The 119,239-nt window shown below is 40.7% G+C and overlaps 1 protein-coding gene across 1 annotated transcript; it reads right to left on the reverse strand.

The window, feature by feature from the left end:
- Positions 1-215: 215 nt before the first annotated feature.
- Positions 216-90,897, reverse strand: TTC39B (tetratricopeptide repeat domain 39B). The gene is made up of 19 exons (XM_068422324.1): positions 90,822-90,897; positions 63,108-63,142; positions 24,503-24,607; positions 21,932-22,063; positions 20,741-20,817; positions 19,539-19,606; positions 17,505-17,569; positions 17,223-17,328; positions 15,748-15,813; positions 13,968-14,076; positions 13,007-13,074; positions 12,860-12,919; positions 12,389-12,550; positions 11,222-11,313; positions 10,798-10,918; positions 8,774-8,885; positions 5,351-5,468; positions 1,619-1,735; positions 216-568 (listed from the first exon to the last, which is right to left on the reverse strand). Exons 1-19 carry the CDS (start codon positions 90,867-90,869, stop codon positions 472-474), a joined length of 1,758 nt encoding a protein of 585 aa, XP_068278425.1. The 5' UTR covers positions 90,870-90,897; the 3' UTR covers positions 216-471.
- Between the last annotated feature and the right edge of the window lie 28,342 nt (positions 90,898-119,239).

The raw sequence follows: 119,239 nt of genomic DNA on the forward strand, positions 1-119,239 counted from the left end.
TTCAGAATATGGTAAGCCAAATGTGGGTAAGGTTATTTGCAGACATTGCATTTTTGTTCCGGAGGCAAGAAGGTCTCAAGCATACCGCAGAAAAAACAAACCTTCAAAAAAAGCAGGAATTATCACCAGTTCCACTGCATAAGCAGCATCTGTTTTCATATAAAAAAAAAAATGAAGTGCTTGCATTAAACTTTATTGCACCATCAACTTTTTTTTAAAATATCCCCCATTCAAGTCAAATATTAAATTATTTTTATCAAACAATATATAAGGTCTTCTTTAAAGTATGAAGTAGATACAGTATATGAGCTATACAGAAAAAGAACAGTCTAAAGGAATGACATACATCAAATCAGAGATGACAGAAAACAATCATTAGGTTGTTTCTTTTCCATGATTAAAAAAAAAGATTGCAAAAAGATTGTGTAGGCTACTGTATGTGTTGTATGCATGAAAAGCATCCCTCCTCATTCAGGGTGTTGAAGCAGGTGATACCTTCAAGCTGTCAAGTGCTGCATGAATTCTGAAGTGCAACCTGGACTCCATAGAGTATTCTTTGTAGTTGTTTCTGCAAAAAATAAAGTTATTTAAAAAAACCCCAAACATTCTTGGCCTGGATTATTTCTACTTCATACATGCACTGAAGTACCAAAGTTAACAGCCTTTATTCCTTCAACAGGAAACAGAGGTTGACATACAGATGAGACATTTAAAGTTACATCCACAAACTGAGCAGAGATTTAAACCAGTACTAACAATTAAATGTCCTGATAAATTGAATCCATGTCTTAGCATCTCTTTCACTTATTTTGATCCTTTCAACAGCCCTCCTAATTACTGAAGTTTGCTACGAGAAGACAAGCTAGAAGTCTATAGAAAAGAAAGGCTTTTAGCTGAAAGCATATGTTCAGCTTCAAAACATAACTCAACCAGAGTAATAAAACACAGGGAAGTCACATTATGTAATCCAAACAAGCAAAAAAAAGAAAGGCAAAAACCTACTATGTTTCTAAAAAAAGTTTTAGGAGATTGTTTCTAACTCACATTTACAACACCACTGCATGACCAGTATACTTCTCTGTACACACAAGGGGCAAATTCTACCCCATACTACAATCTACAGATGAAGCGAACATGCTGCTCTACAGTAAATTTAGCACTCTACTGCTCTTCTGTGACAAGATGTGAAAGGAAAAAGGGAGGTGGTCAGAAGTGTACTGGCTTTTAACCCACTCCCAACTAACACCTTCAGAGCAGATGTAAGCCCCCCATCTGCTCTCTGGGACAGAGGCGGTATAGATCCTTTCTCTGGACTCTCCAGCTCCATCCCATGCATGCAGTGGAGACTCAGCATCTCTGAAGCCTAAACAAAAAGGAGACATTTTCCCTTCATACTGTGTCTTTGATACTGTCTACTCCACCATGTCTGAAGGACAGAGTTTCTTGAAACTGTAAAAACTACATCAGACAACTTTTCCAAGTCAAGAACACAGATTTATAATTACTTGTATTTTGCAAAGGGGCTGGCAGGAAGAAAAAAAATACATGCCTTCATTGCTAAAGTTACACAATTATTCTTAATCTACAGGCTGATAGAAATAAAAAAAAATCCACTTACTTTGCAGCTTCTATGTATCTTATTGCTTTTTCTCTCTCATCCTGTTGTTTGTACAGAAGACCCAACTCATACAGGGTGAACGGCACCAAATAACTATCATATTTTATTTGCTTCTCACTAGAAAACCATAAGAATACAGAAGTGGTTAATTACAACCTTTCCTTGAGTGATCAGTTAACTTTTAAACGTAATCACTGCCTGTGAAAGCACATGGCCAGAGAAAACACTGTGGAACCTTTTTACTGGTGACTCTGTGCACATTAATTATACTTGTAAAGAGTGGACATAAAATACTGCCAACACTACCTTCTAGAAGCAAAAATGTATTCTTTCCTACTTCCTATTTGTATTGTGGCATGTTACCCAAGCTACCAGGAACACAATTCCAAGACAGGGACCCTATTGTGTGACTTAACAGTTCAAAAAAACCCTATCACCCAAAAAGATGACTTGAGATAAAACCAATGTTCATTAGGTTACATAGTATAACACAAATATTTCTTTCCCACACACAGAATTGAGATCCCCCCACCCTAGCTTGCCTCAACAAATCAGTAGAGAAGTAAAAAAATTCAACTTCTCAATACAAGAAATGCTCAGAATCACTGTGGCTGGAAGGTACTTCAGGAGATTACCTAGTCCAATCCTCTGCTTAAAGCAAGGTCAATGGCAGCAACCTGTCCAGGACTGTGTCCACCTAGGTTTCAAATATCTCCGAGGATGGAGACTCCACAGTCTTTCTGAGCAATCTATGCCAGTGTTTGACCAACTTGACAATAAAAAAAAAAATCCTCCTTAGGTTAAACAGTATTTCAGTATTTCAGTTTGTGCCCATTACTTCCTGTTCTGTCACTGGGCACCACTGAGAAGAGTTTGGCTCTGGTTTTGTTTTTTTTTTTTTAAAAAAACCCAAACACATTCCCTTTAGGGTAACTCTTTCAAGTCTTCTTTTCTCCAGGCTGAACACTTCCAGCTCTCTCGGCTTCTTCTTACATGACAGATGCTTCAATCATCTTTGTGACCCATTGTTACACTTGCTCCAGTATGTCCACATCTCCCTTGTACCAGTGAGTCTAGGACTAGACACAGTACTCCAGATGTGGCCTCACCAGTGCTGAGAAGGGAGGAAGGACCACCACACTCCGCTTGTGGATGACACTGTTCCTAATGCAACTCAGGACACTATTATCTGCCTTTGTTACAAAAGCACATTGCTGGCTCACAGTCAACTTTGGGTTGAACATGACATCCAGGATCCCCAGTGCATTTTCTGACAAGCTGCTCTCTAGTCAGTCAGCTGTCAGCCTGTGCTGGTGCATGGGGTTATTCCTCCCCAGGAGCAGGGATTGGCACTTCCCTTTGTTGAACTTCATGAGGTTGCTGTCAACCCATTTCTCCAGCCTGTTGAGGTCGCTCTGAATGGCAGCACACTCATCTGGCGTATCAACCACTCCTCCCACTTTGTATCGTCGGGACATTTGCTGAGGTTGCATTCTGTCCCATCGTCCAGATCCTTAATGAAGATGTTAAAAACTATTTTCCCCAGCATCGAATTCTGCGTTATTCTACTGGTGACTGGCCTCCAGCTGACTTCATGCTGCTGATCATAGCCTTCTGAACCAACAGTGCAGCTAGTTTTCCATCCATCTCATTGCCCATTTACCTAGTTGAGACTTTGTCAGTTTGTCTGTGATGATACTGTGGGAGACAGCGTCAAAAACCTTTCTAAACTCAAGATAAAGAACATCCACTGTTGTTCCCTCATCTACTGAGCCAGTCATCTCATTGTAGAAGACTATAAGGACGGTTAAGCATGATTTCCCGCTCGTAAATCCATGCTGACTACTCCTGATCACATTCAGGTGTTTGGAAATGGTTTCCAGAACTATTTACTCCACCCTCCCAGGGACTGATGAGATGACTGGCCTGCAGTTACCCAGATCCTCCTTCTTGCCCTTCGTGAAGACAGGAGTGACATTTGCTTTCTTCCAGTCCTCAGGAACTTCCCCTAATTACAGAATCATTTTGTTTTGATTGGAAAGGACCTTTAAGATCAGCGAGTCCAACCACTAGCCTAACACTACCAAGTCAACCACTAAACCATATCCCTAAGCACCACATCTACACGTCTTTTAAATACCTCCAAGGATGGTCACTCAACCACTTCCCTGGGCAGACTGTTCCAATATTTGACAACCCCTTCCATGAAGAAATTTTTCCTAACATCCAATCTAAACCTCCCCTGGTGCAACTTGAGGCCGTTTCCTCTCGTCCTATTGCTTGTTACCTGGGAGAAGAGACTAGCACCCTCCTCGCTACAATGTCCTTTCAGGTAGTTGTAGAGAGCAGTAAGGGATCCCCTCAGCCTCCTTTTTTCCAGGCTAAACAACCCCAGCCCTCAGATGCTCCTCATAAGACTTGTTCTCCAGACCCTTCACCAGCTTTGCTGCCATTCTTTGGACTCTCTCCAGCACCTCGACGACTTTCTTGTAGTGAGTGGCCTAAAACTGAGCACAGTACTCAAGGTGTGGCCTCACCAGTGCCGAATACAGGGGGACGATCATTTCCCTAGTCCTGCTGGCCACACTATTTCTGATACAAGCCAGGATGCTGTTGGCCGCCTTGGCCACTTGGGCACATTCCTGGCTCATGTTCAGTCGGCCATTGATCAACGCTCCCAGGTCCTTTTCTGCCAGGCAGCTTTCCAGCCACTATTTCCCAAGCCTGTAGTGTTGCATGGGGTTGCTGTGATTCAAGTGCAGGACCCAACACTCAGCCTTGTTGAACCTCACACAGTTGGCCTCAGCCCATCAATCCAACCTGTTGAGAGCCCTCTACAGAGCCTTCCTAGCCTCCAGCAGATCAACACTCCCACCCAACTTGGTGTCATCTGCGAACTTACTGAGGGTACACTCGATCCCCTCGTCCAGATCATTGATAAAGATATTGAACAGAACTGGCCCCAATACTGAGCCCTGGTGAACACCACTTGTGACCCATCACCAACTGGATTTAACTCCAGTTAAATCCAACATCCTCAAGCTCTAGACAGTCAAAACACTCCATTAATTACCATGACCTTTCAAAGATAATGGAGTGTTACAATGACATTGGCCAGCTCCCTCAGCACTCATTGTTATATGCCAATGTCCCATGTACTTAGGTATGTTCAGTTGCCATGGACACATGTATGTCTATAGTCTGATCACACTTTTCCTAACCTGACCCTCCTCCATAAAGGGTAATTCTTGCATGTTCCAGTCTTTCATACAGGTTTCATGGACCTGGAATTCCTGAAGGCTGATCTTGCCACTACAGAATGAGGTGAAGAAGGCACCTCAAATCTTGGCCTTTCCTGTGTCTTTTACAAGCAACTCTTTGATTCTTATCTTGATTGAATAAGATTAACCAATATTGCAGAATGAAAAAGTTCACAACAAGCACTGCAAAAGCTCTCAACATTTTGAGATTAACACTTCTAAAGAGGCACCTCACCTCATCCACCAAGACAAGCCTTGATGGACAGAAAGTATGTCTTAAAGTAGGGGTTTCTTAAAGCAAAGTTTTGGGGTTCTCCAACTACTTTCAGAGGTATTTTAATTCCAGCTCCCTAACAGAATGTTGAAGTTTAATTATTCAAAATTCTAACATGATGGCTTGTACAGGAGTATCAGAAATTTCACCCAAAACTATAAAATGTAAAGGTAAAAAATCTGTTTATGTTATTTTTACCTTTGAATTACTTTACTGAAACATAGTTCTGCTTGCATGAGTCTTCCCAAGTGTTTCAGGCAGAGGCCCTTCAGTAACTGCAACATGCACACATCATCCATATAGTATTCACTGCGATCTAAAAGTAAAAGTAAGATACATAAACAATTTGAAGACATCATGAAAAGGAAAATTAGATTTTCAGTGGGGGTTCTGTATTCAGACTCAGGACCTGGCTGCTCAGATTTTATACCTCAAAACACACATAACTTTCAGGGACAATTTTAAATACTGTCTACTAAAGAAGATGTGTGGATAACACCTATATCTTCTCTTTAAAGATACAGGCTAAGAAGAAACATGAGGAAATTGAAACATCCAGATATTCTCCAGTCTTCTGTATCTGGAAGTCAGTACAAAGCAGGCATAAACTGGCACCAGTCAAAGATTTCAGTACTTGTAACATTTAAAACAGGAAGAAAAACCTACAGGGAGAGTGAAACCTCCTTCGCACAACATCATCTTGATAGCTTCCTCTGTTACAGAGCACTTGCAGACCTCCAGTAGCACCAGTAACATGAAAAGCACAAGAGCACACTAAGACTCTGTCCTGCAGAACTTTTAGGAAGCATTATTTGGCAGTACAAATTCAATATTATGTTTATTAGTATTCCCCCATCATCTCTAACAATTGAGAAGCTTCACTAGCAGTGTATAACATTTGGAAAATTCAAGGAAGTTTTATGTTCAATAGGAATGAAAATATCGATGGGAGAGCTTTTGTGAAGCGGTTCAGAAATACAACCTTAACGAGTGTGGTCCTTTTTTCTTGCCTTGGTTTATAGCATTTGCTGGGTGCAGGGAAGGAAAAGAAAGGAAAGAAAACACATATGGATAGACAGATGGCAGCACATACATTAACAATTCAGGAAGCAAAACATTCTCCCCTCAGATCATGTTGTTTACAACTAATTACCAGCTCTCTAAGGTCACATTAATTTTTTCCTTAATACTCTGCCAAAAAAATCCTACATAAACAGTTCTCAAACGTGCAAGACTAAAGCATCTTAGGATTCAGTGAAGTGCTTTGCCACTACATTCAGGCTTATTTCTGTCTGTGTTTAAACCCAGAAAGTGTAGATAGATAACAACTGACAGACTGCGCTTTTAGTGACAGGTAGAAGTGCAGTGGGCGAGTATTTTGCATTCTCTCCAGCCTGTTTTGCTAGGCTAAGGTATTGGATTAATGCAACTGTCTCCTAAAGGACTTATTCATTGAAATTACTGGGGCTAAGCACTGATGTCAGTAAAAGCTTGCCAGTCTTTAACAACTTCAACTAGTATCTCTCTGGTATTTCCTACAGGAATAAAAGCTATTATGCCAAAACACTGACAACAGATGACAGTAAATGCACAGGCCAATTTAATATAGACAACCCTGCAGTAAGTGTGGGAGAACCACCTTCCTGTAGCCCTCTCTATCAGAGGAAATATCATTATCAGGATTAAAAAATACACAAGAAATGAATTTTTCTTAAAGTTACAAATTCCTTTTTTATATCTCAGAGATGACAACTTCGGAAAAATAAGATTTTCAGAAATCCTGAGGAGAAAGAAATCATTTCTAACATCTTTCATCTGTTCCTTCTACCATTTCTATTTTCAGCTCTATACAACATAAAACCACTTTCCGTCCTTGACAGATTCCTTGCTGTGCCTGTTTACTTGAAGCGAATGAAGTATCAACAGCTCTCTCTAATAAGTCTCAATCCCTAAATGGCCTTTGTGTATAATTAACACACTTTTTTACAGCACCTTAGCAGTCCTTTAAAGCTATCTAGTACTGACAGCTGTCTCTTAAAATAATATTGTATCCTTGCCACACTCTGGTAATAGCCTTGATCACTTTCTTTGGGTCTCAATTCAGCAGCAATTCTGGTAATCACAGTCGTTATCTTGTCTGAGTCCATATCTTTAAAAGCTAATCAGGCTCACAGATGCAAAGTCCAGAACAAAACTACATTACTGCAGTTATTACTAAAAAAGATACAGAAAGCATAAAACCCAAATATGCTTCCAGATATCCTATTTGTAAACTGTGCATTTCCGTACGAAAAAGATGGTGATTTTATTTCTGTTCCTTTTATTTTGGTACCTTGTGCATCTCTGAGTAGGAACTTGACAGGAAATTTACTTCACTGGTACAACTGATAAGTGCTTACGGTACAAGCCTCTGCATGATACAGCACCAGATTCCCAACAGTTTCTGCCACAATCCTCTGCACAGAACTAATGGGAACATGACTTTATCTGCAGATGTCTTGCATATTGCTACATTTTGGTTTTAATATGATGACAAAAAAAGGAAAAACGCTTGAGAGTTAAGAGGCACACTACTGATTCTGCAGAAATGTGAATAGAATAAAAAAAAATTAAGGGACCAAATTCAGTCTTGGCCTTGTAAGTTACTCTCATTTAGCTTATTACTATCCAGATTTTACCACTATGCATTTCTTGTACATCCTTGTATAACTTCTGATGCATCACCTCAGTTTATATGTTATTCATAATTAGATGTACTTTGAAATTTCATAATCAATGTTTTAATAATGTAGCAAAACTAACTTTTGCTAAATTGTTGATAAGTGTGATTAAAATCTGGGTTCAATAGAAATTATTTTTAGTGAATTACCATCAAAAAAAGTTTCATATGTGAAGAGTTAATATTTATTCATTCTAGAAGAATGCAAAAGAGAAGTTTACTGAGAAGTTCACATGACAAATGACAGCAGCCACCTGATAAAGCCAGGTACTTCTGCAGTAAACCTGTTTTAGTAATGGAACTTAAGTTCCTTTAGGAATAAGTTATGGAATGATTCTCTAAACATTACCCTGAACATCTATGCTTCAAATGCATCAAGATCTAAAACCACAGTCAAAGTTGATTAGTTAAAACATTTTATTTTACAACTAGAAAACATGTTTTATTTTGCCAAAAAGTAAAAAACTGGACTCATGAATAGTACTTCATTATTTCCTTTATACTTAGTAATATTCTGCTCAGTATGTGTCCTCTGTAGTAAAGTTGAAGTGTGGTGTAAATTGGTTTAGAAAAAGTATTTTTCAGACATTTCAGAAATTAGTGGATTATGCTCCAAGAACTCTCTCAGAGACTGGAATGTCTTAGTGAGATTCAGTTAAGTTCTGTAACTAATAACCTCATGTTCTTGAGTTTTCTGTACTTTTCTGCAGCATCAATCAAGCTGGATAAAGAAGATATAGAAAATCACTAACTTTAATGTGGCTCCAAAATTTCCATACTCAGATTTAATAGCACATAGCCCAAGTCAATGCTTACCTCACAGAACATTAGTAGACAGAAGCAAAGAAAAAATGTCAGCATTTCTTACCAGCTTATTAATTCCGTCTTAACTGATCACTTACTAGTTTCATTTTCTAGAGCAGTTTCTTCTTTTTCAATTGTTACCAGTAAGTTTTCAGTGAGGTCTGCTCTTTTCCCCACAGTTGCAAAGCCATTCCAGACATACATCATCTCCTGACAAAAAAAATAAACAAGACCAATTCATGGAATTGCATAAATATTTAACTAAAGAGTATTACTTGGAAGGCTGTCATGGAACATTTTGACTACATAAAAATACTGCCTGCAAAAACTTGTTTTAAACAATATGAAAGGTTTCAAAGCCAAAACACTCACTGTTGAGAAGCCCATGACTAAAAGTATCTGTACAACTTCAAATAACCACCCACAATGAGTACAGGACATTCTGTTAGTTACATGCAAGTTTACAGAGACAATCGCGTTTGCCTTAATTTAAAGTTGCATAACAGCATCTATGAGTATGTAAGAGGATCAGCTGAAAGTAGTTACTTTCTACAGGATTATAGATAAATTTGTGTATGTATTTGCAGTGTGTGCATAGTACACAAATTATGCATGCACTCGTGCATGTGTTTATATATAGATGCTATAATCTATAGGCTGTAACTTTCCATATGGAGCAACTCTGGAACTAGATAAAACTTTCTGCATAAAAATGTTGCTCCAGTACACACATCCAACACATGCTTCCAATATAATTCCTACAAAATCTTATTTTAAAAGAAAATCAAGGCAAATCCTGGCACAAAGCTTCCCAGATGCCTCAGTACAATAGTAAGCAATACGCTTGTTTCGATGCACTAAATATTATCACATTGTAACACATAAAGAGAATGAGAGAATACACAGAGTTAATGCTAACCAATATGAAACTTTGCCGAGATCTTTACTTCATCATCACAAACACAAGAGTATAATTTCTTCTGCTGTATTTGCATTGTAATTACACCTCTGAAGTATGAAGCCTGATGTCATTCTGAAGCTGATACAATACATTGTTGAAATATATCTGCTAATATTTGTGCTATAACAATGTAGGTTTTCAGAGGAAGAAAAAAAATGGTTCTATCAAACTCTGAGAAAGTGTTATCGTCACTATCAACTACATTATGGTATATTCATTTCAATTCTGTAGTTCTGTCCAATTTACACTTATGGCAGTTTACTGGCACCACACACACAGTTTATTTTTGCTTAACCCACGATGGAAAAATTGTTAAATTAAAAGATCCTGGATTTGACAGCAAGACCAAAGATATATACTTACAATTGAATAGCACTGTGCTGTACAAGCCCAGGACAACTTTACTACTTTGGTCTTTATATGTAATTAAGTATACGATGAATTTTAAAACTGATGGATTAATTTTCTTTGGACTCCTCTTTCTATAGCAAGAAGCTTTAATGTATGAAATTCCTTCTCAAATTATGTTTTTCATCTTCAGTTGTTGCTAAATTATCCATGTACAAAAATTTTAGCATTCACAAATGCAAAGTATCATTGCTGTCCACACACAAACAGACGGTGCACTAATGTCACTCAAGTTAAAAGCATGAGAAATTAGAATAGCATTGGTAAAGTCTTATTAACTTCTGCAAATTTTATTCAGACTCAATATAAGAAAAAAACCCACATCACTTCATTCTCACAAGAACAGAAAGTGCTGAAGTACTCCTTAACTCCCTAATGAGTCTGGATGAGAAGGACTGAAATCCTGCCAAACTAAAGAACATGAATGCATACGCTAGAAACCCATGCAGGTTTCTAGCTGAAAGGTGACCTTCAGCCTCATGTAAAAACAGTGATCACTCTCTGTATGTTTGAACTTTTACATGAAAAATCTGGCTCTGGTTTTGGACTGCTAGTAGTTGGTATGATCCAGCGTGATCCAGCCCCTAGTACATTTCACAAAAATCCCATTGCATGAATGTAAGAATTCTTAAAAAAAAAACTTAAAAAAATGCATACACATACGACCTGATAATATTATTCTTTCCCTGTATAGTGAATTATACATATTTCTTTTCTATTTGAAAAGGACAAAAAGAAAGCAAGCACAAATACCAAAGCAGGTAATATCAGCTTCACTGGTTGAGAACTTGCGTAGCGTCGAGCTTTCCTTACTGCAAACTTCTCAGTTGGGATAGATTTTCCTGCAATTCTCTGTTTTAGACCATCCACTTGTCTACACGGAGGGAAAACAGAAGGTGCTTTATGTAGTTTTTACTTCATCTTATTTCATTTAGTAAGATTTGCTGTTCTGCTGTGAAGTACATGTTAAATTGTTTCACACCACTCAGACTGCAGATGTGTGTTTGCTGATAAAAGCAGCATTTTAAATATTCTGATGGTAAAAGCAAAAAGAAAAACTGAAAAGTTGATGGTTATAAGTAGGAAGTAAGTCACACAAGACAAAGATACTCAAGTCAAAAACACTTTTATATGGGGGAAAAAAGGCTGCACACCTAGTTGCCTTCTAAATGTTTACCTGAATAAAGATACAATGTCCTCACCAGCCCTGTTCAAATCATCCTCTGGAAGCATACATAGAATTGCTGCCTTCTGGAATACATATATTGCCTATTTAAAAAAGAAATAGCAGCATATTACTACATCTGATTTACTGTGTTCAGTCAATACACTAAGGACTCAAATCTCTCACCCCACTTGCTGCAGCGAGTGTTCCCAGTAATTCTCAGGCAGGTGGAACTATAGAAGTTTAGCATTTCCTTTGTCATGTAATTTATGCTATAATTTTATTTTCAACATATTTATTAATAGTCTAAATAAGTTAGTCAGAATGCTAAAGCTGTCTCCTGCGAAGAACAGGACAATTTATTACGCAAATCACTGATAAAGAGATGAGGTTAAATGACATAACTATTTTAAAGTCCATTAATGTTATTATGCGATATGTTATGTGTAGAGACATGCCTGAAAAAAACAGAAGAAAATATGAGTACTGATTCAAGAGAAGTTCAACAACTGGACTCTGCAGAGCAAAAGAGAATTATCCCTAATTCTATTCAAGACATTTGCACTTCACATTGAATATATTATTCTCTTCCTCTTTTTTCAATTAATTGGATATATCCTCTTTTCCACTAAGCATAATAAAACAGTAATCTATAAAGGAACAGACAAAAATGATGTATCAAAAATTACTTGCACATCATGCTTGGTTCATACTTTGAGAAACATTTTTAAAAGGAAAAGGTAGATATCCCAACTTTTCGTGTGAGACCCTGTCTCCAGCAGCCTCCTCATTTCATGTCGCAAAGCATCTGCTGAGTAGGCCTGGCTCTCGTCTGTTTATTATTAACTAACAAACACAGTTTCTTCAGCCAAGTTTCATTAGTGAGTGTTAGAACTTGACTTGAGTATGCAAGTTAACGGTTTTCCTCCCCCTCCTCTTTCTCACGTCTCTGTTTTTAGAGGGGCTGAAGCATTGTTAGTTATGGCTCTGGTGCTTCAGAATGTGAAATAAAAATTCCTCCTTAACCACCCAGTTAAACCTACCATTTTGGTGCCATTGTGCCTTTGATTATGGGTTTCAGAAGAAAGCAAAATTACACTTATTGTGCGAATTGAAATGCAAAGTTAACTGCAGAGATGCTACTGGTATATCATAACAACGTCCACCTGCCCCATTTACCTTAGACCACCTGCTCTCTTTGCTGAGCAGGTCTGCATACCGATATGCTTGACGCCAGTTCTGCTGGAAGGTGTAGCACCACATGAGTTCCCAGTAACAGAGATGATGAATCTGTTTCCACTCTTGCTGGGCTGCTACGCATTCTTGGAACCTCAACTGTGCCTACGATGTAGTTAAGTAAGAATGATGAAAATTGGCTCAGTTACAGCTCCACATGAGAGCCACGTCAAATTACAGAGCACATTCTTTCCTAGCACCCAAGTGGAGAACACCTGACTAGTGAAATAAGATAAACCTCCCTTCCAGTCTCACTTACAGAGAGCGCACCGGAATCAATATTGACACCGAACATGAACAAGTATAAGAGCATCATTATCAATCCAACTAAAATAAGTTACTTAGATGAATTAGATATTTTTTCTCCAAGTTGAACATTGAACAAATAAAAACCTTAAAAAAAAAATTATTTACCTTTTCAAAATTTCCTTTCAGTATATCTATCCTGGCAGCATAAAATAGAATAATGGAACCCTTGAAAAGAGATGAGAAAAATACTCAGTTACTTTTTCAAGTTTAGGGAAGTACATTGCTGTTGTAAAATTTATTGAGAATACACACATTTGGAAATTTCTGGAGGTAGGGTTCAAGGAGACTATCTGCTTCCTGAAGGTTGGCTTCCCCCGTACCTGCAAAACACAACAAACCAACATCAACGTACTTAAAAAAAAATCAGTTTCAGAGATTAAGATAATTGTTTCCAAATCATGTTATGGCTTGAATAGATTAATGGATGACTGGTTTTAGGCAAAAGCAGAATTATTGCATCATATTGTGTTTCTATAAAAATGAATTCTTGTCCTGAAGGTACTAAGTGCTTTTAAGATATTAAATGTCTGTAAGTAGAAACAGAATAGAATATATGAATATTCTTTAAACTGTTCCATTATAGATCCTAGTTGTATTTTTAAATCCCTTTAATTGCTTTAGCAAGTTAGGAAAACATTCCTCAGCTGCCTTCTTTCCTAATTTTCAGCTCAGCAATGAAATACAGGTGATACTGAAAGAAATGAAGTTCTCCTTAATTTCCTGATGAGCCTGGGGGACAAGGACTAAAATACTTTCCAACTAAAGAACGTGAAAATATATGTCAAAGATGCCTACAGAATTAATAGTGACTTTTAGTCCCATGTGGCAAAAGCTATTAATTCTCAACATGTTTGAACTTCCAAGTAAATTGTTTGGGAATACAGGCTTCTTTCTGGAGATAGTTTTCACAATATCTGACATCAATTTATGGATAAGGACTTGTATGAACTTAAAAGCGTTTTGTGGTATTTTGCTGTTGCATGTTGAGACAGCCCTGCAAATGGAACAAGATGCTGGTATTATGGTATCTACCCTCACTGTTTCTGCAGACATAGCTTTGTCAGAGATACTAATTCCAGATCATAATTAAGTATACAGCAATCTCCTGTTACAAAGCTAATTGGCCACAGTTTCAAAATTCAGTTAAAAAAAAAAAATCACAATATCTATCACAATGTGTAGCATGATTGAACAGCTACACAGTGGGTCTCACCAAGGATTAAGGAGACGTAAGTATGATAAACCAACAAGGTGAAAGTACACAGAATGGCCCTCAAACTGCTGCCAGATGCGCCTTCCCGTAGTTGACAGAGGCCCAACTCCTAAGAAACATCACAAACACATGCAGAATTAACTATCAGTATACAGAGTTACTACTAATAGTTTCTGGCTCCCCCAAATCCAGTTTTCCTTTTAGATGTAAGTATTTTGTAATTCAGCACTTTGTTATCTCAGATCCAACACAACCTTCTACCCAAGCCAGCTCTGCCACAGCTGACAGCACTCAGCAAGGAGAAGATTAAGCTAACACTGAATAAAATTACCCATGCATTTCAGTGCTATGGTGAAATGGGAACACCACACAGACCATGCAGACACACATGTCTACATCCCTTCCCCACTATTTTCTGGCTATGATCCTTTCAGAATACAGTCTTGAAATCTATGTTCGGTGAGAACCTCTCTCAACTGTTCCAGTGCTACTTGTCGGCAAGAATCTTCCTTCACAGAAATACCTGGTTATCCTCAATTCTCTTCCATCAAGTCAGCCACTATTTTGAGGTTCTGATCAAAATATTAGCTCTGCTAACACACCAACTTCTAGACACCATTTCCAGAAGCTACAAAGGAATGTGTGTGCACTGAGAAAAGGAATCCAGATTCATGGAGACTTATGCAGCTCTTAACATGTGAAACTTCTTCCCATCCTTTCCAGTTTATGCCCATTACAGCTTGACTTCTGGGGAGATTGTTGAGATGAGCTCAGAGCTTCCCTGCTCAAGAGCGGTGGCTCTTCAGGAACATCAGATTTTAACAGTTTTGCCTTGTAGCAAATATTAATTTAACAGGAGTTTTATTGCATATCAACTTGAATAGTTATAGGAGAATTCAAGCATCGTGCAAAAAAAAAAAAATGTGGTGATCCTCCAAAATTGATTGTTCTTCTCCTTTCAGCTTTTATTGGCTTTTCAGTCAGCGCAAAAATGTGTATAAATGTGTATTATGGAAGAGCTTCAGCATGAACCAGGTTTTTCACAGGAAGAAAGAGAACAGGTCTCTCCTGAAGTCTAATTTTACATAAGCAGAATCATATTTGTGGACAAGCTAACAGCAATAAGAGCATATGGAGACTCTGTCTCACTAAAAACTTGAAGTTTAGTTATCTATAATTCTGTTGGTTGCTTTGTTTGGTTTGTTTGTTTGTTTTTTTTAATTATTTCTTACGGGTGGCAAAAAGATTCTTAAAGGGCTGTAAGATACTACAAAACAAGGCTAGGTTCACAAAAACAAGACTATGACTACAAATACTTTCCTCATCCATGAGAAAAAGATGTACTGAAATTCCACAGTGACACATGATATTCAGAAATTCCTTCTCCCAAAGAAATAGGCTGGGACTGTGGGTGGAAAAATGTAGAGTGTGACTGTCCCCTCTGTTACTGGTATGAGGAACATTTATTTCTGACTGTATAGGCTAGAAAAGAAAGCTGGTATCCTCTCCTTAAGGATCAGCAAAAGGAAAGGAAATTGCAATTCGAAAACCTCCTCTGAAGCATACTGGTCATTTCCCCATGGCTGTTCAAGATCAGGATATAGCCATATGTGCTTTTATGCCTGAATCATCTAGCCCACTTCTCATCTTTTTAATAACACTAAAATACTGATAAAGAATATAGCTCATTATACTTCTAGTGTGAATATATGATATTAAGTCCATCCAGTCTTTATTTGAGAAAAGACTAATTTGAAAAAACAAATATTAGATCCAATACCCTATTGCCAGAAAATCCAATAAATTCTAGAAGTCGGAGGATCCTTCCTGGTAAAAGCGACAGCATCTGAAATATTTAAAACAAAAATAAGATAAATAAAAACTTAGATACATTTTAAAAAAAAAAAGTAAAACCACTATAAACTTCAGCCAAAAATACCAGCTACTATGTTAAATGCCACTACACGTTATTGAAAAAGTAAAACACAAAAGAACTCAAAAACAGACATCCACGATCAACAATATACAATCAGTCTGCAGCTTAAGGGAAACTCAGACTTTTGATGATCATCCAGCATGGAAACAGAAAGACAGAGTCCAGCTGTGCTTCTTCAGACAATGACAGACTTTTCTGTCTTCAGCCGATCAGAATTGTTTGAAAATTGTCTATCATTTGGAATGAAAGTATTCTCTATTTTGGTAGTACTTACAATTTACAGTTGTAATCTTCCTTTACTCCCAGTCAAGTGATACAACAGTATCACAAAAGTTCTCCTTGTTCCTACTGTGGGAGCACCAAATCAGCAGACCAGTAAGCATATTTGTTTTAGAAATACCAGCTGTTGTCATAATATTTTAGCCCTCTATTACATGCACTTTTTGTTCCCCTTGTAACTGCTTTCTCCACATTTTAAACAACAGAAAACTCACAAAAATCACAACCAGCTTTTCAAAGAAGGTCTATTTGAACGTCAGTGTTTGAAAACTCCATTCACCCTAATACGTTCTACCCAGCAGAGACCTTTTCTGTTAAGCTTCCTACTGAGGAGACTTCATGAAGAACAGGAAAGGTCAGAGCACTGATGAACACAGACATCTACCAGTTGCTTAGGTTTTGAAGATTGACAGGTGCAGGTAGACAGACCTGAGTTCTTCTGACCATACTCAGAACTGGCCAGCTCCAGTTTGGAATGATACATAAATTAACATCCCAGCAGAAATCAAGTCTCACCATTGCCATGACAGATGTGAAAAGGCAGCTGTAGTAAGTTGTAAAGAAAAACGCTAGTGGATGCACGCAGTTTGCTTTTGCACAAACTCAGTAAACTACTGCTCATTCTTCTGAATTTATAATTATCTATGCCAATCTACGGCATGCCACTGAAGTAAAAGAATGGTATACATGGGAGTGTTAGAATAAAAGCAGTCACTCCAGGTATTCTGTAACCAACAGCATAAGTATCTTAAAAATTCCTGCTAAGCACAGGTAGATGTAGCTGCTTTTCTTCTTAGGAAATATATACATAAATTAGTCCAAGAGAACTAAACGCAATTCAGAATAAATTAGTAGAAAGACCCTAGAAGGCATGCATTCAAAAAGCCACTGCTGTTTTCATATTGCATAAAACCTTCAAAGCCTGTATCTCCATTTTACGAATGTATAATTTTTAAAACAGGATCACAGTATTGTATTTGCAAAGAAAGAATCCTACAGAATTATCCCAACAGCCTTTCTGTAGTCTGAAAAAGTCATACCAAGTTGAATGCTCCAATTCCAAGTTTTACACCTCCTTCAAACTGGTAATAAGTTTCATTTTTGCTTCTGTTCCCCTGAGTCATCTGTAGCACCTGATGACATTCTCTTTTGATGCAGAAAAAAAAAAAAAAAAAAGGAGGGAAGGGGAAACATGACTTAGAAATTATCTGAAGTATAATCATCATGATTGATATAAAAATATTTCTTTTTATTTTGAAGGCATTAATGCAACTGCAGCTTCTTATACCAACATTGAATCTAAGTGTTTTCTAATGGCTTACTTGTATATTTGGTAACTCGTCCTAATTTTGAGACCACCTTTGATAAAGTTGATCATATTTTCATCCTGGAAGAAAAAATTTAATTGTACAAAAATGTGTATTCAGCTATTACATACAACACATACGTAAAAATCTTCCAGCTAAATTTACATTTATTTATAACTTAACGGTCATTGGAAATACTAAAAATCTTTTTCAGTTATTAGACTCATCTCTAAGACTGAAGTTAACATTTGCTTTAAGTTGTCAGGGAAACATTTCTCTGGTGCATGTTACAAGTTTTAAAACTTGAGAGTGACGAAAAAAAAGTCAGAGTTAGTTTTAACAGAATTTCGAATGCATATAAATGAAATAAGAAAGCTCTCCACCAGATGGTGCTGTAGGAACTTTTTAGAAGAGTTTTGAAATGCCGATTCTGACACACACATATGAGCCCAGGACCTGGCAGAAGACAAACCAAAAGAATCCCCTGAACAGATGAATTCCCCTTGCTGATGAACAGTAACCACACGTACTACCCAACATATGTGCTTAGTAACTTCTAGAAAATTCAAAGTAAAGACACAAAAGTACTAGCCATCAAAAATAAACTCCTGAAAAGCAAAACAGTTAACAGCTCAACAGGACCAAATTTTTCCTCTTAGAATTCACACAGAAGGCGAACCTGTGCAGGCGTTTAAGAAATGCGCATTTAAATACTTGGAGAAAACATATATGAAGTGCAAAATGAAAAAGCACAAAAAAAAGCCTGAAAAACATCAATGAAAGGGAATTCTGGTTTCCATAAAAGAGTCACCATTCCACAAGATCTCAATTGTTTTGTGTGTACGCCTGAACACCCAAACACAAGTGTTCCAGTACAAGCATTCTTGCTACCTCTTTCTGAATGGTTTTCATTATCATCATCATCCTCTTCAGATGAATCAAGGTCAGTCAGGGATGAAAAATATGGGCCATGACAGCAATCAGCAGAGCAAGGTATTATAGTCAACAGAAGTGGATCTCTGATGTGATTGATAGTAAGGTGCTGCTTTACAGAAAGCATACCCCTACGGTTTTTTTCATTTCATACAGTCCTAAATTCACCTCCTTCAACAACTGTTTGAAAATGCTCTTCATGCTTAAAAAACCCACACACAAAACAGAAAAGAGGGTTGATTCCCTTTGGTTAGTAAAGGAGAAAGTCAGTTACAAGAAAGACTGGCATTCCGTTAATAATATTTCCTGACACTTCCGGCCAAAGTACTGTATTAAGTGGTTTATAAAGCTTTGCCAAATTGACTTTTTATGCCCATCTTTGTGCCTCACTTCTTCCTCATAATTTATATCTGAAGGGATCACCTAAAATACATTTATTAAACACTTGTAAAACGCTAACATACATTAAAAAAGTACAACTAACAACTGTTTTTAGGAATCAAATTTCAAATCGAATTTGAAAACACTGTAGCATAAAGTCCCTGCACGACATGCTAAACAAGAAGCACTAGACAGTATGGAACAGTAGATATTTGTGAACTGAATTATTACCTCAGCAATGTTAAGGCATGCTCATTTTATAATCATTCATTACTATATTGTTCCTGACACCATGTCAAAAGTGCATGGCGAGTGATACTGAATTGGAGATAAGCGAGGATCAGTTGAAGTTTTGTTAGCTGAGAAACACTCTATCCTTTTTGTGCAAAAAAAACCCCTTGCACTTTCAAACAGGACATTTCCTCATACTTGAACATGTTTTTAAACAAGTGCTGGACACTGTCAGATGTGATGCAAGGTATCTGTATAATACCTTAAGTTTTTGGTTCCTGGGTTTCAATAACATCTTCATTTATTCACATAAACACAGAGAGGATTTTGCTGGGTAGCACAGCATTTGCCACTTTTGACCACTGACATGAAATAACGGTCATTCACTAGCAAAAAAGTTTTGTTTTTAAACACCATATCTACTGTGGGAACGATGTTTTACAAGTACTAACATCTTTCCATTAAACTGCTACACAGAGATACAAAATAAACAATTGACTTTACCTGTACGAAGGTGAGAGCTGCTTTCTGTAGTAAGCATTCAGCATAGCAGATTTCAGCATGCATTTCCTCTATATAAGAAAGAAAAGCTATTTACTGTCAGCAAAGTTATTGTCCATATTCCCTTCTTGGAATAAATGGAACAAATAAAATGCTGCCAAGAAAAAAAAAAAGCCAAGATTCTGCTGTTGCTGTTTTGATAACTGCTGAATAATAGCTGTAACACACAAATCCAAAGAGAAGTAGTAATTGGGAAGCTAGCTAAAAATAAGTCTTCTATTTCACTTCTCCTCAGACAAAAACTTTGATCTTGCCAGAGCTGACTTCAGCCTAGGGCAAAAGCTACTTGTCATTCTGGTGGATGATCTCCTGTACTTTCCATTGATCCTAAGTTTAAATACCAGGCTACAGCAACCAGGTCTTCCAACCCACCTTCCATGTCTTAGAAAAAACTTTTACAGATGAATGGTAACACTCACTGTGGCTCAGGCTTTTCCTAAGTCCCGTAAGACATTATGAACAGGTTTTCACCGAGTCATGCTCAACAAACCAAAAGCCCCAGGCAGACCTTCTGTCCTCATGCAGCACTAAAGTACATTTGACTTACCACGCATGACACAAATTACTCTGCACCCATGCTGCAAGACCAGTCACATGCACAAGGCTGCTGTATGTACAGTGCACACATGGCAAGTTTGATGTGCCCGGTATTAAAGGCAATTCTTTTGTGTCAGGTTAGAAAAAAATGCATACTTGATTCTGCTCAAATCAGAAATAGGAGACCAGCATTTTCAGAGCCATGAACAATGTACTGATACCATTTCCCAAAACACCTTAAGGCAAAACAGACAAGCACAAAACTTGTTAATATATTCAGATTCCAATGCAGCTAATGATAAGGACTTATTCCACAGCATCAATGATTCTTAAACTTCTGGGAGCTGTCTCTCAGAAAAGGGAGGGGAAAAAAAAAAAAAAGAAATCTCTCTTCAGTCCTATAATGTGTTGTAAAAGGCATTCCTTTCTTAATTCACACCTGTTCAGTGCCAAAAAAAAAATTAGGCTGAATCCCCCATTTTGAGAAGCTTTGCATTTAAATTAAAAAAAACCCACCATACACACAGTTAAGTGTATTAGTACATGTTAGTAGGATGTTTTTGAGCTTTTTTCACTTTGTTATTTTATTTGTATTATAAACCACTTACCTTCACTCAACTGATCCACTGACTGTTTAGAAACTAGATTGGACAAGGATTCCACCACTGTGTTTCTTTTCCTGAATCTAGATCAGTTGTACATGGAAGAAAAGAAAACCACACAGCACGAGTGACATTTCAACACAAACTTGAACTTAATTATTTATAATTCTTAATCATTTCCAACCACAACTTATAGACATCCTTAGTAAAGCAATGATTTGCCAGTAGTTGCAATTCTTTGAGTAGTCTAATCATGGCCACTGGTATGCATCTAGGCTCAGAAGCCTATCCAACCTTGACTGATATTTCAAGCACACATTTAATCTACTTTAAGTGTATAATAGCTTCCGTCTCACTTCCACCCACCAGCTGCAAAGGTCTCTCTGATGCTGGGCAAACCACTTGAACTGGATTTCAAAGTTTCATGAATCATTTTTTTCCATGTCTTAAACTTACACTTGGAATTAGAATGGAAAATCAAACAGAGCTCCACTTTTTTTTTTTTCCAGAGGGTTATTAAGTACTTTTATCTTTGACAATCCATTTTCTAAGGTTTTTTTAATTAAAAAAATAAAGGCCACTAATGACAACTATCTTCTACCCCATTTCATTGTTGTTCCAAGCAAGACCAGAGGCAAACGGTTCAGATCATTCTTGATAGGAATAATAGCCTTTTAATTTTAATGTAACTAAACACTTACATTCATAACAATAATTTTAAAATTGCTTGGTTTTAGAAGAAACCCCAGTAGAAGATTAATCCTATTAGACTATTGGGTCCACCTTTGAAAATAACTTTTTAAAAAAAGAATATTTTCGTGATGAAAGCGAAAATTCAAAATATCGAGCTTTTAAATTGTTGATCCCCATGGAAAACAAAAAGTCACAGGTTGAAATAGCTCAGGCAGTTCAATCATGTAGTGTCAGCTTACGCGTAGGTCTACATAGCCAATCAGCCATTTAACTAACTTTAAAGGCTATACATGCCCAGACCCAACAAGTCTTTTGTTTCTGCAATGCTAGAGAACATACCCTTACTAACAATAATTGGACAGTGAGACTTACTCCACCTTTCTAAATTTAGATCACTATCATACTGACAACAGCCTGCTTTGAAAGTGTACAGACAGCTGGGATATCTTACAAAGAACACTTACTGGATTAAGCACCTCATAAACATACGTTGCTTGGGCTTACCTTTGGCAGGTTTGCAAAGCTTCCTTCATCGTAGAGATTCCCATTTGTATATCCTGCTGTTCAAAGGTCATAGCAGCTTGCATAACTAAAATAGTGCTGTACCCAAGGGCATGGTACATACTATCTTTAGACCTAGGGTAAATATATAAATCTTGTGCATTTAAGCAAAACTTTAAATTACAATACATAATTAAATGCTGAGACACTTGCACTGATTTGTGAAAAGACAGAAGAATAAAGCAGGAAAGTAACAGAGATGAGAACATAACCTAGTAAGTATCATTTCCACTGGGTGCTACACATCTGCCTCCACAGGATACTCTCTCAGCAGGTTCCAGAAGAATATCCAAACTGGGTTACACAAACATTTGCACTCAATTATATCCCATTTATAGTCCGCTGGTATATCTATTTAATTTAACTAATTAAGCCTTGACATAAATACTCGTTCATCTGCTTTCACTTGACATAAGAAGTAAGGACATCCTTCTAACATTACTACTTGATCCAAAGATACAAAAATCTGCATTTGCGTCACAGAAAAGCCAGTACACACATGCGCAGTCCTGCATAAAAGGACACATTGAACCAGCCTGGCTTTCATAACAGAATTACACAATCAAAAAAAAAGAATATTCTTGGAAAGTGGCTACTGGAGGTCATACAGTCAAACCTACCAGTTGCAGCAGCGCTATTGCCAACATTACGTCAGGTGAACTCAGGTTTTGCCTAACCAAGTTTCAAGAGGTTCAAGAAAATGAAGACTGCATGCCCCTCTGGCAGCCTCTCTGGTACTGTATTATCAATGTACTTTTTTTCGTCATGTCCAATTTGAACCTCCTAAGCCTCAACTTGTGGTGACTGCCTCTTGTTTGACCATCTGCCGCTATGAAGAAGGACATGTCTGTCTTTGCAACTTCCACTCAATAGCTCCAGACCACTATTAGATTAATTCCGAAGTCTCTTTTGCCAAACTGAAACAAACCCAGCTCTATTAATGAGTCAGATGTTCCAGTCTTCTAGCCATGCTGCTGGCCCTCTGCTGCATCCTCTCCAGTTTCCTCAACTTTTTTTCTTCCCCCCAAATCAAGGAGCCACCCACTAAACGTAGTTTTGAAGACAGGAAACTTTAGCACAGTCAAGGAAGATAGACACTTGGGCTAAGTGTTTATTTCTTAAATACATCAACACTTTCCCTAAAATTTTTACATTATTTAAGGACTGAAGTTTAACTCTCATTAAAAGGTTATTTTTCAGTAGAATGACTGGGCTTTTTCTTTTTTTAAAGGTGGCTTGTTTCCTTGCTAGGCTAGGTCCTCCTTTGCAGATTAGCTGAATATGCTATATAATAAGCTCAGAGTCTACTAGCTGACAGGGACTCACAAGTATCAAAACCACAGAGCTTAGAATATTTTTTTGCTTCATAGCAAAACATCAACTAAAACAAATACTTAACTATACATAAAAACACTACTGTATGAAACAAGGCTTTTAGAAACATGTAAAAACCATCTCAGTAATATGTGTGTGTATACTTAGTAATACATGCATGCACAATCCTTGCATGTAGAACTTCGTATTTTGCAATACTATCCACAATAGGTTTAGCATACACAAGTGCAGGTGGGCCTTCTCAAAGCATTGCTCTGTTACAAATCACACTCCACAATGCTCAGAGAAGAGAGCTTGGGTGTAAGTATAGCTAACTTGAAAAGGTGTTATTCCTGCCTATCTCCTCTACACTTGAGCTCTCCATACCACTAAAAGCAAACACTTGATAGCTGTGTAATCCTCCCAAGGTTTCATTTAACAGTGTACTTCCACCTGTCCATACTACTGACCTAACACCAACAACTCATCATTCTTAATCCAGTCTTACTCTCACCAAACTGCGGAGTGAGAACTGTACCTCACTCTACTAACACAAGCTACAGATCCCTCTCACAGACACATCCCTCAGCATTACACATCTTTGAGAGACAAACAGGAGAAGAACAGTAAGAGGGATTCACATCCCAGTCCCAAAGAACAGCCACCCCTATGCCTCCCCCCTCAGTCACAGGGAAGCTATGTTTATCCTACAAACTTTTCAGTATTCTTTAGTTCCCTACACCTGTACTGCCATGCTTTTCTTCTCTATGGAGCAAAGGCAACAGGGGAACAGGCAGAATTAGTCAGAAGATCAAAAAGTGGGCTTTAAGGGTAAACACAACTATGACTCAAATGTAATATAAAAAGCAACAAAAAAGAGTATTCTGGAGTTTTGTTCCAGCTTTGTTGTCTTGTCAAAAGTAGTTCCACTGTACAAATTCTTTCCCCTCTGCACAAGGAAAGACAGCTCAAATGATAAGCTCTAACAGAACAGTTCAGTGCTTCATTAACAGGTTTTGCGATGGTCTTAAGGAGAAAAAAGTGCACTGCTAAAACCCAAAGATACTGAGAAATGCTTTGGGACAAAGGGGAATAAATGAAAACTACTATCTTCAGAGGCCTTAAATTAATCTTCAGCTACCAGATAGCATACTTTAAACTACCTGTTTACAGTAACTTCAGCAAATATCAGGACCTCACCATGGACGAAGTAGTTCCAGGGCTTCAGAGAACTTATTGTTTAGAAATAAGTTCAGTGCCATTGAACATTCTTCCAGAGCACACTTGAGATCCATCTTGGATGCCCTGAAAAAATATTCTTAGTTTAGTCAAACTGTAAATATGAATAAAAAATTAAAATCTTTTTTCTTTCTATAACACAGAAGGTCTTTTATAGCAATTCTATTACTTGTTTTTAAAATCTAGCTTTACAAAAACATGCTACATGGGTGTGCCCTCTTTGCTTATTTAAGTGATGTTTATGGCTTTGTCCTCCTTTTTTTATACCAGTCAACATGCAATGGAGTAATTTTTACTGCTACTTATACAACACTTATCAGTGCATCCCAGCTCTCAATTCTTCATATCAGTACAAATGCAGGTTCAGACTCCATATTCAGATCTAGATCTCGAAAAAGATGACAACATAGTGTTTTCATCCAAGAAAGCACTAAATAGACACTCACTCTGCAAACCGCTATGCCAAAAATAGTCCCAATCAGAAGCCTGCAGCTATGCCAAAAGCTTTTGTTCTTCCTAATTGACTTCAAGTCAAATCACTTGCACTGGCTTAAGAGGACACCCCCTAAAAAGCCCGCTACCTCAGCCAGTTTTGTCTCAAAGACTCGGGAGCGCTCACAAATTGCTCCATGTGCAGAACTGGTGACAAATTGGACATTCATGGTAGTGATGCATAGCTAGAAGCTACACAGCCTTCATGTGCACAGGTGGATCTGGGAAAGATAATCTGTCTACAGCTTTCAAACAACAGGTTTAGGCTGTATAATGGGCTTTATCCAAGTAAGGTTAAGCGGTGGTAAGCAACAGATCATCCCAATGAGATGAATATTTAAGTGCTAACCAGAAGAGAAGAACCCTGAAGGAGGAATTTAGGAAAGAAGAGAAACAATTGAGGAGTGCTGCTGCTTTAAATCTGACAGTAACACACACACATGAAAAACAAACCAAGAAAAAAAGGGACATGAAAATATTACTGGACAGGTTTTCACACAGAGGTTTACACAGGTTTTTACCCTCCTCCTCTCTCCATCACCCAAAAGCTTTAAAAACATTGGCTCTGTTGTTTGTATACCTTCTGGGGCAGAAAACTGGAATAAGGCTAGATGACATCCCCAAACTCTTTTTCAGCTTTATTTTCTGTCATTTTTTGGTGAAAACTTGAAAAATTCACCTTCTGTAGAAAAATAAAATCTCTAACTCAATACTTGGCAACTACTAGATATTTATTATTGAACATACCAAGAGGTAAATCCTGCCGTTCATAATGAAGTAGCGAATTGCCCAACAGACAATATCCAGCAGTTTTACCATCAGACTGTTACAAAAATTTTAAATACAATTTAAATCCCTTTATTTTCTTCCATACAGGGATTCAGCTTGATCATTACATATACAATTTTAAGATTTACGTAATTTTATGTAGCAAAAACCTGTAGTTAAAAGCTGAAGCATTTGCAGCTCTGCTTCAACTGTTACCATTAGCCACTCGCTAAGCTTTCACATCCTTTGGCTGCGCACACACTGCAGGAAAGGTCATATTCCCAATGCAGCCTACAGCCCTGATCTCACCTGTCCCACAAAAGTACCACTGTCACACGGGCAGAGAAGGGGCACAGTGGCAATGCAGTCAACCAGAACAAGTCTTACCAGCAAAGCAGCCGCCTCTTTTCCCATGTGCATAGGGTTCCCTGCCAGCCCATCACACCCCAGGTCTCATCCCAACATCTAGTCCTAGGTGAGGACCTGGGGAAGGAGCACTGCAACGCGGCCCACTTTGCCCTACTGTACAGGGTATAGGTACGGGTACCAAAGTCTCTGCTAGCCTGTACTGATTAGTACTGTACAGCTACTGGAAAGCAAATCTTCTACATTTGTGTTCTCTTCATTGCTGGCCTATTGTCACCAACAACATGCTGTCCTGTTGCCACTATCAGTTTGTGTTCTCTCACTTAAATACCCTTAAGCTAGATATCTAAATTGCCTTCCCATTTTCTTAAAAGTATTTCAGGGAAGTTACTGTACAGCAAGTTTACTCAGGTCTGTGTATAAATACACAAGCCCCAATAACAAATAAAAATCCTTCAGATAAAGCAGTATCTTTTCTCCTGCTGCAGGGAGACATGAAAAAAGTCAGCATTTTGTCATTGTTTACACACCACTTTTCATACCCTAGACTGCACTGAAAAATACAGAACATAACAGTACAATTTGTAATTCAGACTGCACCGGCTAATCTTACTTAACCTGTTATCTAGACTTTCATTTTTTACAAGGCAGTTCCATTATTTATAGTAATATATTATCATCTTTTATTTTTATTCAAAAAGCTTTACATTATGTATTTAAATGCACTGGTTTTATTATAAACCTTAGCTTTGAGACTACTTTAACTAAAATGTTACAATTGAATTGTAAAAGAAGTGGAGTTGTTTTTTCTTTTTTTTTTTTCATTTTCAAAGTCCTAAATCTTTTAGGATATAAGCCTGTGTGATTCTTCTTTGCAAGACAGTTCATAATTAAGGCTACTCAATGACACAATAGTACCTGAGTAAATCCATAGGTTTATTTTTCAAATTTCACCTGCAACACATATTGCATCAAAAGTTGCTGAAACACACCTCTCACTGAAAAATTGAGAAAGGGAAAAAAAGAGTAGTAGTATTGTTCCAAGATGGTTACAAAATGAGACACCATTTTCACTACGAATTCAACAGGATCACGCACAATTTTTGGTTTCCCCTTTTAATAGAGTTTGCTTAATCTCTTTGATTTTTTACTTTTTCTCTATCTGTCAAATACCCCAATTAATTCTTTCCATTTGGCTCCTCCTTGATGAGGGGAAAAGGAAAGCAGTATATCGAGCATATTAATTTTTCTGAGAAAGCAGCAATTTGCTGTAAGTCACATAGGGTTTAAGAACTCTCTTCTTCATGTTTCAGTGGACACAACTTATTATCTTTAGGATGCTACTTTCACTGAAATTAACAGGGGACTTTGCACTTCTCAGATCTAACTCAAACAATCTTTGAAAAATTAGAACATCAGACATTAAATTGTAAATGCAAATCATCACTTCATGTTCACGTCTTGCATGGATTTACAGGCCAAAACGCAAATTGCCTTACAATTCTAACACAGAGACACCTTCCACCATTTCTTCCTGAAAAATGAACGTATAGACCAAGAAGCCACGCAGGCGACACAAAGAATATCTCTCTCTCCTCACATCACAAATTCACACCTTCTATTCTTTAGTTTAGGAAAAAACCTCCCAACTTATCAAAGCTAACCGCAAACTCACTTTGTATTTTGCACAATCTAGCGTCTAAATCCAGACAAAAAAAAAACCACCTGGCTGAGCATTTAGTTTGGATACCTGCCAAACCCTCAGCCTGTAACACCTCTTCATACTCCCAAAGTAAAGATCTCTCCAGGGATCAAGAGAACCACAGACCCTAGATTACAAAGCATCCCACCTATTTGGCAGAAGAATGGACTGAGCACTTCACACAATCTCCTCAACATGTTAAAGGTTTCCCATTAACAACAATCATCAGAAGTAAGTATTCTTAAGGTCCTACACTTCCTACTCAGTAAAGCAGAATTAAAATGTTTATCAAAACAAAGAAAGCAATTGTATTTTAGTGCATTCAGGCTCTGAATATGTCAACAAATCTGTCTAAATTAAAATATTTATACAACCAGTAGAGAAATGTACATGTTTACATATCCTCTTCAAATGTCTTAGATAATATGGCCTCCAAAGAACTGTGGTAAGAAATAAAAAGGGACTAATTTATAGTGACTGAAAGTTTCATAAACCACTCAATTTTACTAGGTAATTCCATGAATACCATCTGCTAACAAATAATTTTCAAAAAAACTAATTTTTAGCTTGATTTAGGCTGGGGTTTTTTTGGTACGCAATTAAGGACCTCAGGTAGCCCCTCAGTAACATGCCATCACCACCACTGTGTGTTCCCATGTTTCTCTATCCTCATTTCACATTCGCTTTTCAGGAAACTATGTTTCACTCTACATGCCCAGTTAGATTACAAATTCCATTTGCTCTGCCTTTCCCACTAGGCCAGCTGCTTTCAAATAATTTCTCAAGAAATGAGAAAAAAAAGTGGGGGGGAATATTTTCTTTTTTAAATACCAAAGTTGCACTGATTGCCTTAAAAAAATCCAGTAATCAAAGTCGAGATCTACTAGACAGCAGGAATGAGTTCTCACTCTCTCATACTTGCGCACCATACTATTTTGTGACTACCACTGAAGTGTCCTGCTCCAGGTGTCTTCCAATACAAATCCCAGTGGTATAGTAAGGGGGCGGGGGCGGGAGGATCAGGGGCAGGCAGGGAGGATCTTTAAGATTGCAGAGGACAGATGGACCTTCTGGTCCCCTCTCCTCACAGAACGTTTGCTAACTTTGAGGTGGGCCAAGAACTCTGAACTATAGAACAGAAAAATCCAATCCGAGGGGATGACCTGCTACACAGAGTATAGAGGAACTATGAACAGTCATCTGAAGTAAGAGAGGGAAGAGAATCGCAAGTAAGAGATGTATAATCACATAGTTCAGAAAAGAATCTGAGGGAAGGTAGATCATCCATAAGAGCAGGTAATTTAACAAGTCATCTCTGCTTTATTCACTGAGCTGTAAAATATTTGGGCTCAGCCTAGAAACAGTAAGATTCTTAAAGTTTCCTACCACTTCACGTGAAAAATAACAGAAAATAAAGAGATTAAAGTATTACAATACCCCATCGCTGTACCATCTTTCTGAATGCAAGGATCAAGATGTAAGGGCAATGTCCTATTTCCACTGCTTCACTAGGCCTCATACCAAAGAAAAGAAACACATTTTCTGTATTTGTATGCTGGAAATCTCCACATTTCCTGCCCTGCAATCAGCAACTGCTGGAACTTCCTTTGGAAGGAAAGTCTAATCCTTATTTTGTATAACATAGCCATGGACATGAGGGCTTTTTAGCTGTTATCAGGGAGCACCACTAGCCATCAGGCTCCCAAATGCCATCATACCATCAACTCTAGCATCACCAGGGTATGTATCAGTATTTGTAAAACGATTCCCTGAACAAGGTTCCTTAAAAGAACAGAGAGCCCTGGCACCCTGTAAAAACTACCTTTTCCTATTAAATGGGTAAGCAGCAGATCTCTCCAGCATGTTACTGTCAGGTTCTTTTCCTATGTTACAAACTAGTTCCCACTCTGCTGACTTTATGTGTGACCAAAGCCTGAAGACAATGCAAACAGTATTTGTTACATCAATACATTTACTGTTCCTTACATCAAGCAAGCTTATGAAATTATTCTGCCACTTCGGATATAAAACTTGAGAAGCTAGTTTTCTCAGACTCCTACTTCTGGTAAGTGAATCATATCCTCCACCAAAGAGTTTCACTCCTACTTAATTACTCTTCATATATATTTTCTGCTGTTTTCCACATCCTGCTACAGAGGAACATAACGAGAAGGAATCACTCCAACTCAAATTCAGAACTTGATACCAAACAGTCAGAAGAAAGGAACATACTGACTCAGAAGCCACTTGGCTATCTTTGCTGGCAGACAAGGAATATTTCTATGCAGAGGCTTTAAAAAAACCACATTTCCTCCTCTCCTCCCAAAACATCACGAACCAACTTCTACAGCAAGTTAGCAGACAGATGAACAGTTCAGTGAGCAGTGCTGACTCACATTCTCTTTCTGATTCATGTTGTTCTCCTTCTGACTCAGTCTTATTTTGGCCATCTCATTTTTCTCCTTACCTTCACAAACAGTTTCCTAGATTGGACAGAAACGTAACACATTTTATCACCTCAGATGAGCATATGCTTTAATTTATCCTAGAGCAGACTAAATTAACACTACTTCAGTGAAATTGCTATGGATTTTACACCCAGTGAATACATTTCACTTCTAAATGAAAAAGGAAAAGAAAAATGTGCAATATTGGGTGTTACACAAACACAACCATGTCACATTACAAGGAGACTAAAACACCACTGTGTTGCTGTCTAGGTACTTTAAGAATACCTTTTCCCAACACGCAGGATTTTTTTAAGTTATCTTCTCACTACTATTTCAAACTTCTTTTATGAAAAAAGAATGTTTTGAACTCCAGCAATAGCTTATGTATCTTGGCCTCAGTGCTGAACTACTCATCAAACTGTTCCAATACAGTGGGGATATACTGTCCATAAGGAAGTTATTAGCAGCTTTAAGTAGGTTCTTCTAATCAACCACTTGGAGCTGTGACAGAAACAAAGAGTAAGAATACTGACTTGAAAACTCTGAGATGTATCAGAATATTCACTATTAGGATGACAATCCTCAGGATATACACAACGCAAGAGCATTCACAATTTAAAATGTCAAAATAGTTTACAGCTTATTAAGCTGCTATTTTTTCCCTACAGATTAATTAAAAAGGGAGCATAACTACTAGCCTAAAGAAATAAAAAAAGTCATTGCGCTAGTATTTAAAAGAAAGTTATTTAAACATGTAAAGAGTTAGGCAGTAATGCCTATCTGTCCACACCAGGTCTCAGTGTAAGAGCATTCCTGAAAGGCAGTTACATAGCTGAAGTGAAGTATTAACTTGGTACATGCTGCTGTCTTCATATTTGCAGAAGATTTAGTCAGCTTTTAACACAATCATCCCTGGTGCAATGTTCTACCAACTCTTATCTTGAGAGGGGATTCAGGAGCTAGAAATAGGAGAATTGCAGCAAAGTTTACCTTTAGTCTAACTATATTTTCCACATTTTAAATAATGTATTTACCACTGAGTTCCACATAACTTTATTAACATTAGCTGGACTTAAATGTGCAAGCAGTACTTTGCATGAATAGGAATTGCAGAATTTTGTTTTTGAACTTCTAAACCCATTTGTTGGCTCTTTTACAACACAGCCAAAATAATCAGCCTCATCTGATAAACAACATTTAATTGCCAGTGACTTGGTTTTGTACAGCTACTGTTCTCACTAACGAAAGTCTCACTGGGCTACAGTTACTGAAAATATGTGAAGTTATTAGTGGGAACAAAGCAAAACTTCGAGGGAAAAAACCCCACAAAAATGTGAAATCAGCAATAACAATTTAGTTTTAAGACACCCACATTAAGATGCATACCTAACACAAACAAAAGGAGTGAAAATAAAGTCTTCTAAAAATTGGGGGTATACAGAGAGGATGCTATTTTGATGGTAAGGACCAAGAAAACAAGATGCATTACATCTAAGAGAACACTTTCCCAGGAAATAAATACGTTAGCAAGCAAGTGACCCTTAATACTTACGGAAGCTTCATCAGAAGAAGAATCTTTTACAGGCATTTGATTGCTTTAAGTCAAATGAAAACCATTCTAGGTGTCAACCACAGCATTATCAGGTAGGGCAGCAAGAAACTACCATCTGTACCACTCTTCTTGAGTAAGATATATACAGGCATCTGCTAGAGTATTTACTGCCAAGTTAATGATGACAAAACAGCATTAAAATGTATTGTTCTTGGGTGGTTCTTGTCCTCTGCAGGAAGACTGTAAGTCAAATAGTCCTAATATACACTGTCAAAACCTGATACTCGCTGTCACTACTGAGAACGTTTCTATACTTTCTGAAGTAGATCTTTCCCTTTGTAGTAATTAAGATGTTCTATTAGAAAACTTAATATTTAACTGTTTATGTTCTACCATGTCAAAAAGAATGACTATCTTATCATGCGCCTTAAATAGCCAGGACACGACTTCTTAACAGTAAATAGCAGCTGATCCTCACCACAATCTACTCAATAGCTCAATTTTCTTGGCTAGGAGGCTCAGGGTATTTTTGAACACTGCTCTGCTTTAAGTGTTTTGATCCTTTGTAATGGTCAAGAACAGTGGTGATTCTGCTGCATATCAGCTGATGGGATCCCTCTTCCCCTCCCTCCCTTATCAGGGGACTACTGTGCAGGCACACCGTGCTTCTTCCACATACATGGCACTGAGGTCTGCGCTGATGTGTACTGCCATGCATGCTTAGCATAAAATAAACTCAAACCTTCAACAGAGCCCTGGGGGGCTAGAACCCGCTGCATCCCTGGAAGACTTTCTCCCAGCCAAGATCAACAGCTGTACTCAAACTATGGTATCAAATGTCACAGTTCACAACTTACAGAGATACCATTAAATCACCACTTAATGTTCAGATCTTGCATGGCTTTACATGCCCAAATGTACTTGACCAGACTCTTGGCTCGTCTTACTATTTAGCAAAGATCCAAAACATTTAAAAACTGCCACCACCACATCACTTGTTAAACTCAAATGACCCAGAGACTTTGTGTTACTGCAGCAACAAGGCCTTCTGTTGTCCTGGGCATCCTTCTTTTGCTGTGTTTTTAATTTTGAACTGTGCCTCAGATTAGCAGTGTGTCACTAGAACAAGGATACTTCCATTCTTAATTCTGAAATATGCAACAGACGTGTTTTAAGAATGAGGAAATTGGTAATGAACAGGTTCTTTGCTCTTGATCCCTGCCACTCATTTTCTATTCAAGTCCTGTAGTAGTCATCTACTACTACTCTCTCTTCAGTCTCAGTGAAGGGAAAACAGAGTCATCCTTTACTATGATAGAAATACTTTCTTTCTGCCTAGCCCTATAAAATAATGACACAAAACCCAGAATTTTTATTTTCGTCAATTATTTTCTCTTTCACCAATGTATGTCAATTCCTCTTGTGATTCAACACCTTGTCTCTGTACGCTGTCAGATTCTTCTGGTAACTTTAAGTGGAAAAAGCAAACTAGTGTCTCTGTCTGTGCATAACAGATAAGGAATATGTCTACCTCGTCTGTTTAAACAAACATCACTGAACTATGATTCTTAGTACCTATTTAACATTCCTTCAAATAGATGGTGGTCTCCATTTCCAGGATTGCTCATCTCCTTATGAACATTTCTGAATGTTTATGTCCTTGAAAAAAATCTATTCTAGAGCTGCATTTGGCTGCCTTTTCATATGCACAGCTAGCAACTGCAAAGATTTGCTATTTCCAGTAGGAAATGCCTTTCACATTAACAGTAACATACATCCATGCGTACCCATTGTATCCGAGCAAGCATACAGAAAACTCAGCTATTAGTTCTGCTATCTGGAAATGTCTCTTCAAATAATTTTCTTCACATTTTGAAAGCATAGTACTCCTCACCATTAAGTTAGCCATTTAGGAAGAAAAATCTTTTTCATCTTATTCCTCTCATCCATCACTCATATATGAGCAAATAGTAATACTTTACTCTTCTGCTTAGTAACGTGCCAAATTCTAGTTTGGATCATTTCCTAAGGGACAATGTGATTTGCTATCACTTGTATCAATCCTTTGCACAGACACCAATTTGCACTACAAGTATAAATCTCATCAGATAAACAGTGAGATGCTTTGTAGGAGTACTACCTACCTACCACAGAGCAGCAGGTGGCACATGGTCGCCTCGTTACAAATACCCACCAACAGCTCTAGGACATGAAGCAAAGGCTAACGTAAGATGAGCTTACTGCCAAATCCTACTCAGATATTCTCTTAGGTCTACATTTTGTGTTCAGGATAGTTCAGTGAAGGGAGGCTGAAGGCTTACAGGGTCCTTGGTAGTACAATCCACAGACTTACATATAGTAGGAAATGTTCATAAAAGCAAAGAGAGTAGCTTTCTAGTTACGTTGGATTTTCTTATTACACAGGACTACTCCTAAAACTCGCAAGTGTGGGACTTCTGTTTCGTTTGGTTTTGTTTTGTTTTAAACTAAATACAAGCAGAGATGCACCACTTTCAGGAACAATTTCTGTATCAAGTTTGAATCTAAGGAACCCTCATGAAAGCAGAGCATGTATCATTCTCCCTGAGGACTACTGACCTGAGTAAGAAACTGCATGCAGCCCTCACCCGCACACTATGCTAGTACTGGCACATGTCCTTCAGTACCTTGCCAGCTAGGTACAGGACTCGGGCTCTGAAAAAGCAAGGTCCATCAGGTTCCATAAGGCTGGATTTTCTTCTTCTATCTGTATGCATACTATGCATTTCTCCCATCTGGAGAATAATTCAAAAAGGTGTAATCAAATTGATTAACCTTTCTCACATTTAGATGTTTCTTGCAGATAACAAATTAAAGCATGTTAAGTCCTTTACATTAAAAGGATCACAGTATTTTTAAGTTGCCAATCACTTACAGTTTATGAACAAAAAGGATTCTTAACCCAATGTGTTAAGTTCAAAAACAACCAGGGAAAGATATAAGACCATGTGATCAACAGGTTTTTTTTATCATAAACAGAAAACTTTTTGCAAACTGTTTTACCATTTCATCTAAAACCCAGACTTCAATGTCACCTATAATGACACAACAGAAAAATCTTAAGCCATAAGGCTAGAAGCTTGAAATTATTTCAAACTTACATAAACCACTTCCTACCCTAGGCTATCATTACCGATATAGAAAGTCTACAAACTACAGCTATCTGATCAGTACAACAAATGTTAACTTTTTTTTACCCATACAGTAAATCCACTAGTCATAGTTTACCTCCATAGCAAATTCTGCATTCATTATGCGTACATCCCTTTTTGAGAAGCATGAATTTTAGATAAAATTGTGCAGTTTACATATCCCATGGAAACGTGATCAGCTTATGCTGAAACACTGAAATAATTTCATGCTGATGCAAGACAGACTTTATTCCTTTGAAGGCGTAGTGTCTTCACTGTTTCAGAATTTCACCAACGCATGCTGTAGTCCGTGTGCTAAACATTCATTTAAGGAAACGCAACTGGCAGCAACACTATCCAGTGCTGTGCTAGCCAAATTTGCAAACAGACAGAAATTACTCTAAAAGCTTATTATATTACGATCCATTCAACAACAAGCAGTTTTTTAAAAAAGAATCAAAAAAACCCACACAAAAACACACAACAGACACACACCCCGTAACAATGGTAGTTTAGTTTAAATTATATTAGTTTACACAGCCTGGTGTTCTGGCAAAACCATTAAGGTAACACACTTATTTTCACTTTTTCCTCCCTCGGGACTTTCTTGCATGTTATATTTAAAACCACGATATATAGTATACAGAAGCAAACAGCATTGCTCTTACCCAGGCCCTTCCTGTGTACTAGCTTTCACTTGAATTTTGGAGACGCCTATCTGCCTAGAGAACTGGTAATAGCAGAGGATGGAAACACCACACTGAGGGGCAATTCAGTTCAGTGAGGCTGCACCTTCCTCCTCAACACTACCTGATTAGGACATAGCAGCATTTAGCCAGTTATTTGTAAATCTGTATCAGTGAATCCCTGGATTGTTGTCACAATACCAAGGGATCTGCCTATACCATCCTTTGTATGATCAAGCAGTCTCACCACTAAGGCATTTTCCTTCTCTTTAATAGCGTTGGGTTTTCTGTTTGGTTGGTTTTTGGGCTTTTGTTTATCATTGGTTTTGGTGTTGGTCTTTTTAAAATTACATTATTTCTTCTATCTCATCTTACAGCTGTGTCAGAAATGCTGATGCAGTGAGAAAAGAAACAGAAGCCAGCTGACATTATATGTTTGCATACATAATAAAATAAAGAGAAAGCATCAAAACTTGTATTTTCAAAAGGAGCAGCTGTAGAAAAGGAGTTGGAGCTCTCAGAAAAAGAGTAAGAAGGGAAGAGGTAACTCAGTGAGGAAAAGAGAGGCAGTTGCCCCTGTCGAAAATCAACATTAAAATGATATGCATGAAAACGAGCTGAGAATGACTTTACAGTTTTTATCTCTACGTTAGTATTGTCAAAAAAAGTTCAAACTGACAGCTTTTCACAGACTATTGGAATTTCACTAAGAGAGCATTTTAATTGATCAATCATTATACCTTACCAGACACAGGTAATCTAACAACAAGGCAGATGGAAGGCAGATAAAGCTCTGTTCTTCACAGATGAGAAGCTGGGGCGGGTGGGGGCCTGCTGGCATTTTAGGAGAGGTGTTTAAACACCCTACACCCTCTCTTCCTTTTTAGAAAAGGAAGTTCTAATTTTAGCTTTTCTGAACTTCACAGATATATATTTACCTACAGGAGACAACTGTTTTATTTTAGGAATTATTACTGGTCACAGCAATAGAAATAATAATTATTACAAGTTACAGACTTGTAATACTGTCTTATGAATGAAATGCATTAAAAACCCCTCAAACACACAAAAAACTTTATATACAAACAAAAATTCCTTCTTAAAAAGTCTCATTTGAACTTAAACTTTATATGTCGGACCACCTCCTGGCAGAAGACCAATAATCTTTCTTTGCTTTACATTCCGCACATGAGTCTTTCTTGTGATCTTGAACTTGGGGGGCATGCACAGGACTGCCTCTGTCCTAGTTCAGAAGCAGCCCAGCACTGACAGTGCTCCTTCATGAGAATCTCATAACAGAACACAGGAAAAGTTACCAAAAGGTTTTGCTTCCAAACTTTATGTCCATGACTGAGGTGGCAGGGTGATGAGATGTAAGAACTTTCCTGATGGTCTTTTTTACTGAAAACATGGAATTTGCTACCTATATATTTATTATGAATGCAGTATCTGAACACCACAAGAAAATACCAATTGCTGCATCCTCACATATTACTACTACTCTACAGATGCAAGAAAGCAACTGAATAAGCACAAAGGAAGAAAACCAAGGCAAAGTTGAATATCTGCTTGAGTCTCAGGTGCTGCAGGAAATAGTGCCAAGACTAAACTCATCATACTGGCTGACCAGCACCCACCATTGCCAACATCACAGTCCATCCCTCTGAAAAACACAAAAAGGCTACATTTCTAGGCACTTTTTTTTTTTTATTTAAAGAAAACAAACGAGCATTCACAAATATTTCAGTTTTGGACTGATCATTAATCTGATTCAGTAAGCCAATAGTCAATTTATTGCAACGCAGGTGTTTTTACAGCCTGAGGAGAAAAAGAAACACCAGCAGCTTTATCTGCCACCGAGTTCTTCAAGTTCAACAGCAAATTGCACGGTACATGCATAGTAAGCAAGACACAAATTTTCCATCATGAATCAGACATATTGTGGGAGCAAGACACATGACAACTACCTGGGTTACTATTTACCCACCTGAATATGCACATACAGTTTATCTGATCACTAAAATGACTGTGAAATCATCTTATTCAAGCATATCAAGCTACCCCAGCATGAATTTGACACAACATTACAAAATATATGTAATCCTAAGAACAGTCAGCAAAACAATCAGATCACGGGTATTTAGAAGTGACCACAGTGTGACAGAGGGGAAAGAACAAAGCACTGCCAGTGTCAGTTTGCAGGTAGGAGAAAAAATCTGCTTTACACCTTTCTGCTGGTCACTAATGGAAATGCACAGCACTATAAAAGGTTGCTACCAGATTTATTAATAGAACTCAGTGGTTCAACAGTATTTTTAGATGTATGTTTTAGCACGAGATCTTTGGAATTAAACTGAGAATTTACTATATTTGAATGCCCCTTATCAGACCAATAGTTTTTATCAAATAATCCAGCTGAGGTCAATACAGGCAATACTGTGTAGAAAAATGAGCACCTGAACATGCCAGAGAGCAATACTGCCAAAACTTAATATACAATATATAGATACAGGTAAATAGAGGTTCACAAAAAAAGAAATTTAATCTGTTCAAGAAAGTAGGTCTAAATAAGACACGCTGATGAGAAAATAGGTTGAAAAAGATCCTCCTGAAAGAGCTAGCATATATAAACAATAATGACAGCTTACGGATAGTTTTACACAAAACGAATAAAAATTTCACTTACCTTGCTATGGAAAAAACAAGAAGTAAATCATTCAGCAAGTAGGACACCCAATCAGGCCAGATGTTTGTGGGACTAAGACTGCGTCACACAAATATTGGCTCAGATCCAAAGAGACAATTAGGACAGTGATGCTAGTAAGACATTCTTTCTGAACTTCAAACCAATTTACTGGAATTTATTACACAGTGAACTTATAACTAATGTTGGAGATGTTAAATTACTAAAATCTCTAAAAGCACACTGTATTATACTTAAAATTTAGTACTTAGAAAGCACAGAACTGCATCCCATGAAATAAATTATTTATATTTAAGTCAAAAATTATATAACCTCAAACGGTTAAATCAGCACAGCTACCAAGAGTAGAAGACATAATCTATAAATGAAGAAAATAACTACAAGTCTGATACTGTCCTTAAATTACTGCATTTTAAAGAATGGCATCCCAAAATACACACCTTGCGGTGTTCTACAACCTACAGCATTCGAGCTGATCAAGCACTGACATCAGCAGAGAAGCTTCTGATCTCTAAAAGCATTGTTCACCACTGCAAAGTGCAGAGGAAAAACAATTATTTCACAAACCCATTGTGAATATACCATTTTTCCCTCCTCTTCAAGGAAATCCATCTAAAAAAATTTTTTGTAGTTTAAGTGTTCAACATACCTGCCAAAGTAAATTTTCACAGAAAAAAAACCATAAATCTGACTACCACATTAATGATTTCAGGGACTAGCAGGTAGAGATAATATACTTACAGGATTAATTCAGTTAACTTCAGGTATGTAAATACAGTCCTTATGCAAAAACAAGTGCTGCTTCTTTCACTTCATTCTTTTTCCACCGCACGCACACAAAAAAGAAAGCCACAGAAGAAAAGCATAAAGAGAAAACTGATTGTTTTATTTGTCAATATCCATGAGGTTTCATTAATGAGTTATCGAGCAAAAAGAACAGAAGGATAAAAGTTCACGAGCCAGCAGCTGGCATCACAGGCACTCTCCATTGCCGAATTCAAAAGAAATGTCAGGTGGAGTGGCAGCAGCTACAGTCAATGCTGGAAGCTGATGCCTCTGCAGGAAGAGGATGCTGGGAGATTTTCCCAGTCTGTGCTGCAGCATAATTCTAATCCATCACTCCTAACTGCAAGGAGAAAATGGAGACACGAGGAATGCAAAGGGGTTTATATTTAAAGGCAAAAAGGGAGTTACCTCATTACTTCCTGAATTTTAAAAAAAAAAAAAAATGCTACAATTAAAGTCAGACAGAAAATGAAAAGTATACTAATGCAACTGCAGTAAAAATAGATCAAACATACAAGAGCTGGCAGCAAGCAGCACTGAAGAAAACTAACTGCTCATGTTTGATTTTCATTATTTGACAGTACTCACAACAAATCAACATAACCTTTTTTATTAACCCTTTGACATTTTTTCCCCAGAAATCCAAATTTTTAGCTAGAGTCCCATGACTAAAATAAATCAATAGCACAGAGAGGTAGCTAATAAACAGTTATCTTCATGAATATCAGTAGCAATAGGAGAAAGTAGGAGTCAGAAGCAAAACAGCTGCAACAGAGATAGTTTCATCCCCTTGGTCTAATCTCTCCAGATGAGATATGGGAAAGCTCAGCAAATGGGAGCTAAGCAGTAGAAAATTAAACTATGTCCTCCATTGTTACCTTCAAAAATATTTTTTAAAGCTGTACCACCTGGGCTAATAGTAACTATTCCTAGCTATGTTTACTGTCATGAACTGAGATTTACTCACAAAAATGCCTCAAGGAAAGCTTTTAAAACACAATGCAGGAAACTACAGATTTGCATTTACTCATTTCAGATGGGTGCTAAGTAATAAAAGCAGTAATACTTCAAACCAATCTATTTAAACAATTTACTTTAGAAAACACAAGTAAGAATGCAACATACTAGGAAAGCATTGTACAGTATTTCATAAAACACCTGAGGAAACTAAGGGCTATGATCAGGTAAGACAGGCATCGCAGGACAGAGATGAGATGGACAGCTGTAATTTATGGACAACAGCACCTTTAAAATCAGGATGTTTCTACATTTTCCCTGAAATTGTGCCTCATTGTGTTAAAGATCAAGGAGCTCAGAGATATCCAAGTTCTCCACCATGTGACTTGAAAGCAGTGCTTATGTGTATTGGCACTTATTATACTAATATTATTTGGGGCAGGGAGAGTCAAAGTGCCAGGATTTCTCTCATCTCGACTGCGTGTGAAAGGTAAACCACATTTGAATAAAGGTTGAGCAGTCACATAAAAATCAACTCAGCTCACACACAAAACATACAATGTTCTGTCTCTAACTCAGCGTAAGTCGCAGACAGTCCACCCTTGAGGCCTCAGAAAGTATTTCCCAGTAAAAGCTGAGAAAGTCAGGAGCACATTTCCACAAAACTGACCAAAGCAAGCTTTCCATCTGCAAATATCAACATGTTCAAAAGATTTTCCCTGGATTGTCTTCAACAAAAACCCACTAATACACACTCAAGCCACCTTCCACTCAGATTGTTTCCCAAAATGCTCTGAGACAGTTTTCAGTCATCGGGGTGGGGGGGAACAACCAAATTAACAAAGCCACCAAGACACAACATTATTAAAGATCAGAGAGGTTTTTGTTTGTTTGATAGTTTAAAATAAAGGATGTGGCAAATCTAGTTTTCAATCCTTTTTCCCCAAAACCAATTCTCCTTCTCAATATCTGAGGAAGTCTTAGCCTACAAGTTTTTATTTTTTTCATGTATGAGTTAGAGCTCATTCATTTTCTTATATAAAGCACTAATGACTTAAAGATTGTACCACCAATCCACAACATTAAGAGTCTACATCCCTTTCAAAGTCTCTGAAGTTATTCAGAGAAGGCAATTATTGAGTTGCATGACTGCAAATAGCATTATGCAGTCTTTATTAAAGCACAGGATAAACATTAATTTCCTGAAAGAAATCTAAAGAAAGAAAAAAACACACGTGACCAGTAGATCTGCATTCCAGCACCACACTGACATTCCAACATAATTATTAATTGACTCCAGAAGTCTCCAGGAACCCCCACACCAAAAAAATTTTTGAGTTTACTGACACAGTGTTAATTTATTTTTCACAGAAGAGCAAGCCACAAGCAGCAACCCAAATATTAAGACAAACTTCTTTTGGCAAACACTGGATCACAGAAAACCAGGCTGTGCTATCCTTCTGTGTGGCAGCCTTTCAGTGAAGGCTTGCAAGAGAGTAGCAGGGAGTGGAAGAGATGAAGAGCTTCAGGCAGTTCTGTGCAGAATGTCCCTGAGATGTTCTGTTTGTTTTTTTTATTTTTCCTCCCCCCTCTCCTGTTTTTTCCCCTTCTTGCTTTCTAAGTAGCTATGGACACAGGCGGAATTGCACATTTCAAAGTAAACAGAAGATGCCGATATAAAAAACTGCACAATGTGGCCTGAAGACTTCTACTCAAATACAAACACACAGAGAAATCTTACACCAGAGGCAAAAGATGTAATTGCAATAAGTATGCAAAAGTTAGGAATGACATTAATTATTGCCCACTCAAAACCCCTCAGACTTAACCAATTTATAATCCAAGAACTGTCTGGGATAGAGAGGGATTAGTGAGATTAGGCTGGTGTCTCACTACTGCTGTTCCAAATCCTGAGACTGACAATACAAAGTAGCTACTCTGTCATATTTATGTAGCTATGAAAATATTATTTATTTGATACAAAAATCATCTTTACTGGACTTTTTTTTTACCTTGAGGACCGAACATAAGAAAATAAAACTTTGATCATTTAAATTGTCACAGCTGTTTCTCACCATTTTAAAATAACGTCAGAATTCGAGTTCAAACTTACGGAGACACGCATGGGTCTTAAAAGGTTTTGGCTCCCTGAATTCAAATTTGAATTTAGGGCCATTTCCTCAGCTGTTCAACTTCATTCACCGACAAAACACACACATGTGCCAGTGTAACTGAAATCTTAACTACACTTCTGAGATTATAAAGATAACCTGCTCTAATTTCCTTAAACACTTCTGGCCCTTAATCTATCACCCCAGTAATACCACACAGAGCTGCTTTGGTAGAATCAAGGATTAACAGTATCCAGCTTTGGGTAGGAAAAGGAAATCACAGAATCACAGAATGTTAGGGATTGGAAGGGACCTCGAAAGATCATCTAGTCCAATCCCCCTGCCGCAGCAGGATTGCCTAGACCATATCACACAGGAACGCGTCCAGGCGGGTTTTGAATGTCTCCAGAGAAGGAGACTCCACAACCTCTCTGGGCAGCCTGTTCCAGTGTTCAGTCACCCTCACCGTAAAGAAGTTTTTCCTCATATTTATGCGGAACCTCCTGTGTTCCAGCTTGCACCCATTGCCCCTTGTCCTCTCAATGGATGTCACTGAGAAGAGCCTGGCTCCATCCTCATGACACTTGCCCTTTCCATATTTATAAACATTAATGAGGTCACCCCTCGGTCTCCTCTTCTCCAAGCTAAAGAGACCCAGCTCCCTCAGCCTCTCCTCATAAGGGAGATGTTCCACTCCCTTAATCATCTTTGTGGCTCTGCGCTGGACTCTCTCTAGCAGTTCCCTGTCCTTCTTGAACTGAGAGGCCCAGAACTGGACACAATATTCCAGATGCGGCCTCACCAGGGCAGAGTAGAGGGGGAGGAGAACCTCTCTTGACCTGCTAACCACACCCCTTCTAATACACCCCACGATGCCATTGGCCTTCTTGGCCACAAGGGCACATTGCTGGCTCATGGTCATCCTGTTGTCCACTAGGACCCCCAGGTCCCTTTCCCCTACGCTGCTCTCCAACAGCTCTGCCCCCAACTTGTACTGGTACATGGGGTTGTTCTTGCCCAGATGCAGGACTCTACACTTGCCCTTGTTATATTTCATTAAATATCTCCCCACCCAACTCTCCAGCCTGTCCAGGTCTCTCTGAATGGCTGCGCAGCCTTCCGTTTTGTCAGCCACTCCTCCCAGTTTTGTGTCATCAGCGAACTTGCTGACAGCACACTCATTAATGAATATATTGAACCGTACTGGTCCCAGTACCGACCCTTGAGGGACTCCACTAGACACAGGCCTCCAGCTGGACCCTGTCCCATTGACCACCACTCTCTGGCTTCTTTCCTTCAGCCAGTTCACAGTCCACCTCACTACCCGATCATCCAGACCGCACTTCCTCAGTTTAGCTGCGAGGATGCTGTGGGAGACCGTGTCAAACGCTTTACTGAAATCGAGATAGACCACATCCACAGCTTTACCATCATCTATCCACCGGGTTATGTCCTCATAAAAGGCTATCAAGTTGGTTGAGCATGACTTCCCGTTGGTGAAGCCATGCTGAGTGCCCCTAATGATCCTCCTATCCTTGATGTGCCTAGAGACAGCACCAAGAACAAGTTGCTCCATCACCTTTCCGGGGATGGAGGTGAGGCTGACCGGTCTATAGTTACCCGGGTCATCCTTCTTGCCCTTTTTGAAGACTGGAGTGACATTCGCTTTCCTCCAGTCCTCAGGCACCTCTCCCGTTGCCCACGACTTAGCAAAGATGATGGAGAGTGGCCTAGCAATGACTTCCGCCAGCTCCCTCAGCACCCGCGGGTGCATCTCATCAGGGCCCATGGATTTATAGACGTCCAGGTTGCTTAATTGGTCCCTGACCCAGCCCTCATCAACCAAGACAGATTCCTCCTCTATCCTGACTTCTCCTGGGGCCTCAGGGGTCCGGGGCTCCTCAGGACAGCCTCCAACAGTATAGACAGAGGCAAAGAAGGCATTCAGTAACTCCGCCTTCTTTTTATACTCTGTCTCCAGGGCACCCACCTCATTCATCAGTGGGCCTACATTGCCTCTAGTGTTGGCTTTACCTGCAATGTATTTGAAGAAGCCCTTTCTGTTGTCCTTGACCTCTCTTGCAAGGTTTAATTCCAAGGAGGCCTTAGCTTTCCTAGTTGCCTCCCTACATCCTCTGACAACAGACTTATATTCCTCCCAAGTGGCCAGACCCTCCTTCCATGATCTGTACACCCTCTTCTTCCACTTGAGTTTGCCCAGCAGTTCCCTGGTTAACCATGCAGGTTTCCTGGTACCCTTCCTTGACTTCCTACCTGTTGGGATGCTCTGATCTTGAGCTCGGAAGAAGCAGTCCTTGAATGCTAACCAACTATCTTGGGCCCCCTTACCTTCTAGTACCCTGTCCCATGGGATTTCCCCTAGCAATTGCTTGAAAAGGCCAAAGTTGGCCCTCCTGAAGTTCAGGGTTGTAATTCTGCTAGCTATTCTGTTCCTGCCACATGAGATCCTGAACTCTGCCATCTCATGGTCACTACAACCAAGGCTGCCCTCAACCTTCACCTCTTCAACCAGACCCTCCTTGTTAGTAAGGATAAGATCCAGCAGCGCTCCTCTCCTAGTTGGCTCATCCAACATTTGCATCAGAAAGTTATCATCAATGCACTGGAGGAACCTCCTGGACTGAGGATGGCTGGCTGAGTAGGCCTCCCAGCAAATATCAGGGTAGTTGAAATCCCCCACAACAACCAGGTCCTGTAATTGCGAGACTGCTCTCAGCTGCCTGTAGAAGGCCTCATCACCCTCCTCATCCTGATCCGGTGGCCTGTAATAGACACCCACAACAGTATCACCCCTGCCAGCCTGCCCCTTAATTTGTACCCACAAACTCTCAACTCGCTCCTGATCCGCCTCTGGACAGAACTCAATACATTCTAGCTGCTCACTCACATAAAGAGCAACTCCACCACCTCTCCTTAGCGGCCTGTCTTTCCTGAACAGGACATAGCCATCCATGACCACATTCCAGTCATGCGAGGCGTCCCACCAAGTCTCTGTAATTGCCACTAAATCATAGCCCCCCGACCGAACACGGATTTCTAACTCCTCCTGTTTATTCCCCATGCTGCGCGCACTGGTGTACAGGCATTTCAGGGAGTGAGCTGGGCACACCGATTTCACCCCAGGGGGATGGGAGGCCTCCTGGTCTACCTCAACACTAGAGCGTTGCCCCAGTGGTGCAAGCCCAGCTACTACCCCATCCCCCTTCGAATCTAGTTTAAAGCTCTCCGAATGAGCCCTGCTAATTCCTGTCCCAGAACCCTTTTGCCCTTACGACATAAACCTTTCCCATGTATTACCGTCACGCCTGGTGTCTTATAAAACCAGCCATTATCAAAGAACCCAAAGCCCTGCCTGTAGCACCAGTCTCATAGCCAGGCATTAATAGAGAGAATCCTACTATTCCATCCCACGTCATCACCTGAAAATGGAAGGAGGGAGGAGAAAACAACTTGTGCCCCAGACTCTTTCACCAACCGTCCTAGGGCCTTATAGTCTTTCTTCATCCCCCTCAGACTACGGGATGCAGCTTCTTCCCCACCTGTCTGGAAGATCAGCAGGGGGTAGTAGTCTGTGGCCTTCACCAGGTTGGGGAGTTTCCTGGTGGTATCCCTGATTCGGGCTCCAGGCAGACTGCAGACCTCCCTGTGATGGGGGTCAGCTCTGCATATTGGGCCCTCAGATCCCTTTAGGAAGGAGTCTCCAACCACTAAAACTCTTCTCTTCTTCCTTGTGGAGGAGGTAGCTATACGCCCGTCAGGTTTTTCTGACTGTGGTGGGACCTCTGATATAGGTTGCCTCTCCACCACATCCCCATTGGACCGGCTGTATTCCACTAGGGCTTCATATCTATTGCTCAGAGGCACCTGTGGAGGCAAGGTAGGCAAGGAGGGCACTCGCCTTTTGCCACAGCCATAGACTTGCCTCCACTCACTCCTCTCCTCTAGGTTATTGTTTTCCACCTGAGAGGGGCAGAGTACAGGGGTCCCTCGATCCTGGGAGCTCTCCGGCAGGTGCTCCCGTTTTTGTTGCAGGGAAGGCAGAGCCTGGCTCCACCAGTCTATCTCCATTTCAGCCTCCCGAATGCTCCTAAGCCTTTCTACTTCGGCTTGAAGCCTTTCAACCTGGCTTTGCAGCTGTGCCGCTCGGCCGAGCAGATCATCTACTTGCTCACAGCGCACACAGCCCCCCATCACCACAGAGACGCTGTAGCATTCCCTGCAGCCTGCGACCTGCACCATCGCCTCCTTCCATGGGAGCTCTGTCTGGGTTCCCACATCCATTTTGGTCTTCTTCCGCCGGGTAGATACCATTGTTCTTTCACTGAACTGGGAAATACCTGTTGGTGACACCCCTGGTTTACAGCTCCTTGGCACCTTCCTCGCCTTGTGCACTGGGAGGGAATCAGCGCCCTCCCCAACGAGCTGCAAACTGCTGCGGCCTCTCCTGCCCTGGGACACACCCAGTCACAGCTGAGTCTCCCTCTCCCCTCTGGCCAGGGACTAGTCCCTGCCCTCCAGGAGACTTTTTATCACCCAACCACAGGGGGTGGTGCGTTTAAATCGCTTAAATCGCCCGTGGTGCCTCTGGCTACGCCCCCTCCTCTCCTGATTCGTTGCCGGGAACCTCCGGGTCCGGGGTGGGGGGGAAGCAGCTCGGGGCTGATGCTCGCGGGGGGCTCGGGGGGGGGCCCAGAGTACGAAAACCACCCCGTTAAGCCCGATGTCGCCCTCGCCCCCGCACTAACCTCAAGTCACTGCTGCCGCCGCTGTCAGCGGCAAAAGAGGAATGATAATATAGCAATGAAATATGCCTCTTTCTGCTGAAATTAATAAAGACAGAAAATCCAAGAATTCCATTGTTCATCAAAAATCATGTCTGCTTTTCTACAGTATTCTTGCTTCCACCTTTTCACTTTTTAATTTTTTAAGTGTGTTTAAATGAGATCTCATTATCTTTCCACTGATGCCACAACTGGGGGTCCGGTGTCAGAAATTTCTATACAAATAGTGCAACACGAAGACTTTTTCTGCATACAAACTATTGGCAGCAGTCAGGCAGACTACTATGTTTCTTCCCTAAGACAAGTACAAAGTATCTTCTATAAACATACCCAGGCAGCTACCATAATACAGTTACACTACATGTTGTCATTCGTTTGCATAAGCCTCTGATAATTGCGTAGTAATTGAAAATACCATCTTGCCCTAACCTCAAAGAAAAAGACTGCATGCCAACCAATACCACAGAAAAGCACAGTAACTTGATGGAAACTTATTCCTGTCACATACAGATGACATTTTAAGGAACAGGAAGTAAAATGAGATGGGAGGAAATCCAAATACAATTCAAATTTCATACAAGTTCCTAACAAACAGAGAACCTGAGAATAAAGAAATCAAAATAGCAGTGACTCAAACCTCTCTTAACCATCTTTTAATAAAACCAAAGAAGAGAAAATTTACAAAATTATACTCTGGCAACAGAAAACCTGGATCTCTGCATTCCACAAAAAGAATTTCTGAATAATTTGGGGAAAAATTAAGGTAGCAGAGATATATAGGAAAAAAAAAAGTCACAGAAGTTTGGAATTATCTTGTTCAGTAAGCTTGAAATAGAAGTTCATAGTTTTTCAACAACAGGATTCAGGTACTGATGAAGAATTTTTAGCAAGAATTAAATAAAAGAACAAAGCACACACAAATCTGTTCCATCCACGTATGTTTTTGAACCTGTAGATGCTTGCTGGATAAGAGCATTAGGTTACCTTGTGAGACAGATTTGCCCAAAACGTAAAGTAAGCATACACTTTGTCACCGAAATCGGGAATAAAACTCTTAACACCAATGTAGCATTAAGAAGCAGGCACACCTTTATTGCAGCTGGGCGGCACGAGGAGGTAGTCCCTCCAAAACCGTGCGCGCATCCCTTGAGAAATCATTCTGTATTTATGTACTAAAATGTTACATATTCATTATAATTCTAAGAATTCCTATACATATGCATAACTTTTCCCCGAAAAGGTGGTCTTTATTATAATGAGTTCCAAGAAATCATTTCCATAGTCTCCGCCTTTAACTCCTCCTAGTTGCGCATGCGTATTTTCTTCTGGTGGTCGTGGGCCGGGGTCTCCGCGATGAGGGCCGTATATCTTCCTCGCTGTGCACTTTTCACCTCTCCTTCTTGCGCAGGCGTATTAGCACCTTGGCTCTTGGTCAATCCTCAAGACCAGTTCTAGCTGGTTCCAAAGCAGGAAATCCAGGCAACCCTATTGTATTCAACTACTGTCCATGACGGTCTCTTAGGTCCAGTAACTCACCTAATGGGATTTCCATGGTAACCTGTTAAAATTTAACAACCTATGGCTAACTCTGCAGACTCTATAGCAAACACAGTACCCCTTTTTCCCAGTATACCTATCTTATTAAACTTACCATTTTATGATTGAATTTTATTCGATTTTTAAGTATTGGTAACATTTCTCCCCTTTGAAAGTTTTGAAAATCACTTCAAGACTTTCACCTCTATTTCTGAAATTTACCTAGTAATACAACTTATTTCATGTTGTTGGTGGGAGCCTTAGAACACACTTTCATAATTTTCATCTTGTGGATTTTGTGGTCTGGTTACTGCCTGAATGATCATCTGGTTGAAAGCAGTTCTGCTGTTTATTTGTCTCTTCAGACAATAATAGACCAGAAAAATAGTCATAAAGACTATTAGCAAAACTAATGCGGTGTTTATCAGCGATTTGACCCATGAACTCAAGTTCCATCCTAATCCACTGAAAATTTTGTCCAACCAACTTTCTTTCATGTCTTCTTGAAGTTCATGAGTGTCTGTTTTTATTTTTTCCAGTAAATCTAAATCATGTTCCACATCCTGAGTTACGTTAGGAATATGTATGCAGCAATGATCCACTCTGTCTTTCAGGAATCCACAGACCCCATGCTCTTTAAGTAAAATCATAGTCTAATGCCAGCCTATTCTGCAAAGTCATTCTAGATGTTGCCTGTAGTTGAAGATTCATGTCTCTGAACCCTTTCCTGGTCACATTTGCCAACCTCTCAACTTGCCCTGTTAATCGATATATCCAATCTCTATTCCTGTAGGATGATAGAGGTGTTAATAAGGATTCTAAGAACCAGCTCACTCGTACCCCGGCTGAGGGTTCGTTCCATTCATTATCACCTTCTGATCTTTTTACACGTTTTAGCTTCAGAGTTTCAAATGCTCCTTTGAAAGGAGATTTCTTCCAAATTGGGCATAATGTTGGCATACCTAATGTTATCTGTTTCACTTTTCCATCCATAGGTAAGTGAGTGGTCCAAGTTCCATCGCTCATTGCCCAGACTAAATGTCCTGGACTTTGAATTGTCTCTTTTCCACAATTGAATTGTTTGCCCCTTGGTATAGTATATTTGTCAGTTAGTGGGAGGTCATTTTTAAGGCCTCGACACAGACATCCATATTTTAAGGCTGCTGCCAACGGGGGAACTTTCTGGATTGCCCAATCTATCGTGTTACAATTGTAAATCTTTTTGCAGTTCCACCAAGGTACAGAATTTTCCTTTTCCCGAATTGAGCTTCCCTTATTATCTACTGAGGGCCATGCTGTGAAGATTGTTCCGTCCCAGACAAAACACCAGGAGGTATTTGCCATATATTGAAATTGGGATAGTATGGTCATGGACCAGACTGAATCCCAAATCATTCCTTTCTCTTGTTGTGTTTGTGTTTGGTCAAGCTTTTCACATTTTGTTTTTGTTATCCATGTGGTGGTGTTTTTCTGTTCCATTTTAGGGTAATAACACCATCCCTTATGTCCTGGACCTTCATATAATCCAGGTTGGGCCACGAATCGTCCCTTACATTCCCAACTGGTTGTAGATACTGGCATTCCTTCCCCAGTTTTAACATACTCCAATTCCCATGTTTCGTTAAGTTCCTGTTTACACCTCATTGTTCTATTATTGAATTCCAAGTTAGTCAAATTCAAAGTTAAGATTCCCCATGGAATTGGCTCACCCACTGCCCTTGGTATTGGTAAACAAGCTGTAATCTGTGACACATTTTGCAAATTGGCAAATTCCTTGATCAATCCTATCATTAAATTTTCTTCTGGAGTTTTTCTTGGAAGATAAATCACCTGATCTGTTCCTGTTTGAGGGTCTGTGTTTCCATATCCCTTTGTCACACCATTTCCAATTTTTGTCCCTAACCCGGCTCCCACTAACAAAAATTCCTGAATCAATATTATTGCAAGCTGATATTGGAAATTAGACATGTTTCAGAATCAGTTTCGATGTTTTATCGTCCCTGTTAACAATTTTCCAAACTGGTGGGGCTTTCTTCACTCTGGTGTAATGTATCCACGCGTCTGCTTCTGCAATCTTTATAGCAGTAAATGTGGTCAGCAACACCTGGAAAGGTCCTTTCCAACGTTCCTTCAGAGGTTCAGAGGTCCAGGTCTTTACGTATACGTAATCTCCTGGTTGGAAATCATGAACAGGATTTTCCAAAGACAATGGTCTGTTCCACACTATCACGCTCCGAAGCGCGGTTAGAGTTTTTCCTAGAGAAAGCAAATAATTATATACATCCTGTTTTCCTTTTAAATGCATGTTTGCGTTTGGTTCAGGGGATTCATAAGGTTTCCCATACAACAGTTCATATGGACTGATTAATGTTTCACCTTTTGGTTGAACCCGTATTCGTAACAAGGCTAACGGGAGGGCCTGAGGCCATTTCAGATTGGTTTTCTGACATATTTTACTGATGTGTCTTTTTATTGTTTGATTCATTCTTTCTACTTTTCCACTAGATTGTGGTCTCCAGGGTGTATGTAAATCCCAAGTGATTCCCAACACCTTACTGACATTTTGCACTACCTCTGCAATAAAATGCGGACCCCTGTCTGAAGAAATGCCAATTGGTACCCCAAATCTTGGAATAACTTCCTGTAACAACCATTTGATTACCTCTTTAGCTTGATTAGTCCGACAGGGAAAGGCTTCTGGCCATCCTGAAGAAGTATCAACCCCTACCAGAATGTACCGAAACCCGTTTTGTCTAGGTAATTCTGAAAAATCAATTTGCCAATAGTCTCCTGGTTCCATTCCTGCTTTTAATATCCCCATCGGAAGTTTCTTTTTTATCAATGGATTGTTTTTCAGACAGATTTCGCATTTAGCGATCACCATTTTTGCACTTTCTAGCATTTTTACTGATACTAGGTGTCTCTTTAAGTAAGTTACTAAGGCTTCTGCTCCCCAATGAGATTCCTTGTGTTTCGTCTGTATTATTTCCCTCCTTAAAAGTGGGGGAATCACTATTTGACCTGTCGTGGTTACCCACCATCCAGCTAAATTTTTCTTTGCCTTCAGTAAATTTGCTAACTTGTCATCCTCCTGTGAATACCTAGGTTTTTCTCTGGGTAGGGTAATAGTTTTAGTAGGAACTATTGCCATCAGAAAGGCATCTTTCTTTGCTACTCTTTTAGCCGTTCTGTCAGCCAATTTATTTCCTGTTATTTCTTTTGAATTTCCAGTTTGGTGGGCTTTACAGTGCATGATTGCAACCTTAGTTGGTTTCTGGACTGCTTGCATTAGTTTCAAAATTTCTTCTTTGTATTTTATGTTTGTTCCTTGGGAGGATAGTAATCCTCTTTCTTTCCACAGAATTCCATGAACGTGTACTACACCAAAAGCATATTTTGAATCAGTCCAGATATTTACTTTCTTTTCTTTGCTCAATTCCAATGCTCTTGTTAGAGCTATTAATTCTGCCTTTTGAGCAGAGGTTGTGCAAGGTAAGGAATCTGCTTCTACAACAGTATTTTCAGTTGTCACTGCATATCCTGCGTATCGAATTCCACTCTCCACAAAGCTGCTGCCATCTGTATACAACTCCCAGTCAGGATCCTCCAATGGTGTATCCTGTAAATCTTCCCGACTGGAGTATACATACTCGATGGTGGTCAGACAGTCATGTTCCAGTTGTCCTTCTTCCTGTACAGAGCTCAAAAAGACTGCAGGAGTGGTAAGGTTAGTAGTTTTTAGAATTACATCATCCTGTTCGGTTAAGGTCACTTGATATTTCGTCATTCTGCTAGGGGATAACCAATGACCCCCCTTTTGTTCCAAAACAGTAATTACCATATGTGGTACATATACCGTTCTCTTTCTCCCCAAAGTCAATTTTCGGGCTTCTTGTATGAGCAGTACCGTGGCTGCAACTGCTCGAAGGCAACTTGGCCATCCTTTACTTACAGTGTCCAGTTGTTTGGAGAAGTATCCTACCGGTCTCTTCCAGCTTCCCATTCTCTGAGTTAACACTCCTAGTGCAAGGTGTTGTCTCTCATGCACAAACAGTTGGAAGTCCTTAGTCAAATCTGGAAGTCCTAGTGCTGGTGCAGTCATCAGGGCTCGTTTTAAATCCTGAAAGGCTTTCTGTTGTTCTGGGCCCCAGACAAACGGTGTGACTTTCTGGGCTTCATACAACGGCTTTGCTATCAGTCCATAGTTCAGTATCCAGAGGCGGCACCACCCGGTCATTCCTAGAAAAGCTCTCAGTTCATGCACATTTTTAGGTTCAGGTATACCACAGATTGCCTCTTTACGCCCTGTTCCTAATTGCCTCTGTCCTTGGGTAATCTCGAATCCCAAGTAGATTACAGTCTGTTTCGCTATTTGAGCTTTATTTCTAGATACTTTGTACCCACTTAGTCCCAGAAAATTTAAAAGGTCAATGGTTACCTTTACACAGGCAGGTCTTGTCTCTGTAGCAATCAGAATGTCATCCACACACTGTAGAAGTAAATGTCCAGGCTTCAATTCTGGATCACTTTGTTTCCATTGTTCAAGTTCTTTTGCCAGCTGATTACCGAAGATTGTCGGACTGTTTTTAAATCCTTGTGGTAACCTTGTCCATGTCAGCTGCATCTTTCGTCCTGTCTGCGGATTTTCCCATTCAAAAGCAAACAGCTTTCGACTCCCCTTCTCCAGGGGTATGCAAAAGAAAGCATCTTTCAAATCAAGCACTGTAAACCACCGGTAATTTTCTCTTAATGCAGTTAAGAGTGCGTATGGATTTGCCACAACAGGATGTATATCCTTAGTCAATTGGTTTATTGCCCTTAAATCCTGAACTAATCTATATTCACCTGAAGGTTTCCTTACTGGTAGAATTGGGGTGTTATATTCTGACTCACATTCTTCTAAAATTCCATACTTCAAGAATTTGTCAATTATTCCTTTAATTCCCTGTCTTACCTCTGGTTTAATTGGATATTGTTTAATCCTTACCGGTTTCACCTGATCCTTTAATTCAATTTTTACAGGTTGTGCTATTTTAGATTTCCCAGGTATGTCTGTATTCCAGACTATTGGTACAACAGCATCATCTACTTCTTTGGGTATTTCTGATTCTTTTATTCTTTCTTGTATCATCAGTATTTCCCCTGTCTTTGACTCCGGAATTTTCAGAAAAACTTCACCTTTCTCAAAAGCAATTTGTGCATTTAATTTAGATAGCAAATCTCTTCCTAACAACGGTCTCGGACAGTCTGGTATATACAAAAATTCGTGTGTGATTACCTTGTTACCAAATTTTAAGTCTAAGGGTTGTAAGAATGGCCTGTTTTCCTCTTTCCCTGTGGCACCAATTATTTTTGCAGATTTATTTCCCAGTTTTCCTTTACAGACATTTAGAACAGAATATGTTGCTCCAGTATCCACCAAGAATTTAAGTCCTTCATTTCCCAGCTTAATCATAACCAGAGGTTCAGCTGGGTTCCCCTCCGGTCCTCCTCAGTCATCTAAAGTCATCATTCTTCTTGCCTCTTTTTGATCTGCCTCCTGTCTTTTATTGGGACACTCTCTTTTCCAGTGCCCCTCCTCCTTACAATACGCACATTGATTGATCCCCAGAGTATTTGTTCCTCGTTCTCCAAAATTTCTAAAGCCTCCTCTTCCCCTCGCCCAACCTCTGCCTCTAGCAACATTTCCTGTCAAGGCAGCTATAAGTCTGCTTTCCTTAATTCTCTCTCTCTTTCTTTTCTTTTCTCAGTTCCTCGTCCTTTTCTCGGTTGTTATATACCTTCCAGGCTGTTTCAAGCATTTTATTTAAATTCCTGGAATCCTCCCCCTCCAATTTTTGCAGTTTTCTTTTTATGTCTGGGGCTGATTGCCCCATAAATATTAAAGCCAATTGTTGTTGTTCTGCTTCTGTTTCCAATTTCAAATCCATATACTTTCTAGCTGATTCTTTTAGTCTCTCTAGGAACACTGAAGGTGATTCATTTTTGTCTTGTTTTACCTCATATAATTTAGACCAATTTAATGCTCTCGGCATTGCATGTTTCACTCCGTACAGTACCCATTTCTGGTACTGGGTTAATTTTCTTCTATGCTCTCTTATATTTGGGTCCCATTGAGGGTCCCCTGCAGGAAAATTTTGTTCTAGTGTTCCAGTAAGCATATCGTTTATGAGTGCAGCTTCTGCTTGTGCTTTTCCAGTTTTTAACACCATCTGCTTTTCCGTACTATCCAGTAAATTATCCAATATCACTTGTATATCATTCCAATCAGGATCCTGTGTCCTAACAATTGTTTCAACTACCCTTCCTACCCTCTCCGGATCCTCCCTATATGTTCCTGCTGCCTGTTTCCATGCCATCAAATCCATTACAGAAAATGGCACTTTTACATATACTGGCCCTTGCGGTCCCACTCCTTGTCTCAAAGGAGCTACTATCTGGGTTGGTTTCACTGTCCTTTCTCTAGGATTTTTCATTACTAAAGGAGCCATTAATCTAGATTGTTGTCTAGTTCTCTGGGCAACTGGTGAATAAACTCCCGACAAACCTTCTCCAGGATCTTCCTCCTCTCTCTCTGTACTATCAGGTTCGACTACCCTTGGTATAAACCCATCTACTCTCCTCTCCGGGGGTGCTATTTCCAAATCTAATTCCATTTCATCCTCCCTAGGTGCAACACATCTAATACATCTCCTACCAATGTCACAAGCGGAACAACAACTCTTTTTCTTATTTTCTTCTGAGGCAAGCGTCATTACCAAATTGTCCCGACTAATCAATTTACATTCATCTTGCCAATAAGTTCGTTGTCTCAGATAAAAGAATAAATCCACATATGGTACTTCATTCCACTTTCCTTCCCTTCGGCAAAACAGCATTAATTGTAGTATAGTATTATATTTCAACGTTCCATTTCTTGGCCACCTTTCCTGATCTTCTAAAACATACAATGGCCACCAATTATTACAATACTCTATCATTTGATTTTTACGCAAATCCTCATGTATTTTCCCCCAATGTGACAACAAACATCCTAACGGCCAAGTTTTTGGTACCTTTTCCTCTCCTGTTAAGCTCCCCACACTTTTGCTCTTAAACAGCTTTAACTTTGCAAGTCCTGATGCCATTTGACTGATCTTTTTATTTATTTAAAACTCAAATCAAACGCTTCGTCCGTCTCCGACCAAGCCCCTCGCGGGACGTTGGAACTGCGGATCGGGACTCCGCACTCGCTTCGTGCTCAAGTGCACGTCTCAGACACACACCAATCGCACACTTATACACCTGATAGAAACCAAGAATTATATATATTACAGATTTCAAATATCAGATTTCAAATGTTTAAGCAATCAGATACCAAAGGTCTAATTCAACAAAAGTTAAACAAAACGTGTAACCAGAACCAGAATCAGATGTCCAACCCTGCAATAACTTTCGTTTATGACTGACGGGCAGATTACCAGATGTCTAATTCAGCAGCCGCTGAATAGACCCAGGACGGGCGCCCTGTACCCCAACCCTGCGAAGCTTTCGCCGCGTCTTACGGGCAGGTTATCCAGAACCAGACTAGGATTTTGAAGGATGTGCCTTACCTCTCCAGGGGACGTTGCGAGGAGCTGTTGTGAGTCGAGGGTGATGCTTCCCCTCCGAGAATCCCTCGGCGCCGGCTGGAGTCGGATCAACACTCGATCTCCTTCAGTCTCGCTCGCAAGGTCCCATCTGGGTCGCCAAAACTGTCAGCGAAATCGGGAATAAAACCTCTTAACACCAATGTAGCATTAAGAAGCAGGCACACCTTTATTGCAGCTGGGCGGCACGAGGAGGTAGTCCCTCCAAAACCGTGCGCGCATCCCTTGAGAAATCATTCCGTATTTATGTAGTAAAATGTTACATATTCTATGAATTCCTATACATATGCATAACTTTTCCCCGAAAAGGTGGTCTTTATTATAATGAGTTCCAAGAAATCATTTCCATAGTCTCCGCCTTTAACTCCTCCTAGTTGCACATGCGTATTTTCTTCTGGTGGTCGTGGGCCGGGGTCTCCGGCGATGAAGGCCGTATGTCTTCCTCGCTGTGCACTTTTCACCTCTCCTTCTTGCGCAGGCGTATTAGCACCTTGGCTCTTGGTCAATCCTCAAGACCAGTTCTAGCTGGTTCCAAAGCAAGAAGTCCAGGCAACCCTACTGTATTCAACTACTATCCATGACGGTCTCTTAGGTCCAGTAACTCACCTAATGGGATTTCCACGGTAACCTGTTAAAATTTAACAACCTATGGCTAACTCTGCAGACTCTATAGCAAACACAGTACCCCTTTTTCCCAGTATACCTATCTTATTAAACTTATCATTTTATGATTGAATTTTATTCGATTTTTAAGTATTGGTAACAACTTCAGTGGAAACATGGGGAAATATCTGATAAAAAGTACCCTACCACCACAAAACTTCTTGGCAGAGGCTTCAATTTCCGAAACAGAAAGAACCATTTGTTTCCAGTTACTTGGTTCCTTTTCCAACAGAAAATGACAATCTGAAACCAGTTCTGAGTTAACGCAACCATGTTATGGCAAATTTACTTTCACATATATCCCACCTATCCACTTCGTAAGGTTGAAGATGCTACATCAAAAGCTATCGCCAAGCCAGTACTTTGAAAACAGTAACTCTCTTTGGCAGAGAAGATAATAGGTGAAATGCTACTGCTTGCTTCAAGCAAAACGTCAGACTAATCTATTGTAATAGCCTTTCTTTCGCTTTAGCACCACTGAGTAAAGAACGGCCTTTACAGGTGGAACTGTAATCTGGGCTCATTAGAAAAACTGTTTTGGAGTTGCTGTGTATACCTACAGTAGCCGCCACGAGTAGAAGATCACAAGAGTCTAGACAAAGAATCTAATCCATTTAGAAAATCAGAGCAAAAACTGATTTCCTGCTGGACCTGTCCTCAGATACCACAGCCAGAACCAGAGATTTAGGGAAGGATTTTATCCTATTAAGATAACGCATTGCCCTTTTAACATCTTACCTGCACAACCTGGTATCTACAGTTAAGCAATAATATTTAGGGAATAAAGCCAGTTAAAGACAAGTCAGAGCAGCAAAACCATTTGCTAGCATTTACTTGACCAATACACAGAGCAGTGTTAGTCTATACATATTTCACATGAAGAATTACAGAATGGTGTATGAAATACTATGAAGACATGGTTCCTGCACATTCCTTCCGAATTCTCTTAACCAACAAGTTGATCTGACAGAACTTGAACCAGCTCTGACCTCGTAAGTAAACATCAACAGTCTTTGAGACACAACTCTGTATACAAAAGGTCCATTTTAGTTAAATTCAATTGGGTACAACCAAACTGCAATAAGCCACTCAAAACAATGCCAGGCATATCATTACAGAGCTGTAACAGTGCCACTTTCTTACCTGAAATAAGAGATTGAAACATTGATACATAGGAAAAATTTAAGACTAACTTTATCAACAGCAAAATCAAAAAAATAGATACAGCTTCTCAACAGGTTGAACCTCTGGTAATTCATTGTTTCAATGTAGTAATGTTTCCAAATTTCTACTACAGTATTATTAATAGAAAAAAATACCATTAATTCCAGACAGAAAAAGGTCAAAAATAACCAGTGTGGCACTAGATTTGAGAAAGGGTTCCCTTCAGGCAAAACTACCAATGTCATTTGAAAACTGCACTCAAAAAGTTTCAAGAAAGGTAAGATTGAAGACTTCCACAAAAAGTCCCAAGGTTCTTTTCGGTTCTTTAGGCACTTTTTTTAAATACCTTCTGAAGAATTTGAGAAAGGACAGAGTCTAATCAAGTGAAGAATTCTGCCCAGATACAAAAGAATACACATATTTCTATACAATTTCCATAACTGCAGATTACCTAATTGTCTAAACATGAGCAAGTCATCAGCAGCAAGTCTTCCAGCTGAGACTATCCTACTCTTATTGCTCAAATACTCACAAACTGAACTGCCTATGAACCTCATTTTCAAAGGAAACAACATACACAGTTATGCCAACCATCCATTCATGTGTCCTCATGTTAATATTTTAACCTACTGGCCAGTTTCAATTAGCCAAATTTGACACAGAAGCAGTGGACTTAAGAGACAATTAAAATCAGTATTCAGGTAGTTCAGAAATACCTGAATGGGTACCTATTGAGCGAAAGGCTACAGTGTAATACATCATAGAATCATAGAACCGTTTTGGTTGGAAAGGACTTTTAAGATCATCGAGTCCAACCATTAACCTAACACTCCAAGTCCACCACTAAACCATGTCCCTAAGCACCACATCTACACGTCTTTTAAATACCTCCAGGGATGGTCACTCAACCACTTCCCTGGGCAGACTGTTCCAATATTTGACAATCCTTTCGGTGAAGAAATTTTTCCCAATATCCAATCTAAATCTCCCCTGGTGCAACTTGAGGCCATTTCCTCTCGTCCTATCATTTGTTACTTGGGAGAAGAGACTCACACCTGCCTCGCTACAGCCTCCTTTCAGGTAATTGTAGACAGCAAAAAGGTCTCCCCTCAGCCTCCTTTTCTCCAGGCTAAATAACCCCAGCTCCCTCAGATGCTCCTCATAAGACTTGTTCTCCAGACCCTTCACCAGCTTCGTTGCCCTTCTTTGGACTCTCTCCAGCACCTCAATGTCTTTCTCGTAGTGAGGGGCCTAAAACTGAATACAGTATTCAAGGTGTGGCCTCACCAGTGATGAGTACAGGGGAACAATCACTTCTAGCCCTGCTGGCCACACTATTTCTGATACAAGCCAGGATGCTGTTGGCCGCCTTGGCCACCTGGGCACACTGCTGGCTCATATTCAGCCAGCCATCAATCAACACTCCCAGGTCCTTTTCTGCCAGGCAGCTTTCTAGCCACTCTTCCCCAAGCCTGTAGTGTTGCATGGGGTTGTTGTGCCCCAAGTGCAGGACCCGACACTTGGCCTTGTTGAACCTCACACAGTTAGCCTCAGCCCATCAATTCAGCCTGTCCAGATCCCTCTGCAGAGCCTTCCTACCCTCCAGCAGATCAACATTGCCTCCCAACTTGGTGTTGTCTGCAAACTTACTGAGGGCGCACTTGATCCCCTTCTCCAGATTGTTGATATGGTTACTAAAGAGAACTGGCCCCATACCGAGCCCTGCAGAACACCACTTGTGACTGGCTGCCAACTGGATATAACTCCATTCACAACAACTCTTTGGCCCTGCCATCCAGCCAGTTTTTTACCCAGTTTTTCCATCTTCTGGTTTGTTGGCCTGCTGAAAAAATCAAGCTACCTGCTGACCAATGAGGAGTGAGGAGGATCCAGGTGCAGCTTGGGGAAAGGAGAGGTAAGTAGGTCACGAGGACATGTGCAGGGAAACCTTGAGTCATCTGGTGGGGGAAGGTGTAGATTTGTAAGACAATAATCTGTATGAAATGAAGCTCAGCTAGTTCAGTGCTCATGGCACATTCTTCTAACAGCTACAGTGCACACAGGGAATCCAGAAGAAAATACCAACAGAAATACTCAAAACTTACTGTAGCCATTAATAATCAAAGAATTTAATTATAACAAGAAGATGACATTGTAAGTCATTAATGTTTTTAAGAATCTTGCAAATCTTTCTTCATAAGAGATTTCCTTTTTTCCTCTGCTATCTGGGATGGTTAAGAATTTACAGACCTTTTATAAAGTTAACTAACCAAAGCCTACAACAACCTCTCTACCTGAAAAATATTTGAAGAAAGCTACTGAAGGCCTGTAACACTGTGTGAAAGTATCAAAGGCCCCCCATATCACATATTTTTATAGCCCTATGATACAGATATACTATGAACGGAAAATGGGATTTGGAGTTTAACAGTGGAACAAAAAAATTCTAAGAAGCTAAACTGAAAAAATCATAATAGTTTGGAAGAATGGTGCTGTTCAGACTCATATTCCTAGTATCTTCTGCCAGTTGACTGCAACCAGATAATTCAAATTGTACAAGACGTAGATCAAAACCACTAAAATGGAGCTCCAAGTTTTTCTTCCAAAGATGAAGAAAGAATTACAATCAAGAAACCTACAGGATTTTCATAGCAATTTCTAAACTCATATTGTTGAAGTTGGAATAATGGTAGAGACTTTAGAAAAAAGCCCAGAAAACAAGAAATATTTTTCCCTTGAATACTACTAGTGCCTTTATTCATACTATAAGTCAATCTAAGAAATATAGTACTCAAATATATACTCAAAATATGAAAGCATTCAGAGTCTGATGCTGAGCAGCTCACAAACTTGCTCTTTCTTTTATACACCCTGTTGGGTTTGAGAGGCTTAACATTTTCTTCCTTTGGACTAACTAATATTAAAACATCTCACTTTTGCAGTAAGTATTGCTTAGATGGCCAACTGTTTTGGGGCGTTACCACCAGGCACACCTGAGAAGGACATTAAAGTAAGCTGCGTTTTAGTAGATACACCACCTTCCTGACAATTACAGAAAGTGAGATACTGTTCTTGACTGGTTTGGTAGCCTGCCACTAAAGAAGACACAGGTTAATCCCTAAATTATTTCAAGATTAAAGCTGCTGTCTTATATTCACATTACTCAACTAACCAAATAATTATGAGACAGGCTCCGTGAAGAGCATTTAGCACACACTGCACGTCTTGCAACATGTCAATGCTAGGCTGCTAACAGGTGACAGGTACTGCCTTTCCATCTATGCAAATTTTACTACATTTAGTGCAGCCTATTTTAACACATGCAATCATCAGTTCAAATCCTGCAGATATTTTCAGAGTAGTTTTAAACACCGTTCTCACAGATCTTACATAATGCAAGTTGGGGGTTTTTTTGATGTAGCTGTTCCACAAACTAAAACAGCACTTGAGACATGAAAATGAATTTGTGCATTTATTTTCCACATGAAACACTGAAATAATCAGATACATTATAACCACACTGTATTTTAGAAAAATGAGTAAGAGCTGGGGGAATGCAGTAACTCACACTGTGCTTTCTCCTAGGCTTGTGCAGGACCACCTGAACAAGAACTGTGGGTGGTCCTACGTTACTGAAACAGGCTGAACAAAAGGCTGTGAAACCTGAACAAATGTAAGGTTAGTTTTAGAATACACGTATACCAGAACCAGTCAATGATATAACAGCACAGGTGTAGTATTTTTGGCCAGTGGACAAGGACAGCAACCACAGCGACAACTGTTCAACTAGAGACGTTAAGTAACAACACGATTTCTGTCCCACTAATATTCTATCATCTACATAATGGTTATTACAGACAGAAGCAATACCAGCCAGAATAAACTAACATCAGTCTAACTTCTACACTGCTATAAAAAGCGTCTCTGCTTGACAGCTATGAGCACAGAAGAGAGACTCAGGAAGCAGAAATCAAAGCTCTGCATGCCAATAATAAACATCCATGCCCAGCTCAGATATCATTAAAAACAACAAAACACCTTTCTCATAGAAGGAAAGAGTGTTCGATAAATACTCTCACATAAAGTAAGTATTACAGAGTCACTTTTCTTCCCTCTCCTGAGGGAAACAACAGCCAGAGAGAGAAGTTATCTGATCATACAGCAACTGCTAGGGAGTCAAAGGAAGAAAAAGTAATCATTGACACGAGAATTTCTCAACATGAATATATCAGATTCTTATTTTCTTCCTTCTGAGTCTCAGGAAGCTAAATTTTTCAACTACAGTTTTACACAGAGAGCAGACCTTACTACCCTAAGTAAGATACAAACAGAGGGTCTGGCAAATCTGTAAAGTATAATTTGCCAAGGCCATGGAAATTTTAGCAACTAAATTCAGTCCAAAGCTACTGCGCATGGGTCTAGAAGTGTTTAGGCAATCTGAGGATATCACCAGAAGTCTCCTTGTCATGTGCTTCGTGGCACAAAAATGGAATAAAATCCTAAAGAAAAACTAAAACCACTTTTGAACAGTGTCATCTGTTTCCAACACAGTTTAAGTAAGGTGTTGCTTCAGCATGAAATCTAATGCCAGAGAACTGACTATATCTCACTTTGTTAGGGAAAAACATGTGTGCAGCAGTTCATTATGAGGTACAGCAATTTCCATTTGAAAATCTTGCTTAGACAGTCTTGCATAATGTGTGATGCAAAGTTTTTCCACTAATGCTGAGCTATCATTTTTTCACCATGCAGAGATGTCTACAGCCATCAGTATGCAACTAAAGGTTACTAAATTTGCTATTTTTAATTCTCTACATCTCTGACATTTGTTGACAAATACTTCATCACATATATCAACCTAATTACACTTCCATTTCCTAACTCTTGGGTACCTTAACTGTTCTGGAAAATGTGAATGTAGCCAGTGCATATAAAATGATGCTTCCCTGGAATGGTGTGCATGCAGTATTTCACTGCTGTATAAATAGTTTCAATAAAAACATACACATTTAAAAAAAATTCTACTTACATGGGAATGTTTTCAAAGGCATCTTCAAAATTTTCCTGCAAAAGAAAAAAAATATTTCAATCAAACTTGCAGGTGTTTTGGAACTCTTTCTGTAACACAGCAGAAAGTTACCATTACCAGATAGCACTTAATTCTGCAACATACAATAATAACCAGAATACTCACAGTCTACTGGCTTTTTGTTATGCTTTCAGTGCAAACAATTACTCCAAACAGATACATTTCCTATGGGCCTACCACATCAAACTTCAGCTAAGTTAAACCAAAGACCTCTTCCTTTTCAGACTCTCAGACTTCCACCACGTAAGTCACAGAAGGCAATACAGACTCATGCCTCAGGATTTTGTGGAGCACGTCTGATCTATCCAGGATGCACTAGCTGACCAGTATATCTACACATCAAAAAAGACGAAGTGTTCTAAGCATATAGCTGATATGCAGGTTGGCCAGAGTATATATACTAGGTCCAGGATGCATTATAGATAGCACGCATATACAGCCAGCTCCAGCATTAGTAGCAGTTATGTGAACAGCTTGGTCCAGACATCCGGAGGATGTCTCTTTCCACCTCGATTCAAGCCTCTTTCCACCTAGGTTCAAATTTCTAATTAAAATAAAGGAAGAGATGCACAAATGGTTGGAATGGTTCAGCTCAAGGGTCATCTATTTCTATATCCAGTTTCCCAAATTGACCTGTAGAAGTGTGCAACACAGACAACAAGGCAAGCAGCCCTCCCTCCTACATCCTTCTCTTGACCCCACACTTCCCAGCCTTTGGCAACTCAGGGAATTCCAGGCCTTGATGTTGTTTATCCATCTGGCGATTTTCAGCAGATCCCTGCTGCAAGCACCAGTCCCGTCTCCCCTTGATCCCATGTAGACTTCTTTTTATTCATGAGGTCATAAACTTAGTGAGGAATTTCATAAGTCTGCCACCCATTTTGTGCAAAATAATCACTTCTACCTGAACCTCACTCCTACTACCTTTGTTTAACAGTCCCTAGCTTTTGAATTGAAAGACAGTGAGGAATCAATTCCTGCTTGCTCTTTTCTTGACACAAGTTTGAAAACGTTTATTATAGCGTACAAATCACCTCTTTTCCAAGCCAAAGACTGCTACCTTACTCAGTCACTCCTTGAACAGAAACTATTTCCTACTTATGACTGTCCTTTCTGCTCTTTCGATCGGAATAACCGAATGCATGATGGACCACAATGTTCCAGTTTTTAACGTACCCCAGAAATACATCCCACACCACTGGCTTGGTGTGCAAAGAAGTAAGATAATACAAATCCCACACAGCATTCTCCGTGTATGTAAGCACTAATGACACAAGTACTACAGTGCTTGCACCAAGCCTTCCAAAAAAAGTTTTCAAACCAAACCCAACACTAATAAAAGAAACAACTTAAGCGCCTGGCTAAAACACCAACTGCAGCGTACCTCAAGTATGTCCACTCAGTTAAGACAATGCACACACTTGGAACAGCGTTAGACTCACTGGTGGTGAGGTGGAGGATTAATATTTCAGTGGTACTTACCTTAAGCATGATAACATGAGACTGAAGCTAACATTCAATAATACTTTAGAAGACAGACCTACGCTTCATGAATTTTGCATTTCTCAGCAAACTCACCAGAAAATGCAGCTGATAAATAATCAAACATTGTAATGACGCATTAGATACCATTTCTCTGCACCAGAACAAATTCAGCAATACGCTATGTGACTATGATCCACCCTCCAGAAAATGTTACTTTACTTGTACTTTTAACGGAGGAAAAATTTCCGTTCAGAAGAAAAAACAAACTGTTGCAAAAGGAGATGATTTTTACCTTCCTTCACAGATAGAATACGCTACTACATCAGTTTTGAACTACTGCAACTGCATGTTCTTTACTGCCGGCAGCTGCCACTGCCAAGGAGTAACATCAATGTATTTAAAGAAGTGTTACTAACAAGACTGCCCAAACGCTCTCTTTCAAACCAAATTTACTGGCTGACAATACTATAGTAGGCAGAGTAAGACCTACTGTGAAGAATACAGTAATCGACTTAGAAGAAGCCAGTAAAATGACGCCTGATCTGAGGAGAGCTGAACTGAGTTTCAAAAAGCTGAACAGAAACCAAAAGGAACAAACATCCTGAACAGAAACCCCGTTACCCATGTCTCATCCCAGACACTGACAGAAGTCATCAGTCTTCTGTTAAAGTGTTTCTCTGAAGACTGTTTGCCTCCTTGAGTCACTTCCAGAGACAAGAAGAGAAATTCAGCAAAATAAACAAACAAACAAAACATACTGACAGCTTTTTGAGCACACCTCCATTTTTCCTATGAGAACAAATTTGACAAGCAAAAATCAAGGTACTTTTAACTGTCAGGTACTTATAAAGAACAGTAACAATCAGAAGTTTATACCAAGATGTAAAAATATCTAGATGCCTGCTTTTTCAAACTTGAGAGCAGCAGCTATGTACAAGAAGAAAGGGAGAGAAATCATAGAATCACACAATACCAGGTTGGAAAGGGACCTCAAGGATCATCTGGTCCAACCTTTCTTGGCAAAAGCATGGTCTAGACAAGATGGCCCAGCACCCTGTCCAGCCAAATCTTAAAAGTGTCCAATGTTGGGGAATCCACCACTTCCCTGGGGAGACTATTCCAATGGCTGATTGTTCTACTTGTGAAAAATTTTCCTCTTGTGTCCAACTAGAATCTCCCCAGGAGTAACTTGTACCCATTACCCCTGGTCTTTTCCATGTGACTCCTTGTAAAAACAGAGTCTCCATCTTCTCTGTAGCCACTCTTTAAGTACTGGAACATGGTGACAAGGTCTCCCCTAAGCCTTCTTTTCTCAAGGCTGAACAAGCCCAGTTCTCTCAGCCTTTCCTCATATGGCAGGCTTCCCAGTCCTTTGATCATCCCTGTGGCCCTTCTCTGAACCCTCTCCAGACTCTCCACATCTTTTTTGCATAGTGGGGATCAAAACTGAACACAGAATTCCATGTGTGGCCTGACATGCACCGAGTAGAGTGGGATAATGACTTCTGTATTTCTGCTGGTGATGCCCTTGTTAATGCAACCCAGTGTCCTGTTGGCTTGCTTTGCCGCAGCAGCACACTGTTCACTCATATTGAGCTTCTGGTCCACCAGGACCCCCAGGTCCCTTTCCACAGAGATAATTTGCATTCTGTCTAGATAAGGGCCTCCTCTGCCTATCTCCTACTGAATTTTGTTCCCTGCTATTCACACTGGTCAAATGCATGCCTACACACTTAGAAGATTAAGTACAACCTTGGTTCCTTTTTTTCCCCCCATACCAGAGCATAGGGAATAATCACAGTCTCACAAGAGATTCCTCAAGGGAGCTAAAAACAACATTGCTGAAGGTGACTACTACTATGCTAAAAAGAAAAGCAGCATAGTTTTTCTGAAGTTCTCCACGCCTTCCCATTCCATGCAAAATGGGTATTAGAAGGCATTCAATTCAACATCTTGTTCTCATTTCCTTAACTGTCTCACACAAGCTTGTAGTTGGCTCTACAGACTCTCACAGATTCCCTACACATAGAAGAAAGCTGAAGGCATTAGAAGAGAAGTATGGCCATTTTCTACTCCATTCCATGCCTATTACAGCAAAAAAGTTAAATCATCCTGAAGTGTAAGGGAAGAGACTGCAATTGAAGTACCCAGAACAGCTCCTCCCAGATCAAGTTCTAGGATTCATCATGTTCCTACCAAGATATGAAAGGTTTCAGAAGTACTCAGAACATATTCACTTTTCTCCAGTGGTCTGTTAAAATTTACTTGTAAATTGAGCCTATTCAAGAAAAGAAAAAAGTTAAGAGTGAAGTGTTACATAAAATCCAGAGCATCTTGAAGACTTCAAGCTGCATATAATATACACGTGTATAGGTATGCATATAACATATATTATGGCAATTAAAAAAAAATAATCAAGTGATTGGCAAAGTTTATCCATGCCTCAGAGTACAGAAGCAGCTCAAAAACATGGACAGATACATTCCTGCACATTTGGTTAAAGTCTACTAAAGTTCCCATCTTCAACTTCTCATGCCAACACTGCAACTTCCAGCTGACACAGCTGAAATACCATAACTAATTTCCAGAGGTGCTTACTCATTTCAGTCTACAGCAAAGAAGATTACTTAATTCAAGCTAAATAGTTTTACTTAGCACCGATGACAGGCTGCACACAAGTTCCTTCAAGCCTGACGTCCTGTGCAACTAAATCAGCCATATTTGTGACCTCTGCACTTGAAAAGTGTTAGCATAGGAATACAATTTCCTTTATTTACATGGCTGGAGAGACTTGACAGAGACTGAGGTTAATGCAGTCCTTCCTTCATTTCCTTCACCTGACCTGGGTCCATCCTGCAGCAAGTCCCAAAGGTCCTGCTCCAGTATGTCCTCGTTATAACAGCCACACACATTTAGCAGAAATCTTCAGGAAATGCAAACTGCAGTTAAATCCAGAAAAAGGGCAATTCAGCTTTTTTTTCAGATATTGTACTCAGAAAAAGGAATATATTAACATTTAATTCGGTACCAGGAGAAATAGTTTAACAACCATGTCTCTCAATACGTAACGCTGGCTAATGCTGCAACCACAGATTTTTATTGCACTTTTTCCAGAGAACACGTCAGTCCAAGAATATAAAACACATGAATGTAAATAGAATTTCCACTAGATGGCATGACAAAAACTGATTCAGACTTTTCCACAAATTTGGGAAAAAACACAACTTGACAAAATAAAGCTGTCTCAAAATGATTTTTCTTGAATTACATAATCGTCATTTTTTTCTGGTTGATTATTTTACTATTTCACATCTTTTTGATGCATCATTTTCAAGATAAGAGCAGGTTTGAAAAGAATTAAGTTCACACAATTTAGAGATACTCATGTTTTGCAAATCCAAGGAAGTCAAAGTCAGACAAAGACATAAATGGACACAGTGTATTAATGCAACAAGAACTTATCAGAGTTCCTGTACTCTTCATCAAGGAGAGCAGAAACCATTCACAGCAGACCACAATTCAGCTATAAAGCCTCAGGAAAAAATCACATCCAAGTGAGAGTCTTAAACTACTATAGGATGTTTAACAGTGACTGTACTTTTGTTCCAATACACTGTTAGAAAGTGGAAACAACTGCTTGCCTTGATTATTACAGAAATCCTAGCGTCAAAAGTGATCTCTCCTTTCTTCCACATCCATCATAAGTCATTTAACTTTAATCAAGTTCTAGACTATATCCTGTGACTCTGTAAATTATTGTCTGAAGCTTGCTAATTGTTTTGTCAAGCTAAGTGTTTAAACACTTGCTCTTTTCAAACTGAAACTTGGTCAATCTAAACTATTCCTTTAAAATCCAGATTTATGACAAGATACGATTACCAAGTGAGGTATTAACCATCTAGATTCTCCCCACTGATAAGAACATAACTTCATAAAACTAAGTCCAATAGTATCTAGCAACACTAGCGATGATTTGGAGTCCATACTAGGTTGAGTAAGGGGGGAAAAAAAAAAAAAAGGCGTTATCTCAAAAATATCAACGTAACATGAATAAGGCTGCACACTGATTCAACAGACAAATGAGACCACATAAGATAATGGTGAAATAATACTAGCCATAATTAAATACTGTTGCTGTATCACATTTAGCTGCCCAGTCACAGCTTTATTTTGTAGGTACTAAATAGAGCACAGTTTTAAGGAAAGATCTGAACAACCATAAACTTAAAAGTAACTCCCCTCCCTGGAAAGCCCACATATTAAGATACTACAAAGCATAGGAATCTATGAAAAACAGAATATATATGTTATATATTTAGCAAGCGCATACACTTTGAGATGCTTTTAGTCCTGATGTTTTTGTCCAAATTTCTATTCAAGTATGGGTACATCTAATTATTTTTGTCCTCTTTCATCTCCCTTAATTCAGCTCCATACCATCCTTCCCCTCAAAAAAATCAATGCTAGGTGAACATGATGCACAGCAAACCTAGCCTCTGTCAACAGCCACGCTGCTCAACATACTTTGCGACTGCACCCATTTGTGGGAAGGAAACACAGTCACCAGTTTGGAAGTCAGTGGCTGGATTCTACACAAAGAGAAATAGGCTTCACTGAGATGTCTAAAATTTCTCAACCCAAAAGGAACGGTAACAGGCACTGTGTTCACATGCAGATTGTCATTCGGTATAGAGATTCATCTCACAAGACTTCAGGGAGTTTGAACAAAACTTAGCTGACAAGCTCAGAAGCAGCTTTCTAAAACCAGGGGAGATGCATCCTATTCCCTCTGGCTAAAACTGTCCAGACCCAACCGAAAGGGCAATAGCATATCCATTGCCTGTCGGGGTATGGACTAAATCTCTTCTTCCTTGTTAGTAGTGAATACAGGAAAAAAGTGTGACTATGGGAAGAGCATGGGGAGGTATAAGGAGAAGAAACTGATCTACAACACTCATACTACGGACTGAGACTACAGAAGAGAGGCCCTTCCATATGATCTTTGTTTCTACAACAGAACCAGTTTCCAGAGAGTTTCTATAACTCAGCAGACACTGCACAGTTTTATTACCAAATGGGACAGAATATTAAAAAAAAAATTAATAACCTTCAAGTACATGAACTTTTTTTTTTTCTTTTCTATTAAGCAACTTTGTAAATATTCATTTCTCCTTAGCCTTAGCCAAGACCACATTAAAAATGATTCAAAGAAACGGTGGCTAAAAATTTTACACTTCAGGCTTGCAGAAGGGACAACTTAAAATCACTGGGCATTTAAAACTTACTGGACTATAGCAATACGCAAGCTCCTAAGAATATTACTCAAGGATACAAAAGGACAACATACCGTCTCTGCCCTTAGTCGACTTGACTGAACTGAGAACTGCTAACAGGGGCCAGAAAATCTCCTGAGTAAACAGTAACGAAATTCGCAAAACTCCCAGATATGCAGCTACATGGAGCATGGCTGACTCCAAGTCCACTGTCAGTCCCCTACACAAGCATTTTGCATTTGCATCATAAAAATATTGAGATTTTTCTTAGCCTTTCAAGCAGACTATGAAATAACTTTAGCCAAAGAATTGCTAGAATAGCCCAGAGCTACCACCACAGAAAGCAGTAAGTAACTGAAAGACTTCAGTTACTGAAAACTGGTTAACATGACACCTGTCTCGGGGCGGTGGCGGGAAACCAAGACAAAAAACACCACAAAAAAACCCAAAGCAAAAATACTCACAAAAATTACATTTAATTAAAAAAGAACTAGAGCAGGATTGACATAGTTTGAAAACAAATGGTTATTTGGGAATATTAAAAACCTCTCTTGGTTGAAAGAACTGTAAAGACAAACACTTCGGACTTGATGAGTCCTTTTTTTACAGGCTATGCTGATCTAGTTTTTAAGAGGTATCTGATAAAACACACATTATTTTAAGAATTGAGTAAACAAGAGGAAAAGCAGCTGTCAGTGTAAGACTGTAAATGAATTTTTTTTTAACAGAATTTCTCCAAGGCTTCTTTCTGTTCAATACCATTTTTAATCAATACTCTCAAAACGAACGTAACGCTAATGAAATGTTCAGTCATAAAGAACTAGTGGAATACCAATCAGAATAACAAAAAATTCACTCCCTTTAAGTAACTGGGATCATTGAGTAAGTCAGTCTCAAATTAGGAGATCCACATGTAAAAATCAAAGAAATTATACACACAGGTTGAAGTCGTATTATGGAAAGCAACAATCCTAAGAAAGACTCAAAGGTCATTTTGACAAGAAATGAAATATTAATTCCTGTTGTTAATGTGATCCTTAAATTAACCTGTAAACAGTAGAAACCAGAAAGTTTTAGCATTCAACATCAAGAGGAAGAAAACTGTAAAAATTTGTATGTTCTTAGAGTTCAGCCTTCTCAAATGTCAATAAATATGTAAGATGACAGAAAAGATCCCATGAAAACAAGTCAAGAGGTAGAACACATGACTTATTGTAAGAGCTACCTAAAAGTTCAATCTTTTTGATTCACCAAATGCAGGACAGCAGAAGTACTTACTATCTCTGGCTCCTATAAACAAACTTACAGAAACAAAATCAGTACCAGGCAAAACTTCTTTGGTTTCTTGTAAACATTAGTTTTCATCATGCCTTTTTTCTGCTGCATCAAATTCACATTTTTCAGGTAGAGTGCTAACGCCCGGAGCACACCAGCAAGAATAACCACGGACACTGTCTTTCATGTCTCCAAATTAAGAATCCGAAAAGTACACAACATTACAGTTCAGCTAAGCACAAATTACTAGCTTCAACCCCAGCCAAGTTTCACAAAACTGATGGCTTTTGTTACCCAAGGAGCAATTAATTATCTGTAGTTCTGACATTACCCTATGGAGAATTTGTTGAAATCAACTCATAGGCTATGACTTCAGCCAAAGATGTTTTTACACTATCGAACTTACTGTCAGAATCCCTTTCATAAAATCAAAACAATAATGCACGTATAGATTCCTTTATAAGTAGTTTCTGAATACTGCTCTTTCCCAGTAAAAGTATGCTCATTCTCCCTATAACATAAAATACCTTCTTCATAGATTACATGGATTTGATCTTGTTGCTTGAACTAACACCTACCTGCCCTCCGTCCCCCTCACCCCCCAACCACTCCACTGAAGCATCAAATATCAGAAATGACTACTTCACAAAAAAGAATGATAGAGATGTATACCAGTGAGCTTGCATTGTTGTTAAGTTACAATAGTTCAGCTTGTAATACTTCTCAGTTAAAAATAAATACATTCAGCTAAAGAAATTGGTTTTTTTGATTCATCTGCAGTAAGAGAAGTAGGGTTAACACATCTACAAACTTCAAATAGAATCTGCACAAACTAAAAAAAAAAAAGTAATCCTGAGAACTTGACCTATGAAACATAATCTGTTGTGGACACCTTTCCTGCATACTAACAATTGGATGATTGTGTCACAGAATTCAACTGTTGCTTAAATGAGCCATGGCATGAGAAAACATTACCTAGAACTGCCTATTTTTCGAGATGTTAAGAGAGAAAGTAATTCTCAGCATTGCAGCAGGACCCAGAAACTAATGTGTCAGTTATCTTGAGTATTGATGTAAAGAATTAGTATTTTCATGAGCCAAATAACTTTCAGATTTCTTTTCATTTAAAAAATACAGATGATTTTCACTTCCTAATACTTATTCAGAACTCAAAGTACTTTGCACTACAAAAAGCTTAAAAATTGCAACTTTTTAGCTACCACTTTATTAGACTTGATGTAGTCATTTCTTATAGAAAAGAGCAGTCCGCTTTACAAACTAACAGAAACATAACCCGGGAATTAAACTGCATCTTAATGCTTATTGTCAAAAAAACCCAAACATATGAGGAAAAAGGCGGTTCAATGTTGTCTTGGCAGAGAAATGCCTTGGGGGAGTGGAGGGAGAAGACATCCCCAACCCTTCTTCATGCTTTATTTTCCACTGTGACACTGGATTCTGGTATTAACAATTCGTAGCCTAGGAACAGAAACACATGAAAAACAGTTGGTTCAAAGGGGAAGGAGATGATGCAGCTGTCACGAAAGATGAAAATTATTTCCCCTTCCCAGAGACAGAAATAGCCTTGAGGCAGCAAGAACTGAATTAAAATGCACAAGTTCTGTTCTACTCAGTACAAACAATTTTTACATGAAAACTAAAAAATGAAATTGATTTCGCTAAAGGGAAAAAACACACATATTTTTGTGCTTACATATTATTTCAAACTTATTGGTTTGAACTATGAATATAACCCATCTGCTTTTTAAAAATTCTTCTCAAGAATATTTGCATGGAGTATCAGTGTTTTTCCAGAGAGGTGACTGGACAGATTGGTGGCTGTTTTGGAGGAGCTATGTTTTGCTAGATGTTTTCCACTGCGAATGAAGAACCTCGGCTGTCAGAAGCCAAAGATCAAGCTCAATAATTCAGACTTACTCATTCTATCTCATCCACATAGAAGAGTATGCCACATTCAAGATCTTTACTAATATGGGTGACTTGGTTGGGAGTCATGCTTTAACAAAAAAAAAAACACACACCCCCAAAAAGAAAACAGGAGTTGGTAAGGTAGAATCCAGCTTTACTAGAAATTTGGTTAACTAAGGAGTTGCTGAACAGTTAGCAATCCAAAGAAACCTCAGTGTCATTCAGCTCAAAAATTAGATGTCAGTACCCACAAGAACTCAGGTTTCTCCATGACAGTCTGGAAAGCAGTGGCCTTTCAATGCAGCTGGTCACCCCAAAATTACCAGATGACATATGAAAATTGAGCCTTAAAAAATCCACCCTCTTTTTTTTACAGAGAACAGATGTTTGTAATGAAACCACCTGCCATAATTAAGTGCAACTAATCGACATGTTTTAAAAAGTGGACAATTCCTCCTTTGCCTTTGGCTGCATGCAAGCTGGACAATTCTTAAACAGCAAACCAGCCACACTGTATAAACCAGGACTGAGAATGACCATCAACTGAAGGATTACATTCAGCAATGTCAGTCGTCGGGGGTCGGACCAGTTAGATACCAGAGGGAGCAACGAGATGAAGGCTTTTCTGAACCTGCTTCTAAAGGCAGGGCACAAGGCAGTCACCCTTCAGTAAACTGACATTAGTCTCACTTGTCCTGAACACAACCAGCTGAGCTTGTGCTGTTTTAAACAACACCTCTCCCTCATGACTGAACAGTGCAAATAATCAGATTCAGTTACACACTCAGCAAGTAAAGGATCACAATATACTTCACTTTAATTGACATGCAAATGGCTGCTGTCAAGTTATTCATGTTCAGGTTCATATCCAACATTTTGCACATAAAAGCAAGAGTACAGTTTCAGTTAAAGTTGGCTGGATACCAAGCTGGCTTCCCTTACTGTTTACACTGGCACCTTCCTGCTATTTGACCTGCATTTGTTAGTTTGACCGGCAGTTGTTTTTGCACAAGGAGCACTTCTAAGAGGAAGAGGAATAGGGTAGCAGCATAGAACTTCACCGCTGCAATAAAGCTTTTTTTCCTCATTTTCAAATTAGTTGACCATCTTTCCTGTCTGTCTCACACACCGCCTTAGACACCCCTGACTCCAAAGGAGTGTCATGTAGGCTTATATTTGTTTGTGAATGGCATCAGGAAAGAAAAAAAAACAAAAACACAAACCACACCACAAAAAAAACCCACAAGCAAACAAAGAAACCACACACTCAATCAGGAGTTCCCAGTCCAGTGCAAAGCACCAGTACGAAGTACGCTCCTCAATGAAAATCTCTGCAGAGATTGTGTGCCACTATTTGTGTTCAATTTCATTGGACAAAACTGACTGCCAGGCAATTCTAAACTAAAAGGCACATACAAACAGATGCACCTTGGCTGGACACATCTTCCTTTTCATACTGTAGGAAGAGAGACTTGAGAAGAATGTGAAGGTGACTAAGGAGACTGATAAGGTAGAGACAATACACAACCATTCTTCTCAAGGCACTACACAAGGGAAGACACTGTAAGTTTGTCCTCTCTAGCCATCAGAAAGATTATTCAATCAAATTAATTCCTCTTGCAGCAGACATGCCTCTGAGTCTTGCAAGAACTTTGTGTCAAGCTCATTAAAGTTTTTATAAAAACTTCAGTGTCATCATTCAATTATTTCACAGAAATTACATAAAAACCCATTAAAATCAAAATGAACTTTAGTATGCTCTTTGTCATGTCTATAAAGTTGGTAAGACCCTTGTTACATCTTTCTAGACCTAATTCTTCTAATACATAACCATTCACCAGTAAGTACTAGGCATGTCTGTGTTTTCCAAGACACTGTATAAAGAATGAATGAGATTACCAGCTTCGTCTTTCAACAGCGGTAAGACTTTCCTACTTCCACCAATAAATATTTAGTAAACTTCTACCAGCTTCCAAAGAGACTATTCAGTCATTTTTTTTCATTAGAAGAGGTAAAGACACAATGAGAGGTTTCAGAGACACAAGCAAGGGTACTTTCAGACACTAACTGAAAGTACGGGGTCAGGGTAGAGCATGAGAGACAGAGTACATGTTTACTCTCTTAACTTGCTTGCATGAGCAACTTAAAAGTCACTAGCCTCCTTGCGACTCAAATCAAGCAGCTTGGTCTTATCAATTCTGGCAAAGTTAATATTTCACAGCTAGTGACATTTCACCCATTCCAGTTCAGAACTGGCCATCTCTTGCCAAGTTTAACTTTCCATGACTGGCTAATCGTCACAGAAACTTCAGGTCAGTCTAGACAAAGGATCACTAGACAGTTTGCTGTTAACAAAATGGTATCACTTCAAGAAATGATAGGATCCTAGTGCATAAGGAGGTAAGATGCCCACTTGCACTCATTTGAGTCAACACAACCTACCAAATAAAAAGCATAGCAGAATTAGAAGCAACAACAGACAATATAGCAAGATGTCTAATCCACTGTTGAAAGATTTTCAAGTTTGCTGACTCAAAATGATTCTCCATCAGCTGGAAAAGCAGCGAGCAGCGAATGAGAAAGAAAACAAATACCTTAAATCGCTTGTTCCATACAAAGGACCCTGGATGGGAAAGAACAGTATATGGTTAACTTTATCCTCTTCCTGCTTCCACATTAGATATGTTGCCACCATGACCTTTGATTGAACTGTCCAGCAAAAGCAGTTATTTCATGGTGAGTAAAAATATTTTCCATTGCTGTTTCATTATTTGAATGCTGCAGCTTCTATTTTTGCCCTGCTAAACTTCTTCATCAGTAAGTATTTGCTACTAAACCAACTTTTCAAAAATCTCAACTCCTTAGATGTCAAGAACAGTTTTATTCAGAACAAAAGACATAGAAATTATCCCTCCCCCAAACAAATACGTACTTTTTAGTGGGACTGCTGTTAGCTGCAACTGAACTGAACTGGGGACGCAGCTGATCAACATTAGAGACAGCAAAAGACTACAACCAACTAGTACTCAAGAATAGGGGGCTAAAGAACTGGGAGGTAAAGCATTGAGACAGTAGTAAACACAAATACCTAATGCTGAAAGGGATTATAAATCAATTTTAAAGGTTTTAAGGCACCAGTCAAAACATGTGGTATGAAAGAGAAGTCAGAATAGCTCTACCCTTCAAGCAATGTGAAAATATGCATATTTTTTGATAGGTAAGGCTTAATCTCATAAAAAAGTGCAGTAAGTCAAAAAGACTCTACAAAACTGCATTAACAAAAAAAAAAAAAATCTTTTCTGGTTTCGTAAAAGCCATGAATCAACTTGAGAGTTATCCTGAACTGAAGACCATCTTTCCAAAATACCTGGCTGCCATAACAAAGAACGAGTCACTGATTTTCTCCCAATTCCAGGGCTCAAAAGAGAAACAAATGCCATCACTTTCCCTAGATGAAAGGACATCAGCTATACTTTGATGGCGTAATGCTCAGCGCCACGGCTGTAGACTTTGGAATTCTTCTAGCATAATTTTTTTCAGGAAAACTGCGGTCTTACCTACCATGAAGAATTTCATAGCTGATACAAGGAGGCATTCTAAATATCTCATTTAAATGCAACTTCAGTTGTATGACAAGTTGAGACAAGATGAGACTTTCTCATCTCATTCACACAACAATGTGTTTTATGTTTTTTCTCTTTAAAAAAAAAAACGCACAAGCAGATTAGTCCAACCAGGAAAATGAGAACTGCTCAAGTCACAGCTATACTGAAATCTGCTGTAAAAAAGGATGGCGTGATCAGCATAAAGGAGTGCTGTCACTAAAGCATTCACGTCCCTCAGAGACAGGTTCTATTAGTGTTGCTTGGCATTTAGTACAACTGGAAGCAGTTTAAAGAACAGGACTCAAACAATTTCTTTTTAAATAATAATAAACTTGCAGTTTTATCGTGGTGTCATGACACACCAATAGCATATCTGAACACAATGTGAGGTCTCTGAAGCATAACATCAACTCTGCTTGTACCACGAAGAGAAAGTCATCTATGAAAGTACAAGCAAGAGGAGTATCAGTGCTTTACATCAGCTTGTAATTAGATAAAATTTTAAAAGCGTATAAGAATTACTAATAATATGTTCTCATCATTACAAAAGTTAGGATGCCTAGGACTGACAGAACTGCATAAGAGGTTTGTCACTGTTTTGTGGGTTTGTTTTAGAAATAACTATGCTAAAAAAAGTATTTGTAGTTGAGATCTAAATGCATTTACTAATCTTCCAAGCCCTTCTCCAAAGATCTTGTTAGCACACAACTGTTTCCAAGTTTCGATGAGGTCTCAAATTCCACAATCAAGTTTATGTTAAGCATAAGTAGCTTTCAGCAGGAAGCAGCAAAACTCCAGTACCAGTCTCTCTGTCCTCACCCCACAACATACCTGACTTTTTACCATGCTGAAAAAAAAAAATTTCACATAATTTTGTCTTTTTTTAAAAAAGAAGAATCTCACACATATCAGGATGGATCCAACAGAAAGGCATAGTGCGAGTCAAGCCGCAATTACAAACTGAGACTCAGTCTTGACTCAGCATAAGAAAGCAGTACACAATGGAGACCACTTCCAGGAAAGGAAAAAGGGTAAAATATAAAAGCTAAGTGGAAGAGCACATTGTTTTGTCCTCAACTTTACTAGGCAATTTCAAATAAGGATACTCGATGCTCACTGCTTCCATAGATTTCTAAAGATACCAAAAAAAAAAAAAAAAAATCCTAATTATGTAACAGGTTCATCGTGCACTTATTACAGACCTATCCAGACAAAAGCATCACCTCTTATGAATTACAGTTCCCCTGGAGGGATATTTTGACAGCGTTCCAGAATGCTTACCAATTACACCGTAATCAACAACCCTAAATAAGTCTCATTATAGAGGTCCCACCTTGGAACTGCTGATATTAATACTTTTCAGAGATGACCCCAAGCTGGGGAACAAACATGTTTACCTCATTGTCACGGTTTAAAGCTGGGCTGGCTATTAACCAGGTGGCAGATGCTCTCTGTTAACCCTCCCCCCCCCCCCCCCCAAGGGAAAGGGAAAGGGAAAAGGGAGAGAGACTTATGGGTTGGAAAGTTAAAACAGTTTTAATAAACTATAATAATGAAAAAGAGTATAATAACAATAATAGAAATAATCAAATATATACAAATATATACAAAACCAAGATCGAGAGCTTGGAAATCCTCCTTGGGCAGAGTTGCTCCCCCAGCATGGGCAGAGGGGAAAATGCAGTAGCTCCACCCAGCACGGGCAGAGGGCAAAATGCAATAGCTCTCTCTGCCATCACACCTGCAGGCTTTTAACTGGAAAATTGGCAAAGCTGGTACCAATCAGTGGGAGACAGGAGGGCCCCTCCCTCCTGGGCCCCACCTCCAGGAGGCAGTGGGTTAGTGATAAATAGGAAAGTGAGAATGACGTGTGTGGGATGGAATACCTCGTTGGTCAATCTTGGGTCACCTGCCCTGTCTGCTCCCCCCTGCAGCTGCGACCCCCCTTTGGCTCTTCACTCATAAGCAGTGAGGAATTTAGCAGTGACCTTGGTTTCTCTAAGACTAATTGGCCTGGTTTGGGCCAAACCAGGACACTCATATTAAAGATGACACAGTGCCAGCTTTGCCTATAACTAATCAAAAGAAGAAAAATATGAAAGGGACATTAATATGAGTATCTTGGGTATTAACCTCCTCCTTTCTCCCTCACATTAAATATCCTTTTGAGTACACAGCTGGTTACTCATGTGTACAGAATGCAACAGCAGTTGCTTCATATCTAGCACCACAAAGTTCTATTTTATAGTGAAAAGCAATTTAAGTGATTTTTTTTAACTGGTTCATTTCCTTTAAAAGAAGGTCTTGCTGCAATAACAGTAATACCAACAACCCTATTTACGACAATGTTGTTCTCATTACGGAACTTGAAAGTCTCTACGGATACCTTCTGATCCACCAGCAGCACTAACTACAATAACAAAACAGTAGAGCTTTAGAAGCCAACATTATCTACAGCTGGAAGAGTCTGTAATACAGGATTAAAGCAATGACTTTTGTCCAGAGCACACCTTTTTCCCCCAGTGCAAGACAGACAGGCCACCTTCCATCTCTCCTAGAAACAATCAGATTTTTTTCATTAATAGAAAAGCATCCTCTTAAGGACACAGCAACTTAGCTTCATTAGTAGTATAAAATTAACTAATTATTAGCTAATTTATACATGTGTTCTAGGAAGTTTGTCATCTTTCCACCAGAAAGGAAGCAAGACATACCAACACCTAACACAGAAATATAGTGTCACATTCAGACCAAGTGTCACATTAAATTACCCTAAGCAGAAACAAATCTTGACTAAACCAAGCAGTAAGCTAAAGTTAGTTCTTTCTAGGCTACTTACAGGAAAGTACAAAGAGAATACATTCTGATCTGAAGTTATGAGGATAACCCCCACCAAAAAAATGTCACAAGTAACACGCACCTTCAAATTTCACTAACATGAAGAGTTAACCTACTAATGTCCCCCTTAAGTTCTGTTAATGTGTCAAGTATCTATGGCTTTCCTTATTCAGTCAAGACTCATCCTACTTTAATTCTTCATCCAGCCTATCCCCAAGCGGAGCACTGTATACAGGCTGGGCGGAGAATGGATTGAGAGCAGCCCTGACGAGAAGGACTTGGGGGTGATGAGAAGCTCAACATGAGCCGGCAGTGTGCGCTTGCAGCCCGGAAGGCCAACCGCATCCTGGGCTGCATCAAAGGAAACGTGGCCAGCAGGTCGAGGGAGGGGATTCTGCCTCTCTACTCTGCTCTCTTGAGACCCCACCTGGAGTACTGCGTCCAGCTCTGGCGTCCCCAGCATAAGAAGGACATGGAGCTGTTGAAGCGAGTCCAGAGGAGGGTCACGAAGATGATCAGAGGGATGGAGCACCTCTCCTATGAAGACAGGCTGAGAGAGTTGGGGCTCTTCAGCCTGGAGAAGAGAAGGCTCCAGGGACACCTTATAGCAGCCTTCCAGTACCTGAAGGGGGCCTACAGGAAAGCAGGAGAGGGGCTTTTTACAAGGGCATGTAGTGATAGGATGAGGGATAACAGTTTTAAACTGAAAGAGGGTAGATTTAGGTTAGATATTAGGAAGAAATTCTTTACTGTGTGGGTGGTGAGACACTGGAACAGGTTGCCTAGAGAAGCTGTGGCTGCCCCCTCCCTGGCCGTGTTTAAGGCCAGGTTGGACGAGGCTTTGAGCAACCTGGTCTAGTGGAAAGGTGTCCCTGCCCGTGGCAGGGGGGTTGGAACTAGATGGTCTTTAAGGTCCCTTCCAACCCAAACCATTCTATGGTTCTATGATTCTACCTCCTTGGGCATTGCAGGCAGCTGCAGGATCCAGAAAAGAGGCACCGAATAGACTACATGGGTGCACTGAACACAGAATGCATTTCCCCACATAGAAGTCATACCATTTACTTATGCACTAAAGCTTGTCAGAAAGGTGCAGTTTCCCCCACCCCCGCCATGCACACTCTCTGTACAGCTTACTGATGTCATGGAATTTATCGCCTTTGGAAGTTCTTGCTGGAACGTAATAACAAGGACAGAGTAAATACACAGTTATTACCAGATTTGTCACTTCTTCTGCCCAAAGGGTCACTTTACCACAAATGTAAGGTTACAGTACGTCAATGCCTCTGGGCAACTGCTCACACACACACCCCCTCCTCCTGAGAGGGTTATAGCACTCTTTTGGCACTTTGCGTTGCATACTCACAGGCAGTCAGAGCACTGGTTCCTTTACACCAAGTGCACTGCAGCAAGTGTCCAGTGAACTGGCTATCATGACTTACGCTGTGCAAAAGGAAACCCCACATTACTGCACGGTCCAATCTAAAGCACTGAACCCCTGCACACCGCTTCCTCCCATCAGATCAGCACCCAGAGATGTAAAAACAGAAAAGCCGAACCCGTTATACAAGGGGTAGAGTCCTTTTAACTATGGAAGGAGAAGTATCAGCCAGACAATTATTCCAGGCTGCCAGGGAACTACTTATGTCACAATTGATCTCTGCCCGATTCTGGTATCCGTATCCATTTTCACTATAGCCCACAGTTATTACATGCTAGACAGTTTTTATTAATTTCTGGAGGCTGTTGCAAAATTTTTTGAAATCTCACATATAACTTTTTAATTACTTCTTCAGACCATGCAAAAAGGACTTACCAAAGGGCAAGATTTCAAAGTAAGAAATACACAATTTAGGCCAATTTCTGCAACTATTGAAACATTAAGTTCAGTAGTTTCCAGAACTCACCTACATAATTTAAAGACACCAGCTGCTACTGTAAGGTATTATCTACACAGATACAAACCATAAAACTCATAAGAGTTTACCTTCCCAGCATTAAACTGCATGCTCTATTGCCCCTACAGCACAGAACAAAGCTAAAACAAACACAAAAGACCAAACACAAAACTTTGTATTTTACCCTGTGCAACGTGCTCTGGGGGAACCTGCTTTGGCAGGGGGTTGGACTAGATGATCTCCAGAGGTCCCTTCCAACCCCAACCATTCCGTGACACTGTGACTTCAGTCAAGGACAAGAGGAGTGTGTTTCAGAGACAACTAAGAAGGCAAGCCCTGTATCCTGGGTTGCATCAGAAGATACAACCTCAGCTTCCCCTTCTTGCACTCCACCTGTCCTTCTAACAGCAGAGGAATTCCACAAACGCAAAGCAACACACACCAGGAAAGTTATGTGGGTTTAAAAAAAAACCCAAAACCAACGCAAAACGTTAACAACACTGGAAAAGTCAGCTCTTTCAGGGATGTCAGGTGAGTTCCCTTCTCTGCTCCACCGAATGGACACGCACACGTAAACTAACAGGAATCTGAGGCAACTGCAGATCACATTGGCCAAGGGGGGCTGCTTTCGTAGGGAAACTAGCTAAAATGGACCATAAACTACATTGCATGGATGCAACTCTTAAAGCATTCAGAGAAAGCAGATAAGCCCCTTCCTAATACCCCATCTCTAGTCCTTGTCCCCACGCTCTTTTTTTTACTACTCTTTCAGTTGTGCCAGTGCAGTTACCTTTGACGATACACCTGTAAGCTGAACAACCTAGCTGATTCAGCATGACACCCCAAAAGCAAGCCACCACGGACACAGAGCTGTACAGTCCAGTAACTACTTGCCTATTTTCCCTTATAGACACGAACATCCTCCTTTTCACTCAGGCACATCGCTACCTAAAGCTGCAAGCTCACTTTCTGACTACCTCAATGTAAAAGCTCGCAACAAGCACTAATTCAGAAAGCAGTTAGAAGGAGTCCTCCACAGTGGAACTCTGAACTGCAGAAGAGAATAAATACAGAGCATGACTTCCAGAAGGATCCTCCTACCGGGGACCTGATTTGTGTGTGACATTGGCATGACTCTATACTTCTGTTTCCAGTTCACAAAAAAGCACGAAGTTGGGACAATTTGCATTTACTTTGCATGTCCACTCCGAACATACCCCTTAATTGACTCAAAGGGAAGATAAAAATCCCACCATTCAAACAAGCGAAATGGACTTCCACACAGCCCACCATAATATTTATTTTTACTCAGACCTTAACACTCCTTTGATGTCCACTTCCTAAGAAATATGTTCACTCTGAAACTTAAACTACATAACTTGTGCCATCCCTTCTACTCAGCATGACTTGAATCTACATAGTTCACATTTAGCAGAAGTCACAGCACTTTGGCAAAGTGTCAGACTAGCCATTCCATCTTCTAGAAGTGACTGGCCATGAGCTACCTTGTCTTTTGCACTGATAGAGGGAGCTATAGCCATATATAGCTCTTTAATCCAAATTACATTAAAAGACACAGACACTGAGCTGTTGCTGAATCTCTCTTTCCCAAGGTTTTAAAGAGACTTTGCTTAGGGTCAGTAGAACGCAGCTTAACACAGCCAGCTACTTCAGTGGTGTCAAGTAGCAGTACACAGGCAGATACATTTAACTGGATTTTCCAGAGTTGCACATGTTTTTCATGCTAAGACACTCCATCTGTACAAGGAACAGATTTAGATATTCTTTAATACGACATTTAAGCCACTGAGTCTTACCTTAAAGTTCTTCCTCTGGTCCAAGTCACACACTTAAATTTAGCTAAACTGCTTTGTCTCCATTAGTTCCTATGCTTTTCACACTTCCCTTGACAAAGAACATAATAATTAATGATTGTATAATAATTAATGATATGTATGATAAAGACGTAAGGATATGATAATTAGATAAAAATGGCTCAAACACTCCCCACCCCGTCCCTGTTCTCCATCAATGCAGTTAACAGGATTACTTTTCAAAATATTTTCCTTGCTGGGAAGGCCCTAACAAACTGTACTTCATAGAGTATTCAGTTATGCTACAATTTATTAAAAAAGAAGTCAAGAAACATCATTAAGCTTCACAGCACCTACTGTGACTCTTTTCAAAGTCATGATGTGTAACTGTTTTCATGACAAATTATTGTCTCCCCAAATTAAAGTGGTAAAGTTTTGTAGAGAACGTGGAATACTTAAGTTTTTGACACGTTTCTTCAGCACCTTCTAGCCAGGTGAGCTACAAGAACCCCAAAAATCTGCGTAAACTTGCCTCATCTAAAAAGCCTCTTTACCAAAGCCACAACAAGTAATTTTACATCTCCGCAGTATTTTCAGCGGCAAGCTCAGGTTTTGCCACAGGACCTTAGAATAGTCATTTAACAGTGAATTACTATTCATACTTCTTTTAAATAAAATTAAAATATTAAATGAAAAAAGTAATTTGCTCCAGCCCTGGCAGCTTACTAAGTCTGCAGAAAAGGGAAAAAATAAAATGACAGAGAGCAAGTTTAGCTAGCTGCCCCACTGGATTGGGTATCAACAGTCCTAATGGAGAGAACATCTTCTTTCTAGTCCACTACTTCTTGGTGAAAATAAAAGCCAGTGTGACATACTCTACTTTTTATAATCAGCTAAAGCTAATAAGAATATTTCTTCTTTCTTCTGGCCACCTACTACTAGTTACAGCCAAGTATTACTACTGACCTACTAAACACTACACTTCTTAGAACAACCAGTACTGCCAACAGGTGCTAGACACAGAAATTACTGTCCTCAGAAACAGGTTTCCTCCAAACTTCCTCTCTGTTTTGATGACAGACTGTCCTTGTACATCCTCCAGTAAGAGGATTTCTGGAGAGCAAGATGATGCGCGTGATGCTGACTCCTGGGGATGAGAAGAAATCAAAGCATTGCTGCTCACCTAAACACTATCTTGCAAAGTTTATTTACTATATTGCACAGTGAATGCGTAAGAGAAGTGGAATAAAAACATGATACGTTTGTCACATCATGAGAAAAAAATATCACTGGTACCAAGGTCTGAGGTATTAGATTATCTTGCCTTACGATGTGGTAATAGTGTTGCTTCCTTATTCCAGAATAAGATGGCAGGCAGGTCTTCACTTGCCTGATAAGAAAATCTTGCTTTTAGCACCTGGTGTTTGGGCATAAGCCCACAGGTCTGTGATATTTACTCACTCTTCACTTAGCTTAAGTGTTTTTTGAACCTGAGAGGGCTTAGAAAAGCAGTAGAATAAATTTTTAGCACTCACACACAAATTCTTACGTTTCTGACCATCTAAGCAGACGCCTGAGCATCTATGGCACAAGCGTCTTGGACATGTCCAGGCTCTAACCAGAACACACATCAACAGCCACACAGATCCACCTCTGAAAACAAATTCTCAGGTCTCCAGCTGCATGATTTTGCTCTCTTTTCAGAATGAGAGCTGTGATCCACCATTTCTGCTCCCTGAAGTAAAATATTGTTTCTACTAATCTAGAAGCAGCAGCATGCGTGAAAATCACTGCCTACCAGACAGATGTGGTCTGTCAGGCTGTATTCCTGCCAGCCTGTTGCCAGCAACCATGATCTTATCTCCACCTTCTGTGCTGGTGCCACACAGGACAAGAAAGCCCTATTACTTATTTGAAACTTCCCTTGTTATTGAAAGTCCTTTTGGTTAGGTAAGCTCTAGGAGACTTACTTAACAAAACAGGAGGCATAAGACCATACACGCTTATCACCTACTCATGTTGACTCATCCTGGTCCATGCTGCTATGTAACGTGTGGTCTGCCAAGAAGCAATTAAGTTCCTTTTCTCTTTCAACATGCAACCTCTTTGCCAAGAGAGGAGCCCAACAAGAACCTTTATGCAAGCCAAGTCATTGACTTCTAGCAGTTCCAACAAGCCCACCAGGTCTAGAGGTTTTTCCAAGCACATTGGCACCAAAATGTCAACAAAGAAAGAACATACATTTGCAGAACCAAATGTGCTTCCACAAAGTCGTAACTTTCACACAGATTTACTGGAACTACGAGAAGCAATCCATCCCCCTTTAAGCTTATGTATGAAGCAGAACTGTCTCTCCATATAGCTTTCAGCTACAATTACCAAGACAGCTGTACCTGTAAGGACAGCAACATCAAAGTAAAGGCTTCATTAAAAGATATTAGAAAAAGATGCTGCTTTCCACAACAGAACAGCAGCAGTTCAATACACAAAGAAAAACCAAAACCTTAAGAAAAAAAAGCTGACTCTTTCTTTTTGTTCAACTTTTTTTCCATCTATATACAAAATAAATATTACCACCTCGCCCTCCCTCCCCAAAAAAACCACAGGAGAAGTAAAGGCAAATTATAACAGACAAACAAATTCACTTCACAGGTGCTTAGCTCTCCCAGAAGTTCATCTGTCAGCTCTTCCTCCCTAAGAGGCATCTGGTGCTTTCCACAGTAACCCCACCTTTTCCCACACCCCCTGTATCTTTTATCCCTCACTCTGAGGAGGAACAGCACACTGATTAACCAAAGTGAACATTAAATAAGAAAGTTTAATTGGAACATGTTACATAGACTTCCTTTTCCCCTCCAGGAAACCGATAAAGACTTAAGTCACACTTTTTTTTATCTACCTGGCTTTCAAATACGGTCACAGTCAACCAAGGGGCTCAAATGGATGAACGAAGCAAGCTCTAGGAAGCCAAATAAGAAATAGGAAAAAATGAACAATAAAAATTAGCCATCTCAGAACAACATAGGTAATAGAAAATTGGAGTACACATCCTTACCTCGAATAGGTGGTCACAAGGAAAAATTATATGTACCTCTCAACAGGTACACTCATGGGTAAAACAAAGTTTTATTTGAAATAAAGAACCTCAGAACCTTGGAAACAGAGTCAGCAACCTAATTTTGTTTAATAAAGAAGTAACTACTACTCATGCTTAGTCTTCCCATGCTCCTTTTCTCATCTGTGCTGCTGAAATAGCTTGCCCCTCATCCTAGATGTAAATGTGCTCTGACAGTAGGAAAGGCTAAAACAGGAACAGGAAAAACATGAGCTGTGGGCCAAAGCACAAGCCTTGGGAATAAGCTGACAAAAAGAGTTCAAATTTTATGTTCTTCAGTTTGAGCAAGATCTACTTTCCAGACAGACAAAACCATACAAATCAGATTAGGATGTTTTAAAAACAGCCACCCTTCATGAGAGGAAGTGCCCTCACTTCCCCTTCCCAACTTATTCTTCATTTTTAAGGTGAAATAGGTACTATAGTGGCTTGTTTGCAGCTTCTCAAAGTCTCCAGGGGAGCACAGCTACCACTGTTTCTCACTACTGAGACTCTTCTTCCAGGGCTGGAATTACCAAACAAAACTCGTAAAGAGTCCTCAGTGTAAATATGAAAGAGAGAAGACCCAGTGCTGAACGTTCTATAATGTATTCTAAAGTACATTATTATATTAAGCTACTGGTGGAAAGAAGCACACCACTAGCAAGTTCTTTGATCATAAGCGCAGCAGCAGCTGCAGCAGTGGATAAAAAGCTTGAGTACTTAACTGAGTACTGACCACTACTAAATAGCTTTTGAGCTAAAGACGATGCTAGTTTCATTCTGATATTAGCCCTGAAGATAAACTGTCCAGGCTGATAAAGCCAGCCTATACCGTGTTTGTTCCTGCTTGGGCAGTTCAAGAGAGTACAGTACGTTTCATCAGACCTTCATTACCTAAATTTTCCTTAATTGGTTAGTTTAGAGCTGAGGCAGAGATTAGCTGAATTGGCCAAGCTGTCCTTAATACAAGCCTTAGAGTCAACCACAGCAAGGGCACCAAATCACTTCCAGATCTGTGTATAATCCTTAAGTCTGGCTGACTGTGGCCAAACAAGGCATTTTTTTAGCATGTAGATGCTTCAATCCTTTCTATCTGGCCACAGCCTTCACATGCACCAAGGCCAAGGTTGGGTTTGGGTTTTTTTTAAACCAAACATGGATAGGGAATCCCCAAGTAACCAATTAAGCTGGCTTTAGGACTTTGAAAAACCAGGGCAGCACAGAGTGAACTCAATGGGAAGCAGATCTGGCCCACTATTTTAAGTAATCTTTAGACAGTGAGGGGGGAGAAGGCTTAAAGTTTTTCTCGAAGCCTCTGCAGTGGTTGGGAGTGCTATTTTGCCCTTAAAGTTAAGCATATCTGTCCTAGATTTGCAACCTGTTCCAAACGAATACTAGTATGAGTACTTTTAGTAAGTGAATTCAGTGTCATACAGTGGTTTAAGTGTCAATGGCATATCACATTCTGAGTTCACAACTGGGCACACCACAGGTGGGCACCTTCACTCTAAGCATGCAGCACCCAGGTTAACTGCTTCCTAGTAGAGGGTGACCACATGCACTCTCACACCCGGGAAGCAATGCTACACAGGAAAATCACGAGTTTAATAACCATTTGTTTTCCCAGATGAGCATACTCATAATACAATCTCATTAATACAGCCTCTTAGGCATAGGTCTCCAATTCCTGTTATCTTTTTTTTTTTAAAAAAAAAAAAAAAAACAAACACCAAAAAAAAACCAAAAAACCACTGGACTACTACACTTGCATTAGCTGGGCAAAAAAAACCCCAAAGACTTATTTACACTTCATACCACTTCCTCGCCACGCCCACTGGAAAGCCACAGCTGTAGGACAATGAGGCACAAATCAACAAAAAAATTAAATATAGATAAACATGGCATCTGGCACTTCCCTTAGCTGCAAGAAGCATATGGAAAACCAAATTTTATTCATCAGAGACAACAGCAGGGGTCAGCTACCTGCTACCTTAAGCTTGGACTTTAGAAGCAGGATTCTTGCTGGTCAATGTCCTGTCAAGTAGTAAACAGCTTCAAGGTTTAGCTTAACATACCCTTTTTCAAAGCTTCAGGGATGAACAAGTATTCACAAGTCCCTGCAAAGCAAAATTCTACACTAAAAGCTATGTTCATATAGTACTAAACATACACACTTAAATCAGGAAGCAGAGTTCCCATCTGCCATGTTCCATGTAAACAATATTATTTAGACGCATGCAGCTCTTAAGAACAAAGCTAAGAGTAATGTTCCCCAACTTCAGTTTCCCCACATCATAACCTTTGCAAACACTTAAAAAAAAAGAAAAAAAAAAAAAAGATGAGACACTAAAAAACAACCGCCTCACGCACAAAGTGCTGAAATCACATCCAGCTTATTAGGAAACAGATTGTAGCAAACGTGTAGGCAAAGGCAGCCTAGAGTGGTCTGGAGAACTTCTGTTACAGAAGCAGTAACTTTCCCCAAGATCAAGCCACCACCTGCCCTCCCTTCCAGAACTCTGGGTTCTCACCAGGAAAAATCCAAGCACTCACTCTGTTGCCAATTCTGGCCTGTTTCAGACTCCAGAGAATCAAGCACCAGTCTCTGCAAAGAGCATAAGGTCTTTCGAGCTCATCTGGAGAAAGCTTTGCACTTTTTGCACACTATTACTCAAATAAAGCCTCTTCCATGTGCTTTTATGCCTACCTTTCTGTTTGTTTGCATGGCAGCTTCTTTTCCTCCAATCAAGCATTGACACTTAACAGCAAACTCAGTGAAGAATATTCTTCCCTATTGTTCACACAGGGCAGCAGGGCTACAACTAAGTTGCAAAATACCTGTTTTAACAATTGTGAATTTCAACTACTCACCTACTGAGAGCAGCAAGAGTTTGTTAATAACTTGTTCTGACCGGCACTACTCCTTATATCTGAAACAAAACTCAGCTCCGCAGAGATCACTCTATGATTTTGCAGTGATTGATTCATTCCAGCATACAATGAGATCTAAGCATTTCACATCCTCTTCACATTATGCCTCCACACTACAACCTTAGGAAGTAGCAACTTGCATAGCACGCTCTGAAATACAGACTAGTATACATCCCCACCTTCCAACTGAGACAAAGAACAAGCTGGTTTTTATCATGTCTTCCAAGAACGGCTTCTGCAACTGCCAAATAGAAAACATGAGGATTCAACCGAACTCCACAGCATACCAAGTCCGACATATACATTTCAGTTGCCCTGCTGCATGAAACACTGCCTCACCTCAGAAACAGGGCACTGGTTACATGACTGCTTTCAAAATTCATCCTAACAAGCTTTTAAAAAACAAAACAAAAATCCAACTATTACATAATCATATGATGCATAAGTTTCATTCAACAAAATTCAGCCAGAGGCACGCTTTACAAATCTTTTTGAAGAAGCTGCTGAATGTACACAACGCTAAAATCATTCATTTTAGACTGTACGGTGAGAAATCAAGTCAATATTCCCGCACAGGCATACCAGGACTGCGACATACTGTGTTCAAAAGCACCCTCCAGCTGAAACTGCCTTAGTTTTGCAGTACCCTTCTCAAAAGCTAGTCTAGGAGATCCCTCACTATTACCAGCTTTCAGAGAGGCGTCGTCAACGAATTCTGCTGTTGCATTTTTTCCGAACCGAGAGGATTCAAAGAAAATCTAAAAGTTCAGGTGATCGTTTTAAGGTGTTTGTGTCTGGGCTGTTTAAAGGACCTTTAAGAAAACAACAGGGAAATTATAAACTCCGGTCTATTACGCCTCTTACATCAACTGCAGTTCTGCCTGATTTCGCTTCCCGGACGCAAGACCTGCCCGACCCGCCCATGGAAGTCCCCACGCACACGGGGCCCGCCCAGGAGGCGCCAACGCCCCCCGTGCGACCCAGCGGAACGCGGAGGCGCAGCTGCACCGGACTGCGCGCAAGCCGCCCGCGCACCTGCCGCGCGCGGCCCCTGCCCTGCGCGGCAGATGCGCGGGGGGCCGCGCCGCCCGCCGCCGGCAGGAACGCGCACCGGAGAGGCGACGCGGCAAACTCTCACGGAGCAGCGGAGGAGCGCGGCGCTGAGGCGGAGCTGGGCTGAAAGGAAAAAAAAAAAAAAAAAAAAGAAAAAAAAAAGAAAAAATAAAACGCGGGCGGCGGGGGGTGCGGGAAACGGTTGCCCGCGGCCCCGCCGCCGGGACAACTTTCCCCAACTCCCGGCGGCTCCTCGCCCCGCCGCCGGCCGGGCCTGCCCCGGGAGGAGGCGGCTGCCCGGCCGCCTGCCCGGCCCCAGCGCGGCGGCAGGTGGGCTATCGGGATGCCGGCGGAGCCGGGCCCCCCGCCCGCGCCTCCCGCCGCCGCCGCGCCGGCAGGGAACGACGGACCGCTGCCCGCGCGCCCGGAGCCCTCTCGCCGCCTCCCTCCGGTTACCTCCTCGCCGCCGCCGCTCTCCTCCGTGCCGTTCCCTACGCTCGCCATGTTCCCGCTCCGCTGCCCGCCGCGCCGGGATGACGGCGGCCGCCGCGCCCCGTCCCGCTCCCCACCGCTCGGCGGTGGCCCCCGCCCCCCGCACTTCCCGGCCGCCCCCGCTCGGCCGTGCCCGGTCCCCGGGCCCGCCGCCTGCCCCCCGCCGCGTCCGTGCCGCCCCGCGTCCTCCACCTCCTCCCTGCCCCAGCCCGGCCGCCCCACAACTCCGGTGGCCGCGCCCCCTCATTTGCATCGCAGGCCCCGCCCGCGCCGGTCGCGCCCTGTCGCTGGCTCTGCTTCCCGGCCGCCCCTCGGCCCTTGACGCCCGGCTCCGCCGCCCCCAGCCGCCCTCCTCCGCTGCCTCACGGCAGAGGGAAGCCTTGGCACCGCCCCGGCCCCTGGCACCAACCGGAGGGTGAGGTTGGCCGGCTCGGCCTTTGGGGCAAGCGGAGCGTCGTCCCGACCTCATGCCAAGGCCCCCTTCCTCTGTGAGGCCATGCTTCTTCCTGCCGCCCCACGTCCGGCCAGCCCCGTGCCCCCGCCACCAGCTGCAACGGCCGAAGCGCAGTGAAGCGTCCTTCAGCCATTCCTACAGTCCCTCAGCATCCCTGCAGCCCCCTGGGCTACCTGGACGGTGCCCAGGACCCCTGAACCAGTACTGCCGGACTGGTCTTTCCATGCTGTGTGCCACCAGCCTCCTCACTGCACTTGCTCCAACTTGTCATGTGGAGCGCAGCAGGCTGCTGCAGAGGAAGGAGAGCACAGGCTGTGCTGCTGTGTTTGTTTTGGGGGTTGTCCAAAAGGACCTCAGACATCAGTGCCTGCAAGCAGACCACCCGATGAGTCCGTTGTTGTCAGTCTGCTCTGGGTATTCACTACTTGAAGTCCAGGAGAAACTCGCACCTACAATCCTTCAGCACCCTCTGGCCAGGCTCAGTGGAAGAGCTGCTTCATCACAATGCTGACTACTGCTTGAGACGAAAGTTCACAAAGCAGCCACCTCTCTGAGAAGGACTGTTAGATTCCCCCAAGCGGCCTTATCCTGTTGTTAGTTCACGCTATCATAATGCTCTTGGCTAAAATTCTACCAATTTCCACTTTTCCCTATTCTGCCATCTGAGATAAAGCTCTACTAAAAAGTAGGTAGCAAGATGCCTGTCTCCACTTCCTACAGGTTACTTCCCTGTCACAGCCCCTGTTAAAAAATACATGCAGTTTTGATATACTAGCTTTGGGTAGAACCAGAGACAGATGAAGAGAGAAAGAGAACTGAACAGATTCAGCTAACCAGGAGGCAGATACAGTCTAAGAGTTTTTTGAAAGATTTGGGATTACAGTCTAGAGATAAGCAAGGTCCTTCAGGCTAAGAAGAGGCAGCAGTACAGGCTTTCAGTGTAGGCTAGCAACTTAAGCATCCCCATTAGTCTCACACAGACTGTACTGCGGTATCCACTCTGCTATTTTTACCCAGCCGAGCTAAGTAAAAGGGGGAGGGGAACCTAACTTGAATATGTTCACCTGTCCTGCAAGATCTCACTCTTCTCAGTTAAGGTGTCACAGGCACACTTTTCTCCCATACTCTTATCGTACTTGAGTATGTTTCTTCACTGGCAACTTGTTGGAAGATGCCTCAGTGATGTTAATATACTTTTCCAGGACCGATCTGAAGCACGTGAAACATACCGGCAGTGCAAATGCAGTAGACAGGCCCATACATGCTTTGTATTTGACTCAGAGCACAGTCATGTCTGCCCGCAGAGCTCCACCTGAAACTTATGTTACCATTACATCAGAATTTTATACTGTTCACGAGAGTTATGCAAGTTATCATCCTCTGTTGAAGACGTGGCTCCCTTTCTATTCTTCAGTTTCAAAGGCAACCCCTTTGAGACATCCTTTTGCTTAGAGCAGCAGACTACCACCATTTCAAAAACAGTTTTTAACCAGTATCATTCTGTAACAGAATACTATGAGGCACACAGTATATGAGTAGGATAGCTAACACATAAGGTCTCCAAGTTCTAGAAACATGTTCCTTAAAGATGAGAGCGAGTTCTATAGGAGCCACACACCTAGGCAGTATGCACTGCCAGTTCTAGCTACAGAGAATAAAAACATTAGCCTGATCCCTTATGTTCTTGTAGAAACTGTTAACGGACTGTAGCACCAGCGCTTTTAGAGTTAGGTTGCGGAAATTGCACCAATGTGCAGTTTGTAGTCACGAGTAGTTACTTTTTATGCATAGGAGACATAACTGCATGAGTCAGAGGTTCAGTTAATATATTCAGCAAGTTCAAGACCAAGGTCTAGTTCAACATCACTTTGTCGTGATTAGCTCTTGATAGGTTTCATTTATATTGTTGTATTCTTTCCTCCCCGCCAAGTTCTTTAGCTCACTTACACTTTTTTGAGCAGATTTAAGGCTGTATCTGTCAGCGACCTTTCTCTGGTCAGAACAAAGATGCATGCTAAAATTATTGTGGTAGAGATGACTACACCACATCATTCCTGACCCGGGTAGCTAAGGCATGAAAAATGCTACTGAAATCTGAGTGCAAGCCCTGTAAATGGCAGAGCCATTACTGGCTTTGCTTGGTCTTTGACAGGCTGCCACAGCGCATGCTCCCATTTATGTCATTGTAATAATAGTCAAAAGGGCATCTCAAAGCCACCCTCCCCAATTGGCTTTAATCAGTTTAATCATTCTTCCCCTTCTCCCTTGAAATTTAAGCATTAAAGATAAGCCTTGCAAATTCCTCTTCCTCTTACAGTTTTCCACTTGTAAAAAACCAAACCAAACAAAAAACACGACTTCTGAAGGGATACGGACAAGAATTAATAGGTCTTAATCCTCTGAGAAGAAAAGCCTGCTGCAGTTCCCAGCCAGCTCTAGTTTCTAACCATTTGAATGTAGGTATCTTTGCAGCAAGAATTAGGAAGATTATGAGCTGATTACTAATCTCTCAGAGAGCACTCAGAGAGCATTCCAGTGGATGTGTTGAAAGGATTTTGCTGAGATCTGACAGAGGAGGCAAGACCTTGAGAGACTGTTCCCCTCTGGCTGGCATAGCTGTATAGAATTCCCATCAGGAAAAGCCTGCCTACATTTTCCCCCACCTTCAGAGCCATGACTTGCATGCTGCTGTGGTAACACTACGTGGATATTTGATAGCTCTGCTAGTGTTTCCTTCTGCTGTATAGCTATTCACTGGGAATTTCCCTCATATAAGAATTCATGGGACAATGAGGAAAAAGAAGTAATTTTTTTGAGCTTGTGTAATCAAATACAGATCTGACAAGGATGAAAAGTCCTATTCTGCCTCTCATGATCAGATAATATAGAATAATTAAATCAACAGTATAAACACCAGTATATACTGGTCTAGTTTTCTTGAGGACTAGGAAATAGTTCTTGAGAACAGGCCTGCTGTAAAAGAAGCCTAGGAAGTTGCCTTAGCACTCCTGCAGCTACTTTCCAGTAGGTTAGACTGTCTCACAGAATCACAGAATCACAGAATCACAGAATCACAGAATCACAGAATCACAGAATGTTAGGGATTGGAAGGGACCTCGAAAGATCATCTAGTCCAATCCCCCTGCCGCAGCAGGATTGCCTAGACCATATCACACAGGAACGCGTCCAGGCGGGTTTTGAATGTCTCCAGAGAAGGAGACTCCACAACCTCTCTGGGCAGCCTGTTCCAGTGTTCAGTCACCCTCACCGTAAAGAAGTTTTTCCTCATATTTAAGTGGAACCTCCTGTGCTCCAGCTTGCACCCATTGCCCCTTGTCCTGTCAAGGGATGTCACTGAGAAGAGCCTGGCTCCATCCTCATGACACTTACCCTTTACATATTTATAAACATTAATGAGGTCACCCCTCGGTCTCCTCTTCTCCAAGCTAAAGAGACCCAGCTCCCTCAGCCTCTCCTCATAAGGGAGATGTTCCACTCCCTTAATCATCTTTGTGGCTCTGCGCTGGACTCTCTCTAGCAGTTCCCTGTCCTTCTTGAACTGAGGGGCCCAGAACTGGACACAATATTCCAGATGCGGCCTCACCAGGGCAGAGTAGAGGGGGAGGAGAACCTCTCTCGACCTGCTAACCACACCCCTTCTAATACACCCCAGAATGCCATTGGCCTTCTTGGCCACAAGGGCACATTGCTGGCTCATGGTCATCCTGTTGTCCACTAGGACCCCCAGGTCCCTTTCCCCTACGCTGCTCTCCAACAGCTCTGCCCCCAACTTGTACTGGTACATGGGGTTGTTCTTGCCCAGATGCAGGACTCTACACTTGCCCTTGTTATATTTCATTAAATTTCTCCCCGCCCAACTCTCCAGCCTGTCCAGGTCTCTCTGAATGGCTGCGCAGCCTTCTGTTGTGTCAGCCACTCCTCCCAGTTTTGTGTCATCAGCGAACTTGCTGACAGCGCACTCTAATCCCTCATCCAAGTCATTAATGAATATATTGAATAGAACTGGTCCCAGAACCGATCCTTGCGGAACTCCGCTAGACACAGACCTCCAACTGGACTCTGTCCCGCTGACCACTACTCTCTGGCTTCTTTCCTTCAGCCAGTTCACAATCCACCTCACTACCCGATCATCCAGACCACACTCCCTCAGTTTAGCTGCGAGGATGCTGTGGGAGACCGTGTCAAACGCTTTACTGAAATCGAGATAGACCACATCCACAGCTTTACCATCATCTATCCACCGGGTAACATCCTCATAAAAGGCTATCAAGTTGGTTGAGCAAGACTTCCCGTTGGTGAAGCCATGCTGAGTGCCCCTAATGATCCCCCTATCCTTGATGTGCCTAGAGACAGCACCAAGAACAAGTTGCTCCATCACCTTTCCGGGGATGGAGGTGAGGCTGACCGGTCTATAGTTACCCAGGTCCTCCTTCCTGCCCTTTTTGAAGACTGGAGTGACATTCGCTTTCCTCCAGTCCTCAGGCACCTCTCCCGTTGCCCACGACTTAGCAAAGATGACGGAGAGTGGCCTAGCAATGACTTCCGCCAGCTCCCTCAGCACCCGCGGGTGCATCCCATCAGGGCCCATGGATTTATGGACGTCCAGGTTGCTTAATTGGTCCCTGACCCAGCCCTCATCAACCAAGACAGATTCCTCCTCTATCCTGACTTCTTCTGAGGCCGCAGGGGTCCGGGGCTCCTCAGGACAGCCTCCAGCAGTATAGACAGAGGCAAAGAAGGCATTCAGTAACTCCGCCTTCTTTTTATCCTCTGTCTCCAGGACCCCCACCTCATTCATCAGTGGGCCTACATTGCCTCTAGTGTTGGCTTTACCTGCAATGTATTTGAAGAAGCCCTTTCTGTTGTCCTTGACCTCTCTTGCAAGGTTTAATTCCAAGGAGGCCTTAGCTTTCCTAGTTGCCTCCCTACATCCTCTGACAACAGACTTATATTCCTCCCAAGTGGCCAGACCCTCCTTCCATGATCTGTACGCCCTCTTCTTCCACTTGAGTTTGCCCAGCAGTTCCCTGTTTAACCATGCAGGTCTCCTGGTACCCTTCCTTGACTTCCTACCTGTTGGGATGCTCTGATCTTGAGCTCGGAAGAAGCAGTCCTTGAATGCTAGCCAACTATCTTGGGCCCCCTTACCTTCTAGTACCCTGTCCCATGGGATTTCCCCTAGCAATTGCTTGAAAAGGCCAAAGTTGGCCCTCCTGAAGTCCAGGGTTACGATTCTGCTAGCTATTCTGTTCCTGCCACATGAGATCCTGAACTCTACCATCTCATGGTCGCTACAACCAAGGCTGCCCTCAACCTTCACCTCTTCAAACAGACCCTCCTTGTTAGTGAGGATCAGATCCAGCAGCGCTCCTCTCCTAGTTGGCTCATCCAACATTTGCATCAGAAAGTTATCATCAACGCACTGGAGGAACCTCCTGGACTGGGGATGGCTGGCTGAGTAGGCCTCCCAGCAAATATCAGGGTAGTTGAAATCCCCCATAAAAACCAGGCCCTATAATTGCGAGACTGCTCTCAGCTGCCTGTGGAAGGCCTCATCACCGTCCTCATCCTGATCCGGTGGCCTGTAATAGACACCCACAACAGTATCACCCCTGCCAGCCTGCCCCTTAATTCGCACCCACAAACTCTCAACTCGCTCCTGATCCGCCTCTGGACAGAACTCAATACATTCTAGCTGCTCACTCACATAAAGAGCAACTCCACCACCTCTCCTTAGCGGCCTGTCTTTCCTGAACAGGACATAGCCATCCATGACCACATTCCAGTCATGCGAGGCATCCCACCAAGTCTCTGTAATTGCCACTAGATCATAGCCCCCCGACCGAACACGGATTTCTAACTCCTCCTGCTTATTCCCCATGCTGCGTGCATTGGTGTACAGGCATTTCAGGGAGCGAGCTGGGCACACCGGTTTCATCCCAGATACACCCCCTGATTTCACCCCAGGGGGATGGGGGGCCTCCTGGTCTACCTCAACACTAGAGCGTTGCCCCAGTGGTGCAAGCCCAGCTACTACCCCATCCCCCTTCGAATCTAGTTTAAAGCTCTCCGAATGAGCCCTGCTAATTCCTGTCCCAGAACCCTTTTGCCCCTACGACATAAACCTTTCCCATGTATCACTGTCACGCCTGTTGTCTTATAAAACCAGCCATTATCAAAGAACCCAAAGCCCTGCCTGTAGCACCAGTCTCGTAGCCAGGCATTAATAGAGAGAATCCTACTATTCCATCCCACGTCATCACCTGAAAATGGCAGGAGGGAGGAGAAAACAACTTGTGCCCCAGACTCTTTCACCAGCCGTCCTAGGGCCTTGTAGTCTTTCTTCATCCCCCTCAGACTACGGGATGCAGCTTCTTCCCCACCTGTCTGGAAGATCAGCAGGGGGTAGTAGTCTGTGGCCTTCACCAGGTTGGGGAGTTTCCTGGTGATATCCCTGATTCGGGCTCCAGGCAGGCTGCAGACCTCCCTGTGATGGGGGTCAGCTCTGCATATTGGGCCCTCAGATCCCTTTAGGAAGGAGTCTCCAACCACTAAAACTCTTCTCTTCTTCCTTGTGGAGGAGGTAGCTATACGCCCGTCAGGTTTTTCTGACTGTGGTAGGACCTCTGATATAGGTTGCCTCTCCACCACATCCCCATTGGACTGGCTGTATTCCACTAGGGCTTCATATCTATTTCTCAGAGGCACCTGTGGAGGCGAGGTAGGCAAGGAGGGCACTCGCCTTTTGCCACGGCCATAGACTTGCCTCCACTCACTCCTCTCCTCTAGGTTATCGTTTTCCACCTGAGAGGGGCAGAGTACAGGGGTCCCTCGATCCTGGGAGCTCTCCGGCAGGTGCTCCCGTTTTTGTTGCAGGGAGGGCAGAGCCTGGCTCCACCAGTCTATCTCCATTTCAGCCTCCCGAATGCTCCTAAGCCTTTCTACTTCGGCTTGAAGCCTTTCAACCTGGCTTTGCAGCTGTGCCGCTCGGCCGAGCAGATCATCTACTTGCTCACAGCGCACACAGCCCCCTGTCACCACAGAGACGGTGTAGCATTCCCTGCAGCCTGCAACCTGCACCATCGCCTCCTTCCGTGGGAGCTCTGTCTGGGTTCCCACATCCATTTTGGTCTTCTTCCGCCGGGTAGATACCATTGTTCTTTCACTGAACTGGGAAATACCTGTTGGTGGCACCCCTGGTTCACAGCTCCTTGGCACCTTCCTCGCCTTGTGCACTGGGAGGGAGTCAGTGCCCTCCCCAACGAGCAGCAAACAACTGCAGCCTCTCCTGCCCTGGGACACACCCAGTCACTGCAGATTCACACAGGCACTGCTGAGTCTCCCTATCCCACTCCCTTCTGGCCAGGGACTAGTCCCTGCCCTCCAGGAGGCTCTTTATCAACGATAACAGGGGGTGGAGCGTTTAAATCGCCCGCGGTGCCTCCGGCTACGCCCCCTCCTCTCCTGATTCGTTGCCGGGAACCTCCGGGTCCGGGTCCGGGGTCAGAGGGAAGCAGCTCGGGGCTGATGCTCGCGGGGGGCTCAGGGGGGGGCCCAGAGTACGAAAAACCACCCGGTTAAGCCCGATGTCACCCTCGCCCCCACACTAACCTCAAGTCGCTGCCGCCGCTTTCGCTGCTGCCGCCGCTTTTGCTGCTGCCGCCACTGTCAGCTGACAGACTCACCCAAACAGAAGAACTGTAGATAACAATCATTAAACAATCAGAAGATTGCCTGATGCAGGTCGGGCAAGTGAGCAAGACAGAAACCAAGTCCCACCTAGTTCCAGAAGTACTGTTTCGTAAACTGCCTATTAGAACAATGAGTGCTCTGAGCAGTACAAACTGCATGTGAATCTACCCACACAAATATGATGTGAAAGATTTGCTGTAAGGAGTAAGAATCACCACGTTTGAGGAATACCTTTCAAGATCAAGAGACTGAGATTTCTTACTTCTGCACTGAGTTAGAATCCAGCTAAGCAAAAAAAAAAAAAAATTGCAGTAACTTTGCAGAGATACTAATTCCAAAAAATATATAACAAAAGCAAGATATAACAGCCAAGAGAGAAAAAATTATGTGGATGCATTTACTTGTGGATTATAACAGCCATGCCATAACATCTAGGCAATTAAATTTTTTCAGCCAGCACTAATTTTGCCAACTAAAATGGAGCAACACCTCTTCCTGACAGGGACCAGTATCAAAATATTGTTTCTTCCCACAAGCTGAGCTAGTCTGTGGCTCACAAACAGTATTTCAGAGATTACTATAGCAACAGCAGTAACCCCTTTAGAGTTAAAACACATGAGAGTGCATTGATGCATACATGTAGTTGTATGAGAAGGCTAAGATTGATTATAAGATCATTTTCTTGTCAACTGCCACCTTCCTGCGTACACACACTGTCCTTTGCCACTATCCAGGCCTGCAACAAGTCTCAGGTTTTACCTTAGGCTCTAGAAGGAATATTAACTCTTGGTCCCAGCACCTGTTTTCCCACAGCCAGCCATAAGGAGAGCTTAGCAAGCCACAGGGCAGCCCACCTAGTCAAGTAAATGAAATCGTTAAAGTCACTAAAAAAAAAGAAACTCAGTGTCCTCAAAATACGTTCTCTGGCCTCAGGCTCCAACAAAAGGGCATAAGGAACTGAACTGAGCACACAAGAACATACACTTTTTCTGAAAGACATAAAAGAAAGCAGCCTCTCCAAGACACCTCTTGGCATGCATAGAAGCAGTACTATGGCATACAGCATTCATGTACTGCAGAGACTACAGGTAGGGACATCAAATAAAGCTTAAAGTACTGGGCTGTTACAGTTAGGAGTGAATGTTTTCTACACTCAATAATCTGCTTCATCTAAATCCTGCGAGACCTCTCAAGAACTTTATTTGGAAGTGAAGAACCTAGGTGTTATTTCTTTGACAAATATATCGATGCAGTATTTTTATTGAAATACTTAGACTTCCATCTTCTGTTAGGCACTTTTAAAGAGCCACAGTGGTTTCAAACTCCCAGAGCATGTTTCCGTACTTAAAAAGTGTAGCCATGTTGAAGTAGAGCCACCATTTCTTTCAGTCAGACAGCCATTATTTCCCTTCACTCACCATACTAGCACGTAGCAAATATTGCAGTTGTGAAAAGGCATACAGAACTGCTAGTTCACGTGCCCAAGACAAGAAGAGGGGTGATCAGGCAGTTACTAGACATTTCAGCATAAACAGGATCTTGAACAATATCCATAAGAAAGCTTCCTCTACTTAGGGAAGCCCTGCCTCTTTCCCAAAGCCTGGGAAAGGACAATAATGAACTTTGGACAAGGTACGGCGGTTTACCTCAGTTACCACGTGCCTTGTTTCTGTGTAGCTAAGACAGGTTGTGTAACTGATCCTCGGTGAAAGCCTAATGCAATTAATGCACCTAGCTTTCAGTCAGCCCCTAGTGCTTTTACCAATGTATCTACACAGACATTATTCGCGTACTAGTTTCCAGCAACATTTCTACAGGTGCCACCTCTAACTTATGAGCTATATTTGCATTATTTTGTGTATCTCCTTATCACCTTCTTAAGGGAGAACCCTAAAAGATGTCACTCAGAATGACTAGTTAAATTTTTTAGCCCTAGAAACAGGCATACCCCCCAACACTTACATACCACATCTTTCCTGCTCCAGGTAGAGTCAAGCTATTCTTAGGCTGCCACGATTTCAATTGGATCTATCCACAGCCAGTGCACAACTTTTCACAGCAGTGTAATAAGGTAAGTCACAGAATACTTGAGGTTTGAAGTGACCTCAGGAGGTCACCTCATCCACCCACTGCTGAAAGTACAGCCAGGCTCAGGGATAGAGCAGGTTGCTTATACTGCATTACACACATGCCTTAACAGAGAACACGTAATACACCACATAAATACAGACCTCCAAGCAAAACATGAGTATCGAGCCAGACTCCATAGGATGATACATCAGCAGATCAGTAAGACATGCAGAGTAAAGAACAGCAATCAACAAAACAAACCAACCAACCAAACAAAACCCTGCAACAAAACACCACAGCATTTTTTATCTCTTAGGAGGTTTAAAAGTCACCCCATTTTCTGTGATTCTAGACAACAAAGCCAAAGACCTACCTGATACTTCACTACATTTGGAAGCACAGGTAGGCATCCCATTGCCTAAACTCCTTCTCCTCATATCTTTACTGATCAGCATTCTCTCTTCTCAACATGCATATCCCATCCCACTCTCTGACATGATATTCCATTCCATTCCATTCCATTCCATTCCATTCCATTCCATTCCATTCCATTCCATTTCCCTGCTCAAAAAAAGAGGAAAAGTTTGCATTTTTGTTTTATTTATCTCCTCCTCTGCCCATTCATCCAACCAAGAGCATTTTCTGGTAGGTGCTCAAGGGGCCCCACCTATAACTCCTTCCATCAGGCCAGACAACTAACCCTTTCCTGTCCTACAGCAGATGGTACATTTATTTACCTTGGTATGCTATGTCTCATCTTTTTGCAGTTTTCTTCTCTTCTCTTCTCTCCTTTACAGCTAAGCAGTTTCCTGCTATTTCAGCAAGATGTTCTCTGTACTTCTCCCTGTCTTATCTCTAAGCTTCTTCCTGTTATCATTACATTTCATCGTATTTATTTTCGTTGGAAGTATTCCAATGTTCCTTCTCCCAGCCTCTTGTCAAAGTGCATGTTTCAGAGAATCACACAGTAATAAAGGTCAGAAATTACTTCTGCAACAGTTCTCATTCAACCCTCCTTTTTTTTAAGATATGAAAAGCCACACTAAGTTATGGTATTTGTTTAGAAAATAAAATACATTAATGTGCCATCACTCCCCCTGATACTAGCATGATGCTTGATGTTTGCATGGTATATTGTGAATCACTGACCACCTCTTCTTGCAGAATATCTTGTTAAATAAACCCTTAAGGATGTTGGTGAATTGCTGCCATTTAATAGAGTTAATTTTTAATTGGCTCTTTTTTCCCTTTGAAATCTTTGGTCCTATTAACAGTCTAAACTGTGTTTTGTCATGTGGTACTTTTATTAGCTTCAAAAATGGAGCAGTTCACCTGTAAATCCTCTAGTAACTAGAGCCAATGGCACTTTTGAAATTATACTATTTATGTAGTTGAATCCTTTCCATGTGCTTTTTATTCACATAATGTACTATTTGTACCTGAAAAAGCAAAGGAAAAAGGTCTAACTTCACCTTACAGAAATGTTCTTTGCCTTATTAACAAAAGTTTTCAAACTTTGTTTGCCAGAAAATGTTACATCTTTTGTCTACTTATTTTGTTATCCTTTCATTGCTCTGAAAACAACATGTTCTGGATTGAACCATCTGAACAGATGGTTGTTAAGTGTCCAAGTCATCAGAGAATGAAAATGCCTGAATGCAGTCCCTTCCTCCCCCCACAAAAAATCCCCAAACCAAACCTGAAATGTCATATATACATAACAATGTTCTTGTTCCCACAGGGAAACAGGAATTGTACCTTTGAGTGAGGATACTATGACTTAATAATAGGACAGCAATTTATAATTGCTAAATTGTACCCAAAGGCCTTCCCTTCACAGTGTAGGAAAATACATCTTCTTATTTATTTATTTAATTACTTGTATTTTAACTCCTCTTCACTGATGTAATATCCACATTAAAGGTACTTTTTCTAAAAAAACAAAGACGTGCAAAACAGACGTGTGTGTGCCCCCTTCCTCGTGTCATGTAGGCTGCCATGTTCAGAAGCTCCTACCGTAATGGCAGGTCTGGGTCTCTCTGTTCAGTGAAGAGATTTTGCTGCAGATGGGGTAGGGACTGTCTGTGCTTTCCAGCTAAATGCATATATTTAGCTGAGAAAAGGCTAAGATGTTTCATCCGGGGACATAAACATGGTTCAGTACCTCATGGCATTAGGCCAGTATATTAGTTAAGAGCTCTTGAAGCTTGAATACAACTCTTCTGGCTCCAAAATTCCACATTAGCCAATGGAGAGAATGACACTTGTGAAGAATAATGTGAGATGTTGTACTGTCCTAATAATATTTATTAGAGTGAAATGTATTCATTAATAATTTAAGTGCAAGTACTGTCGGTTTCAAGTCCTCTCTATTTCTGGAGTTCACTTTGAATTTGAACTCTATTGATGATTCAATTAGTTCATTCAAGCCATCTGTTATTTAAGAAGTCCTAAAAATGCAGGACTTTTAAATAACTAACTTCTTTAAAATGCTTTTATTTACTTTATCAGTTCAAATTTAACAAACAGGTTTAGAGCATGGACAATTATAGATAAACCCAAGCTTGCCTTGTCCACGCTTTATGCTGGTGGTATCTGATCTAGCTCTTAATCAAACGCCCAATAGGCATGTTAGTATGATGCCATGCCCAAATTTATATGCCTCCTTGCCAGATTGGTGTGCAACAGTTTTCAAATGTTCCTTCATTAGAGTTGAAAGTATGCATTCTCCATCAAACTCTTCACATAGTACTTCGTGGCAGCTCACTTGGCCAGTAATTTGGCAGACCATCTGAAAGAGCTAAGCTTCAGGAAAGAAGCCAGAGAGTGGTGGTCAATGGGACTGAGTCCAGTTGGAGGCCTGTGTCTAGCGGAGTCCCTCAAGGGTCGGTACTGGGACCAGTACTATTCAATATATTCATTAATGAGTTGGATGAGGGAATAGAGTGCGCTGTCAGCAAGTTCGCTGATGACACAAAACTGGGAGGAGTGGCTGACACAACAGAAGGCTGCGCAGCCATTCAGAGAGACCTGGACAGGCTGGAGAGTTGGGTGGGGAGATATTTAATGAAATATAACAAGGGCAAGTGTAGAGTCCTGCATCTGGGCAAGAACAACCCCATGTACCAGTACAAGTTGGGGGCAGAGCTGTTGGAGAGCAGCGTAGGGGAAAGGGACCTGGGGGTCCTAGTGGACAACAGGATGACCATGAGCCAGCAATGTGCCCTTGTGGCCAAGAAGGCCAATGGCATCGTGGGGTGTATTAGAAGGGGTGTGGTTAGCAGGTCGAGAGAGGTTCTCCTCCCCCTCTACTCTGCCCTTGTGAGGCCGCATCTGGAATATTGTGTCCAGTTCTGGGCCTCTCAGTTCAAGAAGGACAGGGAACTGCTAGAGAGAGTCCAGCGCAGAGCCACAAAGATGATTAAGGGAGTGGAACATCTCCCTTCTGAGGAGAGGCTGAGGGAGCTGGGTCTCTTTAGCTTGGAGAAGAGGAGACCGAGGGGTGACCTCATTAATGTTTATAAATATGGAAAGGGCAAGTGTCAAGAGGATGGAGCCAGGCTCTTCTCAGTGACATCCATTGAGAGGACAAGGGGCAATGGGTGCAAGCTGGAACACAGGAGGTTCCGCATAAATATGAGGAAAAACTTCTTTACGGTGAGGGTGACTGAACACTGGAACAGGCTGCCCAGAGAGGTTGTGGAGTCTCCTTCTCTGGAGACATTCAAAACCCGCCTGGACGCGTTCCTGTGTGATATGGTCTAGGCAGTCCTGCTCCGGCAGGGGGATTGGACTAGATGATCTTTCGAGGTCCCTTCCAATCCCTAACATTCTGTGATTCTGTGATTCTGTGAAACAAAGATAATTACTTTAAAAAGTGATCTGAGGATGAGTGGATTTGTGGAGGACCATGCAGAAAAAGCATCTCGTGAATTTACAGTCTTTTTGTAGCTAATTTTGGGCTTCTTAGAGAAACGAGCTAATACATCCTGTAGAAAGCTCTCCTGAAGCTATGCTCTTTGTGAAAATATTTGTTTTAGCCTTATGCTGACTGTAGGCCACAGGCAGACCCTGATGGGGAAATGAGTGTATTAAGAGGGTGCATTTGCCTTGATTTCATCCAGTCATAAAACTGTCTGGATGGAATTCAGATGGATGCTTCTGTTGGCAATGAAGATAAATTCTCTCAAGTAATTTTGGCTTGATTAATATCCTCAGCACTGTGTGGCAGAAGTCCAGGAGATGTCAAAACATCAAATAAAGGATAGATATTTCTTGAGTAATCATTTCCTTTACTGGCCACATATAAATGAAAGAAAGTTTCTGTTTGTGCACAAGCAAAATACCAAACATGTTGAAGAGAAAGTAGCCAGGGATTGCTAGACTGTATACAACCTATGAAGAAAATGTTTTCTGAATGCTCTGAGTTTGGTTTACAGAAAGATACAAGAAGAAGCTTTCACCTGAGAAACAGACAGGCTGGAGCACACAGGTATTCTGACAAAAAAACAGATGACTATGTCCTTGCCCAAGTCATACTAGGATATGAGATCCTTTGGTGGTCAAGGTGATGTGGTATGCCTATCAGTTATGCAGTGAACAGGTCCTTTGTAAGAAAATTAAGGCTTATTCTTTCTAGAGGCAGCTTAGAATTTTCATAATATTTACAGCTGCCATACAAACACACAAAACTATTTTAATTGAACAAGGAAATTTTTCAACAGGACAAGACACATTTGCTTTTCTGTGATGCAGCAGAATGTAACTAGTGAATAGACAAGGTAATATTTTGCCTGTTTCTAACTTCCATATTGATTAGCTAAAAATGCTTTAAAAATTATTTTTTACTGAAGAACATAATGATCATTAATAAGAAGAAACAATTTCACTTTTTATTTTACTTTCTGCTCGCAAAAGTTTTAAGAAAGTCAAGTTTAGAATATTTTCCAGTTTTGTATGAGCTGTCCCAGTCTCATTTCCCACTTTTAAAAGTCCTGATTTTACTTTTGCGTTTTTAAAAATCAGTAGGTCTTCAGTGTGCTCAATCAGAGAAACACTTCAGCATCATGCTGCTAACCCAGCCTGGGCATTTTCAGCTCCAGCACATAAACTGCCGACTCCGTTCTCAGAATGGGGGTGCATGAAGATGTGGATGCACAGTGAGCTAGCTACTCTACAGGACTACCCATCCAAATATTCTCACTTGTGAAAACTGCAAGGCAATTTTCCTGTGAAGGCCAGTAGGATAAGCAATTTCTCGCTCTCCATTACACAAGTTATTGTTACTGAAAATGTTGTAAATCGTCATAGATTCCTTTACCATAATTTGCTTACATTAGTGTATCTGACGTGTCCTTCTGTCTGTCCTGTCTATCTGTCTGTCTGTCTGTCTATCTGTCTATCCTGTGCCCTTGTATCTGCCCAAAATTTATGGCATATTTGCTTTATTTGACCAAGCACTTCAGGTAATTTCTAAGCACCTCTCTTATTTCATAAGGTTTGTAAAGCTTTATTCTCAATACACTTCAGGGACAAGAAATAGTTAAGGCTTAAGCAGAGTGGTTACAGTGTATTGGTTTAAGGAAGTCACACAGGAAGCATGTGGCAAAGCAGGGGACAGACTTCAAGTGCTGTCCATACCCCCCATCTTGCGAATCAGATCAGTCAATGCCTGGAGATCATGAAAGACACCATAAAAAAAGGGAAAAGATGGGCTGGCAGCAGCCAGTGCCCTGCTCCCCATGCTAGCACGCACAAGCATGCATTTCCAAACACTTGTCACAGAGCCGTGTCTCTTTCATGCTCCTGGGCACCAAATGCCTTGGCTTCTTCCATGGCAGCAGCAATTCACATTCCCGCCCTTCTGCCAGTGGGAGTGGTTGTGCAGCGACCAAGAGTGCAGGACAATCCCAAGGCTGCTTCAGAAGCTGCAAGAGGCCTTCAATCCTACGATGCAAGGATATGCTGTGGTTTCTTTGTCCTTGCAACAATCATGGAGCTTCCTTCCACACTGAGCCAGTTTACCTTTGTTAGATGTGGGCACCATGTATTTTATGAACGGAGATATGCACATGAAGATTTCGTGGTCCTGGAGATCATAAAGTAGTAAGAACAGCTGTGCTTTACATGTTCCACAAATGTGATCCTGTTTGTTACCTGAAATGTGAGTGCGCTCTTTAATAACATCTTGTAAAAAATATCAAGTCCTAACTTGATCTGAATTCCATTCTTTGCCAATGACATTTATGGGAAACCTTGGGTTTTGAGTCTTTTTGTATAATCACACTCACAAATATATATGCAGTCTAGCAGAAACATAATTGGGTTACAAAATACATTTTGTGGTTATTCCTGGGTCCAGCGCTGGTCAGAAAGACAGTTTGCTGACAGTCTGAAGTCAGCTAACATGGACAAATGGAGAGTTCCCAAATGCCAAACTGAGGTGCCCCCAACACACCCTCCCCACATTGAGGAAATGAATGGGCTTGGCTTTTTCTCATTTCCATTTTGACTAGTTATTGAATATGCACTGGCTATCTGAATACGCAACCACTGCTAGAAGACCACGAAGGGTTTGAGGCAGTTAAGAAATGCTCCCTTACTACTGATAACAATAATCTAATAATCTTTCCAACTACCAATAATGCAAAGGCATCTTTGAAGCACCAGCTCAGAGAACTGCTAGATTGCTTAGAACTCAAAAAAAAAAAAAAATCTGTGCAGACACTTATACCTAGATGGATTGAAATGGCAATAGATGGAGAGTGGAAAAGAAAAAAAGAAAAACTTTGGGTTTTGATACTGTTTACAGACTAATGCATGTGGGCGATCTCTTACTGTAAACACAGATGGCTGTGAGCCAAAATAGGTCATGCTGAGAAGCCAAGCATGTATTTGCGGGCTTCCTATTTTCCACTGAAGCAACGATTACTGGGCAGAAAGGCATATTTTTGTAGTCCTTAAAATAAAATCTTTTGGATTAGACAGTTTTGAACTAAAACACATTGTAGATGCATCAAGTTGAAGCTTAAGAATGGTGCGTCTGATCATGTTTTCTTTACCTTGCAAATAAGGACTGCAGATTTAGGTTTCAAAATTTTCATATAAAGATGGAATAGGAAATTCAATGTCATGTCACAAGCGATCACAAGATTTTATGCCTGCTTGAGCCAGTGTGCAAGATAACCACTCATGGAAAATAAGATAGAGCACTGCAAAGACATAGGTAGATAGGAAGGACAAGACAGCAGTTAGAAAACTAGTCTGGAGCTTGAGTAACTAGTTCTACTGCCTGCCCTGGTACATACTGACTGGATGATCCTCTGCTGGCTACCTAGTCTTTCCATGCCACAGTCCTATAATACGGGATAACAAGACTGGCTTGCATCAGCAGGGTGTCATTAGGATTGGTACTCTCATAGGTATTTGCAGAAGCCTGTGAGACCGTATAATTACCTAGAATATATATACACTACCTGTCTGTAATAGGTCTGTGTACAGATAGCCCAACCTACAAAGGTCAATGGGCTTATCTCCAGATTAGTCTTGGCTTCTAACTACATATTCCTCTCACTGGGAGCTGTGGTGTGGGAGGGAGGAGGACCACAGTGACTGTCTTCTTCTATCCCCAGTCTCTCCCTGGGTCAGTCAAACCACAGCAGTAGTGTTAGTAGCTAATAGTAACCACAGGAGCCTTATCTCCTAAGGAGACGCAGCAGTACTTAAACCTGTGTCCCCATACCATAAATGCCTAGGACAGCTGAGATGGCACAAATTCATTTACTTTGTAGGAGTCACTCTATGCAATGGCAACACAAAATAAGGAGACATCACCTGAGGTTTCTGCAGCGCAAAGCAGTTCTCTTCCACAATGGGAAACAAAAGAGAGTACAGGGAAGCAGATGACCAGACAGTGGTGGTTTAGTTGTTCGTTCCCCCTGTACTGCTGGATTGGTCCATGGCTCAGAGGAGGATGTGGACAGCATCATCAGTTGCGAAGTCCCATGTGACACAGAGCCAGGCCCAGCTAGCTGCTGTACAGAGGGCATGATGGCACTGGGAATGCGGACAGCAGACATCCTGAGAGCAACAGAAGAGACAATACAAATGCAGCCAGGGAGAACAGTATTTTGAAGACCAAATCAGAGTCATTCTCTGAGAACACAAACCATCTGCAACCATGCTCCTCTTCATACTGTTCTTCTTAATCAGTGTCCACTTATATACAGTAATTCTCAAAGAATTCAGATCAGCTGAAACTGTCCATTTAACAGAATGCAGATTTATTAGCACAATATTAATAGATATTACTTAAATTGTATTAGTTGTAGAAAATCTCATGAATTTAAGCATCACATAAGTTTGCAAAATGCAATTTGTAAGAAATTGAAATAACTTTTCAACCCAGCATTTTTCAAATTTCTCTCACACTTACAAAGTTTACCAACACCATCAGTGAAAAGAGGGGCACAGAGGATGCTCTCCTTGAATTCTTTGCTATGGTTTTGAGGCCTAATAGTGATCTCACACTGCAGTGCCCCTCCTCATGCATTCCTCCTCTCTCCCTTTCACTGACACTAGTGCTGATCTGGTCACACAATAAGATCATCTCTCTGTTCCAGATGAAAAGAATGCAACAACAACTGCAACAAAACCCACAAGAAAAAAGATCGGTTTTCAAATGGTTCACATCAACTGCCATTTCAGGTTCCCAGTAAATACTTATTTCTTTCTGTACTGGAAACTCAATTTATAAGATTTAGATGAGTGCCCGAACCCCCTAAAGAGAGGACTATAAAGGTGAGGATTAAGCAGCCTTTTTCAAAAAGGTTTGAGAGATCTGTTTACCCACACATGCAGTATTGTTCTATAGTTAGCTTTGAGTTTGCTACATCTGTGTTATCAGGTAATGAATGCTCTCTGTGCTTGAAAGCTCATCATCTTTTTCCAGCTGTACCATCTGGTCTCACAAAAGATCTGATTCCTTCCAACAAATCTCATGCAGCATAGCTTCCAGGGTGCAAATGGATTATAGCAACTTCTCTTTTTCCTTTGACCTAGTCTAAGTCCCTTCTACTAGAAATATTATTTCATCTTTCGTCTGACATCCTTTATTTTAATAGGCTTTAGGCAACACTTCCTCCTCTGCCTCGTAGAGTTCAATTTATTTTCAAGTTAAAATATCACATGCCTGTAAAGTAAATCTAAAACTGTATGAAGCTTAAGCAGTACAGATTTCAGCTACTGAATACTAGCTTTTCCCTTACCGAGAGTTATTGGTAGAAGCTAAAAATTAAAAATTTAGCCTGAAAACGAACCCGTGTGAAAAGCTGCCAGGCTGTCCCTATTTTGGAATGTCTAAACCTAGGCCACATTAGCAATTGGTGAATAATCACTAGTAATTATCATCAGTGGCATTCGACAGATTCGTTTAGAGGAATAGCTTCCAGTTTCTGATGGTAGCGTACCTCCCTGAATTATGCCTACACAATAAGAAATGTGTGTGATTATTGTCAGTCTTGTCACTAACAGCTGGACTTTATTTAGTAGATGGGAGATTATTCTGTTGGCGATGGAGTGGGAAGCCTATGTTGAAGGAGGTTACTGTATATTATGTTCTGAGGACATCAAGGTATCCTGGAGAGGCAAGTTGCAAATTAATTTGCTTGGCAGCATGAACAGCCTATCTATCTGCCTCACACAGTTGGTATTTTTACTGATGAAGTGGTATGTGCTTTCATGCCATACCATAAGGAGATGAAGTGAGGTAATCTCTCTAGCAACTTGGACCATAGTGTGATATGAAGATGATGACTGGAATGCTGGATTTAACCTAGAATCCCAGAGAAAGCCATAGATGAGGCTATATGCATTGGTAGCTGAACAAAATCACAGAGTTTTTCAAGACTTGTTTTCATGCTTGTGGTTTTTCAACCACAAAGTGTAAAAAAACACTCAGTGTTGTTTTTTTTTTTTTAACCAATTTGTGTAAAAAATAGAATAATTGGCATGGAAAATCACATGTTCTTGGTTCCATGCAATGACACTAGAACTTACAGGAAGCTATGCAGATCCATTGGGAATCATCACTCACAGCTGAGATTTTTCTGTGACTGTCTGGATACTACAAAATACTGAAAAGGCCCACTGAGCAGTCCAGTTGTCTATACGCTGGACTAGAGGTCAGATGCTCTCAGCAGAACATGTTATGATGGAGATTGGTGTGCGTCCTGCCCCACCAACATCATTTCACTCTTCGCAGCACTCACCTTTAACCTAAGTCTTTGCAAAGACTTCAAAAGATTAGGGTTACTCTTAGTGCCAGATGAAAAGGCAGTATACAGTAGAATGATATTTGCCTATTGCTAGCATTGCAATCCATGCTATCCCTGCCTTTTCAGATGATGAGTGATTCTTTTTTATTTATTTCCAAGCCCTCTGATTTTATGCAGTGTTTACTAGTAAGATCAAAAGTAGCTGACTTGTGGACAGTGATGCTTAAAGGTAACTTGTCTCTATGTTAGAGTTTTGGATGCTATATTGCGGCGGGCGGCAAGGAAGGCACAGACTCTGAGATCGAGGATGCAAGGGCCTGAAGCCGAAAGGCCTAAGGCTTTTTATTGTTATGCTACTACCCTATTTAACTGCTACAATGCAGGAGCCAGACTAGGCAGTTCAAGATAACATCAACATTCACACGCTAAGCACTCATCACCCATCCTGGGAAGAGCCCACAGTGTCCTGGGCTCAAAACATCAACAACCATTCCTGTTTTCAGCTCTGTGTTCAGAACTGACCTTCAACACATGTTTACTTGTTACATGCCTCAAAGGGCCCTGTGAACTGGTCGCAGCTCCTTTATTTTAAAAGCAAGCAAAAACTATTCTCAGTGCAGTGTTCCCAAGCAAATCTTATGCTCCCCAAGTAAAGCACAGCTCTTTGCAGGCTGAGGGTCTTCCACACTGTATAGGATGGAAGACTCTATTATACCTATTAAGGTATAAATTGTATCAACAGAATAAATTATTGTAAGATCTGCCCAACAGACAAATTAGCCAGTGTCAAAAATAAACTTCCAAAAACTCAGACAAAATATCCTGCTCTTATCTCCATCCTTTAGACATTCCAGGAAACATTTCTTGAAAAGATTCATAGGCCAATTAATCCCTGCAGTCTAACCTGGGGGAGTACTAATGATGATGATGGAAAGTGTTTGGCGAGGGTGGAACTTTTCTGCACCTTTTTCTTTTAAAAAATAAAACAGCAGTGAGCTGGGTGCAGCTAAGAACACAAAAATGGCTACAGTATCCATCTAGCCTTGTATCCTGGTTCTGCCACTGTCAAAAAACACAGGCTTGCAAAGAATGTAAGAACATGGCAAGTATGTATGGTCTTTTCCCCAGTTCCATTATTTTGCAGCTCAAGAATTTCTTGAGCATATATATGAGAATCCTCACCAGATGACTCTTCCATCAATTTGTCTGGCCTTCTCTTTAATCAGTATAAACCTTCAGCATCCATAATATTTTGTGCAAGAAATTCCACAGCTTAGCTGAAGAATGAGGTTCTTCCAAAGCAGAAAATGAGCTTTAGTCCATCAGATTAAACTCTCACAAACTACTCATTGAGCTACTCAAGACAAATCAGACTTGCTGGTCTGGATATAAGGGACAAAGACTGTGAGTAGCACAGCACAGAAAAGAGCCTAAGAGGCATGAAACACTTTTCTCTTGATGTCCCTTCAGGACCCAAGGCTATAGATCCATGTACAGACAAACTGGCTTGCCCTCAGATTGATAGCTGGGACGTCATGGATGGATGTCATGGACATAACCAGAGAGACTGATAACCTCAGTGGAGTTTACAAAGCAGGAGACTAACTATATACAAAAGGTGCTCTTACCTGAACCCGCCTGAAGCACAATTCTTCCAGTCAAATTTGTTATCTAAACAATGCTATGTTACTTCATAGTCTCCTCACTCATGGCACCTCAATGAATGACACTCATGGACAGAAAACACAGCATTTGTCCACTTCAGAAACATTTTTTCTGTAAGAGACCACCAGGCTCATCGCAGGAGTCAAAAGTGCTCCTCTGCAAAGCAAACTGAAAAACCCTCACACTCTGCTTTTTTCCCAGATTTAGGTACTTGTGATCAAAAGGGTGTCCAGTACGTATGCTGTTCACTGACGGTGGAAGGAGAATGAATGTACATGGATGATCTCTGGCACTCAGCTAAGGAATTCACCCTGGCAAAAGTGAACATACAATGCTTATTTTCTCAAGATATGGCAACAGCCAGCTTTCAACAAAGAGGACGTATCATCTCTTGGTATAACAGAAGGCCCTCCAAGCAGCACAAAAACTGTTGCTAGGAGTAATCTACGGAGATGGTACAAAGGGTAAGATGGGGACAAGACCCCCAGGTGCTGTCAAGAACAATCATTGCCAGGCTGGAACAGGGCTGGAACAGGGAAGGACTCCTCAAGAGGACATCACTGCTGGCACCCCGGGCAGAACACTGTGTCACAGCTGTCTACTCAACCAAACAACTTTGGCCACATTAATCCTGTCCTCTTTCCTCTCTTTGTTCTGTGTACATGGCAAAATGTGGTCCTTGCTCATGACTAAGGTTCTTGGGGGCAGGGGGGGTCAGAAATAATAGTTGGTTATCTATCAGATGAAGAACATACCCTGAAATACCACCAAGGACTTCTATAGGTAGGTTTGGGAATCAGAAAAACAGTAACCACAATATAGCCTATAAGCTATCTCCATCTCTTTTAGTGTACACCTTGACCATGAAAAAATAACGAATTTATGATGTTACAACCCTTCTTGAGTGGTGAGCATAAGTTCTTCAGTTGATCCTCTTCTCACTTAAAAAGGCAGCTGACAAACACTCATGTCTGTTTTCAAGTCAGTCTCTGTCCAGGACCACTTCTTTCCTTTTCTTTCATTCTTCATGGGGTTTTTTTTTTTTGTTTTGGTTTGGGTTTTTTTGTTTTGTTTTGTTTTGTTTGTTTGTTTGTTTGTTGTTTTTTGGGGGGTTTTTTTTGGTAAATTATGCCAAAGTGGCTGATTGTGGAGTCTACTTCTCTGGAGATATTCAAAACCCACCTAGACACGACCCTGTGCAACGCGCAGTAGGTGAATCTGCTTTGGGAGGGGGTTGGACTAGATGATCTCCAGAGGTCCCTTCCAACCCAAACCATTCCGTGACTGTGTGTACAGATTAAGAGTTGGTGATTATAGCATAAAATGATGGTTTATAGCAATTATCCAATTGTCACATTGAAATAACTTTCTGAAGTCAAAATGTTTCATAGATATAAGGACTTTTATTTACTAATTCAGATTTCAAGGAAAGTTACTTGAAATCTGGCTCTTTTGCTGTAGGTTTCACAACTAAGCTACAACTATCCAAAACAGTTTTTAGACAGATACAGTCTTGCATATTTCCAAGCCAGTGAAATTTACACTGACATCAAAAGTATCTGGCTTTTCTTTGAAAGATATTCAAGAAAAAACAAGACAACTTCTTTTTCCCTGAGAGGTATGATCAGCCCTCCAAGCCTACAAAACAGAAATTAAAAATTTGGGCAATGAATTATAGTGTCATCTGACAAGGTTTCCTTCATGTTCTGCAAAGGAGAATTCTGAAATGGATGGGACAGTTACACATCATGCGAATGAAAGATTGCCTACTGAGTCTTCAGCCAAAGGGAGCTGATGGGTCAGATGAGACATCTTGCAGAAGCTCGGCTATAGTCCTGCTTGGTGTATCAAAATCTTTGCACGCTTTAACTAGAAAATACTTCTGCTAGAAGGGGAGATGTGCCTGGAAGAAGTTTATAGTTTCTTAGGTCGTAGTACAATCACACTGGCAATTTACACTGTCAAAGTGCTAAGTAATTCTGTTGTAGAGCTACCTATCCCTGCAAATCTGAGCCTTTTCTATACTATTTCACCTCCTCACATAAACTGGTATGTAAAGCTGTACCAGTAAACATTTTTTTAGTCTTTTTTTAGATATGTGACATAGCTAGACTGGCAAAAGTTTTCCATGCCATAGGAAACCTGTAGTTTGGCCTTATATAATGAAGTCGACTGTCATTGAGACTCAGATCAAGTGTTCTGGAAAGAAGACAAACTCCTAAATTTCTTGTGTATTTTTGAAATTATTTTTATGGCTTTATCTAAGAAAAAAGCTTCAGGTGGTCTGGTATATAGTTTATAATATTAAGAACCAAACTCCTGCTTGTTAATAGTCTCAGCTGAAGTTGAAATGTGACACATTTTCATTACATAATTTCACAGGATCACTGCTCATATGACTGTATAAAGCATTTTGCAATAGTCCCCAGTCCGCAGCTCTCTCTTTTGGATCTTGATGATGGAAAAACCTTGGCAAAAATCTCCTGAAAGAAGAATGTATATGATCAAAGACTAGTGTGAACCTTGAAAAGAGATCTCGTCAAGATGGATCAAGGAGTTAATATATCCTACATTTTTATGTTACAATTCTTAAATTGTAATTGTTCCCATAGGCTGTATTATTCCCCTGCTGCAAGAAGCAATTTATGTAACATCCTCTTCTGTTGTCTAAAATGCTTTTCATCCATTGCCCATGACAACATTCCTTTACAACGAAATCTGAAAACTCCATTCATTTCACAAAAACTTAATTTTCACAAAATGAAAATGAATAGTGTATCTGAAGAGGGTTTGACTCTTAGGCACTAGGAAATAAAACCAGAAGGTTCTCTGGTGTGTAGGTAATATGCAAAAGCATCTTCAATTAACAGAATTCCTTGTGCTACAAATATCACAGACACGTTATGTTTTCTAGCTGGGAATTTTACCAATGGAGTTTCAAGTCCAAATGGGATTTCCTGAAGTATTCCTTTCCAACTCATAACAAAAAGCAAGCATGATCTAGTGCATGCCCAAATCCAAGAATGACATTTATGATGGATTTCCAAAGAAGCTGCAAGTGAAAACAGCATCCATGGTTTGGATTTTTGTATTGTTGAAGTGTTTCACTGTACAAACCAGCTTTGAAATGAGAATGCTGTGAAATTGCTGCTGGAGTAAAAGTTTGTTACAACTGCAGGAGCTTGAGTTCCTGACCAAAACTTTATTTATGGCTGTGCTTGCTCATGACTGAAAATAACATGTAACATACTCTGCAACCGTAGATGGTATCCACTCTGTGATACTAATGCTGCTTTGTGTCTGACTTTGTTTGTTCCTTATTCCAGTAATATACCCAAATTCAGCTGTAAACATTAGAATAACTTGGGTCAGCAACATTTAAGGCCTAAAGACTAGACCTCTGTTTGGTCTGGTTTCATCATCTTTCTCTTAAGCTTGTCTTCCTCTTCCACTTTCAGCTGTTTTAATGGCAAGCAAGAACAAGCATCAGAGGTAGATGGAAACCCTTCAGGGAAATCATTCTGACTGCTCAGCATTCATGAGATGAAAGTGTCCTGCATTCATTTAACTCTCACTCGCGTTATGTAAAAGCAGTATTCACCCATGAAGTAGTTCAGAAATTACCAACCACAGGATGTTTCCTTCCTTTTTTTGTTTTTAAATTGTTTCTGTGTACCTTGGGTGATAGCAAAACAACATGCTGTACCCTGGCAAAACAACGTGCTATCCTTGGGAAGTGCTCTCACTTTTGGGGACAGATGCAAAAATCATTTTAACTTCTGTCTTTGGACAGAATTATATTTTAGTTACACAGCTTTCAAATTGCCTGCACAGTTTTTTATGTGACCTGTTTAGACATAAAGATCTGTGCAGAGCCTTTATGAGCATATTAACATGTATTAATGTTTTACTTTATTGTAAAAGTAATGTAAGCTACTTTTTATCCCACCTATAGCTACAATTCAGGAATGGATCATTCCTGTTCAGGTGTAATAGGGAAAGATACAAGTGGCTGCCTTTGAGAGTCTTTGATGCAGAGATTGTCACGCACCCAGACCACTGTTCATTGTCATGGGAATTTCGGAAGCAGTGACAGGCAGGACATTGCTAGGCCTTCCCATTCATTCCCACTCTTGGTGAACACCAGGCTGGCTGTACTGATGCAGCCCTGTGTAAGATCATACTATAAATCCTATGGCTTAGTTTAGGCCAAGTTAAAAAATGCTCCCCCAAAAGGACTGGGGGAGTACTTTCAGCTGGATTTGATCAATGCTTTGGGTGCTCTGCCTGCATCCTCAGAGCAAAGGCCTGCAGTACAGAGCATGGCAAAGAAAACACTAACAGCTGTTAAAGTCCCATATCCTAAAATTACAGCCCTGGAACCTTTCTGTATCTCTGTAATGGCTGTGCTGAGACAGTCAGTGCTTAAAAACTGGTAACAATGTTCCTTGTATGCAGAGGTACAAAGGTACCACAGAGCTCAAGACTGAGGTAATGGACAAGGATGGAGCTGATTCTAAAATGTCAACTAAAAATAATGCTCAACACCAATCCTCCAGAGTTTTTTCAAACTACCTACAAACATTATTTTTGTTAGAGTCATGACACTCCTGTTGGAGCATAAGTGATGATCATGGTGATTTTTCTGGGTTGAAGCGGAAGCCCAGAGTACTTTAAATGACTTTTCTAAATTTAGTGATATGAGCCAGGGCTGAGAATAGCATAAAATCTGATTTATGATTAAGCCACAAAACTACCCTTTCATAAGCATTACCATGTCATTATATTAAGACTAAGTCTGTTAGAGCAAGTACTATTCAATACTGCCATGGAATGTGATTAGCTTGACAAATATTTATGTATTTCTGAGGCTGTGTGAATCAAGAAAGTACCACAGTACTACAAAATACAAGCTACCTGATTACTTCAGTAGCATGTTAGTTACAATTTCTCTTTAATTCTCTTGCATGTAGGGTACTTGTTCTCCAGTCATCTTTTGCGCTGTCTCCACTTCTCCTCTAACTCCGATGGTCTTTCAATCCTCTTTGGATTTCAGCATTTCTGGTCTTAAAGAATTCAGCTTAATGCCTGCCTGGTTTACTCTTGAGTTCTTCATACATCCTTCATTGTGTTTATGTTGAATTACTAAGGTCTCTCCAGCAGAGAAAAGTAAGTACTTCTTGGAAACCTTGAAATGCCCATGTTCCTTGTGCCTAGCATATAAAGGGCAGGTTAATTCCCAGCTATAAAAATAAATAGCTCTCTTTGTTCTTAAGAGGATTTGGATTGAGAAAAGTTGCTTTATAAGTATGACTTCTTAGTATTGAAGTTTGGAAATGCAACAGAAAACATTATCCAGTCATGGTTAAAAATTATCAGCTTCGGTATTTTCAACTTAGCAGCTCCTTGAGCTTCTGCTTACTCAGTCTTCCTGCTTGAGGTTTGTGTCCTTTACATTGGGTTTTTTTAACTAATACAGAAGAACTCCAAAATCAAACCTGTCATGGCAAGAAGGAAGAGAGGCAGTGAGGGAAATTCATATATCTAACTGAACAGCCCAAGGGGATCATTCCAATAAGCATGCATAATTACAGCACAGCAGTCTCTAACCCCTTCCAAACCACGCTCCCCTCTGTGATAGTGCTGTGGTTGGCAGTGACCACCCTTGTGCTGGGGAATTCTGTGATGTTGTTTTCACATGGTCTTACAAAAAAATCCAGCCCACTGATTTCCACACATTTTGGTGTGTTTGATCTTCCAAAGAAGGTTTTTGAAACCAGTATCTTATTTCCTTTCTATGAACACTAAACATCTCTGATAGTTTTCTGGAAGAGCAGGGATTAATCCTGCTGTTCTTGGCTCAGATTGCTCCTACTTGTTTCTGTCAACATTGCACTTAGATCAATACAGCCCTGTCACTTCCACCCTAGATGTGGCTACATCAGATAAGTGATGGGGTGTTTTCAAACTTCAGGTAATGTTGCAAGTACACAAAGGAGAAAGGTATGTTCCTAACACAAACAGAGCATAGGAGATAACAAGAAACACATCAAAAGGCAGGCATGGTTTTGGAAATTGGAATAAGAATCCCTCATGGAACAACTGGCAGGTTTCAGGGAGGATACAACAGGAAGTGAGGGCAACGGCCCTTAATCAAAGCTTCTGCCAGAGATGGGGGGTGTCATGACGCACAAAGGTGACAGATT

Source organism: Nyctibius grandis, chromosome Z, assembly GCF_013368605.1.
Source record: "Nyctibius grandis isolate bNycGra1 chromosome Z, bNycGra1.pri, whole genome shotgun sequence".
NCBI lineage: Eukaryota > Metazoa > Chordata > Aves > Nyctibiiformes > Nyctibiidae > Nyctibius > Nyctibius grandis.

Excerpts from the sequence above, each read along its gene's own strand:
- TTC39B (XM_068422324.1), bottom strand. The coding sequence starts at position 90,869 with ATGGCGAGCGTAGGGAACGGCACGGAGGAGAGCGGCGGCGGCGAGGAG. Across the intron at positions 63,143-90,821 it reads AGAGCGGCGGCGGCGAGGAG|GAAAATTTTGAAGATGCCTT; the intron begins GTAACCGGAGGG and ends TTTCTTTTGCAG. Across the intron at positions 11,314-12,388 it reads AAGAGAGCAGGTGGTCTAAG|GCAATATATGTATTCCAGAA; the intron begins GTAAATGGGGCA and ends TTTTTTAAATAG.